This window comes from Schistocerca nitens, chromosome 5 (assembly GCF_023898315.1).
Source record: "Schistocerca nitens isolate TAMUIC-IGC-003100 chromosome 5, iqSchNite1.1, whole genome shotgun sequence".
NCBI lineage: Eukaryota > Metazoa > Arthropoda > Insecta > Orthoptera > Acrididae > Schistocerca > Schistocerca nitens.
Genome location: NC_064618.1, coordinates 473,487,641 through 473,631,819, shown reverse-complemented (window position 1 = coordinate 473,631,819; position 144,179 = coordinate 473,487,641). Strand labels below are relative to the sequence as shown.

Sequence of the window (144,179 nt, the reverse complement as noted above, 5' to 3'; positions counted from 1 at the left end):
GAATAATGACATCGCCCTCGGGGAAGCCATCACGCATGAAGAGATGCAGATGGTTCGTAGCTCAGTGTGTCTTCAGTTACTACCACGTGTCCCATGTAAGCGCAGGAGAATGTCTCCCACAGCATAATACTGCTCCCACCAACCTGCGTCCGGGGCGCGCTGCACGTTTAGATCCGTCGTTCACTTCGATGACGGCGTTTGTGGAGATGACCATTGACCTAGTGTAGCAAAAATGTGTTTCACTCGAAGAGCCGACACGTTTCCATTGATCGACGGTCGAGTCCCTACAGTCCCGCGCCCTCTGCAATCGTAGTTGACGAAGTCGTGGGGTCGACACGTACGGGGTGGTCTGCTGCGGAGCTCCATGTTTAACAGTGTACGACGAACGGTCTGCTCCGAAACACTTGTGCGTGCACCAGCATTGTGCACTTTCGGCGAGATGCCACAGATCATCATCTATCCTACTTTACAGACCAGATAAGCCTTCGAACCCAAGTTTTGTGAGGAGTCGTGACGTCCAACCATATAGCCCCTAGTGGTAGCTACACTGTCCTTCTACCTCTTTCCGTAGATGTTCCGTAGCATGTGAACATTCGACCAGTTCAGTCGTTTTCGCGATACTCGTTCAGCCTATATCTTCGCTAGGGTGATCCCTCTCCATCTCTGCTGCGTTTACATACTTCTCATAGCGCGTCACGTAACCACAACGCACCAGGCGGGATTCCACGTCGTGATGGACGGAGGTCATAATGTTTTGGCTTATCAGCGTATATTAGCAGGTAAGGCAGGAACATCTTGTGTTTCGCAAACCACTTTCACAATAGCAGCATATGTAATCGTTCTCTGTTGACCGGTAGAGCTGCAGCACATTAAAGGTAGCATACAACAAGTGTCAAATTGTAACACGTAACCTTTTTTTTAAAAAAAATTCTGATGATTAGAAATGAAAATGTTTTGTTAAAAATTCTCTTTTATCTCTTTTATGTTGGTTAAAAACCACTGCTAATTGTTTCTTAGGACGCTATCGCCAGAAATATCATACGTACTCCAACGTGAAGACATCCGTCTTACTCAAGACTGATTTTAAAAAAAAACGTTCCTTTATGTTACGCGAAAAACCAGTTAAATAAACTGCTTAGTTATTTCTTTTTCTGTGAGGCTTGATGCTCCAGTGTAGTTGCCTATGTGCAATGGCACCGTATACATAATTAAAAATTATTATTCATAAAACTGTACCTCTGGCCTAAAAAATGAAATGGAAGATGTTACAAGACGCCGTTCTGTATTTAGTAAGATTATTATCTTTAATACTTCCTGCAAGAAATGACTATTAAAAGCGTTTTTATCATTTTTTCATAAATGGGGTCGCTACAACAATTAACTTACACAAAATGGCCAAGGCAAAATTTAATATTACGTAAAAGAATCATGGTTCGGAGAAGTACTTTTTGCTACCGACATAAAACACATTCTACCATAAATAATTGCATATATATTTGACAAAATTGATAATAACGCTACAGATATTTATATAAATTATTTACAGACCGTGATCTCTGTTCGACTCTCAGATAGGACATCAGAACCAACAAGACCAGGAAGACAAAGAAGAAGAAGAAGAAGAAGAAGAAGAAAAAGAAACAAAATGTCATTTTCTTATTTACTACGATACAGAGATAGTAATTACTGCACATCTAAGGGCGCAGAGAGCGCTTCCATTGTTGGTGAATATCAATGAGTTAATTTACATTACTTTTGTCCGGAGGCTATGCTATAAAAGCCCCACGGAATGCGATTTGCATAGTTACATACAGTCTTGGAAATGGCATTCTAAGATAGCATATTACTGTTTATAAAGGCCTACGTCCAAATACGTGACGGTAGACATATTTGCTTTAATCAGGGTATTAATAGATTTTAAGTTTCTCTTTGCCCAGACAGTTGACGACAGATTTATTAAATTTATTTTTTATTATTATTGAGAGATTGAATTAGTCTGCGTCCAACAGGTGACGACAGATTTATAATTATATTAATAAGTTTGAAGTATGCCTGCGTCCAAACAGTTGACGACAGGTTTCTGAGATTTCAGTACTTATGGTAATACCGGTACATTCATACAGTTGAAATTCTTGTACGTAAAAGATTTTTCTTTGAAGTTGAGTGCAGTCTTTTTACTATCTTTCCTCGGAATAATTTACTTTATGCTACTCTATTCGGGTAAAAGCCACTGGGAAACCGAGGGAAAACCAGTGCAGAGCTATAAGACTGTACTCATATCAAACATTTAAAGACATGATTGTATACAGGGTTAATTTCTGTTCGTTCATGTTTTTTACAAAGAATCAGAATGTTCATTGATGTTTTTTACAAAGATCGGAATGTTCATTAGTGGTTTTACAATTATCAGAATATTCATCACTAATCTCCTTCCGCGGTGAGCTGGTGAGGTGGTGAGGGAGTGGGGGCGGGAGTGCGCCCTGGACAACACGTATTGCAAGCTGCCACGTCGCCGAGGCGAGCGATCAGCTGATGCGCGACACCGGCGGACTGCACACAGCCGCGTACCGGACGTGCCGTTGTAGCCATCAGGACTAGAAACAAAAGTGGAAAAGGCTATGCCAGTACTGACAGCATGGTGTTGTAAAGCAAAGATGGCGGTAGTACCTAGTAAGTCCACCTTTCTATTCCTGAAAGGGCAACTTACCAGGAATCCAACAGTAAGAATATAGAGCTCACAAGTTCCTCGACGCCGCGAGAGAGTGGTCGTTCATGAGAAAGGGAGTTACATGACACATATCGACACCGTGACCCAGAGGTCGCTGGAAGTCCTTAATAACTTAATCGGAATTGGAAAATAGCATTTCCACCTACTAGCAGACCTGATTAAGCTGTACCACAACAGCATCCTAACATCCATTGTAGGGTATGGTTTGGGAGTCTGGGAACACAGACTCACGAGGGTCGTGCCTGCCATGGCTGTGAGAAGCATGCAGTGGAACATGCTCCTGCGCTCAGTAGGGGGATACAGAACTACTCCTCGGGGAGGAGGGGGGCGGCATTATTAGAGGTAGTGGCACTTTGTCCTTTTGATATCAAAATCAGAGAGCAAGCAGCATGATATTGGTTTAAAAAAGGCCACTGGGTACAGATCTCATGAGTTGTTACCAGGGTGAAAATAGTTGAAATAATTGGTGTTCACGTAGGAGATAAAGCTGCAGTTAGAAGAAGGTGTGCGGAACAATTGGTAAAACAGTGGGATGGGGTGAAACTAGGTGCAGATCTCATGAGTTGTTATCAGATATCAAGGAGCACCTGCAGCTTAAAACTTCAAACCTACCAGAGGACTCCTGCACTTTCTCACCAGGCATGGACCATATCCAGCATATCTATGCTGGTTCGGGAAGTGGGCTACACCATCGTGTGACTGGTGCTATACAGGGCACTCCATGTGGTATTCAAGTGCTCCCTTTTTGACAATGTAAAAAAAAAATGGCTCTAATCGCTATGGGACTTAACATCTGAGGTCATCAGTCCCTAGACTTAGAACTACTTAAACCTAACTAACTTAAGGACATCACACACATCTTTGCCAGAAGCAGGATCTAACCTGCGACCGTAGCAGCAGCGCGGTTCCGGGCTGAAGCGCCTAGAACCGCTCGGCCACAACGGTCGGCTTGACAATGAATCAACAAAAGTTACCCATTCACGACGCTTACCACCTGCTCAGGCAACAAGACACATTCAAGATCCTCAGTGAACTTGCCAAAGAGATATGTGCCAAAGTTCTAAAAGAATTTCTGAGGAACAACCACGATTAGAATAACACACTGACTAAGAAACAGTACACCTGTCCTGTACCGCTGGGGCGTGGACTTGGCTAGCTGCCTTAAGTCGGGGATCTGTCACGTCCCGGTTTTAGGGAGAGGGTACATCAATCACCGACTGTACAACGCACCAATTATGACTGCAGTATTAAGAATTTTGGGTTGGATATAGATTTAAAATAGGATAAACTAATATTAGGTAAACAGCAGCGAATTCAAAATCTTGGGCCAACCCGGTGCCAGGGGCATGCCAACAGGGGATTAGCTCGGTGGACACGGCCATTGGTGTAAGTTTATATCTCACTGGCGCGCCTTGAACGATGCAGGTAGCGTAGATTAGTTTCTTCAGCACCATGTTGCTTAGAGCTTAGCATAGAATTAGGCAATAGATACTAGCATACCAAACACGTAGATAACTTAGCAGTAAATGTCACGTGAAGAGCAAGCAACGACAGTTAAAACAAGAAATGCCCATAGTGGAATAAAATACACATCCTGTAGTTATAACAATTAGCTGCAATAATTGTAAATGTAGATGTAGAATTAGGACCCCCTTATGAGTGAGGTAGTGGGTTGTTATGTATCATATGGTTGATTAAAAAAAAAGACAATTTTTAAAAAATCGGTTCCACGTTAGTGAATTAGCTTAAATAAAATGTTTCGCTGGCATACGATAATTACTGCACTTCCCTGGGTAGCTGCACTTAAATTATAACCATTCGGTGCATCCTCGATAATTCTGAAACACAATGATGTCAGTGACATATGCTATAATTATTGGCATCTATCGTATTTCCCTGTAACACTACGCCTACATATATTACAGTCGCCGATCCGTCTTGATCTTCGAAGGATTCACCTTGGGATCGTGAGCACGTGACCTGTCCAAGGTGGTCAGGAGGCTTTTGCGTCCCGCTAGCGTTTGCAGAGCTCCCAGCGCAGCCACAAGGAGGCGACAGCTGGTTTAATTGGTAGCGTCTCATGGATATGGGAAATACAAAGAAATTAGATACCAGTGCGAGTAAGGGTCACGAGCGAGATATCTGTCTTTTGGCTCTAGAGCTACTGAGATAATCGTTCTCAAGCATAACGAAGCAGCACCCTGTCTGGAGAACAGTGTCAGATTAAGAGATTTTTCTACGAGCTTGTGGTTTTCCGACAGATTCCATAAGTAATGCTACCTGTACTAATAGCTCGAACAATAAGCAGCTAGTCGTAATCGTGTCATTATGGATGGTTTCTTCACCAACTTGATACAACCCACTATTGATCCACTGCCAACAGGAGTAACTGCTTTTGCTACGACGTTGTTGTGGCATGTTTCAGAACAGAAATTCTTTTTATAAGTTTTCAATCTCTGGTGATGATGTACGAAATGACATATCAACTTTTTGGCATCACATAAAATGAAATGTATCACAATATTTGCGCTGTATATCTTGAAAATCCAAGTTTTACCTTTTGCACACAAATCATCTTTTTAATGTGAAACATTTACTCTATCATATGAAGACCTGATCAACTACTTTTATATTTAGCTTATTGTTGCATAATACTTCATTCAAAAGCGGGTTTGTAATGCTTGAATTGGGCAATGTTTTCAACGCTTAACAGCAAGTACTGGAGCATAATTACTTAAACAGAGAAAACTTCTGTGTGATGATATTAATTACGACTTGAATTGCTCTGGCTAACGGAACTACATTGCTCATGCAAAATCTTTTAACATCTTCATGTAAACAAAGAAGTGTATACAGTCCGATACACAGTTTATTTCCACACTAGCTAAGTATTTTGTGAAGTAGAACTTGTATATTTTGATATAAGAAATAAATGAGAAACGTCCTAGGACGTTACATGTTTGGTAAATGCTATGAAGGAACCTGCTTAGCATAATGAGAATAGCTTCCATTTTTACAGACAGTGGCACACGACAACTTATTTATATATTTACTAAGATGGTATCTAAAGAACACATACCATCGGTGACCAAGCAGCTCGTTAGAATGAAATTACAATGAAATGAACACCCTAAGCTGCTTATAGGCGAGGACACAGAGGATAGCGCGACTGCAAGGATTTATCTCGGGCACGCCTCCTGCGAAACCCACATTCTCAACGTATCGTAGTGCCCCCGCCCATTATACTCATTACTCGCGGCGCGTTGCCGATTCCCGTAAGAGTTCGGGCACTGGTTGTGCATTCGCACAGAAGAAGAAGATGGTCAAGTGGCCGGTGAGCCTTAACTATATGTTTACTAAGATGGTATCTATTCTGCACTGTCTTAAAACCTCTTTGGTTGTTTTTCAGGTGTAGTGTCACGAAATTGTTACCAGTGCTAATCGCGTGAAATCACCTATCCCTTGCATGAATAAGAGATTGTTATTAATGTGTGTTATGTGTTACAGTATTTGTTTATTATGTTACTTCAAAAAGTGGATTTTCTCCCATTCCATGTGACGGGTGATAGCGGGGAAACTGCGACGAATTTGGCAATGGTTCGCTTTGCGGGATATCTGGTCGCTAACCATCACGCGCCGTAGGCCAACGCATCTGAGAGTGACGGTCATGCATTGTCCCCATAAATTAATAAATGAATTTTATACCTTGCTATTAATTACGATGTATAGATTAGGTTCTGATATTATGGAGATACGAGAAAGGTTGCATCCATTTTACTTATACTGGAGTAAATGTCGGAATTCGAAGGTGAGCAGCTGCCTCTCACAGACGAAAAATTTTAAAGAGTGGGCCAAAAGTCACTATACGCCATAGCATAATCGAATACAAAACAATCGAAACAATTGAACACATCATTGAAGCTACACGGTTATTTACAATATTCTTTCTCGAATTGTTTTCCATCTTTCTTCATACATTTTGTCAGACGATATGAGACACTTAAGCAAACTTGTTTACACAATCTTTAATTAGAATTGGTGTCTTCAGAAGTGTTGTAATTACTTTATTTCAAGCCTGCAGTTGGTTGTGGCATCCCACTTCTCTCAAAACATTTTCGTAGATTGCATGTGGAACAATGTTGAAATTAATATTCCACTCATTTATTTTTAAATTATAAGCACCTTAATACCTCGTTTCTAAAGCAATAACTCTTTCTTCATTAGAAAACATCTGCGCAACTCGTTGGAATGAACAATGAGCAATGTCAGAGAGGTTTTACTTAATCACAGTGTATTCTCGTATTTGCATCTACAACTGTCGAAAACAAAGAATGCCTTAATGTTTACAAAAGGGTACGATGCGTAGAGACTTTGGGCCCACCCCATATATGTATGAAGAATAATACTACGATTTCTTAGTAAGACGTAGGCCAACTGTTTCAAGAAATACATTTGAAAGTGACATTACGAGAAGAAAGTGCAGTAAGATGATTGATGGATACGAACTACATTTGTGTGCTGAAAGGAGTGGATTAATAATTTTGAATATTGAAGTTCTTCGCTGGCCAACAGCCATCCTTGCTTCTCAACAGCTATTCTTATATTTCGATTACTCGACGATAGGCTATCCATAAAATTACTTACAGTCTTCATCCTTGTTCTATTTCTCCTAGCATATTGATCGTTTTCTGAAACGGAAGACTAAAATAACGTCGACAACACAGAGCTGACGCCTTTGTGAAGAAGCATACGCAACAACTCACAGGGCGGCCGCGTCCATTCATAGAGGCAGTTCTTATTAGCTCAGTAGGAAGACATCACAGCAAGTTACGTCAGCACAGTAAAAGAGTTTGCAAACTGTTCATACTAAACAACCAAAGTGTTAAAGCGACTTTCAGTAACAGGTTAATCATTCAGTGAGTAAATAAATAAGGAAACAAAACCGTATGAATAGTATACTCCTGAGTGACACGAGAATAAGTGTATGTTCTTGTACAGAATCCATTTACATGTAATGTTTTTCAGGAAATGCAGTAGGATCTATGTATGATATCATTATAGCTTGGAATTCTGATGTAGTATTTCATACACAATCAGTTCCTCACATCAATTATGTCACAAAATGTAACATGACTGAAGTGAAATTGTGGAGAGTAGTTACAAACATGACAAAAACCCTGACCATTTTATAAAGTTTGTGACTGGTATAAGTGCATTTACTTTTATATGTGGTACCTCGATATGTAAACACATCAGCGCGTTCGTTGTTTATTCTCTGCATCGAATTGTCTTCTCACAGATAAGTCACGTAACTTACTACCTGATGTTTTCTGCATGATTGTAACTGCATCACGAAATGGTCTACACCTGTATGTATATGCTAACCGTTTTGCGTCCACACTTCAACACCTAACCTACTGCCCCGGAGAATGTGACTATTAATGGCTTGCTCTTGCCACATGTACTTCAAGGTACTAACGAACCTTAAAACCATACTTCCTAATAGCTATAAGCACTAGTCTCCAAAGTAAATAAATACTGATGTAATATTCTTCAGTACACTATTCTAAGTCACCAGCAAAAATATCTGAACCTGCATCGCTTACACGATGTATACGGAAGGGTAGTTAAGTTCTAAATATGTATGAAATACTTTTTAATGCACTACTCTTATGTTATTTAGAAACGTATCTTTAAGCGAAATGGGGCACTAATTAAAGAGATATAAACGAAAATATACTAGGTCATTCAGCTTTAAGGAAAATGATTGTCCACTTTTGAAAGCAATTGTTGTCGATACTGATTTTAAGTTGCTTGGGGGCAATCTTGAAGTATATTTTAATCGTGAAATGAACAACTTTAAAGGGGAGATTCTATGTATATTGCAGAAAGTACATAATTTTCAAAATTATAGACTTCACTATCTTCAACAGTAACCTTCTCACTTGTGACATCTACGACAGAATTATTACACTGGTCCAACAGACAGGTACATTGTAAGATACTGATCATGTCTCCTGTAAAGTTGATAGGCTAATAATAACTCTATGTCTGAATGTGGGGGATGACATGCTGTTGCTGAAAAAAGTACCAAATCATTTACTATAAATTTTCTTTCGGTTCTATTGTCGGTAAGTACTGTTATGCACCTCTTAACAGGGCATGATCCTATGGTTCAGAGAGTCCTTCATTAGCGACATAACCATATTCGTAAGCCGCACTTATTATTTTTTAAAAAAGAGCACTTTGTTGGTTGTTTAGAGAGTAGTCCAGGATTTTTTTGTTACAACACGTAATGTGTCAAAAGCCTGCAACATTTTTGTGTAAAGTCCTATATCGAGTTTAATGTTTTGTCTCTCTCATAAATTAGTTGTGCATTTCTCTCAACATCTTTGTCCACACACACCACCGTCTGTAGTCTGAACGGAATCACTTAGTGTTATGTATGTTTTAACACCTTACTTGCTTTTTCTCTGTCTTCTGTTTAACTCTGTTTTCTTCTTTTTTTCTTTATAAGTTTCCATATTGTGCTATACTTAACAAAATACATAACTCTTTGAATATAACATATTTATGTATTATTTATTTATTGCCTTCAGTAGTAACTTAAAAGGACTTACGTGTAAACAGAGAAATGTGATGAGAAATGTGATGTGACACAGCAGATGTAGGAGACTAAACTATGATTTGGCATAAATAAACACTAAGTATTTACAGGATTTCCATTCAATTCTTTTAATTGTTACTCTATTTTACTGATTATTTTATTATTTAATTTACTTGCTAAAGTCGTTAGATTTTCATCGGGTGCACTACTGGTTCTGATGGGTGCACCTCAACCTATACAACAGTAATTAACAGTGTGTGGATTCGGTCTACAATCATGGTCCCTAGAATCTGGTTGTTCTGCCGACTGGAGATAACAAATAAAATATTTTAATTTCTTGTCTGAGTGGTTAGGTCAACTGTGAGAGAGCTCGAATCTGATGAGCTAGATCCTAGTCAGCTGGGACTGGGGCAAGAGGTTTCCCAATTGAGAATACTATCAGTGTCTTGTTATCCGTTTCCCTTCCCAAAGGATACGGCAGCTGTGAGTTACAATGCCAATCATTTGGCAAAATACGAAGCAAACTGTTTTAAAAAAGAGTTGCAAAGAAATTGTTTCACTTTAAATAATTCCTTCCTGTGCTGTATGCGTTCGCTGAGTACTTCCTCCCACACGGACTGTGCCAAAACGGCAACTGATCCTCCTATCAGTTATCCCATCACGGAAACAGATCTTGCTGCGAATCAGAACTGCATGTCTGGCAACATGTTTCCTGCTTTCCGTTTGTATGGAACTAAATACTTAATACACACTTTCATCACAAGTAATATATTACCACATTTTATAATTGATTCAAGATTTAACGTTTTTCCATCTATATCAGTTTGTGTACGTTCCTTTTTCTCGACAGACGCAAACTACCATATCATAACGCACATTGCAAAAGAACCAAGGGCACACCAGATAAAAAAAATAGTCACGCCCAGGTTAAAGCACGCTAATACCGTAAAGCACCGACTTTAACATAACGGCCTCAGTTCCAAGGGGAAGAGATTCTATAAGTTTCTTCAGGTACGCTGTAATCAGCTCAAACCACTTACTGAAGATCCCATAGAGCTACCAAACTGCAGCGATGCCGATTGCTGTATTTTAGCCGCTGTTCAAAATAGTCCCAGACATTTTCTATGGCATTACTATCGGGCGATATAGCGACCCAATTATAGTGTGACAGGGTGCCTGAAAGCTCCTCACACCCGCAGCGTGTGAATACAGCCCTGTGTACACCGCTGTTGTCATCTTGGAAGATGGGAGCATTTACAGCACACTCATCACAAAGATGCAGAAGAAAGAGCAACACATGGGTCGTGTTAAGGGTAAATACGAGGTCTAATTAGGAAAGCAAGCAACGATAGGTCGCGAAAAGGAAACCACAGGAAAATCAAAACTGTTTTATTTGCAATGGTTAGCTACACCTTCCAGCTACTTCTCTACACAGTCGCCTCTCAGACTTAGACATCTGTCGTAGCGTTATACCAACTTTTCAATTCCCTCGTTATAGAATACAGCCACCAGTGCTTTCTGACAATTTTCTACTCTGGAGTGCCGCCCGTTGTCTATATCAAAATATTTTCATAGTTAGCGGTTCATTTGAGCAGAGAAGAGTCTCATGGGTAGCCAATTACGGTCTGTATTGTCGGTGATCAAACACTTCCCATCGAAAACGCTGCAAGAGGATCTTCATTGCCCCTGCAGATTGCGCCCGAAAATTGTAGTGTAGAACGAATCACATGACAGTTATGTTATGTGGATTGCATAGCTTCAGGCGAAATCTTTCACAAGGCCCTCATTCTTGGCGGAAGACGCTGATTTCTAGCCATCTTTACGGTCTCACTGTGAGCTCAGAACTGAAAAGAGCGACATGTTGCGATCGACGGGAGTACTAGACACAGTGCCCAACGCATCTGTGCAAAGCTTCATCAGATTTTCACTGTATTTTCCATTTCGCGACCGATCGTTCCTTACTTTCCGAATAATCCTCGTAAATGAGTGGACCCAAGTAATCCTTTGAAAAATACCCCCAAAAACGTAACACAACCAACTCGGGTTTTAACTACACTCTCCAAACACTGTGGGCTAAACACTTCATTGTGCGATCGATCCCACTTGACACTTTGCAGTAGTTTGAAATGAGGCGAAGTTGTGGCTGACTGTACCACACTATACACCTCCTCTTATTTACTGGACAATTTCTGTATTGTCTGAACCAATGTACTGCTGTGAGCAATGGTTTTTAGGGAATTACCCTGCTCCAACTGTCCGTTGCGTGCAGTTGCCATCACAGTTGCCTTCACAGATCGAAAACTGGTTGAGATCGACCTTCATTCGCTGGCAGCAGCTGTTCCTGTATCGTCAACAAGGCATCATACTCGCCTCCAGTCGCTTCAATTAGTTTCTTTTCACGTCCAAAGACCTTACCCCATTTTAGTGACTCTCGGTGGTACATCATTCCTTACAGAAAGCTTGGACAATCCTCATTGATGCACCAACAAACTCGGCAGCTACATTCATAGTGTGGTCATGGATACATCCAAACATGAACGTCTCCACCTCAATCCATCTTATCGCTCTGATTCCATACAACTGACGGCCACATACTACTTGTGTCAGCAGCGGAGGCCCACATAACTTCCTGGTACCACTTCTGCAACGTCTACAGTACTTCACACTGAATAGTATACTCTTTGAAATGGGCGACTAATATTTTGTTTTATGCTTTTATAACAAGTGTTAGTCTTCAAAGTGTTAACATAATGAACTAGTGACACTGCTTGGGAACGTTGACATATGCCACTGCATCTGGTTTAATGAAAAGGACTGAAAATAAAAGTACCTGATTTCAATGTGGATTTACGTTACTGATTAAAAACATTTGTCACCTTTCCATGTTAAAATACCTGTTCCGTGTGTGCTGTTTAGTAATTTAATGTAATGAATTTATACCAAATTCTGTTGCAACTGAAGTTGTTTAGAGTAGCCACAGACATGTTTGCAAGTCCATAAAAAAACACTGTAAAAATAACAGTACTAATATGACACGAATTTCCTACTTGCAGCACAGCTGTTTTAGCTCCTGCCTAATGGGAGCTACAGGACGGCTCTTGTGTCTCTGCGCTGCTGAGGGTGTGCATATATGCCAGTTCGGTGGACTGAGAGCCATACCGACGTTAGTTGTGGTGGTACGGGACTGCAACAGGCCATTGGAAGACCGAGACAGAATGTGTCACATCACCTGGGAGCAAGCGGCTGTGGGTCGTGGTCTGTGTCAGACAAGTGTTCGGCTCGGCGCCGGGGACCAAGCGTGGCATGCTTTGTTTTGTAAAGGCATGGCTGGCCCATGGAGCGGCGAATATGAAAGCGATTCCATGAAGTCTGAGGACGCTGTAGCCTTCAGGCGAGGCAGCCGCAGTGATGTGGCAGTTCTAATTAGCCGACGAAAGTGATCTGGAATGGAGCTCAACAGTGCCGTCTGGAGTCGGAGTAGACAGCATGGAGGCAGCAAGGCTGTGTGGTTGCGAACGGGCAACACTGTGGCCTGCTGTTGGGGCCAGGCATCGCTTGGCTGGAGTAGCAGATGGTGTTTGCTCCATACATCCAAAGGATACGGCAGTTAGGAGCCAAGCAGCGTTTGCGGCAGACAGATTCCCATTACGAGGATTCGAAAACTATCCATAGGAGTGACTTGCGCCGTTTTGTTGTCCTGAAATTTGAGTCTGTGGTGGCACTATAGTACTGCCAAGGCTTTGAATTGATGAAATACAACGTGGCTGATATAGGTCCTGTGATATGGGGGCCTTTTATACAGGGTGTTCGGAAATTCTCATTACACGCTTCTAGGACTTGTAGAGGGTTTTAAGTACATAATATTTTGATTAAGTACCGTTTCCGTTCTACAGCCGTTTAAAAACATGTTTGCCAGGCAGATCTTCTACAGGGTAGTCATGGAGTGCGTTGGTTACGTGGATCGGCTGATATCATTTGACGCCTATCCTACCTCTCTGAACTGGTACGAGACTTACTGACTTCTCTGTGAGTGTCAGAGCAACATGGTTGGGCACACGTTTGCCGAATACACCGACATGATCCTTGGCGTACCTCACGGTAATGGAAGAACTGCTTGTCGCCTTTATCGAGATCGTTCTCCATCACGTCCGACTCCATAGTATAACCTTTTCGTCACAATTATGCAACGGCTTCGAGGAAGGGTACCTTCACCGTCAGCAGACGTGACTACTGAGCTCCAAGGAGACGCCGCACACCTGAAGTGGAAGAGGCTGTACTGAAGTTGAAGAGAACTAGTTAATGAGTACAAGAGCAATTTTTTCGGCTACTAATGACAGAAACTGTAAATCGAGTGATGTACTGTGTGAAGCCTAATCAGTTTACTTGTAAAAGTGCTCGCGTTACCAACACGATTTCAAATAGTTACACCAGGAACCGGTACGTATCCGGACATATTTCCAAATCAAAATATTATCTACTCACTCCGTTCTACAAGTCTTAGAAGTTTGCAACGGGAATTTCTGAGTACACTGTAAGTGTATTGTATTTTCATGAAACGTGGTAAGACCATGTAGGGCCTCACTAATGCAAAGTGTTGAATTATCTGAAAAATTGTGTTTTAGTGTTAAGCTTTTAATGATTCAAGGTGCCTTTCTGTGTGCCTTAATAACTGATAAACGTTTGGTTATTGTGTCATCGCAGATTGTTCACGTTTTCGGTGTTGGCCTAAGGTGTTGTTCATAGAGAGGTGTCCTTGTGCTACCTTGTTGACTACAGCATGTCTTTCTGGATATACTGAATGCTTGCTCGATTAAGCTAACCTAAGTGGGGCGAAATATTTATATTTGGTGATGTATGTATACTGTATTAATATTTTCTGATCGTATACTCAGTGGTGCACCCTGAAGGCCTTTTTATTACTGTTGGTAGAAGGCTTATTTTACTGATTCTTTTTTTCTTTTTTTTTATTTTTTTTTATTTTAAAGGCCTGGTGTTAAGTCAGTTTGAAGACTGAGACCTATCTCACGGTTTGTTTTCTCTTGCACATGTGCTATGGTAATAATAGCATAGCTCATCCTGTTAATAAAATTAAATTGTAGTTAGTCAAGACTCCACGCCTGCACGACTCCTAGCCAAACTCCATTTTAATCTAAATCGTGCACCACATTAAGCAAACAAACATAGCAGTATCAATATCAACCAGCCAATTTCAACTTTCATATCGAGTATGGTTTCTAAATGTCAGCACCATTATCAGACTCGAGAGACTTCATAAATTTCTTATTTCGTAACCTAACCAGGTCGGTCCATGATGGAACTGCCAGTTCCTTAGAGACAGGAACTAGCGAATTGGTAATGGAGCAATACTGAAACCAAATGTTTTGGCACATTCCTACAGTCAATAGAAATGGCCTACAATTCTGTGGATAAGACTTATTGCGGTTCTAGCCGAAATTATGCGTCGCTGAATTGGGCAGATGGGTCTGCTTCGTGTTAGAGTGTCCATTGTGACTGCTGCACATGCCACTTAATTCCTGATGAATTTCTTATGGTGTGAGATACCTTTTCAGTGTTCCCCACAAGCAGGACATTGGTGAAAATCCGAAGGACCTGAGGTAAACTCAACTTCTTCGCTCCTCTTCATTCCAACGACTGACTGGAATTTGGCACTGGGATAAGCTGATTTTTGTTTGCGATATTATCGGGGTACTTCACTGCATGCGAAGCAAAGTTCCGTCTCATTAGTGGAAATAAATGCCAAATGAGACAAACATTAATATCGAGTTCATTAACAATTGGCCATGGTGTGTTAAAAATAGTGGGACACTTCCCACCAGACATAAACTCTCCGTAAAATTGCGATTAGTCTGTTGCACACCAGAACACACGATTAGGCGCATTTATCATTCCGTTCAGAAGAATTTGTCTCTTAAATGGTCAGATCATTTTAACGCCTCCCATCGTGTCCAATAACCACTCAGAGAACCACACTTCGACCAAATTGTTCTACATTTTGAAAGGTACGGAAATTGAAATCTTCTTTGCATATTTGTACAATTTTTTCATGTTCAATTTACTGTAATGTTCCTTATGATGTCTGACTCATACATTTTATGTGTGTGAAATTTTGTACAAGTATATTTAATGCTACTTGAGAGTTATGTCAAAGAGAAAGTTTCATCTATGCAAATTCAGAGAAGAAGAGGGGAAAAGAGATTAGGAGTGCAACAGTGATGCTGTGCCTAGATACGGTGTGTGAGGTCCTTTTTTTGTGAAAGATAACTTGAATGTATGTAAGAAAAATTATTTTGTGTGGAATAGTTAGCTTTTAGCTAATGCGTAAATACTGCACTACCACCACTTGAATGTGCTCTTGTGTTTGGCCACAGCTAGCAGCAGTTATGCAATCAGATTTCGCCTATTTCAAGAAACAGAGGAGGTAGGATAGAAGCAACACAAGACAATAACCTTCGTCAGTCTCTCATTAACTAAATGTGTGAAGAACTATGGCATTTCTGAGAAAGAAGTCTTGACGATGGTGTGGTATTGAATAATTGATTGATTTATTATGTAAGGGGGGGGGGGGTATGGCACAATATTCATAATGCATCTGAGCTGTGCGTGGCTCGCGTTCATGCCGTTTATTGCTTGTCATCTTGTGTTTACAGTGCTGCCAAATCGTTTCTTATTCGATTTACTGGCGTCACTAAGTTGCTGGTTTGCCTGCCTGTGAATGGCAGCAGCAGCTCTTATCGATAAGAGCACTGTCGTATTATCCTTTGAGCGACCGCAAGTATTTCCAGGTCGCCATGTGTCGGGAGTTGAGTTGGGACAGAGCAGCAGTGGGGTCCGGACAGCCACGAGTCGCCCGATCGTTGCCGACACACATGACTTGAGTGGGGACTACCTTGCTTAGTCGCTCGGTCGGTCGTCTCATCGGACGACGTGTATTTGGTCGCCGACCGATTCTGGGTTCTCTGTGTGTTTCGACTTGTGGTTCGTCCTTGTTGTTCCTCAGTGATTAGTATCGTTCGAGTCGTTTGTGGAAGTGTTTCCGCAGATCCATGTGTAGCTTGTGGTTTTGACTGACCAGTTATTGTAACACTCTCTGCGTGTTGGATGCAATTAGTCGGTTGGGAGAGAGCAGCGAGGAAGTCACCGCGGCGCGACATCAGGCCGAAACCACTGGCGGCGTGCACGCGCGGTCGGATTGTGAGGCGCTAGCTGCGAGAGCTGCAAAGTTCGTCGCCCACCGAACCTGGAAACTGAAGTTGAGAGATCAGTTAACCTTTTATGAAACCTCAACTGCTGTGTTGTTGCTTCCTTTCCGACTGGCAGCAATGTATGATGTGTTGGAGTCGGCGAAATTTTGCAGCCATCTTCCTGTATGGTTTTTAACTATTAAATTTGTTGTTACTTACCAGTGAAGTGCACCAGTGGTATTTTCTGCCTTATGGCCACTGACGCCCCAGTTACCTGCCCTGGTCGTCAGCATAGTTTTCCAGTCGTGTGTTTTCCCTCGCCATGTTGATGCTGTCCAGCACGGCGTGTAGGTCGATAGCCTTTAGTTGTTTGTTCAATTTTATTGTGCCTTGACTGTTTTTGGACGCCAATTTTGAAGACGTAGTGCTGCTGGTATCTTTGTCCTCGGCTGATACTTTCCGGAGCCGTGCCGGTGGTAGGCCGGAAGGGAATTGATTACATTGTTGGTCGGTCCTTCAGCCATCCCTGGGTCAGTTTGCCATCCGATTATTTAACCTTACTTTTGGCTGCCTGTCTCACTTCGCGTTAGAGCTACCTCCTCAGGCTGACCCTTGGAACACTTCTGAGCACCACTGTTCTCTTGGTTTTAGATTGTGATTTTCATTTTAGTCTGAAGTACTGTGCGAGTCCTTCAGCTGTCTATTAATTTACTTTGTTTTAATGTTAAAATAAGGCCTTCAGCCGTCTTAAATTAAAATTTGAGAATTGATTTGTTTAAAACTAATTTTTTAAAAAAAATTTCTATCTGAAACTTTTGTTATCCTGGCCCTAAGTCCGGAGTTGTTCAATGTCTTGTGTGTGGCCTTCAGCCAAGTATTTATTTTCTCTTTTAAAGGCCTTCAGCCGCGTGTATTCAAATGGTTCAAATGGCTCTGAGCACTATGGGACTCAACTGCTGAGGTCATTAGTCCCCTAGAACTTAGAACTAGTTAAACCTAACTAACCTAAGGACATCACAAACATCCATGCCCGAGGCAGGATTCGAACCTGCGACCGTAGCGGTCTTGCGGTTCCAGACTGCAGCGCCTTTAACCGCACGGCCACTTCGGCCGGCCGCGTGTATTCCTTAAAGCAATTTTTAATAACTTGTGTTCAGGCCTTTAGCCATTCTTGTTTTTGGTGTGGTTTTGGGCCTTCATCCCAGGAGGTATCGCAAGTTTCTTAACTTTGGGCCTTCAGACGTATTGTTTTAAATTGATCCTATTAAGGCAATGTGTAATTAAGTCGTTCTTAGGAAAATAAAAGTTTGTGTGTTTGTGCAACTAACAGTAACTCATCACGGCCCCTTTCCACAATAATAACCTGATCCGCTCTATCCGGTGAAACCAGATTTCACGATCATAAAACTGAGGCGCTTTTTAAAGTGAACACTACTGCCAGAAGATTAGTTACATAGTCGCTGTTCATTCGGCAGTTTGAACTTGAAATAAAATTGTCATGGATGTCAGGAGATAGGTGTAAATAAGGGAAATACAAGATCATGTACATGAAGGGAGTTGTACAAGAGGCATATGTCAAGAAAATGTGCAGAAAACTAAAACTGCTACAGAATGAGAATAAGAACTGAACACTTGTTCGGATACGATTGAACCACGAAGAAGATAATCTGCAAAGAAATCTTGTTTAAAAGAAGTGAGAAGGGTGTGACTGGAAGACTTGCTGGCCTGTGAAATGTGTGGATGAGCACAAAGATTATTTTCATTTAAGTTACGGCTACGTTGATATACTAATGTGTGAAAAATTTGAAAGAAATCAATGTATTCAATCAAGGTATAGGACAGTTATAGTACATACTAAATCCTGATGTTCTAGAAATGTGTCACAAGTTGCTTCTGTTAACAGCATGAGTGAAGAAGGACATGTTATCCCTGTGTGTAATTTTCATATATCTCCTTGTGAACGTCAAATATCGTTTCCTGAGTTGTCACAGACGTGTGAAATTGATAATCGTATTGGTTTCTCTGCTCTGTACTCACGCCTCCATCGTCGTCGAATTTCGATATCATTCTGCTTGCTCCAATACTCCTTTAAAATTCCTTTTCAACGTTCAGAATAAAATGTTGGTTCCACTTTATTTGCTGCTCTACCAGTTCCACTTTATAATTTTAATAATGTTATAAGTATATCGATTGTGTAGGCGCCCAGCTAGTCAAGGGCTTGTACGTGCAACATCTTTGAAAGAGCTTGAGGAAAAGTGTCAGCAGTGACTTGTTGACGAAAGGAGTCTGAAGTCAGATTATGTGGTGTCGGCACGAAAAAACTTTTCGTGTGTTCTACATTATTTTATAAACTGAGCAATGGAGCCAGAACCAATGAACAACAAAACATTCCATAAAATTTTCATAAAATGTTTGCCGTTTTTGTGTGTAAGATAGCTATATTTAACAACGTCTTACATTGTACGTTGAGAAGTAGAGGTGGAGTTTGTGAACAACATAGCACGAATAATATAGGTGCACTGCGGCAACTGGTCGTAAAGCGTAGAGATGTGTGTGTGTGTGTGTGTGTGTGTGTGTGTGTGTGTGTGTGTGTGTGTGTCGATGGCTGAGTGGGTGGGTAGGAAGATGGCTGGGTACGGATGTGACTTACCTGTAGGTTGAGACAAGTAAAAAGTGTTGGTGGATTCTGATTTAAGTCGGTAGTTGCTGTTATATTCAAAGGTACAATGAAAATTACCCAGTTCTAGTCTGCTTTCAATATGAAACGCATCTGTTGAGAGAACATAACTGAGCCATACAATATCAAGAGATTTTATACTGATCTTCTCTATTTTCTTCAGACTATGTTCCACAGAGGAAACTTCCTGTACTTACAGGCTATGTCATATCCAAACCTTGACAACGACTTTTCCTGTCCTGCGACCTAATAGCGTTCCTCTCGTCACAGACAGCAGTCGAGCTAAAGGAATAGAGCCGTGTGTTCCATTCGTTTGCGAGTCCTGTAGAGTTGATACTTATGAGTTAGTATTGTTTCTGTAGCGTGTTTCTGAGCTGGAGATGGGGAACTGGCCATGAATTTGGCTAGACGCTTGAGGAAAAATAGCAAAAACTGCATTCAGAGTAGCCAGTATAGTAGATCAACCTCATTAATGCCACCGTCGGGTTTAACCGGATCTGACCAACATCTCTAACTAGCTGCCCAATAAGGAAGTGTTGAGTAGAGGTACCCAAGGTTCTAGCCCTGTGGCCCAGACTGTTGTAAGATGCCTCGATATAATTCTACGAACTCATCTAACACATTTATTAAACTCTTTTTACGGTGTGAATGTAAGAACGGCGAGTTTAAGTTAAAGACGTTTCAGTTTATGACGAGAAGAGTAGCATCTTGTCTGCTCTAAAATAGTGATAAACAGTAAAACAGAACACTCGATTACAAAGCGCTTGTTTCATTTCCTTTTGTTTATGGAGCTGTGGGCAGTGATATTAAACATCCTGAAGAGAAATTTAAACAAACGGCGTCTTTTTTGTTCTGGAATGCTGCAGCCAAAGTTGCAAATCGATATAAGGCTTTTGTACGAACTTAACAAGTACAGTTTCTTATTTCTGCGCGCTGGTTTATCCAGATTAGTGACGTTTCAGATGAAGTAATGGAAGAAAAGAATTACCTGAAAGAAGTTCAAACTGACAACATCAGTGACTGACTGGGTCCAATTCAGCTCTTAAACACAATTCTTGATCAAAAACTTGTGTTCCTCTCGTCACAGACAGCAGTCGAGCTAAAGGAAAAGAGTCGTGTGTTCCATTCGTTTGCGAGTTCTGTAGAGTTACCCAGACGTCTGCGTTGTTCTAAGAATGTGTGTTTCTCTGCCATTACCTCAGGCTGAGAGACTGAGACATAGTTGAGCACACCAGGAAGATCGAGAAACGTCCTACCAGACATAACGACGCAAAATAGATTACTAGATTTAGGTGTATGTTCTACAGAAATGACTATAGCTTCTCAGTCAAACTGAAATGTTTTGACTGAGACATCTGTCAACAATAACACAAGGAAAGATCTGTATTGAACTTAATAGCCCTTTACTTTTCACGCTCGGCTAAATACGTTTACAACGCTGTGAAGTAGCATGTAATTTGAGAAACAGTGCATCGCTAAATCATACTTTGGACGTAGTGTACGAGCTATTTGCTACCTGCTTTTATAATGTGTGATTTATTTGCAGGGCACGTCTATGTTGTCTATTATCAAAGATGTATGGACGTTAAGAAGTACCCACCTCGTGACGTAAGCAGATGACCCTTGGTACTGCCATCTCTGATGCTGTACCCAGTATGTCGAATCCGTTTTCTTCAACAACACAAAATTTTTATTAAAATTATCTTTTGTCGGAAGTGTTGTCTTATAACCCACGTAAAGGCCCTAAAATAATTAACAAACATGTAGAGTACTTCCTTGGTATTTTTGTTGTTGTTAATGTTGTCGTCTCCAGTCCGAAGACTGATCTGACACATCTCTCCACGGTACTCTATCCTTTGCAAGACTCTTCATCTCCGAACAACTGCTGCACCCTGCATCCATCTGAAGCTGCTTACTGTATTCATCTCTTTGTCTCCCTCTACGAGTTTTATCCCCCACGTTTCCCTCCAATACTAAAATGATGATCCCCTAATGTTTCAGAATGTGTCCTATCAATCGAGCCCTTGTTTTAGGCAAACTGTCCCAGAAATTTCTTTCCTCGCCAATTAGATTCAGTGCCTCCTCATTAATTACACGATCTAATATTCAGCATTCCACTGTAGCATCACATATCACAAGCTTCTATGCTCTTCTTGTGTGAATGTTTATCGTCCACGATTCACTTTCATACAGGGCTACGCTCCAGACAAATACCTTCAGAAAAAACTTCCTCACACTTAATTCTATATTCGATGTTAACAAATCTCTCTTCTTCAGAAACACTTTTCTTTCCATTGCCAGTCTACATTTTATGTCCCCAGTACTTCGGCCATCATCCGTTATTGGACTGCCCAAACAAAAGAAATCAGCTACTAATTTTAGTGTCTAATTTCCTAACCTAATTCCATTAGCAACGCCTAATTAATTCGACCACATTCCATTATCATTGCTTTGCTTTTGTAGTTGTTCATCTTATATCGTCGTTTCAAGACACAGTACACTCCGTTTTACTGCTCTTCCAAGGCTTTTGCTGCCTCTGACAGAATTACAAAATCATCGGCAAACCTCAAAGGTTTTATTTCTTCTCCCTGAACTTTGTTTCCTATTCCAAATTTTTCTTCGGTTTCCTTTGCCGCTTGCTCAACAACGTACAGATTGAATAACGCTGTGTCACTCCATTCTCTGTCGCTGCTTCCGTTTCACGAACTCCAACTCTTCACGGTTAAAATGGCTCTAAGCGCTATGGGACTTAACATCCGAGGTCATCAGTCCCCTATTTAAACCTAACTAACCTAAGGACATCACACACATCCATGCTCGAGGCAGGATTCGAACCTGCGACTGTAGCAGCAGCGCGGTTCCGGACTGAAGCGCCTAGAACCGCTCGGCCACGGCGGCCGGCTCTTCGCGGTTACCGTCTGGTTTCTGTACAAGATGGAAATAACATTTCGCTCTCTGCATTTTGCCCACGCTACCTGTAGCATTTCAACGTGTGGGTCCCAGTATTGCCTCATGTATTCCTATATTTCTCCAGAACCCAAGAATGATCTTCCCTAAGGTCGGATTCTACCAGTTCTTCCATTTTTCTGTTAATAATTATTTTGCAACCATGACTTATTAAATAGTCCCCATTAATAGTCACACATGTCAGCACTTGTTTTCTTTGTAACTGGAATTGTTACATTCTTCTTGAAATTTTTGAGATATTTCTCCTGTCTCATACACCTTGCACACTAGGTGAAGTAGCTTTGTCATGGCTGACTCTCCCAAGGAACGAAGAATTCTGACGGAATGTCGTCTACACCAGGTGTCTTGTTTCGGTTTAGGTCTTTCATTGCTCTGTCAAATTCTTCCCTCAGTATCGTATCTCCCATCTAATCTTCATCTACGCCCTCTATCCTTTCTATAATGTTACACTCCTGTTCATTTCCATTTCACTGCTCCTCTATACACTCTGTTCGCCTTTGAGCTTTTCCACCTTTGTCTAGTACTGGATTTCCATTTCAGTTCTTGATATTGATATGTTCTACACCTCTTTTCTCCGGTTTTTGGTACATGAGCATTACGCCGCTGTCGAAGGCGTGTTTCTGTGCCTAGAATTTCGCCTCCTAATGATGGAGACATCCTCAGAGACTATAATGAGGTCGTAGTTGATAACCACACACAGTTTTAGCCCCTCAGAATACCTCTAGCATTAGGCTACTAAAATGTAGGTGCAGAAACATGCCTTAGACCACGGTCTAATGTCCGTGTACAAAAAGTCAGCAAGGATTTCGGACGTGAAATGCTCCAGTGTGTGATGGAAAGTACTGCTTGCAGTCACGTCAGAAAGGCAGACGAGACGCAGTATGTGGTTGTTGGCACTAGTCCAGAGACTGAATGTTATATGATTTCTTACCTGTGTCGTCTTTTGAATAGCTCACGGTCAGGAGGAGGAGGGCATTGTGGAGAAGAATGAGCACGGGCGTCTGAACAGGAACGTACGTTTATTTGCAGTGAGCAGATATACAAGCAAGAGTAATGCTCGGCGAGGCCGCTGGCGGTTGGCGGTTCCGCTCTACAACGCGCAGGCGCAGAGCCGCGCGACCGCTAGCGCCGCCGTCGGCATTCACACAAACTAGTGAAATACAATTTAAACAAATTTCTTGGAGAAACATTAATTCTTTTTTTTTTTTCGGGGAAAGTGGTCGAGGGCTGTCGGGTATATCAAAGAGGAAGACTGGAAGAAATACAGGGATGGGAGTAAAGGGAAGTGGATAAGAAAATGAGAAGAGGTACTCTTTTCTCACTTTTATCGGAGTACGCTAAGTCTCTCGACGAGGGAAAAACAGATAATATTTTATAGAAATTATAACTATTTAAATTATCTCTTAAAAATACGTCAATATCTAGGCAAAAAGCAGTTTTTAAAAAATTCAACATGACAAATTATTCATTTTATCTTGCTTAAACATTAATAGGATGTACTTTTTTCTCTGATATTACGCCCATTTGCAACATCTGAGCGCCCGTATGCGTTTTTCCACCGGAAGAACTGTAGATGAGGTTTTTCACTTTCTTATTTAAATGCTGCAGAGGACGCGTTATTTGTACAATCACTTTGATCACTCAAAAAGATTAACTGACTCGCTAATCATAATAATAATAATAATAATAATAATAATATTTATTAATATATATTAAAAACAAACTTACAATAGCCTCTCGTTTTTTCTCTTTTTTTTATTTGGTTATTTACTCACTCGTTTGTGTGTTGTCTCGTTTTTTTGTAACATTCAAAGCGTCTATTTGTATGACAATTTTACAAATTGTAAAACACAATTGCATGTGCCTTAAATCTGCGCACAAAATATACATTACTTCGTACATAATTTTATCTTTAATGACAGATTTCACGTGTTCAGCGAAGTCCTTTACTGTACAAAATACTACAAATACTAAAAAATCTAGTTTACTTTCCCTTTCAATAAATTCATTTGTTGTCACAGTCACTCGAGCTCACATGTACTGCTTTTTTTTAAATTTCTTTCTTTTTTTACTTTTATAATTTCTTTTCATCGACCGTATTAACAAAGACTCGGAAAGACATAAAAGAATGTAATCCGATTCAAAAGAGGAATGTGAAAATAGACTGAAGCGAACGGTCTGTAAGGCTATTTCAGAGAGAGGAAGTCGTTGTTACGGATACATCAGTCAAGGACACTTATGCTGTATACTGTGGAGAAAAGAAAAATAGTTTCTTAAACCTATGTCTAACGTACAACGAAAAACAAAGGTGACATAACATCTTTTGACAACTATTTCTACGAACATATTTTGATTTTCTGCTAACATTTGAAAAATATGTCGTGCCCAATAAATGCAAGAAAGAATACAGTTACATTACAAGGCCCACTCTTGTGAGGCACAATTAAAGACTATAAGAGAAATAACATTCGAATTCTTGCAACCACATGTCAGTCAAGAAATTTTTGACGGTCTTTTGCGGGTTCGAAAGCTCCACAAACAAGGAACCACTGCTATCGAGCCCGATATGGAAATACAAAAGTACTGGCGCAATAACATCCATAATACAATTGTTTGCTGACAAAAGTCTTTTCTCTCTCAACCGCAGAAGCCAGTCTTATTTCAAAATACTGAAATTGCTTTCTCTTCTCAATTCCTATATAATTCATTTAATCGAAAAAATTTCTTACTCGTAAATATTAAGAAAAAATGGGAAGATGATTGGAAAAAAATTCGTAGACATGGAAGAAGCTTTTTTTTTTGTTTGGAGAGAAAAAAATTCTTTAAACATCTCGTTAAACCACCTAGAAAATCTTGGATTATGAAAAAACTGTCTTAGAAATTATTGGCGACGAAACCCTGATCTTGAACAGAGCATCTAATACGTAAGGATGTCCGCCCCACACTTCATCTCTTCATACCTTGTATCACACCTCATTACTTCACATCACATTCCATCACACACCACACCACATCACAAAGTGGGGCTCACCTCGCCCCCAAACGCACCGCCACGCACCTGCTCCACTACTCTACCGTCACACGACAAAAAATACGCTTCGTCTCGTGTAAAGCTTTTTTGAGCATTATTCCCGTGTAGCGCCTCTCTTGGTAGGAACCCTGATTTTTTTTTAAATTTTATCTCCTGCTTAGAAAATCGTCACCATACTCTCTCTCTCCTTATTTTTTTAAAGTTTCTGAAAATTTCGTTTTCCAGCGTTTCTATCTCCTTTTCCGCGCTCCTCACAGTGGAGCTCTACAGACGCTATGCATACCGCGGAACTACGCACTAACGGACGTGGGTTGCAAACGCACAGTACGCACACACACAAGAGTGCTAACTGGCCACGACAAACGTCTCACGCAACTCACACGACGACTGGTAACACTTCTCACATTTGGCAACGTTACAATACTTATTTTGGGTATCACTTTTCTTTCGTTTTCTTTTTAAATAATTACTCTCCAGCTAACTTCTTTTTCCTTAGTTTACACTCGAATCACTACGCAGTTAATCGTAGTTTTTTTACCCCTTTTTTGGCATAATTCGAGTCGTCCACTTGCTGTCGAGCACTTGGAAAGACTGCTGTTTAATATTTTTAACACTAAATGAACTGGCCCCTGTATACATATACATATATATATATATATATTTATAATTCTTTAACAATTCATCTCTCTCTCTCCTTTCTCTGTGTCCTCTGTGTCCTACGGCTTCCTTCCAAAATACTTCCGGAAAAGAGTGGCGAGGCGCCGAGACCCGCCGGAGGGCGGCGGCGGTCTTCCTCTTCTCCGGGAGGGCGCAGGACGCAGAGGCTCGGCCGCGGCCGACGGCGGCGGCGGCTGCGGGGGTGGCAGTGACTGGGAGGCGCTGGGGGCGGTGCGGGGGCGGGCCCTGGCCTAGACGTGGCGCTTCATGTGCAGCGCCAGGTGGTCGGAGCGCGAGAAGCAGCGGTCGCAGTGGCGGCACTTGAACGGCTTGGCGCCCGTGTGCTTGCGGTAGTGGCGCGTCAGCTCGTCCGAGCGCGCGAACCTCCACTCGCAGCCCTCCCACGAGCACTTGTACGGCTTCTCACCTGCGGACACACAACAGCGCACAACACGTCACACTCGAGTAGTCGTGCGTCGCGCGGCCGCAGCCGCTGACGCTTCTGGGCTGCTCTAAACCAACTGAAGCCGGATTCCCGCCTTAGCCCGTATGATGTCTTGCTGCGTGACACCACACGTGCGACAACAGTAGTTGAACAGAACACAGACAATCTATAGTTAGTATCTCAAGGCTGTCAGATAAGGTAGTCTTGCCTGTAACTTACGAAATAACTTAAGGGCGAATGTAACTTTCTCACGTGCCACGTAACATAGCTCGATGAAACTTGAACTATACATACAAAGAACTGGTAAGTATATTACAGTAGGTACCTGAAACAAACTCGCAGGAGACGAACAGAAATAACACGAAACTTCCTGGCAGATTAAAACTGTGTGCCGGACCGAGACTCGGGAAGAGTTTCTGCCAGGAAGTTTCATCTCAGCGCACACTCCGCTGCAGAGTCAAAATCTGATTCTGGAAACATCCCCCAGGCTGTCGCTAAGCCACGTCTCCGCAATATCCTTTTTTCCAGGAGTGCTAGTTCTGCAAGATTCGCAGGACAGCTTCTGCGAAGTTTGGATGGTAGGAGACGAGGTACTGACAGAAGTAAAGCTGTGAGGACGGGGAGTGAGTCGTGCTTGGGTAGCTCAAGTGGTAGAGCACTTGCCCGCGAAAGGCAAAGGTCCCGAGTTCGAGTCTCGGTCCGGCACACAGTTTTAATCTGCCAGGAAGTTTCATATCAGCGCACACTCCGCTGCAGAGTGAAAATCTCCTTCAAGTCAATCTTTATTTAGTATCTCAACGCTGTCAGATAAGGTAGTCTCGCCTGTAACTTACGAAATAACTTAATGACGAAAGTAAATTTCTCACGTGCCACGTAACATAGCTCGATGAAATTTGAACTATACATACAAAGAACTGGTAAGTATATTACAGAAGGTACCTGAAACAAACGCGGAGGAGATGAACAGTAATGACACGAAACGTCCTGGCAGATTAAAACTGTGTGCCGGACCGAGATTCGAATTCGGGACCTTTGCCTTTCACGGGCAAGTGCTCTACCGACTGAGCTACCCTAGCACGACTCACGCCCCGTCCTCACAGCTATACTTCCCCCAGTACCTCGTCTCCTACTTTCCAAATTTTACAGAAGCTCTCCTGCGAACCTTGCAGAACTAGCACTCCTGGAAGAAAGGATATTGCGGAGACATAGCTTAGCCACAGCCTGAGGGATGTTTCCAGAATGAGATTTTGACTCTGCAGCGGAGTGTGCGCTGAGATGAACCTTCCTGGCAGAAGCTGTTCCCGAGATCGAGTCTCGGTACGGCACACAGTTTCCAGGAGAGCTTCTGTGAAGTTTGCAAGGTAGGAGACGAGGTACTGGAGGAACTGAAGCTGTGAGGACGGGGCGTGGCTTGTGCTTGGGTAGCTCAGTCGGTAGAGCACTTGCCCGCGAAAGGCAAAGGTCCCGAATTCGAGTCTCGGTCCGGCACACAGTTTTAATCTGCCAGGAAATTTCATATCAGAATTTCATATCAGCGCACACTCCGCTGCAGAGTGAAAATCTCATCCTGGAGAAATGACACGTTTATTCAAAAACAATAATTACACTAGAGTCACCGCGATTTATGATGGCCCCTCGACGTTACAAACATGGACTACACTGCATACTCTGCAGCGTACTGACATTCTGGTTTCAAAGGCTAGTAATTAGTTCTTGTGATAGGGCGTTCCATTCCTCCTCCACTGTGATGATGATGATGATGATGATGATGTTTGGTTTGTGGGGCTCTCAACTGCGCAGTCCTACAAAGTCCCAATTATTACACAGTCCAATTTTTAACTCAGTTCAGCGTAGCGACTGTCACGAATGATGATGATGAAACGATTAGGACGACACAAACACCAAGTCCCCGAGCAGAGAAAATCCCCGAACCGGCCGGGAATCGAAACCGGGACCCCATGATCCAGAGACAGCAATGCTAGCCACTCCTCGAGCGTGGTTCCCAACTGATGGACAGTCGGTGGATGTCCCCAACTCACTCCACACGTGTTCCATACGATGTATGTAGGGGGAACAGGCAGGCCACTCCATTCACCGAATATGCTCTCATTCCAAGAGCTTCACTTTTTGCGCAGTTCAATGAGGTTGCGCAATGTGAGGCACGAAAATGAAGTCAGGGCGGAATGCACTCCTGAAACGATACAAATGTGGAGGGCGTTGCCCGGTCAGTGTACTATGTTTAAAGATTTGGATGCCACCACTCCCATGCAACATTATCCTCCATACACCATAAGATCTGGACGATCTAAACGTTCATGTTTGATGGTGTTCCTCGCTGCGTTACGCACTGTCATATGGTCAGAGATGGGAGCATTTAATGCAACCAGGAACATTGTCGATCTTCGAGGACGTGTAGGATGTGTTGGGCAGACGTGTTCCAAAACGAACAGGTACACCAAGGACCACCAGCAGTTGTCAACCGCGCCGGTGGAAGAATGGACACCCTACCAGAGGAACTCCATTCCAACCCGGTCCGCAGCTCCTGGGTCGGGGCCGCGTTCTCGCTTCCCGAGCACGGGGTCCTGGGTTCGATTCCCGGTGGGGGTCAGGGATTTTCACCTGTTTCGAGATGACTGGGTGTCAGTGTTGTCATCATCTTTCATGTACTTGGCGATATTGGGCTGAGAAAAGTTTGGGAATTTGTGCGGGCGCTGATAACCGTGCAATTGAGCGCCCCACAAACCAAGCATCATCGTCATCCTTACCAACCGTGTGGCCAGCATCAAAGCACGTTACAGAGCATGCACTGCCGTCCGTGGTGATTAAGAACTATGTCCCATGTTTTGCTATATCCAGGGGATCATCATGAAAAGCGGTAACTTCGGTACTTCGGTATAATTATTGTCTTTAAGTAAAAGACTCATTTTCGTTTGCATCATTGTGTATTTATTTCAGCTACCTTCTGCATTATATGGTACCAGTTCTTCCCAGGTATAGCGCAAGTCTCATCGAGATATGTTACTTAGCAGTGACGTAGCATGCGAAGGTTACTGTCGTACTTGAGTTTTGCGCACCAGTGTCATAAGTAAGATTTAATATTTATGTAAGTAACTTTACTCTTTCTGGGGAGTTATGAACATAATTTAAATAAGGGTTGGTATGATCACCTTCAAGACTGCAGCGAACTAATGTTTAAAAATTTGTGGAGACTAAAATAGTCTTTGATTGTAAATCTCTTTATTGAATTCACTATCATTTTCCATCATTATGATCGTCATGAAAATTACTCTAAAACGCTTATTAGCTGCTGAAGAAAATCTCGTAGCTGTTTTTGGAGATTTGTTTATTTCCACATGCACAGCATGTTTCGGGCGCAGCCCATCGTCTAGTGACCTGCCAGCAGTTAAAATGTGGGATTACAAACTCTTCCCATAACATAAATGCAAATATAAGCAACTGCAAGTTTCACAAACGTACAAAAATAATTAAAAAATCGAAGATGTGAAAGTAGGCGAAAATTTACATACCCTATGCAATTGTAGAAGCTCAAGAGGCAGTGGGTACGGCATGAAACCATGATTTTATTAAGTTTGTTTTGAAATACCAGTGCCTTTAGCATCGAGAGGTTGTAACAATGGAAAATTGTACTGAAATGCAGGAGGATCTGCAGCGAATTGACGCATGATACAGGGAATGGCAATTGAATCTCAATGTAGACAAGTGTAATGTGCTGCGAATACATAGAAAGATAGATCCTTTATCATTTAGCTACAAAATAGCAGGTCAGCAACTGGAAGCAGTTAATTCCATAAATTATCTGGGAGTACGCATTAGGAGTGATTTCAAATGGAATGATCATATAAAGTTGATCGTCGGTAAAGCAGATGCCACACTGAGATTCATTGGAAGAATCCTAAGGAAATGCAATCCGAAAACAAAGGAAGTAGGTTACAGTACGCTTGTTCGCCCACTGCTTGAATACTGCACAGCAGTGTGTGATCCGTACCAGATAGGGTTGATAGAAGAGATAGAGCCGGCCGCGGTGGTCTAGCGGTTCTAGGCGCTCAGTCCGGAACCGCGCGACTGCTACGGTCGCAGGTTCGAATCCTGCCTCGGGCGTGGATGTGTGTGATGTCCTTAGGTTAGTTAGGTTTAAGTAGTTCTAAGTTCTATGGGACTGATGACCGCAGATGTTAAGTCCCATAGTGCTCAGAGCCATTTGAACCATTTTGAAGAAGAGATAGAGAAGATCCAACGGAGAGCAGCGCGCTTCGTTACAGTATCATTTAATAATCGCGAAAGCGTTACGGAGATGATAGATAAACTCCAGTGGAAGACTCTTCAGGAGAGACGCTCAGTAGCTCGGTACGGGCTTTTCTTAAAGTTTCGAGAACATACCTTCACCAAAGAGCCAAGCAGTATATTGCTCCCTCATACGTATATCTCGCGAAGAGACCATGAGGATAAAATCAGAGAGATTAGAGCCCACACAGAAGCATACCGACAATCCTTCTTTCCACGAACAATACGAGACTGCAATAGAAGGGAGAACCGATAGAGGTACTCAGGGTACCCTCCGCCACACACCGTCAGGTGGCTTGCGGAGTATAGATGTAGATGTAGATAGATGTAGAACGACCGATGCTGTTGTAAAACAGGCACATACCTGTACAGTGGTACACTGAGGTACCTCTACGATGGTAGCGGACTGTAGCAGTCACTTATAGCGCTCATAACAACAGTCGGGACGGAGATCGTGCTATGTGATAGTAGGAGGTACTGACGTGTTTTTTAAGGAATTTGTGTTTCTGATACTACTTTAATGAGTGGTTTCGAAATGAGAGCTCAGTTTCGATACAAAATTTATTAAATTTTAGGCTCATATTGGCTTTTTGTTGTTGGGATCATGAATTCGTGGATGCTTCGAGATGTTTGGTTGTGTCTAGGGAAAATGCGGATTTGCCTTCAAATACAGCGTGAGTCAGGAGCAGGAGACGCGATAGTATTAGTGATTCTCAACAAAAAAACTTCCTCTGGACATATCTCCTACTGCGAATGGTTTCCGAGATAGAACACGTTTAATATCACTTTTGCACCGCACACTCTAACGAAAACATGTCTCATTACACAATTAAACTAAATTAAATTTGCTACAAAAGAGGTCAGATTTTTTTTTGTCTAGGACTAACATTCCCGCGAGAGATCGCGAGAATATTGAAAATCTCGCGCGACGCGCGTGCGGTGTAGCTTAGGCACTTTTTGTAGGCCTGTTTGAGGTAGTTTTCCGACTTGATAGATTGCAACGTCCTGTATCACAATGTTCGTATCAACTTCCTCTATATTACTGTGGTACGTTGTAAACATTGACAATGAATAAGACAGAAAATAAATAGAAATGTACATTAAACGCGTTCTATCTTTGAACCATTCAGAATAGGGCGTATGTCCACATCAAGTATTTTGTTCAGAAACAGGTACGTACCTTTCCTCCTGACTCACCCTGTATATCACTCTAGATGATGTGTGGTTGAAAACTGTACATCCTAGTGGTTCGAAAGTGGAACCATCTCCTCAAAACAATTAATTATTTAATTTTTGCCAGTTTCTTCTTACATTCGTTGATAACAATAATGATAAAGATTAATTTTGTGAAAAACTTTACATTCCAAAGTGAAACGACCTCCTTAAAGCAACTGAATGTTTACGTTTCCTTAATATGTTTTAGTATTCGTTGCTTACTGTGATAATAAATGTTAATTACGTTAAAAAATTTAAAATTATGTATTTTTCACATTTATGGGTCACAAAGGGTTAAAACAGATCTAGGACCAGGTATCCATATTAACGCGTAAAAGTTTTGATCCGTCCGGACAGCCGCGCGCGTAAACTCGGATCGAAACAGCCCAGAGGATTAACGTCGAGGGGAGGTGTGCCCGCCAGCCTGGATGTGGTTTTGAGGCAGTTTCCCACATCCGCCTAGGTGAATACCGGGCTGGTACTTACGCGATTCGCAAACATTTCGAACACGTACTCAAACTTGCACATGGGACAACTCTACGCGCAGACAGTTGGCGTACACATATTCTATCCCAGTGGGGAAACGGGTGGTAACAGGAAAGAAATTCGACCGGCCCCTACGAGTATCATCGTTAATCCAATAATTAACATGCCAGCGCTGAACATATGGGGTAAAGAGCAGGAAAAAGAAAGGAAGCTTGGAATAGCTCAACAGGATGTGCACTGCTCATAATACACCGAGGTGGCACAAGTCATGGGATAGCAACATGCACATACACAGATGGCGGCAGTATCGCATACGTAATGTATAAAAGCGCAGTGTATTGCCGAAGTTGTCACTTGTTGTCAGGGGTTTCATGTGGAAAGGTTTCCGACGTGATTACGCTCGCACGACGGGAATTAATAGACTTTGAACGTGGAATTGCAGTTAAATTTCCTTGTGACATTATGTTATAACGTCTGTTATGCAAGACCAGTTCTTATCACAAAGTCTAGCTATGAATATTGGCTCATCAGGCCTTGGAGTGTGCCCTCTGCATTACTGAAGCAACCAGTTACTATAGTCAAAACAGCGCACTGGGCTGCAATAAATAAAAGCCTAAAGTTTTGCTAGGGCGCTCCTTTCGATTATTTACATTGAGGTAACAAAAGTCAAGGGATAACGATATACACGTATATAGATCGCGGTGGTATCGCGGACACAAGGTATAAAAGGGAAGAACATTGGCGGATCTGTCGAATGTTTAAATTGGCTCTGAGCACTATGGGACTTAACGTCATCAGTCCCCGAGAACGTAGAACTACTTAAACCCAACAAACCTAAGGACATCACACACATCCATGCCCGAGGCAGGATTCGAACCTGCGACCGTAGCAGCAGCACGGTTCTGGACTGAAGCGCCTAGAAACGCTCGGCCACAGCGGCCGGCTAGGCAGGATTCGAACCTGCGACCGTAGCAGCAGCGCGGTTCCAGACTGAAGAGCCTAGAAACGCTCGGCCACAGCGGCCGGCCTCATATGTACTCAGGTGCTTCATGTGAAAAGCATTCCGACGTGACTATGACCGCACGACCGGAACTACACGATTTTGAACGCGAAATTATAGTTGGACCTAGGCGCACGAGACATTCCATATCGGAAATCGTTAGAGAACGCAAAATTTAGAGATTCAAAGGGTCAAGAGTGTGCCGAGAATACCACATTTCAGGCATTACTTCTCACCACCGGCAATGCAGTGGGCGACGGCCTTCACGTAACGACCGAGAGCCGCGGCGTTTGCGTAGAGTAGTCAGTGCTAACAGAAAAGCAACACTGCGGGAAATAACCGCAGAAATCAATGTGGGACGTACGATGTACCTGACCGTCTGGACAGTGCCGCGAAATTTGGCGCTAATGGGGTAAGACAGCAGGCAACCGCCGCGAGTGCATTTGCTAACAGCACGACGTCGCCTGCAGCGCCTCTCCCGGGCCCGTGACCTTATCGGTTAGGCCCTAGACGAAAGGAAAACTGTGACCTAACCAGATGAGTCTTGATTTCAGCAGGTAAGAGCTAATGGTAGGATTCGAGTATGACGGGGACCCCTCGATGACACGGAGCCAATTCGTCAACAAGCCACTGTACAAGCCGGTGATGGCTCCATAATGGTGTGGGCTATATCAACAAGGGAGTGGTCTGCGTCGTCTGGTCCAACTGAGTCGATCACTGATTGGAAATGGTAATATACGGCTTCTCGGAGACCATTTTCAGCCACTCGACGACTTCGTGTCTTCAAACAACGATGGAATTTTTATGGATGACAATGCACCATGTCACGGGCTACAATTATTCGTGACTGGTTTGAAGAACATTCTGGACATTTCGAAGGAATGGTTCACGCTCGACGTGAATCCCATCGGAGAATAATGAGACAAAATCGAGAAGTCAGGTCGTGTACAAAATCCCGCACCGACAACACTTTCGCAGTTCGCCCGCGGTAGCTGAGTGGTCAGCGCGACAGAATGTCAATCCTAAGGACCCGGGTTCGATTCCTGGTTGGGTCGGAATTTTTCTCCGCTCAGGTTCAAAATGGTTGGTTGGTTGGTTGGTTGGTTTGGGGAAGGAGACCAGACAGCGAGGTCATCGGTCTCATCAGATTAGGGAAGGACGGGGAAGGAAGTCGGCCGTGCCCTTTGAAAGGAACCATCCCGGCATTTTCCTGGAGCGATTTAGGGAAATCAAGGAAAACCTAAATCAGGATGGCCGGACGCGGGATTGAACCGTCGTCCTCCCGAATGCGAGTCCAGTGTCTAACCACTGCGCCAGTTCAAAATGGTTCAAATGGCTCTGAGCACTATGGGACTTAACTTCTGAGGTCATCAGTCCCCTAGAACTTAGAACTACTTAAACCTAACTAACCTAAGGACATCACACACATCCATGCCCGAGGCAGGATTCGAACCTGCGACCGTAGCGGTCACGCGGTTCCAAACTGACGCGCTTAGAACCGCACGGCCACACCGGCCGGCCTCCGCTCAGGTACGGGGCTGTTGTGTTGTTCTAATCATCACCATTTCATCCCCATCGACTTGCACCCGGCGAACGGTAGTGGCCTCTAATGAATCGTAGAAACCATGCCAAGTCGAGTTTCTGCACTACACCGGGCAAAAGGAGGTCCGACACGATATTAGGACGTATCCCGTCACTTTCATCACCTCAGTTTATGTTGGTATTCGAAGCCCAATGACTTGAATGAAAAAAATATTGTGTCATTCGAATTGCATACTTTATTAGTCACGAGAGAGGCGTTCATTTACCAGACCCTTGCAGATGCCAGCGGCGCAGGACCTGAATATCGCTGACGGCGCTCCGCGGCGGCGTCGATGTCCAAACCTGCTGCTCCCCTGCGGCCCTGGGCGACGGTAACTGGGAGCCGGGAGGCGGCAGCGAGGCGTGTTTTTATCTCAATTAGCGCGGCTGCGTGCGGCCTCTTGTCTCGGGCCCCGGCGGAGTAATTAGATTCTACACGTGGCGATGGCGCTCGGAAGGGCCCTCCCGCTACGTACGCCAACGCGTCGCCTGCGCCCTTTATCAAAGCCGCCCTTAAGGGACGACGAAAGGCGCAAGCGAAGCGCTAACGTCGTCTTTGAAACGCAGCTCGAACTTTTCGTCTTCTTCTTCTTCTTCCTGCTCACGAAAGTTCATCTGAGAATTTTCACCTGACATTTCGTACGTTGTGCATTTTGTATCCAGGCAGACTGGTTTCGTACAGTTGGTTTCTGCTTTTCCACTAATTCCTGCAGAATTATTCGCTCAAATGAGATTTTTGCCGCTAAAACGGCGACACCAGGAAGAGTATGGTTCAAATGGCTCTGAGCACTATGGGACTTAACTTCTGAGGTCATCAGTCCCCTAGAACTTAGAACCACTTAAACCTATCCAACCTACGGACATCACACACATCCATGCCCGAGGCAGGATTCGAAGCCACGACCGTAGCGGTCGCGCGGTTCCAGACTGCAGCGCCGAGAACCACTCGGCCAGGAACAGTAGCAAATAACGAATGCATGTATACATTATATTAGGAAGAATATACATCTAAGACAAAAACAAGGAAAAATTACAGAAAAATTATATTATTTATACAGGAGAAAGTTCTTCTCAAATTGAGCTAGTCCTTAATGCACTGATCCACGTGCGGCCATTATGCAAGCAGTTATTCCGCTCGACATTGACTGATAGCGTTCTTGGACGTCCTCCTGAGAGATATTGTGCCAAATCATTTGCCATTGGCGGGTTTGATAGGTAAAATCCCGAGCTGGTTGGAGGGTCTTGCCCATAATGCACCTAAAGTTCCCAGTTGAGGAGAGATCCGGCTCACATCTTGCTGAAATGTAAATCAATGATGGCTTGTCAATGAAGGGCAACATAATGGGGCGTAGAATATCGTCGACGTACCGCTGAGCTGGAAGGACGCCGCCGATAACAACCAAAGGGACACTGTTATGAAAAGGAACGGCACTCCAGGCCATTACTCCTGGCTGTCGGGCCCTGTGGCGGAAGACCGTCTGTTTGGTATCCCACTGATGTCCGTGGCGTCTCGAGACACGTCTTCAACCTGGAATCTCATTGACTGGAGCAGAATGTCTTCACTGATCAGTCTCACTTCGAACTGAGCCCCAATGGCCAGCAAAGACGTGTCTGCAGACAATCCATATCATCCTAGACCAGCAACCAGGAGTGATTGTGTGATGGTTCGGGGTGTCATTTCTTTCCATACCAGGACTCCTTTGGTTGTCAACCGCGGCACCCTTACAGCACAGCGATGCTGCGAGCATATTCTTCGTTCCGTTGTCCTTCATCGCAGCCATCCTGAGGTCACATTTGAGACAGACTACCTAACCACGATACATACCAACTACTTAGACGAGAAGAAACTTTTCAGACATTGAACACTCTGGCAAACGAGGTATCTCGAAAAGTACTAATCGACTATTTAGGAGAAATACAGTAAAATGAGCGACAATAACCACCAATTGAGTCAAGAGCCCTATTCCCATACCGCCTGTGCGAGGACTGGCCGACTACCTCTAAGTTGGGAACCGCCACGTGCAGGACTAGGGGGAATGGGGAACAACTACCGATTGCGACACATACACCGGACATGACGTAGGATAGGTTAGTTGTAGGACTTAGTTATAGGAAATTACTTTAGTTAGGGACTGCAGCGAATTAACATCGAGGCCCGGCCAGTGCCAGGGGCATGCTCTTCGGGGTTAGCTCGAAGAGCAGGGCAAGTAAAAGTAGGTTTATATCTTCACTGGCAAACATGTGACGCTGCAGTATACATATATAAATTAGATTAGTAATAGGAATTAGGCATAAATAATATAAGTAGATATTAGAAGCCCATTGTTACTAATGTTTAACTGTAGCTCACTCACTAATAACTATATTAATGCTGCAAAAATTTCTAAAATAAATGTATCACTGTTAAGACCCACTAATGTATTAAGGTAGTGGGTGAAATTTGTACAATTATAATGGTTTGTTAATAAAGAATTTTTTTAAAAAAAAAAAAAAAAAAAAAAGGTAATGCCCACCCGCATATGGCGAGAGTTTCTACGGCTTGTTTTCGTGCTTCTAAATTCCCACCTTGACCAGTAAGACCACCAGATCTCTCCCTAATTTAGATGTTTCGAGCATTATGGGCACGCCCCCCCCCCCCCTCAGCCCGCTCGAAATTTTGACAATCTAACGTGCCACTTGGACAGAATTTGACATGATATTCCTCGGGAGAACATCTAACAACTCTGTAAATCAGTGCCAAGTTCAATGACTGCTTGAACAAGGGCCAGAAGTGGACTAACTTGCTCAATTTGTGAAACTCTTTCTCTTGAATAAATCATCCAATTTTCCTGAAACTAAATCGTTTGTTCGTCTGTACAAGTACATCACATCTACCGATTTTAATCCCATTCGGATAATTTCTTCGTGGTTCGTCGTTCTTTAGTCTTAGAGTGTACTAAGAAGTGACGTGAGGTGGGACGATCAAGCAAACTCAGTATGTGCTTTAAATTCAAGGAAATAATACCGTAGCAGATGAGAGACATATATCAAATGAATTAATGAGAGATGGCACTGATTTCCCATGGTACACAAAACAGGTCAGAACATTGTTGCAGAAGTAAGAGATGGTATTGATTTCCCATGGTACACAAAACAGGTCAGAACACTGTTGCAGAAGTAACGAGAAAAATTTGTCAGATTTAAAAGAACGCAAAATTCCCATAATTGGTGAAGGCGCATTGAAGCTATAAATTTAGCGTGAACGTCAATGCGAGATCCTTCTAATCGTTCGCACAACGACATTCTGTCTGGAAGCCTGGCACGAAACCCAAAGAGATTATGCTTGTATGTAAAGTACACAAGCGTCAAAACGCAGTATCTTCACTCTGCAATACCAATGGTGGCTTCACTGATAACAGTGCCACTAAAGCAGAGCTCCTAAACGCGGTTCTCCGAAATTTCTTCACCGAAGAAGGTGAAGTTTATATTCCAGAATTCGAATCAAGAACAACTGCCAGCATGAGTAACTTAAATGTTGACATCTTCGGTGTAGAAAAATAGCTTAAAACACTTAAGAAAGGCAAGGCTTCCGGTACAGATTACATACACGCCAGGTTTGTTTCAGAGTATACTGGTACAACAGCCTCATATTTGGCAATCATATACAACCGTTCGCTCTTAGAAACATCCATACCCAAGGACTGGAAACTTGCACAAGTAACACGAATACCCACGAAGGCTAATACGAGTAATCCACTGAATTAAAGAGCGGTGTCACTAAAGTCGATATGGAGTAGGATTTTGGATCACATACTATGTTCAAACATTATGAATCATCGCGAAGAAATTATTTACTGACAGATAGCCACCACCAATTTAGAAAATTTAGTTCTTTTGAAATACAAATGGCTCTTTATCCGCACGATGTAATGAGTGTCATCGACAGGGCATCTCAGATTGATTCCATGATTCTAGATTTTCACATAGCTTTTGACTCCGTTCTTCACAAGTGACTTCTAATCAAGTTGCGTAACTATGGTGTATCGTCTCAGTTGTGGGACTGGATTCCTGGTTTCCTGTCAGAAATATCACAGTACAAGTCGTCGAGTGGTACAGAAGTAATATCTTCAAATGGTTCAAATGGCTCTGAGCCCTATGGGACTTAACATCGGAGGACATCAGTCCCCTAGAACTCAGAATTACTTAAACCTAATTAACCTAAGGAAATCACACACATTCATGCCCGAGGCAGGATTCGAACCTGCGACCGCGGCGTTCGCGCGGTTCCAGACTGAAGCGCCTAGAATCGCTCGGCCACAACGGCCGACAAGTAATATCTGGCATTCCCAAAGGAAGTGTTATAGGCCCTCTGCTGTTCCAGATCTATATAAACGATGTAGAAGACAATCTGAACAGACCTCAGACTGCTTGCAGGTGATGCTGTCATTCACCGTCTTGTAAATTATCAGATGATCAAAAGTAAAAAATGATTTATACATGGTATCTGTATGGTGCGAAAAGTGGTAACTGAATAAGTAATTGTCTGGTATAAATGCACCCTATGCCTCCCGTCGGGTAGACCGTTCGCCTGGCGCAAGTCTTTCGATTTGACGCCACTACGGCGACTTGCGCGTCGATGGGGATGACATGATGATGATTAGGACAACACAACACCCAATCCCTGAGCGGAGAAAATCTCCGACCCAGCCGGGTATCGAACCCGGGCCCTTAGGACTGACAGTCTGTCGCACTGACCACTCAGCTACCGGGGGCGAACATGGTGGAAGATATTCATGCATGACTCTATTACTCAGTACCACTGCTAATCCATCTCTTTCCTGTACCGCTCGCAAATGGTGCGAGGACAAAACGATTGTCTGAATGGCTATGTATAAAATTAATCTCCCTTAAAGTTTCTTTACAGCCTTAGGCGAAATGAACGTTAGACGCTGTCGCAGAAGTGTATTCTCTGAACTGTGTGCCTCAAAGATCGCCTTCTTCCCTCCAAGGATTCTCTTCGAAGCTCATGGAGCACCTCTGTAACACTCTCGTGCATATAGAACAGACGGGAAACAATTCAAGCACCACGCCTCTGGATTACTGCGACGTCTTTGTTTAGTCGGACCTAGAAGGGCTGCACTTCTCCTAAAAGGTACACTAGGTCATTAGTGCAAGGTCATCACCAAAATAGCTTCAGCGCAAAGAAGCATCTTTGCCGTATCCCTTTCTATAGGTTCCAAACACTTTTGATTCATGTTTTTACTACAAGGATTTGTTGACAGGTAGCATTAAAATGAAAAATACAAAAGTAATTTCACTTAATTAGCTAATTATAAATGTTGCAAGGCTTGGTCATAGAGAAAATTATTTCCTCCAATATACATCATCACCTATCGAAAGTTTCTTTAGAATGCTTCATCGCTTATGGGGATATTCAAAGAGAACAGTTTTGGAGTCCAAGAATGTATAAGATTTTCATCGATCATCAAACATCAACTGCATTTTAGTTGCAACAGAAGAAGTTCCCCTTACAGAAATGAAACCCTTTGTCAATAAATCATACTTTCATGCAACTTAAAGTTTCGGAGACTGTCGCGGATCCTGTTTATGAGACTTTAAATGACCCAGAGCGAACGTCTGCCATTCTGGATAACTTTAACTTTTCTTTTCCTGTTTGGGTCGAATACCACAAGCGGTATGTCAGAGCGTTTCCGACAGGCCCGACCGCACAGCTGCGGCAAAATTCTTACGACCGGAGTATCTTTTATTTACGATTCCCCGAGGTGAAGTGGGGTGATAGAAAAATTGAGAGATTTACGACGTCGGACCGTGACGTATCTCTTCACTTAAATCCCGTCCGGCTTTGGCGGCGATATATCCGACCGCGATATTCCCCTCCACCCCCTCCTACCACTTCCCCTACTCCCCATCCCAGCTGTCCTTATCGGCAGCCACTTCCATGAGGATCATCCGATAAGGTAGTCGGCTTCAGATGCGAAACCAGGTGACCTGGATTTCGTCGCAATGTAAGTACAGGCGCACGGATTAACTTTTAAAAGGGGTTGTGAGTAGTTTCAACGCAGAAAACCTTTGAACAGTGAAGAGTCACTTAAACAATTCTCAACTTTTACGAGTGCTGTACTTCGCAAAAACTTATGTATTTACTGACTGGAACGTGGAATATCGCTGTTTTTAAAGTAAAGCCCGCTTCCTTCTTTGATGTTTTCTTGCCGTGTTTTCTGCCAAATAAAATTAAATTTGTAGCTGTTATGCATCATAACCCACAAAGAATTTCTGTACTTACGATTATTTTCTTTCTCCTTTTTTTTTGTTTTTTGTTTTCGGCGGTGCCAGTCAACAAATCATTGTAATAAGATGAATCAAACTTAGTTTGGGAATGTTAACTGACTGTTTTAGTCCCATACAATACAGAGACAATAAACTACAAGTGACATATAGTTTACACGAACTACAGTCAGACAACGCACACAAATTTTGCCATTTTAAAACAGTAAAGTGCCATAGAAACTGGTATAGGCATGCGTATTCAAATGAAAAGAAACATGTTGCCTGGTCGAACGAGTCTCGTTTCAAATTGTCTCGAGCGCATGGACGTGTATGGGTATGGAGACGACCTCATTAATGCATGGGCCCTGCATGTAAGGAGGAGACTGTTCAAGCTGGTGGAGGCTCTGTAATGGTGTGGGTCATGTGCGCTTGGAGTGATATGGGACCCCTGATACGTCTAGATACGACTCTGACAGGTGACACGTACGTAGACATCCTGTCTGATCACCTGCATCGATTCGTCTCCATTGTGCATTCCGACGGCCTTGAGCAATTCTATCAGGACAATGCGACACCCCACAATCGCTACAGAGTGGTTCCAGAAACACTATTCTGAGATTATACACTTCCGCTGGGTACGAAATTGTCCAGATATGAATATATTGAGTATAACTGGGATGCCTAGCGACGTGCTGTTCAGAAGAGATCTAGAGCCGCTCGTACTTTTATGGGTTTATGGAGAGCCGTGCAGAATTCATGGTGCCAGTTCCCTCCAGCACTAATTCAGACATTAGTCCATGGCGCGTCGTGTTGCGGCACTTCTGGGTGCTCGCGGGGGTCCTATACACGATATTAGGCAGATGTACCAGTTTCTTTGGCTCTTCAGTGGATATTCAGGTGCCGTACTACTGTGACGCCGAGAATTGCATCCAAAGTGATTACAATAAATACCAGCGGATTAGCTACCAGCAGTCGATAATGATGAAGTAGTTGCAAAAAGGCCAGTTTTAATAACATTCACAAAACGCTCTCTTTACGCAGGGAAAGGCAATGAAGTAGGCACACTTGTAAAGCCATTCGTCGAGAGACTGCCTTAAGTTCATTTCGCAGTGCATTTAAACACAAGGCACGCAGAAACTTTGTGTGAAGCCCAAAGTCGCGATATTAACGGCCCGGCGCGCTGTTTCGCTGTCTGCGTCTAATAACAAGGGCAGCCAACCGACGCAGACGTATCGGGTCGCCAGAGTATTGCTCGTCGTACCAGGCAGCCACTGGAGGCAGACGTACAAACAATTATGTCAACTTCGCAGAGTTAATAAGAAGTTTTCGTGCCCTTGGGACAAGCATTTTGTCTCTCTCCTGCTTGCCTTTTAAACATATAGCTGGCAAACACACTGACAAAAGTACTTTCGGGTTCTGTAATGGGGGGCTTTGCAATGGTGTGGGGCGTGTGCAGTTGAAGTGATATGGGACCCCTGATACGTCTAGATACGACTCTGGCAGGTGACACGTAAAATTTGAAATTTTCCCGGCGAATCAACTGTTCAAAACGATTTCGGGCTTGCAGCCGGCCATCGTAAACTTCATTGCACGACATTTCGGGTGGACAACTGCCAGCCATCGCCAGGTGAGCCGAACGAGGACTGACGAAGACGTTCTCCGCTCCAGCTTATATAGTGCGCTGATAGTACTGCATGCGTTGCAATTGCGGAGACAGAAGGACCACACCGCCCAGCGGCAGCGCCCTCGCTGGTGGAACAGCAATACTCAGCTGCCGTCGGTATCGTCGCTGACTGCAGCTATCGAAGTCTTCTGGCGTCTTCGTCTCGAGCAAATTTCGGAGATGACGGGATTCCATGCGTTATTCAATTGGTAACCACTATCGCGGTTCATTAGATTTCCCGCAATGCGTATTTCAAAGAATTCCTTGACAATGGAGTCCCAAAAAGTTGTCCCTGTGGCCAAAATCAAAGTTTTGTCCTACTCCATTGAATGTCCGTTAGAAATACAGTGTTCCGCAACTGCAGACTTACTGGGTTGCAGTAGGCGAGTGGAGCGTTGATGTTCTGTACAACGCTCTTCCACTGTACGCGTTGTGTGTCCTATATAGGCCATACCACATTGACACTGTATTTTGTAAATTCCTACCTTCCGCAGTAACAAATCATCCTTCATCGATTCCATCAAATCCGAAATCTTAGAAGGCGGACGAAAAACCACTTTCACATGAAAATTATTAAGAATCCTCGCTATCTTGAAGGAGATATTTCCAACGAAGGAAAAAAAAGCTAGGGACCTGGCTGGCGCGTTCTCCTCTTTATCCACTTACCGGTTCCTGGCTCTAGTTGAGAAGACTCTGTTAATTTGCCGGGTCGAGTACTAATTGTCTCTGAACAACGTCCTCAAATGTGGAAGTTCCTTAGGCAAATTCTCTGCGTCCGACACCGTATGTGTTCTGTGAACAAGGGTTTTAAGTACACTCGTGGTCTGGGATGGGTGATGGCAACTTGAAGAATGCAAATACAAATCAGTGTGAGTGGGCTTACGATAGACAGAATGTCCCACCGTGCCGTCACCAAAACATCCAGGAATGGGAGGCAGCCATCTTTCTCTAGTTCCATAGTAAATCGAATATTCTCATGGATGGAGTTAAGATGATGAAAAAACTCCATTAACTTTTCTTCTCCGTTGGGCCACACTATGAAAGTGTCATCGACGTATCTCCAACAAACAGTTGCTTTACAAACTGCGTAAAACAAGTGACACGTACGCAGCCATCCAGTCTGATTACCTGCATCCACGCGTGTCCATTTTGCATTCCGACAGATTTGGGCAATTCCAGCAGGACTATGCGACACCCTGCACGTCCAGAAGTGCTACAGATTGACTCCAAGAACACTGCTCTGAGTTTAAACACCTCCGCTGGCTACCAAACTCCCCAGACATGAACATTCGTGCCGGGGACTGGCACGTCTTCCCGCTCGGGAAGCAGCGCTTTAGACTATGCGGAAAGCCAGACGGGCTCTGCATATGTTACTTTATTGTTGAGCGGTGAATTCTAATTCGTGCAGGTCTCTAACTATGTCTGCCAATTTTACGGCCTGCATCGCAGGTCGTCGGGTTGCCACTGTGAGCACTCGATGTGTAGCGGACGTGCGGCAGTGACAGCGCAGCGCAGCACATAAACAACGCAACGCCGGCGGCGTCCTCGTAGCCCCTGCCGCCGTGCCTCAGGCCGTAGTGCCCCCGGGGGAGCGCTGGACGCCCGCGGGGCATTGAGACGGATGAAGCGCCGCCTCCAGGAGCGAGCCGGGCCGGGCCCACTGTCCGCCTCCAGTTTCGCGGGCGACGGCTGGACGGCTGGCGCGTGACGAGAATGGATGGTCACCGCTGACGGCGCCGGTCGATATCTGGCCCGGCTCTGCTTTACCTTACACCCAGTGCTCCCAGGGCGCCGGTGTCTCTGCCGCTACCTTCACGATTTCTGAACCTCAGCTGTCCACAAACGCGCTCTTCCTACTACAAACTAGTCACGTTCTTGATTTTAATGCGCAACTACTACTTTTGGAGTCTTCAGCATTTCAACTACTTTATTGCTACCTCGCCGTATCATTTCAGGACAGCATCCGTCGGTTACTGCTGGCCGCTATTGTGAACGGCAGCTCAAGTTTTCCAGTTTCCTGTGACGCGGGGCTCATCTTCCGCCTCGAGATAATGGAACCTACACACTGAAGCGCCAAAGGAACTGGTATAGGCATTCGTATTCAAATAGAGAGATATGTAAACAGGCAGAATAGGACGCTGCGGTCGGCAACGCCTATATAAGAAAACAAGTAGCGCAGTTGTTAGATCAGTTACTGATGCTACATTGGCAGGTTATCAAGATTTAAGTGGGTTTGAACGTGGTGTTATAATCGGCCCATGGGCGATGGGACACAGCATTTCCGAGGTAGCAATGAAGTGGGGAATTTCCGTGCGACCATTTCACGAGTGTAGCGTGAATATCAGGAATCCGGTAAAACATCAATCGCCGAGAAAGATCCTGCGAGAAAGGGACCATCGACGACTGAAGAATTATTCAACGTGACAAAAGTGCAACCCTTCCTCAAGTTGCTGCAGATTTCAAAGCTGGGCCATCAACAAGTGTCAGCTTGCGAACCATTCAAAGAAACATTACTGATAAGGCCTTTCGGAGCCGAAGGCTCACTCGTGTACTCTTGATGACTGCACGAGCCAAAGCTTTACCCCTCACCTGGGTCCTCCAACACCGACATTGAACTGTTGGCTAGAAACTTGTTGCCTGATCGGACGAGTCTCGGTTCAAATTGTATCGAGTGGATCGATATGTACGGGCATAAGGACAACCTCACGAATCCATGGACCCTGAATGTCAGAACGGGACTGTTCAAGCTGGTGGAGGCTCTGTAGCGGTGTGGGTCGTGTGCAGTTGGAGTGATATGGGACCCCTGATACGTCTACGTATGACTCTGACAGGTGAAACGTACCGGTACATAAGCATCCTGTCTGATCACCTGCATCCATTCATAACCATTGTGCATTGCGACGGGTTTGGGCAATTACAGCAGCACAATGCGGTGCCCCGTACGTCCACAATTGCTACAGAGTGGCTCCTGGAACAGTCTCGTGGGTTTAAACTCTTTCGCTGGCCACCAAACTCCCCAGACATGAACATTATTAAGCATGTCTGGTATGTCTAGCAACGTGCTGTTCAGAAGAGATCGCCATCTCCTCGAACTTTTACGGGTTTATGGACACCCCTGCAGGATTCATGGTATCACTTCCCTACAGCCCTACTTCAGACATTAGTCGAGTCTATGCCACGTCGAGTTGTGGTACTTCTGCGTGCTTGCGAGGGCCCTACACGATACTAGGCAAGTGTACCAGTTTCTTTGGCTCTTCAGTGTATACACACACTCGGCAAGTCAGCGCACGGTGTATGCTGGATGGTATCCTGTACCACTAGTTGTCAATCCATGTCTTGTTCCACTCACAAATGGAGTCAAGAAAAAACGAGTCACTACACACTTCCTTAGGAAAATGTACCTTAGCGGAAATTAAATCGTACTGCAGCCGGTCGCAAACCCCGTTACCCAGATTCTCTCTATAGTGTTCCACGTAAAGAACTGCCCATACTTAGCACTTGTAATGTCAATTAAAACATTGAAGAGATCCTTTATCCACAGGTATGTCTATCTTCTGTCAGTCTTTTAGTTCTCTTGTAGTTATCTGTTGAAACCACGGAGGTACTTACAAATAACTACGTATAGAAATAATTATTTCGGAGCCTTATTTCGCATTTAATACACATAATTGATTTCTTATCAAATCAAATTACTTTTTCTGTTACAGATACGTAGTTCTGTTAAGAGTTTAAATTAAGAGCAATCTCAGAATTGTATTTTGTGTACATAAAATCTGTTTCCGAAATTTACATGATTATCTGCATTTTTAAAACTCTGTTTCATATTTCCCAACTATTCCGTATTAGCCTCCAAATCGACTTCTTTTAAATGTCAGGATAGGATAAAGGGGCCAATAAGCCGTTATGGAAAGCAAAAGAGGTTTCTAAGAACAGTAAATGGATACACAACAGCGGACAACTTTCGAAATTCGTAAATTCGGGAATACACTGAAATGAATATTTCGAAAGAAAAATTGGAGTAAGATTACCTCTCTGGATAAAAATATGTAAGACAGTTTGGAGAAGACGTCAAAGAAGACCAAGGAAGCGATTGATATAGTAACAGGCAAAACAAGAAAAGGCCTAATGGTAGGCCTAATGCTTGAAGTGAAAATGATGATGATGATGACGATGATTATAAAGTTTCTTAAACTTTATTAATATAAGCACAAATACCTTTTGTTAAATAGCGTATTTCAGAGCTAAGAATGAGTTTAATTTTGAAATACAACTACAAATAAAAATGTTATTCAATAATACCCGAACTTCATGTATAGGTAAGTCAAAAAGGACTTTACAACTTTAGAATGATGTAGAAATTTATTGAGATAACTTACAGAATCAACAGATGCGTTATTTTGTAGCAGAGGTTTACGTTTCACTTAAAAGAGTCAAGTGTCATTTTGGTTCGATGTGACTACCATTTGTGATTCGGCAAAAGTCCCATAGGTAATCAGTTTCTTCCCACACTCGTTGCAGCAAATCGGGCGCAACTAAAGCAACGTCAGCCTAAATTCGATTTTTCAGGCCGCCTAAATTGTTTGATAGGATAGGAACATACACACGATCTTTAATTAAACCCCAGAGATTGAAATCCACTGGTGTCGAGTCTGGGGAGCGAGATGGCCACGCAACTGGCCCTTCACGGCCTGTCCACCGATCTGGGAAGCGATTATCGAGGGAACCTCAAACTTCCGTGAGGAAATGAGGTGGTGCACCGTCTTCCTGGTAGTAAAACTCCCCATATCGGTCATATTCATCGATCTACGGGATTAAAAAGTTTTCAGGCACCTCCAGATATATAATACCGGCGACAATTTTATCCACGAAGGAGAAAGGGCCGTACACTTCCAATCTGCTAAGGGCAGCCGGCCGCGGTGGCCGTGCGGTTCTAGGCGTTTCAGTCCGGAACCGTGGGACTGCTACGGTCGCAGGTTCGAATCCTGCCTCGGGCATGGATGTGTGTGATGTCCTTAGGTTAGTTGGGTTTAAGTAGTTCTAAGTTCTAGGGGACTGATGACCTAAGATGTTAAGTCCCATAGTGCTCAGAGCCATTTGAACCATTTTGCTAAGGGCACAAAACACGTTAACTTTGGGGCTGTCACGAACTTGTTCAAGAGTTGCATGTGGATTTTCGCAGCCTCATATTCTCCGGCTGTGGGAGTTCACCATGCCACTGATACGAAATGTTAACTTATCACTGAAGATCATTGTGTTCAGGAACGTCTCGTGTTCCTCTATCGGATGCAACATTTTCATTGAGAATTCCCCACGAGCAACCTTGTCTGCATCACTAATGTGCTGTCCCATTGTGAATCTATATGATTTCAAGCGTAAACGGCTACGCAGTACTCACCAAACGAGTTGACTTTTGTGAACTGCGGGCAAAGCTCTCTCTAACCTGCGCGACCAACACGTGGGCCACCTGATGATTCATCATGTCACAGTGAAAAACCCATCTCAAAACAGTTCTTGTGCCAAAAGTAAATTTTAAGGCCTGCTTGGAGGTTCTTAGCCTATTCGGTGGGAATATTATTCGAAACAGTTGTTGCAGATCTCGTTTCACGAAACCAAAACACACATTTAGCGCGTTCCGCACCACTGAAAGTGGCCATTGTAACTGTGCACTAAGGTGGCGCTCCTGGTGGCGGAATGGGGTACTGATTCACTACGTGAATTAGACATGAGACTGAGTGCTACGAAATGATACGATCTACCGATTCTGTAAGTTGCCTCAATAAGTTTCTATATCATTCCAAAGTTGTAAATCCTTTTTGACCCAGTTTCTATATCATTCCAAAGTTGTAAATCCTTTTTGACCCACCATGTATATTAAAACATTATTCGTATTTCATTGTAATTTTTACTGTCGTAGAAATATTAGGCATATGTGTCACGTTAAAACAGGGGTGATAATGAAAAGTTATATCTTAGATGGAAGGGTGGAGGGGAGAAGTGGAAAGGAATTGTGTAAAACCCCTCCCACAACTGAATCCTCCATCCGTGCCTGATATCTGATCTTACTGCAACCATAGAGACAAAATAGTGAAGTAGTCGTCGGGGCACATCCTGGTAAGAGAGACAGAGAGAGAGAAAGAGAGAGAGAGAGAGAAGAGGGCAGAACACGAAGCGTGCAAAGTAACTTTCATGACTTGGCAACAGGAGAATTAGTCCAAAGAAATCAGGGCGGGAAGGAAGGACGTGCAGAGGAGGAACGTTAAAAGTTGGGGGCACGTCGGTGTCAGTGTCGCCGTGGCTGCGCTGCCGGCTCCTCGTCTCCTGCTCCCTGTCGGCTCGCCGCTGCGCTTCTTGAGGAGGCGGCGGTCCCCTTGAAACCGGCGGGTGTGAATATACATGAGGCATTCCGCAGCCGCGCCGGCGGTTTATACATTCGGCGCATGCACCACATCCAATTGAATTCCTCGTGTCGCCTCGCCTTATCCCCCTCCCCCGCCGCCGCCACCGCCGCCGCCGCCGTTTGAAATGCATTCCTCGCGACGCCTCGCTCCGCCCGCCTCACGTCGCCGCTACCCCGCCACCGCCGCGAGTTCCTCCAGCGGTGCGGCAAGTGCTGCGGCTGCCTGGCCGATAGCAGCGGCACGGAGAGGGCGAGGAGCGATCCGTCGCTCCGCCCCGGGTGTAACTGGCGTCGCATTCCGGCGGTGCCCGGCTATTGGACGTCTGGCGTCGCGGCGGCGGCGGCGGCGGTCGCAGGCTTCGGCAGCGCACCGCACACACTCTCCCGCAGACACAGTGTCGCCGAGGCGAGAATTCTTCGGTTTCCATTCTTCGACAGCGGCAGGCAGAGTTCCCCCCACAGAGGAGCGACCGAGGATTCCCCGCGGCATCGTGACGGGAATTCGGCGTTCTTGTTTGTCGCCAGATTTCCTCGCCCCCCTTCCCCCTTAGCTCTTCCCTCACGCCTGTCCCAGAGGACTCCGTGTGTACGGGCCGTACGCCACAGTGTTGGGACTGGCTGCGCTGAGCGGAATGCTGGGGAGGCAGCGACGACACTGACAGCCCTCATCTTGTGACGTTGCTCAGTGAGGCGATCAGTCGCTGGATCCCTCACGGGAAGCCTGATTCCAAATCAGATTTCTGCTAACGAACTTCGATCGCCTTCTATCAAGTCTCATCAATATGTTCTCTGACATCACAAGTATTTTCTTTCTTTTTTGCGTCCAGACGACGCATTCTTCAATATCATATGAAAAGTAACCAGACACCTGTTAGTAGACGTCAGTACGGATTGTGTCCAAGCTTTGCCTCTGTCACAACTTAAACTGTGCTGGGAACACTCCCAGTGAGATGTCTGAATGTCGCTGGTCGGTGTGGCCGAGCGGTTCAAGGCGCTTCAGTCTGGAACCGCGCGACCGCTACGGTCGCAGGTTCGAATCCTGCCTCGGGCATGGATGTGTGTGATGTCCTTAGGTTAGTTAGGCTTAAGTAGTTCCAGGGGACTGATGACCTCAGATTTTAAGTCCCATAGTGCTCAGAGCCATTTGTCTGAATGTCTGTGAACGAATGCCAGTCCATTTTTCCTGAAGGTCCGTAACTACAGAAAGTAGAGATTGCAGACGCTGGGTTCTGTTGTTACTCATCCCAAGGATTATTATCAATGAAACTCGCCAGCAGCCGTGTAATTGAGATTTTTTTAAATTTAATTTTCACTACCAGTTTCGGTATTCCACTATGCCATCTTCAGGTTCCATGGGCATCTCTCAAAAATAAATGATATTATCACACAGTCCATATATCCCAGGACGTCGTGAATTCAAAACCGTATTCCAAGTGCCTCATCCTAAGGCTTGATTGCAAATCTTAATCGAAGTAAGGGAACTACAAACTACCTACGAAAAACTGTGTGACAGTGTCGTTTATTTTTAAAGAGATGCATATCGGGCCTGAAGATGGCAGAATAGAATGCCGAAACCGGTAGTCAAAATTAAATAAAATAACATCTCAATTACACGGCTACATCTACATCTACGTGATTGCTATTCACAATGAAGTGCCTGGCAGAGGGTTCACTGAACCTTCTTCAAGCTGTCTCTCTACCGTTCCACTCTCGAACGGCACGTGGGAAAAATGAGCACTTAAATTTTTCTGTGCGGGCTCTGATTTCTCTAATTTTATCGTAATGATCATTTCTCCCTATGTAGGTGGGTGCCAACAGAATGTTTTCGCAAACGGAGGAGAAGAACATCCAATTACAACTCATCAACGTACTTCCTGAACTCGTCACATCTTGTAAGTATTTTGGAGTAATACTACGAAGCGATATGAAAGAGACGATTACGTAAAATCAGTATTACAAAGGCAACTGAAACAGATCTGTGTAGGTGGAATGCATTTTTAAAGGAAATCACATACAAGACACTAGTGTGACCAATTCTAGTGTATTCGCAATGCTCGGAGTCCTTATCGAGTGGGTATGACATCAAACATCGAATAATTCACAGACGCGATGCTGAGATCGTAACAGGTCGGTGCAGCCAACATAAAATTGTAGCATAAATTCTCGTGGAACTTAAATTCCTCGCAAGAAAGACGGCGTAGTTGTCGCGAAAACCTGATGGTGAAATTTAGAGGCCCTGTATTCAAATACGACTTTGCTGTCAGCATAATATATTGATAAAAATGATGTACTGAGCATGGAAATTAAATAACTGGTTGATTCTGTTTTGTTGTTTTTTATTATTGTTATTGCAAAACGACACTATGATAAGAGGATTTCGCTATGCTCGCATCCAAAAATTTCGTAATGTAATGTATTGTATCATGTATCTATGAACCTTTTCCCTCACTCCACTTCCCTTCCTTCCCTTCTTTTTACGAATTCTGAAATTTAAATATTATTTCAATAGTTCTTAAAATTTTCAATTAATTTTCAAATGACATGACATTTCTCTGAGAAAAGACCACATCCTAAATCTTCAATTTTTCTAAAATAAAAAAATAAATTAATTGCTACTTCACACCTTTCGAATGTTTACTCATAGATCCCGAAACGATTTGGCTGTATTCGATTGACAAATGTGTCTAAGAAGTATTTGAGGAACGGAACTGTGGCACATCGACGGCTGTCGTTGTGGTTAAGATAGTACCTGCCTGTCAGAGACTTGCACCTGATGCAACGATGGAAAGACACAAAATGCAAATGAACGTTTGCATAATGCCATTTCGGCCAAATTCCCGAAGAAAAAAAGAAGAAGTACTTTAGGGACTTATGAAAGTTGTTTCTCAGTAGAGTATCGGATGTCTGAAGACTGAAGAAAGCAGAAGTCCCAACACCCATTTATCATCCTCCCAGGGGAAGATCAGATTGTCTAGAGATCAACGATCGATCAAGCAGTCCACAAGTAGCCGACTGGAAATAATTCAAGAAAAATTCTACTTTACTCACGAAAACAGCACAAGAAAAACCCTTACAGGAGCAGGAAGGGAAACGTATGGTGCTGGTGAATTTTCATGGGCATTTGTCTTGTACCAGCATTTAGTTTTTAATAAAATTTTAAAATCCATTTTCCGTGAGTTTGTTTTTCTAAGTTCAGTGAAACTTTCTTATATTAAATATTAACCAATCTCTAAGAAATTTTTGCAGGGAGTTGTCTTGTATTTGCATCCTTCTGTGCATTAACATTATCGAAAATGTAGTTTGATAGTTTATGACCACATTTATGCATAAAGAACGTTTAAGTTTGAAACTTGAAAAATACTGAAAGTAAATTAATAAGACCATCATAAAATGAATGGATAGGACTGCTGAACAGCGTCTTGTGAATGTACCTAAAATATCTGAACTGTGAAAATTGTGGTCTTAGCACTAAATATTGGTTTTCAGAAATACCATAAAAATCATATTAAAATTTCAGAACTCATAAACCAGTGAAGATCACCACGTCTAAGTTAGGGTACTGATACATCTTCAAATGAGAGGCATGATTTTAAAATTTTGTAGAAATAGATAAAGTAGAAGACACTTTAAACTTTTGGATGAGTCTTCCCTCAATGAACGTACCGATAAAATGAGCCGAAGTAGCTTGTCTTTCGCGAATATACATGAATAGACAAAGATAGGCTTGAACTACACCTATAAAAACCTTGAATTCTGCCCACTGTTGCTTTTAGTTTCGTAGACTGTGTGACACCAACTTTACATTACAACACGAGCATGTCACATTAGGTATAATTCTCTCCTTTCTTAATCTTACGTAGTAACGTTTCAGATTTTATCGTTTCTGTGATGGGTTAGGTCCCCAGTTTTCCTCTACTTACATTTGGAAAATCACCACTGGCTGACGTAAACCGGTTTTGTCACTGTGGAATGGCTCTGAGCACTATGGGACTTAACTTCTGAGGTCATCAGTCCCCTAGAACTTAGAACTAATTAAACCTAACTAACCTAAGGACATTACACACATCCATGCCCGAGGCAGGATTCGAACCTGCGACCGTAGCGGTCGCGCGGTTCCAGACTGTAGCGCCTAGAACCGCTTGGCCACTCCGGCCGGCCACTGTGGAATGCTCATGTGGTTGTGACGTATAAAACACAATACAATAAAAAAGAAGCCACTATCGTATATGAGGCGTATGGATCGACGGTGTTAAGGTAGGACAGACGAGGACCAGTCTGTACAGAGGCATACAGGCCGCCGTTTGCCTTCGCTCATAAGCTAATGAAACAGGACACGAAGTCCGTAATATTGGTATGAAGTCTCTTCAACATGCACTGAACATTGGCAGTGGAATACATAAACAAATGTGCCCTATCGATCACAAGTATACGGACATCCATATGTAATGTGGAACTGACCACTAGAAGTCACCAGAGGCAGACCTACCAGTACGAAAGGAGGCAGAGAGTATTGTCTTGCCAGTAGATACGCAGTAATGCCAAAACGTGTATGTGAGGACAGGTAGGTGACTCCGAACGTGGAGTAGTCGTTGAATGTGATCTGACTAACAAAACCGTCATGGACATTTCAACACTTCTAAAACTGCTCATGTGAACTGTTGGTGGTGTGTTTGTTAACTGGAAACGTGGAGGAACAACCAAAGCTGAACCGGGACCAAGAGTCATCTACTGACGGACAGGGAACGTCGAACGCCATTTATCAGGAATCTCCATAGCTCAGAAGTGAACGCAGAGTGCATCTACACTACTGGCCATTAAAATTGCTACACCAAGAAGAAATGCAGATGATAAACGGGTATTCATTGGACAAATATATTATACTAGAACTGATATGATGTTACATTTTCTCGGAATTTGGGTGCATAGATCATGAGAAATCAGTACCCAGAACAAACACCTCTGGCCGTAATAACGGCCTTGATACGCCTGGGCATTGAGTCAGAGCTTGGATGGCGTGTACAGGTACAGCTGCCCATGCAGCTTCAACACGATACCACAGTTCATCAAGAGTAGTGACTGGCGTATTGTGAAGAGCCAGTTGCTCGGCTACCATTACCCAGACTTTTTCAATTGGTGAGAGATCTGGAGAATGTGCTGGCCAGGGCAGCAGTCGAACATTTTATGTATCCAGAAAGGCCCGTACAGAACCTGCATGCGGTCGTGTATTATCCTGCCGAAATGTTGGGTTTCGCAGGGATCGACTGAAGGGTAGAGCCACGGGTCGTAACACATCTGAAATGTAACGCCCACTGTTCAAAGTGCCGTCAATGCGAATAAGAGGTGACCGAGACGTGTAACCAATGGCACCCCATACCATCACGCCGGGTGATACGCCAGTATGGCGATGACGAATATACGTTTCCAATGTGCGTTCACTGCGATGTCGCCAAACACGGATGCGACCATCATGATGCTGTAAACAGAACCTGGATTCATCCGAAAAAATTACGTTTTGCCATTCGTACACCCAGGTTCGTCGTTGAGTACACCATCGCAGGCGCTCCTGTCTGTGATGTAGCGTCAAGGGTAGCCGCAACTATGATCTCCGAGCTGATAGTCCATGCTACTGCAAACGTCGTCCAACTGTTCGTGCAGACGGCTGTTGTCTTGCAAACGTCCCCATCTGTTGACTCAGGGATCGAGACGTGGCTGCACGAACAGTTACAGCCATGCGGATAAGATGCCTGTCATCTCGACTGCTAGTGATACGAGGCCGTTGGGATCCAGCACGGCGTTCCGTATTACCCTCCTGAACCCACCGATTCCATATTCTGCTAACAGTCATTGGATCTCGACGAACGCGAGCAGCAATGTCGCGATACGATAAACCGCAATCGCGATAGGCTACAATCCGACCTTTATCAAAGTCGGAAACGTGATGGTACGCATTTCTCCTCCTTACACGAGGCATCACAACAACGTTTCACCAGGCAACGCCGGTCAACTGCTGTTTGTGTATGATAAATCGGTTGGAAACTTTCCTCATGTCAGCACGTTGCAGGTGTCGCCACCGGCACCAACGTTGTGCGAATGCTCTGAAAAGCTAATCATTTTCATATCACTGGATCTTCTTCCTGTCGGTTAAATTTCGCGTCTGTAGCACGTCATCTTCGTGGTGTAGCAATTTTAATGGCCAGTAGTGTAAATGGCAGGTACTGAATCAAAACACCATCGTCGGTGACTTCGAAGCTTTATATTGGCCATTCTTGAAAAGCTTGATGCTGACGCAACACCTGCTGCTCAGCCGCAGCGCTAGGACGGGTGGGACTTGGCGCCGCCGCCGCCGCCTACACCACCACCGCTGGCGTATCCGCTCTGCACGGCGCCTGCGCGGTGCGACGCGCCGCCGCACGTACCAGATTCGATATCGTAAATTCGACAGCTTCCTGCGGCGCGCTGTATCTTTAGCTTTTTATGCCAGCGGCGCAGACTCCTGTGTATAAAAATCCGCAGGATACGCGCCGCTACAAGGCCCGTTGCCAGCTAGGGACCACGCCGCGCCGGGAGCTACGCCGGACGCCGACAGTAAACAGCACCGCCGACCAAACCACCCTCCCCGGCCGACGCCGCCGTTTCTCTCCTTCCGCTCGGCTACAGCCGCTGGCGGATCTTGCATCCTGCTCATCAAATATTGTCCATACACCATACTTATAGGTGTTCGTAAAAAGCAGCATTCTTCTTTTGCATCATCACCATCGCCATCATGTCCGGCTCTATCAAGTCGGAACGGAGATAAGTAATGTTAGGCATCCCACAGGGCTCGGTGTTAGATCCTCTTCTGTTTTTATTGTGCATTAATAAAGTGTCAGTTCTGTCCTAGTGTATGCGGATGACGTCCAGTTATAACAAAGTCCAAAAACAGTAACCGAGACTCGAACTCGGGACCTTTGCCTTTCGCGGGCAAGTGCTCTACCATCTGAGCTACCGAAGCACGACTCACGCCCGGTACTCACAGCTTTACTTCTGCCAGTATTTCGTCTCCTACCTTCCAAACTTTACAGAAGCTCTCCTTTGTTTGGAAGGTAGGAGACGAGATGCCGGCAGAAGTAAAGCTGTGAGTACCGGGCGTGAATCGTGTTTCGGTAGCTCAGATGGTAGAGCACTTGCCCGCGAAAGGCAAAGGTCCCGAGTTCGAGTCTCGGTCGGGCACACAGTTTTAATCTGCCAGGAAGTTTCATATCAGCGCACACTCCGCTGCAGAGTGAAAATCTCATTCTGGATCTCATGTACAGCTACCTTTGCTACGTGCAGACAAGCGCAGAGATTTCCACACAACCTGCCTCCTCCACCGTCTTATCAACATGCTGGTACTTGCCCTCGTCCTTAACATTCTTGTCTGAACAACACACCAAAAACAACAGTTGCCATCAAAACAAAATCGTTTATGACCCATTCCGTCTATCAGCCGCTTCTTCGAAGTGCTTTGCAGCAGGAGGAAGTAGCTTCTGGATTGATCTACCTCATTATATCGCAGAACTGAGTAACAGCTGCAGCCTGAAGAGACAGTTAATGACGTACGTACTAAACCAACAAAAATAAGTCTGTCTCTGTTCCGTTCGCACTCATTACTCCATTACAACTATTTACCTCCTTTCCAATCAGATCTGCCTCATTTTCCAAAGCAAATATGATAGTTGCAAAAGGAAAAATTAGAAGTATTCGAAAGTCCTACGTCAATAGTCTCGGAAGACTGGTGCGCCTGCAGATGATACTTGCAAGTCAGTTGGTTATTGGCTGGCCGTAGCAGACAGTATGTCGTCGTCTGGAGTTATTTACTTTGTAAGTGTACTTATCGCCCCAATTCTATTACCGCAAAGTACATTTTCAAAACATCAGCGTTCTCGTTTTCTTGTATTTAACTCTTGCATCAACTCTAATGCCATAATCTGCACCGTAACATTTACACCCTCACGAATCAACTCACCTGACGCTATATCGTAGACTATGCCATTACGCATCATATGTGGCGTCGTGTGTGATCGGTACCACACGGTGCCATTGCAGCATGCCATGAGCAGAGGACTCACTTCAAAAGTAGGTGTAAAGCAGGCATTCAAATGTGGTTATATTGAGGATAGTGGATGGAGAGTCACCTGGTTGGAATCCCTCCCTCTTGAACCGCCATATTTTATTTTTCGAAGCAATTTACGTTCCTGGTCGTTTGAAATAGATGTTTCTGGCAAACCGCTGAGGAAAGAGTAGATGCTGATATGATGCTTGCCCCTTCAGTCTGGCCCATACCGTAATATCCTAACCCCTTCCATCCCGAACATTTTTTTAAGAAAATAGTCACATAAGTTGAATTCTGTGAATATTTTGGCATATTAGACGAGGGAAGGAATAGTAAAAAATTATGTCAGTAACATTTTAATGAAAAAACTACTTCCACGACGGTGTGAATCAAGTTTTATTTCACCTTGTCTTCTGACTAATTGCCACATATTTCATATTATGAGGAAACGTACATGTTTATTCGAAGTAACACTTCTTCGTGGTGACAAAATGTCATCTGCTGCTAGCAGACCAGTTAACGTGCCCGTCGCATCTCTTGCCCACACATGATACTGAACGAGGTGTGTATATTAACATCTTTTTTGGGGTACCTAAATCTTCTTGTAATAGTGCCTCACCCTTTCCTGCACTCCTCTTTCTGTCCGAACAAGACAAAATATCCACTGATAAGGACATTCGAAATTCATAATGTTCTTTTTCGCTGTCTGGTTTTCCCGGTAGTGCTCCCTGCGCTGAAACCAGCAGTTGATACTTGAAGGCTCTGTTAAGGGCAGTAATCAGAGTATACTTTTTGGTTTTGAACCTAAGGCTGCTCAGTGAAATTTCATCTCCAGAACAGCAGTGGGCTAGCGTTTTCTGTAACACAAAGTTCTGGGCGCTTCAGTAACTTCTTCGGTGCTAAAATCATAGATGAGTCGTCTGCTGGTGACTATATATGAAGGGGGAAAGCAGAAATTTATCATCTGAGGAAATGCCACTCAAATCATAAGTGACTAACGGAGCACGAATCTAATTTTCTGCTGATCCTGCATATAAAAAAACTGATATGCATCAAATCTTTCCCAAAAATGGTTCAAATGGCTCTAAGCACTATGGGACTTAACATCTGAGGTCATCAGTCGCCTAGACTTAGAACTACTTAAACCTAACTAACCTAAGGACATCACACGCCGGCCGCGGTGGTCTCGCGGTTCTAGGCGCGCAGTCCGGAACCGTGCGACTGCTACGGTCGCAGGTTCGAATCCTGCCTCGAGCATGGATGTGTGTGTGCTGTCCTTAGGTTAGTTAGGTTTAAGTAGTTCTAAGTTCTAGGGGACTTATGACCTAAGATGTTGAGTCCCATAGTGCTCAGAGCCATTTGAACCATTTTTTAACGGAGCACGAATCTAATTTTCTGCTGATCCTGCATATAAAAAAACTGATATGCATCAAATCTTTCCCAAAAATGGTTCAAATGGCTCTAAGCACTATGGGACTTAACATCTGAGGTCATCAGTCGCCTAGACTTAGAACTACTTAAACCTAACTAACCTAAGGACATCACACGCCGGTCGCGGTGGTCTGGCGGTTCTAGGCGCGCAGTCCGGAACCGTGCGACTGCTACGGTCGCAGGTTCGAATCCTGCCTCGGGCATGGATGTGTGTGCTGTCCTTAGGTTAGTTAGGTTTAAGTAGTTCTAAGTTCTAGGGGACTGATGACCACGGCAGTTGAGTCCCATAGTGCTCAGAGCCATTTGAACCATTTTGACATCACACACATCCATGCCCGAGGCAGGATTCGAACCTGCGATCGTAGCAGTAGCGCGGTTCCAGCCTGGAGCGCCTACAACCGCTCGGCCACAGCGGAAAGCTTTCCATACAAACTTGAACAGAAAGTACAGATAGAGCGAGCAAATAACACATTCCATTCAGGGCTGAAGTTATGCAATAAACATCTAATCCACACAATCGTTCTAGTACAGACTTAACGAAAAATTACTATACGTAGGCATTACTGACAACAATCGATAGTATAACATTACATACTTTTTACAAACGCTCATGCCCAGAAATTCGCTGAAACAACTCAATTACGAGCTGTTGACCCGGCTAAGATTTGTATTAACAAAAGCCAATTACTTGCGGGGCGATGTGACCGAGCGGTTCTGCGCGCTTCAGTCCAGAACCGCGCTGCTGATACGGTCGCAGGTTTGAATCCTGCCTCGGCCATGGATGTGTGTGATGTCCTTAGGTTAGTTATATTTAAGTAGTTCTAAGTCTAGTGGACTGATGATCTCAGATGTTAAGTCCTATAGTGCTTAGAGCCATTTGAGCCAATTACTTGTTCCGACATCTATTGGCATCAAGTTAAGACAAACAACAAAAATACAGTGGATGACATGAAAAGTGGAGCACCCAGAAGAATTAGTGGATGTCTTTGTAACTTCGTGCACGTTGCCCAGAAAGTTATGCATCGTATTCTTTATCTCAGCAGAAAACAATGCTGCCGGCCGGCGTGGCCGAGCGGTTCTAGGCGCTACAGTCTGGAGCCGCGCGACCGCTACGGTCGCAGGTTCGAATCCTGCGTCGGGCGTGGATGTGTGTGATATCTTTAGGTTAGTTAGGTTTAAGTAGTTCTAAGTTCTAGGGGACTGATGTCCTCAGAAGTTCCATATTGCTCAGAGCCAATTGAACCATTTTGAAAACAATGCTTCGAATGCGAAACGTTACACATGTATTATTTGAAGTCTCCTGAGTGAGCGCGCCAAGTTACCGTCACTTCTGACAGATGGCACAGCTGCAGGACAATTTCAAAATGGCGTCGGAAGGTGATGTATGCTACAAGTAACGTGCCGTCATAGAATTTCTCACTGAGGAGAATGTGGGGAATATTCACAAGCGCTTGTCCAAAGTCTATGGACCATCTCCTGTCGACAGAAGTACAGTTAATAGCTGGCCACGGAGGGTAAGAAGGTGGTTCGGGGGAGCACGATTTGCAGCGGGGAGGTCATCCACGGCTGTCACATTCGACACACCTTACCTAGCCCTCTCGGACTTCCACTTGTTTGGACCATTAAGGGATGAGATACGTGGAAGACATTTTGACGACGATGAGGAGGTGATTCACACAGTGAAGCACTAGCTCCACCACTGCTGAGGTCATCAGTCCCCTAGAACTTAGAACTACTTAAACCTAACTAACCTAAGGACATCACACACATCCATGCCCGAGGCAGGATTCGAACCTGCGACCGCAGCGGTAGCGCGGTTCCAGACTGTAGCGCCTTGAACCGCTCGGCCACTCCCGCCGGCACACGAATTGATACCGATAGGGCATACACGGCCATGTTTCGCGCTGGAGGGAGGTCTTACAACAGGATGGAGATTACGTGGCAAAATAGATAATACACCATTATTTCGTGTGTGTAACTCTCGTACATCAGTGTTGTTTGTGTTTGATTACTGTTGTTAGAGGCCTGGGAGGGTATAGAAGCAGTGTACGAAGCGCGGAACCTGCACAATCAATGCGGGATGGTTGGAAGCAAGGCAAGAAACTCATTCCGACAGAAAAGGTAAGAACTGAATCCACACGATAGTGTGGATCATTGCGGAAAAGGCTAACGTGTCTCCGATGTCGCCTGAACCATCATGTGGACGGATTCCAGCTGTGACAGTCAATGTCGGTGCACAGACTGGACTGGCAAACTGTTCCCTGCGCGAGTAAGGAGAAGTGTGTTTACGTAGACAAGAGCGCAAGCTCGCCTCGCAGCGTAGAGCGTCCAAGATGAGCACGCAGTCCAACACACAATCTCTGTGGAGAGTATCCTCGCTCACGCAGCTGCGCGTCTGCCATCCGTGCAATCCTGCGACTCCGCCAGGAATTTAGGACTGCAAATATTCCTCACCAGAGTGCGCCCCCGTTCATCCTTTTTCTTTCCTTTTTTTCCCCTCCTCCTCCTCCTCCTCCTCCTCCTAGTTTCAACTTTCGCGTCAGATAACGGGGGCGACCGACTGCGGGCGCAGGAAATGAGGACGTTTGGAGTGGTGCGGACGAAGGGGGGGGGGGGGGGGGGGGAGCGGCGGGACTCCCAAAGAGCCGGCCTGACATTCTGGGGTATTCTTCACCGCTGCAGGACTCAAACAATGCGCACTCGCGGCCAAACTTCTCCCTGCGAACGCGGCCGCTGGCCCGATACATATTTTAATGAAATTCTTGTACCAACAGTTTGTTACGGTAACATTTCCGCGCTTCCGTGTAAAAGGATTCGGAAGAAACCCCTTGCCTTTCTATTTTTCTCTCTTTACTTGGACGCCGAAATACTTTCGAAGGCGAAGAGCGCGCCTTCGGAATCGGCCGCGGAAACGGTATTCCAGAGAACTTCCGCAAAAGTTTTAACAAAGCTCCTGCCTTCTCTCAGCATACCCTCTCCCTCGCCGAAGTGGTTGGAAGTAAGCCCTAACGCAGCGCTGTTTCTGAAACGCACGTCTTAAGCGAAGAAGAGCAGAGACAAAAGGGCAGCATTATTAAAAAAATCCTCCGCGGCCCTTTCAGCGATATAATTTTTTCTCAGTTTTAGACTCGCCGTCTCCTCTCGGGGCAACCACTACTTTCTGGAACAGAAGCAACCACTTGGTGGTGATTAAAGAAAGGCAGAAAACTCGAAGTAAAAGTCGTGTGGTATAAAACTTATGTCTAAAATCGGAAACATTTCTTGTGGGTTGCCTTTCGTTGCAGGGAATCATCTGAATCCGCCAATTAGCGCTAGCTCATATCACGATGTACTAGTTCACATAATGTGCAATCCGACAAATCTGATCAAAAATGCCCAGACACATCCTTTGACTTTATGATGGATTGAGATCTGTTGGGAACACTTTAAATGATGTGACGTAGTCTGTGGAGGAAAGGCACCCCATTCTTCCTCAATAGCCGAAATCAGAAGAAGTAGTGATGTTGCGTGCTGGGGCGAAGCCGGCATTCTAACTCATCCCAAAGGAGGTCCACTGGGTTCAAATGGTTCAAATGGCTCTGAGCACTATGGGACGTAACATCTATGGTCATCAGTCACCTAGAACTTAAAACTACTTAAACCTAACTAACCTAAGGATAGCACACAACACCCAGTCATCACGAGGCAGAGAAAATCCCTGACCCCGCCGGGAATCAAACCCGGGAACCCGGGCGTGGGAAGCGAGAACGCTATCGCACGACCACGAGCTGCGGACGGTTCCTTTGGGTTCAAATGGCTCTGAGCACTATGGGACTTAACATCTGTGGTCATCAGTCGCCTAGAACTTAGAACTACTTAAACCTAACTAACCTAAGGACATCACACTCATCCATGCCCGAGGCAGGATTCGAACCTGCGACCGTAGCGGACACGCGGTTCCAGACTGTAGCGCCTATAACCGCACGGCCACACCGGCCGGAAGTTCCATTGGGTTCAGGTCCAAACTCTGGGCACGCCAGTCCATTTCAAGAATGTTATTGTCCACAGATCATTGCCTCACAGAAGCTGCTTCATGCCACTGCGGATGATCATGCTGATACAATCAGTCAATGTTGTCAAATGTGTCCATATGCTTCCACAGTTTCTTCAGCTCTGTAAGGCGACCACATCCTAACCACGAAAGAGATCCCCACTCCGTCAACACAGCTCCTCCGTACTTCGCTGCTTGCCGGTGATTTGGCCAACCCAAAACCTTCCACAAGTTATAACGTGATTCATCAAAATCACTCGTTTCCAATGACGCCGCTCTTTACATATCCTCAAACATCACTTAGGAGTGACTAGATAAATGTGTAGCTTATGAGGAGCTGCTTGAGCATTGTACCCCATTTTCTTTTAAGACCCTACCCACAGTCATCGTGTTAGCTAGACTGCTGGAACCACTTGGAACTGACGATTGATTATTTCCACTGACTTCATACGATTTTTTAGAACCACCGTCCGCAGTGCTCGGCGGTCACTGTCCGTCAGCAATGACGTCTGACTGGGTTCAGCTGTGGTCGCTTCTTCGCGTTTCCACTTCATTATCACATCCCCAACAGTCGACTTGGGCAGCTTTAGATGGATTGAAATGTCCCTGATGGATCTGTTAGTCAGGTGACATGCAGTGCATAGTCCACGTTAGAAGTCACTGTGTTTTCCTCTCCGACCCATTTTGATACCATACAGTATACTTCGTACCACTGTAACTACACATTTTCATTTAGAATGAGATTTATTTTGAGACTTTCGTAAGATAATCAGTTCTTGTTGCCAAAACTATATTTTATGTAATTAATTTAACTTTTCTTTCTTCACAAGCAATACTCAAGTAACGGTAGAACGGTAATTTTTCAAGCTGCATCCTTGGTAAGTGGACTACACTTACTGAGGATTCTTCCATTGAATCTCAGGCTGAGCATCTGGCGTACTCGCAGCTAGTTTTATGTGGTCGTTTTACTTTCTGTCAGTGACTGCTTCCTAAGATTGCTCTGCAATTGTGAAGTCTTCAAATAAAGGGTCTCTCAGCCTAATTTTACTTATTTGAGGGTACAAATAAAGGGTCTCTCAGCCTAATTTTACTTATTTGAGGGTAAACTCCAATCCCCACAGCAAGCGTCGAAACTATGTAGGTATTGCTGTATTTTGCTACAGTTTTGTCTTCAAATTAAGGGTCTCTCAGCCTAATTTTACTTATTTGAGGGTACAAATAAAGGGTCTCTCAGCCTAATTTTACTTATTTGAGGGTAAACTGCAATCCCCACAGCAAGCGTCGAAACTATGTAGGTATTGCTGTATTTTGCTACAGTTTTCTAGTGTTGCGACTTTTCTGTCTAAATTGGAAATTTGTGGTGGGACCGAAACTGCTGAGGCCATCGGTCCCTAGGCTTACACATTACTTAATCTAACTTACGCTAAGGACAACACATACACACATGCACGACGGAGGGAGCCGCGCGGACCCTGGCAAGGCGTCTCTACACCGCGCGGCTACCCCGCGCAGCTTTTTCTGTATACAACGGCATCTTCGTGAAGATGCTCCATGGAGCCTACTGGGCCATGTCACAGTGCAGAAGAATACCTCTTTAATACAGAAAACATTGTCCTATTTGCCAGGTGTAGCACAAGTGTCAATTATATATTTATCACCTTCCATACGACCATGCCACCCATTTCGCCATGGAACGAGTCAGGACATAGTTTACAGAATGCTGATTATAACATTTATAAACAAAAGAATTAGTATCATACGAAAGGATCGTGAGAAAGTATGCGAATAAAAAGCACATTGTACAGAAAAGTTCTCGGCTACTGTGAAGGTCTCCTGTACACAATACAAGGAATGAGCTACAATGAAACCTTTCAACTTGGCGTACAATAGGGCAGTGTTTGTATAGTTTGATGTAATGTAGCTTCGGACATGCATGCATGTGCGCAGCAGTAGACACTACTGGCGATTGACAGCCGTATTAAATTATAATGTGCATTACCAAATTGGGAATACGGTCGTACAATGACTATACGATTTACTAGCAACATATGAAAATTTGTACCGGACCCGAACACGAGCCTGGATTTCCTGCTTATCGCGAGCGGTCACGTCAACGGCTTCGGCTATCCGTGCACGCTCCTCGGACCGATCCAAACCTCCTCCATACGCCGCAGTGTCCACATCCCCTGCTGCTCGCACATTAAATGATCCCCGCAACAGGGACAGCTCAATGATATTATCGTCACTTTTAGCCTGCCTAAACACGTAATACTTATTTTACCTTACAAAAGTGTTGCACTGTCCACACAATCAAACGTTATTGTTAAATTAAGGAAAATATCTACACTCCTCAACCAATCGTTTACGCCCATTAGTGCCTCACACCCAAAATAATAGATAGCTCATTTGGTGGACATTCCTTTCCTGAAGCCAAGCTGCGAGTTTGGCAACAAATTTAATGTACTGGGATGTGTCCCTACTGACCTGTATATCAACTTGTCGCAGATTCCCTGACAAACACTGTATGTAAACCTGCTTGTTTACTGCGCTATAGAAATGCACCACTACTTTGCGTGCTCGCTGTTAGCGGCGTCGTAACTCCCTCGATGTTTGGCGCTGGCCAGACAGAATTAACAGCGGGTTCCGAAGTCCACGCAGTGGAGTGCAGCACGCCTCGGTGCAGCAGCTAACTAAGGACTGAAAATAAGGGAAAACAGCCCGGCGCGCACCGACTATAGGACAAACTCTGTGACCGCTCTCCGAACGCCGGGCCGCGGCGTGCCCTTGTCCGCTGCAGGATTAAATTGCCGAACTTGTGAAAGCGGCGCGGCGCAGCGCGGCGCGATCCAGACAACTATTCCAATTAAACATTTGTCGCTGCAAACAAGTAAGGAGCAGCGACACTCGAGACGGCTGCCGGGGTACGACCGGGCCGTGATTAAAATCGTAAGCGGGGAGGGGAGAGGGGGGTAGCCCCCCACCCACCATCAACAGGCACTTGAGGCGGAAACTTTTGTTTGTTGCCGTCTGGCGTTTTCTGCTAGCGAGGACGTAGACAACGAAAAGCGTCAGCTAGCAACTATACGGCCAAGAAATCTAGAATTTCTCGCTAGCAGTATATTTCATTGAAAAGTTATGGGAGAACGTACCTGTAGGCTGTTCTTGTTACAACAGAAAATTTTGCCACATCAGTTGATATTTTTACATGCATCAACCCGCGTTGATTGGCTTGATGCCTGATCATCTATAGGAAACATTCCAGCCGGCTAAGGAGCACGTTCACACGCTGACCACACCTGACGCAAACAATAAACCCGACACGTTTCTTGAATTTACATGCAGAACCACTAAATCATAGAAATTTTTCTGCCAATGCATTCTTATGGAAGTAAGTTTTAACTTTCGTTACTTAATCTGACCCACTGTTACTAAAATAGGTAAACAACATGGATGATATTAACTATACAGGGCGATTCAGCTGCCCCTAACGATGTCGTTTTATGCAACCCGCAATGCTATATTAGCGGTCCTTGAAAAACTACTCGGGATATTTTCATATTCCATCGCTCGCTCGATACGCGCTGACTGTTAGTCCTACAGGGAAAATTAACAGGACCGTTTCGTAAGAAATGTATTGTAGTAGAGATTTGTGTAGGTATACGTTTCGTTTCAGGTGAAGCTTTTTCATTTATTCAAATTACCTTCAAACGCACGTCGACTGCCATATTCATCCCTCACCAGTCAGTATTTCTAATATGTTCTTCATGGTACACTTTCCTACCTTTGTAAAAAAAAAATTAGCAACTGCCCGAATTGTTTTCCACATTCGACAATTTTGGTTTTAATTGACTGGCCTTATTACGCCTCTGGCATAGGCAAACACAAATTGTTAAACTGTTATTTGTATAAATTAGACCTAACAATTTTCTGAATTTTAATAGCATAAAATAAACAATTACCTCGCTTTAATCTGACTAAGAAACTACTGCGGCCGGCCGCGGTGGTCTCGCGGTTCTAGGCGCGCAGTCCGGAACCGCGCGACTGCTACGGTCGCAGGTTCGAATCCTGCCTCGGGCATGGATGTTAGTTAGGTTTAGGTAGTTCTAAGTTCTAGGGGGCTGATGACCACAGATGTTAAGTCCCATAGTGCCCAGAACCATTTTAACCATTTTTTTTGAAACTACTGCGCTTCTAAGGGCTTAAGTTCGGATCTAATTCGCAACGTCATTAGTTTCAGCGTAACGTTTACAAAAGTCGTTTTTCTTTCTTTGCCTTCACGGGCATGTTTAAATTAACAATGTTAACGAAATAGCCGTCAATTTTGGTGGTGTAACAGCCCAATCAATAGAGACAAAAATAGTCGAATATCGGCAATAATACGAGTAGTCGGAAATTTCTGTACGGTGGTATGAGGGAGTGCCACGAACAATGTATTAGAAGTCGTGACTGGTGAGGGATGAGTGTGGGGGTGGAGGTGCGTTTGAAGGTCACGTTAATACGTTTTTCTTGAATAATTGGAAAACCCTGGCCCTCAGCGAAAACGAATCCCAGTACAAAATTTAGCTATATTAAATTTCTTACAAAAAGGTACTGTACATTTTTATCTGCAGGACAAACTGCGCGTAGCGAGCGACGGAATATGAAAATCTCGCGCGTAGTTTTTGAAGGCCAGATACACACTGCGCGTTGCGTATAACGACGACGGTAGGGGCAGCAGGAACTCCCTATACATGGTTACTTCATTGATCATGATGATGTGCAATAAGAGGCATTCACTTCAGGGGAGTAACATGTGGGTTCGGTTCGGAGAGGGTTGGTGGTTTATATCGGACCCCTAGAACACCTTTTGCCCCAATGGTGCCCTTCATGAGCTTTTCATGAGATATAAGTAGAAGGAAGGAATACTCATTTATTGGTTGATCCGTCGATTACCACCTCCTAGGGTTATGTATATTTATACTTGCTATTTAAATATAAATAACATTAAATAAGAAGATGATACTATAGCGATGGCGGATAGTGAAGAAAAGTTAAAAGATCCTCTCTCACTGAAGCAGTAGGCGCTAAGCTGGTCTATGCTGAATGTCAAAAAAACTAATACTGTAACTATACCTATCATTTCATGGCACATAGGGGGTGAAACAATGTTCAGTTATCTCGACTCCAAGATTCCTGCTGATGGCGACTGCAGCACGAAATCAAGAGATGCTTGTTACTTGGCAGAAAGGCAATGTTCAACTTCGACAATGTTTTAAGGAGCAGAGACATAACTTTAACAACGAAGTTCCGTATAGCAAGGGCTATGGTCTAACCGGTAGTGATGTACGGACGTGAGAACTGGACAATAAGGAAAGCTGTTCGGTGAAGGACAGACATTTAAGAAGTGTGGTGTTGAAGAAAACTTCTTAAGAGTTCCTTGGACAGCAAAGAGAACGAACATGTCAGTATTACAGCAAATAAAACCAGCTTGCTGTTTGGAAAGTCCGATACTGAAGAAACAACTAACCTAATTTGGGCGCATTATGAGGAAACGTGATTCGCTGGAGAAGACATTAACGTAATTTGCCTCTGTATCCGCTTAAAAAACCGATTTTTTTGTTTATCATCTTAAGTCGAGGTTTAGACCTTTTTGAACAACATAGTGGTCAAAATAACTGGATTGGACATCAGGAAGTCGTTTAAAAAAGAAATTCAGAATCTCTCGGTGTGCTTCCACACCTTAGTTTGCGCTGCTTTTACTCGTCGGTGATGTCATTAGACTCCTGTTCGAGAAACATACACTATACAACTGTTTTACAGGCTGACAGCCCTGTTAGAAGATGCGCTTTGCGACGCTCTTAAGTTTCCCTTGCAGATATTTGGTTTTTAAGTGTTATTTGCCTTTCTGTCATTTGAGTTGCTGCTATTTGGTCATTCTTGAAAGTTATTAAGCCCGTAATTTGTTTTTATGTGGGGCAGTTAGCAGCTGTGAAATTCTAGAGCTGCTAGGAATATATTCTGGGTTCAATATGATAAGAGTCACTGTTGGCAATTGATTGCATGAGGGCGGCCATAGCTGAAAAGTGCGTGCTTGAGGCAACTGAAGACGCCAGAATAACCAGGGGAAACAAGAATACGCAGTAGATGAAGGACGTGTAAACTAAGAAGATTATGCTACTGGAATGTATTAGAAACCACAATGGTGTCGCCAGTGATCAAATACACTCCTGGAAATGGAAAAAAGAACACATTGACACCGGTGTGTCAGACCCACCATACTTGCTCCGGACACTGCGAGAGGGCTGTACAAGCAATGATCACACGCACGGCACAGCGGACACACCAGGAACCGCGGTGTTGGCCGTCGAATGGCGCTAGCTGCGCAGCATTTGTGCACCGCCGCCGTCAGTGTCAGCCAGTTTGCCGTGGCATACGGAGCTCCATCGCAGTCTTTAACACTGGTAGCATGCCGCGACAGCGTGGACGTGAACCCTATGTGCAGTTGACGGACTTTGAGCGAGGGCGTATAGTGGGCATGCGGGAGGCCAGGTGGACGTACCGCCGAATTGCTCAACACGTGGGGCGTGAGGTCTCCACAGTACATCGATGTTGTCGCCAGTGGTCGGCGGAAGGTGCACGTGCCCGTCGACCTGGGACCGGACCGCAGCGACGCACGGATGCACGCCAAGACCGTAGGATCCTACGCAGTGCCGTAGGGGACCGCACCGCCACTTCCCAGCAAATTAGGGACACTGTTGCTCCTGGGGTATCGGCGAGGACCATTCGCAACCGTCTCCATGAAGCTGGGCTACGGTCCCGCACACCGTTAGGCCGTCTTCCGCTCACGCCCCAACATCGTGCAGCCCGCCTCCAGTGGTGTCGCGACAGGCGTGAATGGAGGGACGAATGGAGACGTGTCGTCTTCAGCGATGAGAGTCGCTTCTGCCTTGGTGCCAATGATGGTCGTATGCGTGTTTGGCGCCGTGCAGGTGAGCGCCACAATCAGGACTGCATACGACCGAGGCACACAGGGCCAACACCCGGCGTCATGGTGTGGGGAGCGATCTCCTACACTGGCCGTACACCACTGGTGATCGTCGAGGGGACACTGAATAGTGCACGGTACATCCAAACCGTCATCGAACCCATCGTTCTACCATTCCTAGACCGGCAAGGGAACTTGCTGTTCCAACAGGACAATGCACGTCCGCATGTATCCCGTGCCACCCAACGTGCTCTAGAAGGTGTAAGTCAACTACCCTGGCCAGCAAGATCTCCGGATCTGCCCCCATTGAGCATGTTTGGGACTGGATGAAGCGTCGTCTCACGCGGTCTGCACGTCCAGCACGAACGCTGGTCCAACTGAGGCGCCAGGTGGAAATGGCATGGCAAGCCGTTCCACAGGACTACATCCAGCATCTCTACGATCGTCTCCATGGGAGAATAGCAGCCTGCATTGCTGCGAAAGGTGGATATACACTGTACTAGTGCCGACATTGTGCATGCTCTGTTGCCTGTGTCTATGTGCCTGTGGTTCTGTCAGTGTGATCATGTGATGTATCTGACCCCAGGAATGTGTCAATAAAGTTTCCCCTTCCTGGGACAATGAATTCACGGTGTTCTTATTTCAATTTCCAGGAGTGTATATCTTTGAATCGAATTTACCGAGAATTAAATTTTTTTATATGTTTATTTTATGCACATTTAGTCTGAACTGTTTTGGGATGTTGTAGGGTACTGTTTGGACGAAATTAAACAACAGACACTAACATACTATCAACAGGAAGGAAAATACTTACTGATAAATTATAAAAAAGTAATCTTCATTTTGATTATCAGGTTAAATACTCGTATTTCTAGAAGAAAACCTTGTTGCTGAAATGACGTGACTGTAGCCTATCTTGTAGGTAGACTTGTTGTTTATGTGTACTTAAAGTTTCATACATGTACGTAATATAGTTGATAAGTGGGTAGATTCCAAGTATGCACCGGTATGTAAACATGTAATCCACTGATCTTCAGAAAAAATTGTAATCAAGTCAATGTGAAAACTAATGTGATTAATTGTATATCAAAATCTTTAGCGAAAAACAATCCTACTGTCCCGCAGTTTTCATCCCATTAACAATTCACTTTTTTCAGTCAGAGCCGAGTAGAGTTTATGAAAATTGTTGGTATTTTTCCAGGCGACCACACGCAAGCCACCTTAATACTGAGAAAGATCGAGGGCAAAAGGAGGAGACGGCAGTAAAGGATGAGATGGATCGATTACATCGCAGAAGTAATGGATTCCAACCTGCAAAGGCTCTGTTGGTTGTGCTGTTGTTTTCCCTGATCGAGTCGTCAAGTTACGGCTTCCTGCGGCGTTTACCATCTTTGATACCGAATTGTTTGCGATCTTGCGGGCATTGGAGCAGATGAGATGTGTTCCCAGTCTTAACTTTCTCATCTGTTCTGACTCCCTGAGTGCCCTTCAGACCATGCAACACTTGTACCCAGCGGGTATGGTCGTCCAGAACATCCATGATGCCCTACTCCACCTGCAACGGCAGGGGAAGGAGGTTTCTTTTTGCTGGGTGCCGGGGCACGTGGGTATTAGGGGAAACGAACTGACGGATGTGGCTGCCAAAGATGCATGTTCCCTCCCTCACGTTGTTGAAATTGCCGTCGCCCTCCATGCTGTTACCTCCCTTTTGCGTTTTCAGGTTATGCGTCAATGGGAAGAGGAGTGGCTGGCAGTCGGTGAAAATAAGCTGCGTCTGGTCAAGGCCACCACGCGGCCATGGCGTACGTCCTACCAGTCATGCAGGCGGGATGAGGTTCTCCTCACTCGCCTCCGCATCGGGCACAGTCCCTTCACGCATGGTTTTTTACTCCGGCGGGAGGACCCCCCAATCTGCAGTGCTTGTGGCGTCCAGATTACTGTCCGCCACATTTTACTTGACTGTCCTTTATTCTCTGACCAGAGGGCGGTGGTTTCCTTGCCACCGGATTTGCCCTCTATTTTGCAAGACGACGCAAAGGTTAAGGTCTTACGGTTTTGTGTCCTGTCCAATTTGTTGCCTCTGATTTTAGGGAGAGGATTTTAATGTGCTGCTGGGTGACGGGCTCACCCAGGTTTTAGGTAAAAGGTCCGCCAGTCACGATTACCTACTTGTTTCACTTCGATTTCTGTTCTCTTTTCCTTTTGTTTCCTTTCCTTTTTTAACGCGTTTCTTCTCCTCTTGTTTTGCCTCTGAGGATTTGGAACTGCGTCAGGCCTGTGTCTTTTAGCCGTTCTCCTTGTTCGCTGTCCGTCTTCGTCCCTTCACCGCATGTGTTCCTGTTTCTATGCGTTTGGGCGCTGATGACCATGCTGTTTAGCGCCCGAAAACCTCAAACCACACACACACAGAGAAAGTGAATGACAGAAGAAACTGGCACGCTTTAGCTCGTGGGGTCAGGGAGAGTCGGAATCAACTAAATGAATAGAGAGAGAGGAGAGAGAGAGAGAGAGAGAGAGAGAGAGAGAGAGACTATTTCGTGAAGTATTTACTATTCCTGCTGAAACATGCGTATAATATATAGTGTATTGCCGACGGAGGTAATGCAGTGGTTAAGGACCAGGACTCGCATCGTGGAGCAACTGAATACAAATTCCCTTTAGACCATACACATTTACGTTTATCGCGATTTCTCCGAATCATTTTAGGCAAATGCTATGACAGTCCCTTAAACGACATGATGCCCGACGTTCTTGTACAACCCGAGCTCGGCCCTGTCTTTAATTATTTATACATCGACGTACCACAAAACCAGAATCTTCCTCTCCTTTCAGAACCTAGAAGAATATGAGCCTAAAAGCAGTGGCAAGCAAGGTACGTTTGCCGAGTCTCATTTTTTCCCTCCTGCTCCTGTTAAACAAAATTCAGCGTTTAATGTAATCTCTCTCCCTCAGAAGTATTCTGCATGCCTCAGGTAATGTGGTAAAATGAGTAAAAAGAGCAGTCATGGACTTTGCAACGAAACAAAGCGAATATTTTAATTACGGCGGTGGGGAAGTGCCCAGGGCGCGCCGACGAAATCGCACAGCACAAAGCGCACACCTCGTCCATTTGAAGTCGGAATTCTAACCATATTAACAGGCGAAAATGAAATGCACTTCTCCCATTCACAAAAGAAGCACTCTAATTACAATGGACGCCTCCCACCCTCTGTAAGACGAACCCAGCCCTTTACGTCAATGGACTACAGCTCTCTTCTCTCAGAGCTCTAAAGACTTCTCGGGAACCCTTTAGCCATCATCTGAACCTTTTTGTTCCCGATAGCGGTGAAGAGAGAGCGCACAACTCTCTTACATGGTAGGACGACACACTGGTTATTCTTTCCGTCTCTCGCGGGCAAACTGTTCGGACACATTTTAATTCTTGTGTAGCGTGTGTAACTGAAGAGCACGTGAAGTTCAGTCGAGTTCCACTTACACAGGCCTTTTCATCTCTGACCGTAGTAAAAGAACCAGCCGCATATCCATTATTTGCAGGCTGAATATCGCTAGTCTTTCAGCTGGTAACTCTCGTGGTTGCTCGCTGGTGAATCAAAACATCATGGTCATTTGCTTAATACCTCGCCTCGCATTTATAGGAAGAAGTTCATACCGAGTAGCTAACGTTTTTCGTGACAGTGGTATTTAAATAACCTTCAGCACCAACAATAAGCTACAACAGCACATTGTTCATTGCAACAAGACAAATAGCCAGTGTCACAGCAAGTCAGGTATTCACTAACTTTTATGTGACATTTGGCCACAGTTCTCCATAGGCCAGACAGGAAGGTGTTTCCCTATAAGATACTTTGAACACATGGGGGCCTTCCGGCCAAATAATTTTGATAAATGCACTTTTGCAACAAATGTGAAAGAACATGGCCACTCAGCTACAGCCATTAATGGCAATCTGCAGATATTATACACTGTCAGCAAAGGAAAGAAAATGAATCTTCTTGAAGAGCTCGGAATTCACATCCTTAGCTCCAAATCCCCACACCTACTTCTCAATGAACACGTATTCCTTGCAAACAAGTCATTTGTTTACATCTTTAAAAAACTTTAATTCATAACCCCCACATAGGTAGCATTTTTTTCTAAAGTACAATGTCAATTAAACCTTACATAATTTACCAGCAATCATTCTATAAATTTTCAACGACTTTGTGGTTCGGCCAACATGAAACAATTTCATTTTCGTAATTTGCGATATCTGTTACGTAAGTGTATGTGTAACATCTTTGTACTTCTTTGACTTAACCTCTTTGACCATAATCTCTCTTTTCCAACGTAAGCTCGTTGGACGTTGTGAGTGCATGTGCTTCTGAAGTTACCAACACCTAAACTGCCATAATTTATCAAAGACATAATAGGGACATACGAATAATTAGCATGCTCACTACTATACAGTTAACGTGTAAATAACAAAATATTTTTGTAAAAAAAAGTGTCGTAAATGTAACATGAAAAACTCATGGTTGCACCAGCTATATGTAAGTACGGCAATGCCACGCCTCCGAAGTGGCTGAGCGATCTGAGGCGCCATGACACGGATTCCGCGGCCCCTCCCGCTGGAGGTTCGAGTCCTCCCTTAGGCGTGGGTGTGTGTGTTGTTCTTAGCATAATTTAGTTTAAGCAGTGTGTAAGTCTAGAGACAGATGACCTCAGCCATTTGGTCCCTTAGGAATTCACACACATAAGCACTACAATATTCCAGAATGAGATTTTCACTCTACGGCGGAGTGTGCGCTGATATGAAACTTCCTGGCAGATTAAAACTGTGTGCCCGATCGAGACTCGAACTCGGGACCTTTGCCTTTCGCGGGCAAGTGCTCTACCATCTGAGCTACCGAAGCACGACTCACGCCCGGTACTCACAGCTTTACTTCTGCCAGTACCTTGTCTCCTACCTTCCAAACTTTACAGAAGCTCTCCTGCGAACCTTGCAGAACTAGCACTCCAGAAAGAATGGATATTGCGGAGACATGGCTTAGCGACAGCCTGGGGGATGTTTCCAGAATGAGATTTTCACTCTGCAGCGGAGTGTGCGCTGAAATGAAACTTCCTGGCAGATTAAAACTGTGTGCCCGACCGAGACTCGAACTCGGGACCTTTGCCTTTCGCGGGCAAGTGCTCTACCATCTGAGCTACCGAAGCACGACTCACGCCCGGTACTCACAGCTTTACTTCTGCCAGTACCTCGTCTCCTACCTTCCAACTGCCGCCAAGTTTTGCCTTTTACGAGACACCTGTTCCTAGACGCCAGGTCATAAAAAGCTACCCTTTGTAGTAGTCCTTCTTGGCAGTGGTCTTTCAATATGCGGCCCGTATAGTCGCCAGAAAAACACATCACTTGCCTTTGCTCCACTTATAGAGACGGTCCCAGGAGAAATGGTCAATATTCAGAGACATAATACGAACGATCATTCGAAGCAAAAATGTCCAGTAAACATCGGCTTTAAATGCATACCTTGTCAGCTAGGAGAATTTCGATCTTCGACACGGTGAAATACATTTCTTCTACTGAAAGCTCTTTACTTTCCATGTTTTGCGAGGTGGTAGTATGTATCAAATCAAGAAAAAACTATCCAGCCTGCCTTAAGAGTTATCAGCACTTATTCATCTTCACTACCGTGAAGTACACCTTTCTAATGAACAGGTGCTCATAGGTCTTTAGGTACGGTGTGAATTTTAGAGATCATGTTTACTAGACTTTCGAATTATCTTTCCTGCCGTATCCCTGAACATTAACTATTCCTCTTGCGACACCTTGTATACCCCCTTGCCGCGTCACGTGCCCATAAAAAGGAACGAACGTGTGCGTGTGTGTGTGTGTGTGTGTGTGTGTGTGTGTGTGTGTGTGTGTGTGTGTTTTCCTGTATCTGTTTACGGGCCTATATAGCAAGTTGATACAGAATGGGAACACGAAAAGACCGGCAGGTTCAGCAGCACCAAAATTAGGGTATACAGCTTAGACTAAAAGTATGATGGCAATAGTAACCGGGGTTGTTAGCTGCAGTAGATCTTTCGAAATGAAAAGGTTGCCATCAACTGAGAAATAGTGGAGTGATGACGTTAGAAAATATTTTCGTTATAAGATTGTCTGTTATCACAATGCATTTAATTAATTTCACTCACGCATTAAGTATGTAAGAATATTAAAATTGCATTCACGTATAAGGTACGAAATGATTAGGTACTAGAGAAAATTCTTGATATAAAGTTTCTGTGGGAAAGTGTTTGCAGAAGAAGTCCGATCTGGATAGGGTATATGCTGTGGAGCCTTCGAATAATTAAGTTAGTGCTGCACAGAGAAGTAAAAATGAAAAATTGTGGGACCAGACTAGAATATGCAAACGGATTATCGATGGCATTTTCTGCAGTAAGCAAGTGGAAATGATAAGATTAGCGCATGGTGGAAAGAGGAGATGACTTTAGACAGGAAAAAGATAAAAATTGTGTACAGGGTGCGGCCCTTAAATCCGGACAAATTTCAATTCGAATTTGTCACCATGTCGTAGTTCTGCCGTAGGTTGCGATCGGTGTTCATGAAAGGATAGGCTTCTAGTAAACAGTCAGAACCTCAAAATGGCAGAGACGTTTCGGACAAGTGCGGAGCACAACCGAAGAGCTGCAATTATTGACAATCTTGTCGCTTGGCGTTCGCTCATTCAAATAGTTCTGTTCTTCGAGTACCCGAGCTCAACTTTTTACCATATTGTGATCAAATATAATGCTTCGATGAAGTCTGGGGAAGATTACACTTAACCGGCGAGGAAACGTCATTGGAAGAAACGCTTGTCAAGAACTGCGGCAGTCACTGAAGAAGCTCAGGCGCTGATTTCGGTGGATCCGGGGCAATCGCTGAAGAAATTGGCGCCAGTCTTGAATTTTAGCGAGTGGACAATGCGTCGAATAGCAGAGGAGGACCTCATATGAGCACTTTAGTGCAAAACTGGCTCTCGGACAACGTTAACAAGTTCTGGTCAAAGGATTTCTGGCCCCCGAAGAGCCCGGATTTGGACCTCCACGACTTCTACTCGTATGTCTGGAGCGTAGTCCAAAGAGTTACCAACAAGACGAGGCACCCTAATGTCGCATCTCTACGCATAGCATTCGCGAATATGGACAGCGCTGTTTTGAAGAATGCGTGCGATCGCTTTAGGAACAAGATCGGAAAAAACTGCTCCCGAACAGACCATTAAGACCCAACGGTACCCACTGGCCGCCGTGTCAGCCTCAGCGTTACTGGATGCGGGTATGGAGGGGTGTGTGTGATCAATCAAGTAGCTCCTCAGTTTGCCTAACAGGGGCTGAATGCACCCCGCTCGCCAACAGCGCTCGGCACACCGGATGGTCCTCCATCCTCAGCCTGTCGGACAGCGCTTAACATCGGTGATCTGGCCGGTGTTACCTCTGCGGCAAGGCCAATGGCTTTTAGAACAAGACTGGAGGCGGTCATTGCGGTCGAAGGGGTTTACTTTGAGTAACGTTAGTCTTGAAAGATGCGACTACTTACATATAAAAGGGTTTCCATTTTTATTTGTCTTTCGTTTTAATAATTGTGTTTTTAAAGAAACGTTTCATTGGTCCTGATTTAAGCGCCGCACCCTGTATGTTTGAACCACACGGTGAGAAAAAATAAGATAAACAGGTTGCATTGCTTTTACGGAGGAGGGTTTGTGAGCGATGGTCACCCACCTGTATGCGTCCGCTGGTGCGCCTTGAGGTGCGAGCTCTTGGTGTAGACCTTCTTGCAGCCGGTGAACTGGCACTTGTGTATCCGCCTCTTGGAGTCTGGCGAGACGTCGTGCCGATGTCGCGTGGGCACGTGGGTGATGTGCGGTGCGTTTGGCGCCACGCTGGGTGGGAGGTGATGGTGGTGGTGGTGATGGTGATGCGCCGATGACGCTGACGCGCGGAACACCACCTGAAACACGTTTGTGCATTTTAACCTACTGGAGAGAGGCAAAGATCTGTGCGCGCAGCAACGAACTACTGGACAGATAAAGCGCCACGTCATCTAACGAATGTTACTCAACTATTACTTAAACTTCCAAAAGCACAACTGTGGTCAGTAAATCTGAGTTTAAAAGTAAGAGAAGGGGTTTCACTTACTCATACTGTGAGGACAAACTGAAAACTTGTGACTTGGGGCGGAGACGAAATTCATATCATCGAAATTTTGCAATTTGTATGTTGGCCTAGTGGAATCACTTTTTTTTTTTATTTCGCCCTAATTAATCTCGATGTGAGGTTCATGAAGAGTTTTTTTCTTTTCAAATAGAAGACCTATACAGTACTTCGGAAGTAACAGTGACAACAATCGACGACGACAATCATTAAATTCAAATTAAGCCAACCATAGTACACGGAATCTGTCACAATGTCAGTTAGCAAGCTAACACTGAGTTTAACAATTCTGGAATGTCCCGTTTGTCGTGTGTGTAAAATGACTTGAGAAAGAGGGTGGTAGTGGCAACGGGCAGAAAGTTGAATACACTGCTTAGAATGGATAAAGGAGAACTGTTGAAAAAGATTGTATCTGAATTTGATTGGAAAGGACATTTCTAACAACAATAAGTAAACAGTGGATAGTCTAACGGTTGAACCAGTCCTATGTTATGTATCAGAACTACAGATTTTAAAAGCTCACCCCGGAAGAAGACTTATAGTTGTAGAAATGGATTATTTACGTATATATACATATATTCGTGAATAATAAGGACAAAAGAGACAATGATGGACAGAATTGAAAGAAACTCATGAAAGTGCATGGGTGGAGGTTGAGAACGCCAGATCATCGGGGACTAAAGAAAAATTTGGAATGGAAACAACCTGGCAGACTTAAGTGCGTCAGACCACAATGTCCTTGGTTGATCACATCAGCAAAATAATGTAGCATCACGGAGTACACAAGGAGACACAGGCTCCCAGGTAGATGCTATTTTTCTTGACTTCCGGAAGGCGTTCGATACAGTTTCACACTGTCGCCTGATAAACAAAGTAAGAGCCTACGGAATATCAGACCAGCTGTGTGGCTGGATTGAAGAGTTTTTAGCAAACAGAACACAGCATGTTGTTCTCAATGGAGAGACGTCTACAGACGTTAAAGTAACCTCTGGCGTGCCACAGGGGAGTGTTATGGGACCATTGCTTTTCACAATATATATAAATGACCTAGTAGATAGTGTCGGAAGTTCCATGCGGCTTTTCGCGGATGATGCAGTAGTGTACAGAGAAGTTGCAGCATTAGAAAATTGTAGCGAAATGCAGGAAGATCTGCAGCGGATAGGCACTTGGTGCAGGGAGTGGCAACTGTCCCTTAACATAGACAAATGTAATGTATTGCGAATACATAGAAAGAAGGATCCTTTATTGTATGATTATATGATAGCGGAACAAACACTGGTAGCAGTTACTTCTGTAAGATATCTGGGAGTATGCGTGCGGAACGATTTGAAGTGGAATGATCATATAAAATTAATTGTTGGTAAGGCGGGTACCAGGTTGAGATTCATTGGGAGAGTGCTTAGAAAACGTAGTCCATCAACAAAGGAGTTGGCTTACAAAACACTCGTTCGACCTATGCTTGAGTATTGCTCATCAGTGTGGGATCCGTACCAGATCGGGTTGACGGAGGAGATAGAGAAGATCCAAAGAAGAGCGGCGCGTATCGTCACAGGGTTATTTGGTAACCGTGATAGCGTTGCGGAGATGTTTAATAAACTCAAGTGGCGGACTCTGCAAGAGAGGCGCTCTGCATCGCGGTGTAGCTTGCTCGCTAGGTTTCGAGAGGTTGCGTTGCTGGATGAGGTATCGAATATATTGCTTCCCCCTACTTATACCTCCCGAGGAGATCACGAATGTAAAATTAGAGAGATTAGAGCGCGCACGGAGGCTTTCAGACAGTCGTTCTTCCTGCGAACCATACGCGACTGGAACAGGAAAGGGAGGTAATGACAGTGGCACGTAAAGTGCCCTCCGCCACACACCGTTGGGTGGCTTGCGGAGTATAAATGTAGATGTAGAGGATGTCCGGAAAAGCGAGACTTGACAGAAGAAAATATGGATTGAGGAAAATGATGATATTAATGTATCTTTGTATTAATCTTGTAATAAAAATAATAATAATAATAATACTAACAGCAGCAGTAGTAGTGGTAACTCCAGTGGCGTCAGATTGAAAGAATAAACGGCATCATTCTGGTGATTTCTTATGGTAAGCTTATCGCCGTTTCTTCGTCTGCAGACAATGACGGTATGAGGATATTATGACACGTGCGGAAGCAAGAACGCAGCTGGACAAAATAATGGTTTATTTACAACGCAAGAGTGAGATGCCTCCGGCTGAACTTATGCTGGAGAAACACCTGAATGATCGTGCAGCACACAAAACACGAATCCCACTCAAAGCATCACTTCAGCACATAAAACACTGTTAGTTTCCAATATCTCGTGAAACGTAATGTCAAAGTAATGTACAACTTGTGTATTTGCGTGAAAATAAATTTAAAATTGCTGTTTATAGAATTTAACCTATCTCATTCTATTTTTTTAATCTCTGGATTAACCGAATTTTGAAGAATCCGGATGACCTACGATACGACCTAGACACGATAAACGAGGTTTAGCTACACATATTGCACAATAAATAAAATCAGATACTACGTTCATATACAGATTTGTTCTGTTGTGCAGCGTTTGAAAGTTGCAGTTGTGAGTCTTTTATTCAAGTGGATACACTAGAACACCTTTTCAATAAAAATTTTCTGGGTGTGTGATCACGTCTTGATGTGGCAAAATTAGCGACGTTTCGGCTATTCGTGCTGGATGTTGGTAGCTTCATCACATATGACAGGGTCATATTACCAGAAGAATCTTATTGAAATAGAATCTAGCCATGAAAGCCTATGCCCATACATTGATTAATACATTTAGGATATCAGTTCCTTCACTTTTCGAGTCCAGAAATAGGTGCCTGAATTTAAATACCTTAAAGATGATACAGTTAAGCGTCATCCCATCGTTGCAACTACATATGACACACAGAGGAATCATATAATTCAATAGTCTACGATCAGTGATTACAAGAGCATGAAACGACAAAGCAGTAGGGATATGGGTTGGATCATTTTACATGAGAATTATTAAGGAGAATGTTTTGTAACTTTTAGGCTGTTGAGCAACAGTGAACGCGGAACGAAATACTCTGTAGTGGTTGGACTATTTTTAAAAGTAGTCCAATAGATTTTGTGCTGCATTGTGATATCACGTATAAGACGTGATGTCACCTCCTCTTCACCCCAGTAGCATCCTCAGTAATACAATGAATCATGTTCTTTCCCCTGAATTGTGTCAAAATGACTTCAGGAACATAGCTCATTTGGATGCTTATGCCTGCTCGTTGAAGGTCAGTGGCATACGAACAGATGATAATCACAATAGTGGAATGCACCTGCTCACTGGAGATATAGTATATGAGAAAGAGGCAATCGAAATAATGGAGTACAGTTGCCCATTGAAGGTAGATAGTATGTGAGGAAAAGCTAATTTTAATATTTGAATCTATTTGCCCTATTAGAGGTGGGTGGTATGTCAGGAAGGGCTAATTACAACAGTGAAGTGCATATGCTCACTGGAGGTAATGGTTGAACCTGTCCTATGCTATGAATCAGAACTACAGATTTTAAATGCTGACCCCGTAAGAAGACTTATAGCTGTAGAAATGGCTTATTTACGTATATATACATATATTCGTAAATAATAAGGACAAATGGGACAATGATGTACAGAACTGAAAGAACCTTATGAAAGTGGTATGGGTGTAGGTTGAGAACGCCACATCATTGGGGAGTAAAGGAGCTGGGAAGCGGTAATCACAGCACTGAAATGAGGTGTGTGGTAAATGAGGAAGAGATGATTTGAAGAACTATTCTCACAAATAGATATCTCGCCCACTGGAAGTAGGTCGTAAGTTTTGGAGACAACCACAATATTGGAACATACATGCCTTTTGGAGAAGCGTGGAGTATTAGGAAGAGCCAGTCAAAAAGATTGGACATATCACCTCTTGTGTTGGGTGTTATTTCAAGAAGAGCGATTAATAATAGTGGACCGCACCTGAGCATTGGAGGTGAATGGTATATGATAAAGAACTAATAAGCTCACTGGAATGAACCTGCCCTACGGGAGTTGGATGATTCATGAGGCAGAACTAATGAAGCACCTACCCATCGAAGTAGGCAGTACTCATATATTAAGAACAGTCACTCACTCTATTTAATGACACTTGTCCATTGGAGCTGGCTGGTATTTCAGGAGAAGCTAATCACATTATTAAACTGAAACTGCCGTACTGAAAGGGGGGGGGGGGGGGTAGGGGTTTGAGGAAGACCTAAAAACCCATCTATCAGTTTGAGGTATAGGGTATACCTGGAACTGCTAATCACATAATTGGAACACACCTGCCTGTTGTAGCTGGGTGGTATCAGAGGAGGAGCTAATGATGCACCTGTCTGTTAGAGATGGGTGGTGTCAGAGGAGGAGCTAATGATGCACCTGTCCGTTGGAGATGGGTGGTATTAGAGGAAGGATTAATGGCACACCTGTCCGTTGGAGATGGGTGGTATTAGAGGAAGGATTAATGGCACACCTGTCCGTTGGAGGTGGTGGTATTAGTGGAAGGATTAATGGCACACCTGTCCGTTGGAGATGGGTGGTATTAGAGGAAGGATTAATGGCACACCTGTCCGTTGGAGATGGGTGGTATTAGAGGAAGGATTAATGGCACACCTGTCCGTTGGAGATGGGTGGTATTAGAGGAAGGATTAATGGCACACCTGTCCGTTGGAGGTGGTGGTATTAGTGGAAGGATTAATGGCACACCTGTCCGTTGGAGATGGGTGGTATTAGAGGAAGGATTAATGGCACACCTGTCCGTTGGAGATGGGTGGTATTAGAGGAAGGATTAATGGCACACCTGTCTGTTGGAGGTGGTGGTATTAGTGGAAGGATTAGTGGCACACCTGTCCGTTGGAGGTGCTGCCGGCGCTGGAAGAGGAGCTGGAGTTGCTGGAGGAGTTGCCGCGGCCGGACTCGGGGCTGGACGGCGGCGTGAGCAGCGGCTGCACCACCTCGTACAGCAGGTCCTCGTCGTCGTCGAGCGCGTCCGCGTCCAGGTCGCCGTCCGCGTCGCCGTCGCCGTCGACGTCCGCGTCGGCGGGGTCCCCGCGCTGGCCCTGGCGCACCAGCAGCATGGCGGCGCGGCACGCGAGGCGGCCGCCCGCCGGCAGCTCCTGCCACGACAGCTCCGCCTCCTCGTCGTCCATCTCGTCCAGGTCCTCCTCGACGTCCACGTCCACGTCCACGTCCACGTCCAGCTCGTCCAGCGCCTCATCGTCCTCGGACAGCGACCTGCCACGCGCACCACGGCGGTCAGCCCACAGCATCAGAGGAAACTGCCGTCTTGATCTGTGTCCATAATAAAACTTTCCGCTCACCTCAACTGTAGTACAAGAGCGCACAACAATAAATCGGGTTGTTAGTCATCAAATTGTTTCCGAGCTCGAACCGGGTGAAAAAACCTTAACCGCCCAGTACTTCAGGCCAGTGTTCTAGAATGACGTCTGTTATTTTACACCGCGCCAGGCATAAGAACAGTTTAAGTTATTCATCTCTCGAGACTCGGTTTGTTAGTGTTGCTACGATAAACTCCATATGGCACCCACTGACAGCTTTGTTTTCATGGTTAACATTATGTGTAATTTTTTTTTTTATCTTGTAACATAATTAATTTTTGCTGCAAGCCACTTTATAATGTTGTTTTATCTCCATACATAGTACGGCGCATTTCGAGGATCTCATTTTCAAGCGCCCGTTCACCTATACCTATACATATGATCGCCTAATTGTGTTTCGTTTGCGACAGAGGTGCTGATTTATTTATTTATTTATTTATTTATTTTTGCAAAGCGAAAAACAAATCTAATGTATCATGCGAAATTGCGTAAGTCTTGAACTAAGCTGTATTTACTTACCGCAGAGAAAAACATGTCTTATATAGAAAGTAAATACTACCACATTTTAAATGCAGACTTACATTATTACAAAAATTTTCGCTCTTGCAGTCGAAAACGACGAAGAGAAATGTAAAACTCAGCGTCACTCATACAAAATCGTGAAAGAACCCTAAACCATCTATCGTAATGTGGGGTGGTGATAATAGACGTAAATTCCCGCTCGATTTCGTCACACTCTGGAGAAGTAATGTTTGTTGTGGTGTGGAGATAATAGACGTAAATTCTCGCACGATTTCGTCACACTCTGGAAAACTAATGTTTGTTGTTGTGATTTCCAATTCAGTAATTAGTCTGATGCAGCTCTCCACTCCTGTCTATCTTGTGCAAGCCTCCTCATCTCGGAATAGCTGCTGCAGCCAACATCAACTTGAACTTACTTATTTTATTCAAGCCTTGGTCCCCTTCTACATATTTGACGTTCGACACTTCCCTTCATCAGCAAACTGACGATTCCTCAGGGCATGTACTGTCATCTTATCCCATCTTTTAATCTAGCTGTACAATCAATTTTTTTTTTTCTAACTCAACTGAATAGCTATGTACCCAGTCTTTAAAATTCTTCTGTAGGACAGATTTCACAGTTTTTATTCTCTTCTTGCCTGAACTGATTATTGTCCACATGTCACTTCCACGCAGGGCTACACTCCAGATTCTCTCAGAAAACAACTTTTTCAAACGTACATTTTATATTGGATGTTAACAAATTCAGAAATGTATCTCCTTGTTAATGCTAGCCCGCAATTTAAATCCATTCTATTTCCGCCATCACCAGTTATTTTACTCCCGAAACAGCGAAACTCATATCCTACTTTCAGCGTCACGTATCCTCATGTAATTCCAGTATACAATGTGTTTCAAAATTACACTGAAAAACTTCGAGGGGATGCAGAAAGTCTCTTGAGGAATAATAGGAACCCGCGTCGGCACTACAGAGTGTCGAATTTTATGCGTATATGTATATACAGGGTGATTCCGAGATGGTTACAAACTTTCAGGGATGATGGAGAAGGATAAATGTATCAATCTCAGATAAGGGACCCTGGTCCGGAAACGAAAGAGTCGAAAGTTATAAGCGAAAAACTTTCTGGTACCTCGAACGGTGGAATACATGGGCGGGAAAAGTATACGTTAAGAGCTATGAGCATTTTTTCAATAGAGGAGATGTGTTTCATAGTAGCGATCAACAACCAGTGCTCACAGCTCCTCAGCTATGCATTTAGAACCCATGTTTACTGGAAATATTTTTCTTGTTTTGTTAGATACTAGCGCTTCTGAAAGTTACCTACCCTACAATGTTAGCAATAACAGTACCGACACGCGTATTTCACTGGTCAGAAGTATCAGAACTGTTTTCGTTTATAACTTGCGACTCGTTGGTATCCGGCAGAGGGTCTCATAACTCTAATTGATACATTTACCCTTCTACATCATCCTAGAAAATTCGTATCATCATCACGGAATCACACCCTATACAGGGTGTTACAAAAAGATAGGGCCAAACTTTCAGGAAACATTCCTCACACACAAAGAAAGAAAATATGTTATGTGGACATGTGTCCGGAAACGCTTACTTTCCACGTTAGAGCTCATTTTATAACTTCTCTTCAAATCACATTAAACATGGAATGGAAACACACAGCAACAGAACGTACCAGCGTGACTTCCAACACTTTGTTACAGGAAATGTTCAAAATGTCCTCCGTTAGCGAGGATACATCCATCCACCCTCCGTCGCATGGAATCCGTGATGCGCTCATGCAGCCCTGGAGAACGGCGTATTGTATCACAGCCGTCCACAATACGAGCACGAAGAGTCTCTACATATGGTACCGGGGTTGTGTACACAAGAGCTTTCAAATGCCCCCATAAATGAAAGTCAAGAGGGTTGAGGTCAGGAGAGCGTGGAGGCCATGGAATTGGTCCGCCTCTACCAATCCATCGGTCACCGAATCTGTTGTTGAGAAGCGTACGCAACACTTCGACTGAAATGTGCAGGAGCTCCATCGTGCATGAACCACATGTTGTGCCGTTCTTGTAAAGGCACAGGTTCTAGCAGCACAGGTAGAGTATCCCGTATGAAATCATGATTACGTGCTCCATTGAGCGTAGGTGGAAGAACATGGGGCCCAATCAAGACATCACCAACGATGTCTGCCCAAACATTCACAGAAAATCTGTGTTGATGACGTGATTGCACAATTGCGTGCGGATTCTCGTCAGCCCACACATGTTGATTGTGAAAATTTACAATTTGATCACGTTGGAATGAAGCCTCATCCGTAAACAGAACATTTGCACTGAAATGAGGATTGACACATTGTTGGATGAACCATTCGCAGAAGTGTACCCGTGGAGGCCAATCAGCTGCTGATAGTGCCTGCACACGCTGTACATGGTACGGTAACAACTGGTTCTCCCGTAGCACTCTCCATACAGTGACGTGGTCAACGTTACCTTGTACAGCAGCAACTTCTCTGACGCTGATATTAGGGTTATCGTCAACTGCACGAAGAATTGCCTCGTCCAATGCAGGTGTCCTCGTCGTTCTAGGTCTTCCCCAGTCGCGAGTCATACGCTGGAATGTTACGTGCTCCCTAAGACGCCGATCAATTGCTTCGAACGTCTTCCTGTCGGGACACCTTCATTCTGGAAATCTGTCTCGATACAAACGTACTGCGCCACGGCTATTGCCCCGTGCTAATCCATACATCGAATGGGCATCTGCCAACCCCGCATTTGTAAACATTGCACTGACCGCAAAACCACGTTGTTGATGAACACTAACCTGTTGATGCTACGTACTGATGTGCTTGGTGCTAGTACTGTAGAGCAATGAGTCGTATGTCAAAACAAGCACCGAAGTCAACATTAGCGTCCTTCAATTGGGCCAACTGGCGGTGAATCGAGGAAGTACAGTACATACTGACGAAACTAAAGTGAGCTCTAACATGGAAACTAAGCGTTTCCGGACACATGTCCACATAACATATTTTCTTTATTTGTATGTGAGGAATGTTTCCTGAAAGTTTGGCCCCTTTTTGTAACACCCTGTATACATACATTTACAGGCGCCGGAGTCTATAATTTTAGCGCTCTTTAGTGTCATTGGATGACATTTCTGGACACAGGTTCCTATGCTCATTTTGTGCCTCAAGACATCCCTCGAAGTTCGTACGTGTAATTTTGAAACACCCTGTATATTTGTAAAACGTACTCTACAGCCGTAACGCATTTGAAGAAATTCCTGTCACCACCAGCAGCTGCTTGTAGTGAATACTGCTTTACTCACGACTAGTCTTGGTATGACGTGCTGTTTCCAAGTCAACGTAAAAATACACTGTAATCGAAACATCTTGGAATATCTTAGTACATTACGGTCATACGTTCTCCACACCACATGGTCCGCACCGATACAGTGTTTACATCGCTGTACTTGTGCTCCGCCGAGTGCCGTCCGTCCGTTAATCTCCGTGTTCGTTCCTGTTCCTTGTGATCTGATCGCTCTTTCTGGTCTTGCTGCTGCTACTTGGAATTTCGGTTGTTTAACCGAAATTGCTTCGCTGGATTAACCATGGCTACAAACCTCAGGAATAATACTCTGGTATTTGCTTTTGACAAGGAATCCCGTCCTGTTCAGCCGACATCCCTGGAAATAGATGACTGGATTACACAGGTAACTGGTCTAAATTCTGAAACCGTTCATACCTGGCAACTGGACCAGAAAAAATACTGTGTTTTTGTCAAGTTAATCAGTGCTTCGACTGTTGATAAAGTGTTACGAAAGTGGGCTATGAAGTAGATTTTGTGCATAGAAATGGTTATAAAAGTAAGGTTTCCATCTATAGAGCGGACATTCATTACAAAACCGTTCGTGTCTTGAATCTTCCCACTGAAATTGAAAATGATAAGATTAAGGAAGCTCCTTCAAACTACGGAGACGTTAAATCAATTGCAAATGAAAGATGGTCGCCTCGCTTTAAACTGCAGTGTTTTAACGAGGTCCGCTGTGTAGAGATGGACGTTAAGACGAATATACCGTCTCACATAACTGTTTGTGGGTATAAGGCACAAATTGTTTATACAGGTCAGGAAGCTACATGTCATATATGTAACGAAACCGGCCACTTCAGACAGGAATGTCCGCGGCGAACTGTTGTTCTTAAAAGTAATTTGATACAGCGTCAGAAGCTTACCTTAAATGATCTGTTACCAAAGAATAGCCCGGAACAACTGGTTGAGGATGTTAACGCAGCGGGCCAAGCTGATGTCTCCCTTCACGATAACAGTCAATTTCCCCCGTTAACAACAAAAGGAAACCCTGTTGCCACTACCCGTGAAACTGAAACGCAACCGAAAAAACGACCTCTGGAGATATCTGATAGTTGTTCAGAGGAAGAGCTGTCATGTCCCACTCCCTCACTTCGCAAGCAAAAACAGTGCGATGAGAAGGCAGTGGAACCTGAAGGCAAAATGCGAATGGAAACTAATGAACAGAAAGATAATACACATACGGTACCAGAAAATGAAGGGGGTGTAAGCAGCATTAATTTGCAAGAAACAACAGGTGCAGTAGCCGATTGCAAAGATCAGAATCTATCTGTTAATAAACAAATTCAGGGAGAGATTGCAAAACTGCAGTCTCCATTTGTTTCCCTCGATCAGAAAGTGAGTGAAATTAATAAAGAACGGGGAACTGGTGGCCAAACTGAAATCACGGTCAACACCTCAGGTCAGGCGCCGGCAACCGAAATTGCTAAAGCGTCTGCTGCTGCTCCAGATAAGCCGCGAAGTAAAATACCGACGCAACCAAATGAGAATGTAGCTCGTAACCAAGGGAAGGGAAAATCCGGTAGGGGCGAGCCAAGCCCAAAGACTGTTCAGTCCGAAACGGTCGTACACGAATCACTGGAGCAAAAATCAGAAAGTTTACCAGGAAATCAGTCTGCTTGCGGTACAAGAGAAAACATCAGAAGTAGAAAAAAACGGGACAGTAACTAATAAACTGATTGAAGTGTTATTCCACGTTCAGCCTTCCGAGAAAACTGTTACAGCTTAACTGAACCCTGGACCACAGTAAACTAAATTAGTTCTTGAAAACAACTACATAGTGACAGCACAATGACGCAGTCTTATTCTGTCACCACTATAAACATAAATAAAATCACGACCGGTTTGAAATTATCGGCCGTTAAGGAATTTATGTACGAATCCGCGACTGATATTGCCCTGTTACAAAAGTTCTAATTTCGGATTTGGTAATTCCCGGTTTTGTCAGTTACATAAATGTGTCTCCCGAAACAAGTGTTGGTACAGCTATTTTGGTGAGGGAAGGGATTACAGTAAGCGAGGTGGAACGACTGGAGTCCGGAAGGGGAATAGGACTAAATATATATGATGTGACTATCATCAACTTGTACGCCCCTTCAGGAAGTTCTCATCGAGCTGACAGGGCACGTTTCTTCAAAGATGACTTGATATACTTGTTAAGGAAATCGCCAAGACAAGGTGATTTTAATTGTGTTTTAAATCGAAAAGATCAGTTACCTAATTTTCATTAGTTGCGATTCTTGAGTTTCTCCCGGCGTATTTGATAATCAAAATATCCACGGGTGTACTGCCGGTCTACAGTGTCCAACGGGCACAATATTTCGGCGATCATACATGTCGCCATCATCAGGTGAACTGACGGACTGAGCTCCTGTGAACGTGCCGGCACGGAGATCCGTACACTATGGCTGCTCAGGGGGAACTGGGTTCGGTCGCGGCGGCGGCCGATTTAAATACCCTCCACCCGCGGCGCGCTCACTCCGCCGTCCGCGCCCCGGAAACCTACTTGTTTTCTCCGTTACGTGGACGACACGTTCGTCATCTGGCCACATGGTATGGATAAACTCCTTGACTTCCTTACACATCTAAACTCCATACGCCCCAACATCAAATTCACTACGGAGACTGAAAGAGAGGGTAAACTACCTTTCCTTGACGTCTTGGTCAAGAGAAGGCCTGACGGCACCCTAGGCCATGGGGTGTATCGGAAGACAACGCACACTGATCTGTATTTGCACGCGGACAGCTGCCACCACCCTTCACAGAGGAATGGGGTGCTTAAAACTCTAGTACATAGGGCGCGCACTATCTCTGACGCAGAGAGTCTACCCCAGGAATTGGAACATCTGAGAACTGTATTTCGAAAAAATGGGTACTCAGACTGCTCTCCGCCCACCCACTAGAGCAAAACCTGTGGAGATGGATGAAATCACGAGGGAGGAGGCAAGCACGGCGTTTATACCAATATACAGGCGCACTCTCGGGGAAAATCGCCCGCATTTTGAAGAAACACCGGGTCGGAACTGTGTTTTGTCCTCCGAATAAAACTCGTGCACTGGTGGGGAGCGCCAAAGATGACCTCGGTTTGAGGAAGGCCGGCGTGTACCAGATTCCGTGTCAATGTGGCAAGTTGTATATTGGTCAGACTATGCGTACCGTCGAGGATCGATGCCGTGAACACCAGAGGCACACTCGACTGATGTATCCAAGCAAGTCGGCGGTCGCTGAACATTGTTTGTCGGAAAATCACGCTGTGGAGTATGAACGCACGAGGATTCTGGTACAGACGTCGAGATACTGGGACAGCGTTGTTAGAGAGGCCATCGAAATTTGCACCAATGACGACCTCATAAACCGTGACTGTAGCTACAATCTTAGCAAGGCTTGGGAACCAGCGATTGGGTTAATCAAGAGTAAATCGAGCAAATGTATAGTTGTGACGACCACGGCGGACAGAGCCATCACACCGACGTCATCTCAGACGCCTTCGCAATCTGTTCCACCGCGCGACCGTGGCGCGGGGCGCGGACGGCGGAGTGAGCGCGCCGCGGGCGGAGGGTATTTAAATCGGCCGCCGCCGCGACCGAACCCAGTTCCCCCTGAGCAGCCATAGTGTACGGATCTCCGTGCCGGCACGTTCACAGGAGCTCAGTCCGTCAGTTCACCTGATGATGGCGACATGTATGAACGCCGAAATATTGTGCCCGTTGGACACTGTAGACCGGCAGTACACCCGTGGATAATTTGAAAACAATTAGTTACTGGTTTAGAATTAAAGGATATATGGAAAATCAAATACCCCTCCACTGTTGAGTTCACTTATGTCACGGCAACATCACGTAGCAGGATTGATATATATTTCTAAAAATCTTGTAACTTCCGTGACAAAAGTAGAAGCGATTCCTACGTACTTTTCACACCATTCAAGTGTCTTAGCTTGCATAAATCTAACAAGACAGCTGGTTCGCCGATTCAAGAATCAGTGGAATTTGAACACTTCCTTGTTAGTAAATCATGATTTAGAAGATCTGATTAAAGAAACATGGGCAATATGCCTGCGAGCCCGTAGTAGATATGCCACTGCTATTGACTGGTGGGTTAAAATGGCAAAGCCAAAGTTGAGGAAAGTTCTTATTCAATACAGTGCCCAGAGCGCAAGGGAAATGAAATGCACTATAGAGTATTACTATTCCGTTTTGAGATATCTATATGATCAAGTCTCAGCAGGTTCCTCACTTCGGATAGCAGACTTCAAGAAAGTCAAAGCCAAGTTACTTAATATCAAGAGAAGTCAAATGGAAGGGTTGAAAATAAAATCGAAGGCAAATTCGGTGTCAGAAGATGAAACTACTTCCCTATATCATTTAGTGAAGCATACGAAAAACGGGAGAAGGACTTTTATTCAAGAAATTCGAACAAAACACGGTACGATTCTCAGAACCCAGCAGGATATCATGGACGAGATTTATCGCTATTATTGCGAGCTATATTCTGTACATCAAAGTAGTGATGCTTCCTTGGAAGAATTCCTTGACATCCTAGCCCCACAGCTGACAGAAGATGACAACGAAAATTTTCTCGAGGTTGTCAGTGAAGAAGACGTGTATGAGACTCTGTGCGCCTCACCACCAAAAAAGTCCCCAGGACCGGATGGTCTGCCAGCAGAGGTTTACATCCGTTACTGGCCAATAGTAGGTGAGAATATCACGGACATTGTAAATGAGGTTATTCAGGGTAAAATGATTCCGGCTGAGTTTAAGGAGAGTAAAATTGTTCTGGTGCCAAAAATTAATGGAAACAAAGATTTAAATAATTTTCGTCAAATTTCACTGCCGAATTCTGATTATAAATTAATAGCTAGAATAATAAACAAGAGAATTTCATGCCCTACAGATAAAATTATTAGTCAACATCAGAACTGTGCGCAAGGCAGAACCATTTTTAAAAATCTAGCGGAATTCAGAGATATCATTGCAATAACTTCTGTAACAAACATAAAGTGTGCTTTATTGTTTATAGATTTTTATAAAGCGTTCGATGTAGTAAACCATGAATATCTTCTACAGACATTGAAGAAAATAGGTTTCAACGATAGGGTCATACAGTTGATTAAGAACATAGCAACTGGAATAAATGCTAAAATAGCGGTGAATTGTCAACAATCCAGGCCGATGCAAATACAACGAGGTGTTCCTCAAGGAAGTCCTCTGTCCATGTCGCTCTTCGCCATTTCGCTGGAACCTTTCCTCCGACAAGTCCATGCTACATTAAAAGGCTTAACATTATCAGGAAATAAAACAGTTATAAGAGCCTACGCTGACGATATAGCGGTCATTATAAGGAATAATGACGAGGTAACCACGCTAGCAACAGTGATTGATTCGTACTGTAGAGCATCTGGAACCAATGCAAACGGAAAAAAAAGTAAGATGTTAAATCTCAGAGGTTTTGATAATATCAACGTCGAGTGGGCAAAATTAGTCCGACAACATAAAACACTTGGGATCACCCTGACAGCATGCCCTATGAAAATGACGGCTTTAAATTGGAAAGTTGCAGCAGATAAAGTGCAAGGAGCCATTGTAGAAAATTTAGCTCGATATATGAACCAAGTTCAAAGAACACAGTATATCAACTCATGCATCCTTTCTAAGGCTTATTATACTGCCCAGCTGTTTCCAATACCGAGAATGATAGCGAGGAGAATAATGTCCAAAATCACAAACTTTTTGTGGAGAGGTGAAGTGTTCAGAGTACCTGCTAAAGTAGCCACTTTAGATCCTAAAAATGGTGGACTAGGATTAACTGATATAACGGATAAAGCCTCTGCTCTTTTTATCAAAAGGCAAGTTAATTTAATAAGAGACTCGCGAGAAAGCATAACCAGCCAACTTTTCGAGATCATTAAACCTCCAAGCCTGCTTCCCCCGATTGACGTGCAGAATATCAACAGTCGCTTACAGAACGTGAGGATTTTCTATGTTGAGTTTAGTTATGTCAGTGTCCAATTCAGGCAGTCCCGACACTTAACATCGAGAGCCATAATGCGGGAACGAAAGAAAAGCGAAGGAAGAAACAAAATAGAACGACAGTTTCCAAACATTGAGTGGACTGAGATTTGTAAAAACATTAGTTCTAATGTGCTCACGTCTAATATAAAAACGTCATGGTACAAGACAGTTAACAACATAGTTAGCACCAATGAAAGACTGCACGCAATCGGACTCTGTGAAACAAATTTATGTCAACAATGCCATCTAGTTGACACAGTAATTCATAGATATACTTGCAGTGGTCACATGAATAGTTGGAAGTGGATCCGGGAGCAAATAGCTCTGATTACAAGAACATCCCCTGAGTATATATCGCTGTCATTGATACACAGGCCTGAAGCACGCTATTTCCCAGAAGCAAAAAATAACCCTGTGTACTGGTTGCTGGGAAATTTTGTTAACTACGTCCTTAACAAATTAGGATCCGATAGCATCATAGAGTTCAAGGTATATAAGCTGCGTGAGTTCCACAAAATTTGAAGCTATTCGAATCACAAGAAAAAGTTCGGTAATATGCTAAAAATTGTATTTGAAAGAATGCGCATTGGTTAATATAAAAAAGAAGACTGTGTTGACAGTGATGTATTGTAGTTACCTTAAGAATACTATTTAAGATTTTACAGTATATTTATGATATGTGCTTTTTCGCCGGCCGCGGTGGTCTCGCGGTTCTAGGCGCTCAGTCCGGAACCGGGCGACTGCTACGGTTGCAGGTTCGAATCCTGCCTCGGGCATGGATGTGTGTGATGTCCTTAGGTTAGTTAGGTTTAAGTAGTTCTAAGTTCTAGGGGACTGATGACCACAGATGTTAAGTCCCATAGTGCTAAGAGCCATTTGAACCATTTGTGTGCTTTTTCTACTTCAGAGAGTAGTTTTTTGAAATTTATAAGCTAATGTACAGAACTTATGTGACATTGAGATTGTGTGTCTAATAGTGCCAAACACAAAACATTAAAGGTGCATTATTGGCTTATACTAGAAATTTGGAAATAGACAGTTTTTATAGAAATGTCCTTATCGATTGGTTAAAATCATAAGATTCTATCTGATAAATGTAATATTCAATGGCTGGCACATTGCCCTGTTCATTTTTGCAGTGAAAGACTGATTCTATAGATCTGACCACTTCAGATACATAGATTCAATTAATGTCCAGAAAGTGTAGGTGGAAGGCTGGTCAATTTTATTATATATCTCCTTTCCGCCATTCTCAAGTATTTCAGAAATTGTCTAATATGATTATTAAACTGCTTTATATTTAAAATTATCCCACCAACTTGCTGATATCCATCATAAAGAACTAATTATGCTTCTATAAAGATTGCAGCTCATAATTCAAAGTGCAGATTTTACTTCTTCAGGTTGAAGTTTGAATGTCTTTAAAAAAAATTTTTCTGGTAATTTAGCCAGTAACGCAATCTTCTGTTGCCTTTCCTTAACGTCAGCGCAATTGAAATGATCAAACCGTTTTGTTTAAATAACTTCATATATGTATAACTCAGTATGTATTTGGAACGTGTAACATTGTTTTTTTAATAAAGGTTTTTATAAAAAAAAAAAGATAGCTGAATGGTCAGCGTGACGGACTGCCGTCCTAAGGGGCTCAGGTTCGATTCCCGGGTGGGTCGGGGATTTCCTCTGCTCAAGGACTGCGTGTTGTGTTGTCTTCATCATCATCATTTCATCCCCATCCGTCGCGCAGGTCACCCAATGTGGCGTCGAATGTAATAAGACCTGCCCCAAGGCGGCCGGACCTGCCCCGTAAGGGGCCTCCCGCCAAACGCTCATATAATTTTTCCACACCACATGACAACAAGGATCTATCAAAGCTGTACGAGCTTCGTCAATAGGTCTCCGGAGATGTCATACAGATGCGACGGACGTGTGTTTATTGGTGATGAGGAGAACATTTGATAGCAGTGCAGGAGGTTCTAATATAAATTTTCACTACTAAGACAACTGTTAATTTGGATATGACTTTTTACGTGTTAACCTGTCTTACCAAGATCATCACCATCAGCCAAACTAATCCTTCCATGATGTGGCCCCTTTTAATCGGCGTGCATCATAGGATTCCAGCAGATTCTTCCATTACTGCTGAGCTTGACCTTCCAGTTGACAACTGAATCTAGCTCTATATGTTCAGTCGCTGCCCCATCTTTCTGGTGACCTTCCCACGGTCTTTTTTGGCATAAATTGAGCTCAAGTCTAGTATCTGTTTAGACCATCTGCCAACCCTTCTTCGAGCGACATGACCAGCCCACTACCTTCTCTAGATGCTTACACTTCCCGTTACTTCACAGAACTTTGTTGTACGTCTGATATCTACTGCTTTCTTTCGGTCTTTCTTTTTGTAGTAACATTTACCTTTGAAATCCTCGTTACTAAGAGTTTTCCAGTAATTGAACTCATTTAATGTCCATGTCTCACATCCATAACTTATTACTGGTACACATTGGACAGGAACTATTTTCTTTTCATCTCAGCCGATATATTATACTTGAAAACTGAATATTATTTTCCGTAACGTTGTGAGATTTACGTAATCCTGATTCATCAGTTTTAAAATATCGACTGGGGTGTATCATCATCATCTGAGGAATTCCTTTTTTTCATCTTGTCTACAGCACGTTCCACATCTGTGGGGAGAATTTCTGGGGTTTGGAAGACAGAAGCCCACCAAGATCTCTTTTATCAAACCATATTCGTAAGTCGACTTGGAAATGATTGTCAATAAAGCATTATTCTCGAAAAGCAGCTTACGGTGGTAACATGCATTTCTGCTTATGTAATTCCGTCAGCATCGACTAATTTAATTCGAATTCATTACATTACCCTCGTTATACGATAGTCGAATTACACATGACGATGGAGTCACATTGAAGCGGCAAAGAAACTCGTATAGGCATGCGTACTCAAATACAGAGATATGTAAACAGGCAGAATACTGCGCTTCGTTCATCAACGTCTACATAAGATAGCAAGTGTCTGGCGCAGTTGTTAGATCTGTTACTGCTGCTACAACGGCAGGTTATCAAGATTTAAGTGAGTTTGAACGTGGTGTTACAGTCGGTGCACGAGTTATGGGACGCAGCATCTCCGAGGTAGAGATTTAGTGGAGATTTTCCCGTACGACGATGTCACGAGTGTATGGTGAATATTAGGAATCCGGTAAAACATCAAATATCGGTGGGGTCGGAAAAAGATTCTGCAAGAACGGGACCGACGACGACTGAATGATATATGGGACCCCTCATACGTCTAGATACGACTCTGACAAGTGACACGTACATAAGCATCCATTCATGTCCATTGTACATACCGGCCAATTCTAGAAGGAAAATGCGACACCCCCCACGTCCAGAATTGCTATAGAGTGTCTCCAGGAACACTCTTCCGAGTTTAAACACTTCCGCTGGCTACCAAACTCCCCAGGCATGAACAATATTGAGCATATCTGGGATAAATGAAATGTCATGTGACGAGGGCCTCCCGTCTGGTAGACCGCTCGCTTGGTGCAAGTCTTTCGATTTGACGCCACTTCGGCGACTTGCGCGTCGAGGGGGATGAAATGATGATGATTAGGACAACACAACACCCAGTCCCTGAGCGGATAAAATCTCCGACCCAGCCGGGAATCGAACCCGGGCCCTTAGGATTGACAGTCTGTCGCGCGACCACTCAGCTACCGGGGGGGGGGGGGGGGGGCGGACATATCTGGGATGCCTTGCAACGTGCTGTTCGGAAGAGATCTCCACCCCCTCGTACTCTTACGGATTTATGGACAGCACTGCAGGATTCACGGTCTCAATTCCCTCTAGTCGAATCCAGGTCACGTCGTGTTGCGGCAGTTCTGTGTGTTCGCGGGGGCCCTACACGGTATGAGGCAAGTGTACCAGTTTCTTCGGCTCTTCAGTGTTTATCGTGCAACGTAGTAAATAGTGAAACAAACACTTTCGACTGAAAAAAAATAGTTTATTATACTTCACGCGTTCTTTTATTTGTTTACTTGGTTTTCCGTGGCAACGTGTGTAGAAAGATACTTATTCAAATGAGACGCTGCTTAGTTGTGCGAGCTGCGAACAGACAACTAAGCCAATATCTGTATGATAGTGTATCATAACTGTATCAGATTGCTCCGGTTCTCACCTGGCAGAGATATGTCCGACGTCGTCGTCGTGGTGCCGGCGGTGCTGCCGGGAGGTGGGCGTGCTGAGAGCGCTGGATGCGTTCGCAGCTCTGGAGGTGGTGGTGGTGGCGGCGGCGGTGGTGGTGTGGTGGAGGTGGTGCTTGGAGACGCCGGGCACGCTGGCGAAGGACGTGGCCGAGGGGACGGCCGGCAGCGGGCTGGCGGCCGGCGCCCTCCTGCTGACGGCGGCGGTGGCGGCGGCGGGGGCTGGGCTGGCTGCGGGCGCCACCGGCTGCGGGGGCGGCGGGGGCGGCGCGGGGCTGCCGAGGGCCGCCTCCTGCTGCGCGGAGGGCGACGACCGCGGCCGCTGCGCGCGGGGCTCCTCCTTCAGGTAGCGCTCCATCTCGTAGCACGTCTGCAACGACCAGAACGAACCCAGTCACAACACACCCCACACCTTCTGATGCCACTCCCACCAGCGGTGGCAAACGACTCTGCTGGTAAAAATGCAACCCCCTGAATGGCAAGGTCACCTTATTGACAGGTGAGGTGACAGGTAATTTGTCACTGTAGGAGAATTTTCACTCCGTCTTCAGGCCACAAATGGCCCATCGGGAACATCCGACCGCTGTGTCATCCTCAGCCAAGGATGCGGATAGGAGAGGCGTGTGGTCAGCTCACCGCTCTCCCGGTCGTTACGATGGTATTCTTTGACCGGAGCCGCTACTATTCGGTCGAGTAGCTCCTCAATTGGCATCACGAGGCTAAGTGCACCACGAAAAACGGCAACAGCGCATGGCGGCCCGGATGCGCACCCATCCAAGTGCCGGCCACGCCCGACAGCGCTTAACTTCGGTGATGTGACGGGAACCGGTGTATCCACTGCGGCAAGGCCGTTGCCCATTATAGGAGTATATGATAACAAATTCGGACCTGCTACGTGAAAACGAGACTGGAGGGTGAAATTTCGCTAGCGATACATGTGAAACATGTGTGCAAATACGTCTGGAATATTTCAAGTAGATGTAAAATATATCTCACATGTACCAACGAGGGCAAATCCACAGGAAAATAGCTCCTCGTAATCCCAGGATCAATAACAGTCGAATTTGGTGCACACATTACTTACTTTATGGAAAGAAATAATATGATAGTAACAACCAGCAACCATGTAAAAGGATGAGGGCGATAACGTGGTGGGAGAAGGGGGTAGGAGGAGATGGACAGGCAGAGTGGGAAGCAGGACGAGATGGCCAGTGAGAAGGGTGGGAAAATGGACAGAAAGCGAAGAGGAGATCGACAGAGAAATGAAAGAGGAGGAGAGAGAGTTAGAGGAAGAGATGGACAGGCGCAAGAGGAGCTTGACAGAGAAAGGTGGAAGAGCAAATGGACAGAGAAAGGGGCAGGAGAAGGACATGGACAGAGAGAGGGGTACGACAACATGGACAAGGGAGTGGTGGTTAGAGGAAGTAGAAGCGAGATGGAAAAGGAGATGGATGAGTAGAAGATTTGAATGAATACATACGCAGGCAACGTCTGGTAACTATTAGTACCTCATGTGCCTGTCGTGTAAATATCTGGGCGTCACGTTGCAAAGTGATATGAGGTGCAACGATCATATGAAAACTGTGGTAGGGGAGGCTAGTACTAAACTCCGGTGTATTGGGAGAATTTGAGGAAAAAGTAGTTCACCTTTAAAGAAGACCGCATATAGGGCGCTGATGCGACCTATTCTTGATTACTGCACGAATGTTTGGGCTCCGTACCAGGTGTGACTGAAGGAAGACATGAAGCAATTCAGAGGCGGGCTGCTAGATTTGTTACGGTACGTTCGAACAACACGTTGAGTGTTACGGGGATGCTTCGTGAACTCAAATGGCAATCGCTGGAGAGAAGGCGACGTTCTTTTCGAGAAACACTATTAAGAGAATTTAGAGAACCGGCATTTGAAGCTGATTACCCGAACGATTCTACTGCCTCCATCATACATCATGCGTAAGGACCGCGAAGATAATATACGAGAAACTAGGGCTCATACGGAGGCTGGCTCTATTTTCGAGTGGAACAGGGTGGGAAATGACAGGAATTGGTATAGGATACCCTCCACCACGTACCGTATTGTGGCTTGCGGAATATCTATGTAGATGTAGTAATGTGCTAAAGCAACCACTCCCCAGTTAATTAGTCTTTGCCCTGAGTAAGAGCGTTGGAACATGGCCGTAATGTCGCTTTTTTGGTATTTTAGCATTATATTTTATGATATGGCGTCGTACTACAACGAACAGGATTTTAATGAGCTTGTCCTGGTTGCTGCAGTGCAGCTTGCGAACATTAAGGGAAACTTTACCACAATATTTCACAATGTGATTGCTATACACAGAGTTTCTCCATTCCTCAGATTGATAGTTCTTTTGCAGACAACAGTGCAGTTATATCACGTAGCACAGTCACTTTCGTCCTACCGCGTCCACGCCGAACGCACCGAGCCGTGCAAAACCAACGAAAGAGTTTCGTCGCAGTGCTGCGCGTTGCGTCCGTTGTGGACGACAAACCACACCTTTCTGCCCTTTGTAGAGCAACAATGAACAAGTTCGGCGAGATGGCGGTACATCAAAGGATACAGTTCATTCGTGTGCTCTCTGTCTGGACCGAGTTTCTCGCTACCAAGCCAGAACGAGGCAGTAGTGTTCCGCCAGGAAGCGTGTAGATTAATTTGCGTTATAATGGTTCAAATGGCTCTGAGCACTATGGGACTTAACATCTATGATCAGTCACCTAGAACTTAGAACTACTTAAACCTAACTAACCTAAGGACATCACACAACACCCAGTCATCACGAGGCAGAAAAAATTCCTGACCCCGCCGGGAATCGAACCCGGGAACCCGGGCGTGGGAAGCGAGAACGCTACCGCACGACCACGAGCTGCGGACTAATTTGCGTTATATCTCAATCTAAGTTCCAGCTGGAATCATCAGGAAATAAAAACCTTAACAGATCTGTACCGAGCACAAACGGAACTGCGGAGTCCGAAATATAATGATTGGCACACAACAAAACACGACGCTGATTGCACTCCTGAGTGCAAATCTATTATGAACCATCGGCCCCCTAATCACCTCCGACCTCTTCAGTCCTGATTCTCCACGTCAGGTATCGCAGTCAACCCTCGAAGGAGAACATCATATTCTTCCCTATGAGTATTGTGCCTCTTTTCAAGAACTTGTTAATGATTTTTATCTCACAAAATGCATTGGTAATACAGAAAATTTTAAATAAAGAATGTATACTTTTCACTGCATCATTAAAAGACCTCAAATTTCAGGATCGTTAAATTACTGGTTCAGTCAAAATGACTACGTGTCTGAAATCTCTCAAAAATATTTGGTAAAAATGTTCAAACCTCCAATCACATTTTTAGGATCATCCAACTTCTGACTGATTTGATGCAGTCAGTCACGAATTTCTCTCCTGTACCAATCTTTTCATCTCAAGTAGCACTCCCATCCAACTTGCTCCATAGTTTCTTGGACACGTTCCAATATCTGTCTTTCCCTACAGTTCTTAACCTCTACAGACCCCCCTAATGCCTGCTGTCTTGAAACATGTCGTATCATCCCGTCCCTTCTCTTCAAACGGTTCAAATGGCTCTGAGCACTATGGGACTTAACATCTGTGGTCATCAGTCCCGTAGAACTTAGAACTACTTAAACCTAACTAACCTAAGGACATCACACACATCCATGCCCGAGGCAGGATTCGAACCTGCGACCGTAGCAGTCGCGCGGTCCCTTCTCTTGTCAATGTCTTACACATATTTACCTCCTCCCAGTCCATATTCTGTGCTCAGCAGACAATTCATTTTATTCAACATGTCCTGTAAGTCAACCTAGCTTCCACAGACGATAGAAACGTCATCAGCGAATCTTACCATTGAAACGTTACCGATCACTACCGAGACGTATGTCACTTAGAATACTATCTCCACTGTGCCACTCCGAGGCAATACTGACTAATTCCATTGGATCAGAAACTGACAAAACTGAGATTAAAGTTAAATTCATCGCGAAAATTCATCTTTAATTATACACTCCTGGAAATTGAAATAAGAACAACGTGAATTCATTGTCCCAGGAAGGGGAAACTTTATTGACACATTCCTGGGGTCAGATACATCACATGATCACACTGACAGAACCACAGGCACATAGACACAGGCAACAGAGCATGCACAATGTCGGCACTAGTACAGTGTATATCCACCTTTCGCAGCAATGCCGGCTGCTATTCTCCCTTGGAGACGATCGTAGAGATGCTGGATGTAGTCCTGTGGAACGGCTTGCCATGCCATTTCCACCTGGCGCCTCAGTTGGACCAGTGTTCGTGCTGGACGTGCAGACCGCGTGAGACGACGCTTCATCCAGTCCCAAACATGCTCAATGGGGGACAGATCCGGAGATCTTGCTGGCCAGGGTAGTTGACTTACACCTTCTAGAGCACGTTGGGTGGCACGGGATACATGCGGACGTGCATTGTCCTGTTGGAACAGCAAGTTCCCTTGCCGGTCTAGGAATGGTAGAAAAAAATGGTTCAAATGGCTCTGAGCACTATGGGACTTAACAGCTGTGGTCATCAGTCCCCTAGAACTTAGAACTACTTAAACCTAACTAACCTAAGGACATCACACACATCCATGCCCGAGGCAGGATTCGAACCTGCGACCGTAGCAGTCGCGCGGTTCCGGACTGCGCGCCTAGAACCGCGAGACCACCGCGGCCGGCTAGGAATGGTAGAACGTAGGGTTCGATGACGGTTTGGATGTACCGTGCACTATTCAGTGTCCCCTCGACGATCACCAGTGGTGTACGGCCAGTGTAGGAGATCGCTCCCCACACCATGATGCCGGGTGTTGGCCCTGTGTGCCTCGGTCGTATGCAGTCCTGATTGTGGCGCTCACCTGCACGGCGCCAAACACGCATACGACCATCATTGGCACCAAGGCAGAAGCGACTCTCATCGCTAAAGACGACACGTCTCCATTCGTCTCTCCATTCACGCCTGTCGCGACACCACTGGAGGCGGGCTGCACGATGTTGGGGCGTGAGCGGAAGACGGCCTAACGGTGTGCGGGACCGTAGCCCAGCTTCATGGAGACGGTTGCGAATGGTCCTCGCCGATACCCCAGGAGCAACAGTGTCCCTAATTTGCTGGGAAGTGGCGGTGCGGTCCCCTACGGCACTGCGTAGGATCCTACGGTCTTGGCGTGCATCCGTGCGTCGCTGCGGTCCGGTCCCAGGTCGACGGGCACGTGCACCTTCCGCCGACCACTGGCGACAACATCGATGTACTGTGGAGACCTCACGCCCCACGTGTTGAGCAATTCGGCGGTACGTCCACCCGGCCTCCCGCATGCCCACTATACGCCCTCGCTCAAAGTCCGTCAACTGCACATACGGTTCACGTCCACGCTGTCGCGGCATGCTACCAGTGTTAAAGACTGCGATGGAGCTCCGTATGCCACGGCAAACTGGCTGACACTGACGGCGGCGGTGCACAAATGCTGCGCAGCTAGCGCCATTCGACGGCCAACACCGCGGTTCCTGGTGTGTCCGCTGTGCCGTGCGTGTGATCATTGCTTGTACAGCCCTCTCGCAGTGTCCGGAGCAAGTATGGTGGGTCTGACACACCGGTGTCAATGTGTTCTTTTTTCCATTTCCAGGAGTGTAGCTCAAATTTCTGTTCATCACATTATTGCGATGGTAATTTTGTGTGATGTACAAATTTGACGAAAACACGACACATATAATCACTGAATCACACAACAACGTAGAATTTGTATTTTTCAAGAGTTAGTCACTTTGTCAACTGAAAAAGTTTTGTTTTTATTTCACTTTAACTTCCAATGTGGGTAATCATCACAATATATGTTACAGAGTTCTCTAACTCTTGGCCGTTGTGTTCCTGACGAGTGCTCACTAACTTGTAGTAGTCATCGTTCACAACAGGAGGACTATATTTCGGCAGGAGCATGAGATCGATCCTCTTTCCGTTGCTGATGTGACGAATATGTGGGTGTAGGGCATCCTGATTAATATTCGCAAATTCATGTTGGCAACCTGTTCTAGATTCCTTTAGGTTCACTACAAGGAATGAAAGATCCTCGCAAATGTGGTACTGTGCTGTAGAGAGTAAGGCAATAACCTCTCCAGTCGAATTCTTCGTCCGTCAAACCAATTACAGGTAAGCCATCGACTGTCTTCTTGCCGTTTCTTATATCATCTTCAAGAGTCTTGCAGACAAAAAACTCATTATGATTCATTTCAATTACTACAAGAAGGTTCTTTGTCTTGCAGTAACGAATTACGTTGTACCAGTCACTGGTGGGAAGATGTTTTGTGTCTTTTTCACTTTATATTCAGTCACCATGAAGCCGAAGTCATTTGGCAGATAGCTGTACCCAGATGTTAAAACCTTTAAATCTATAATATCCGCTTTGATTTTTGTGCTTTATGGAAGCTTCATCATAGTTAACACAGTTTTTATGTTTCGATTCTGATCGCCCACATATCAGAGTACGTCAGAATATGTTTGTGGGCTTTTGCTTTGTTTGTTATGAGCTGTTTCAGGCATGCAGCCACTTCGTGTGAGGCGCGAGAATCTTCTTTTCCTGGCCATACATCAATAAAGCCTTTGTTGTTCAAACCGGTTCAAATAGCTCTAAGCACTATGGGACTTAACATGTGAGGTCATCAGTCCCCTAGACTTAGAACTACTTAAACCTAAGGACAGCACACACATTCAAGCCCGAGGCAGGATTAGAACCTGCGACCGTAGCAGCCGCGTGGTTCCGGACTGAAGCGCCTAGAACTGCTCGACCATAGCGGCCGGCCCTTTGTTGTTACTAAAAGCATGATAGCCAGAGTTGTTTATGTACAAGTTTCATTTATAATATGCAGCCGATTTTTGTTATCATTACATATAAGTATTTTGTGGTAATACTAACAGTGTATTAAATGGCGTGATCACGTAAAATCAGTATCAAGGGGGACGAATGGAATATTTAGATTAAATATGAAAAAGAAAATGCTATAAAAAATATATAAGAAAATTGGAGTTAGTCACTTTGCCCTCCGGATGTTCAGTTGCCTTGGAAATTATTGTCACCTACTGGTGCAATAATTGACGAATTGAGTTAAAGTTTTTGGCCACTGTAAATACGTATGTTTGTGAGGCTTTGGTAATCAAAAACAGAAGAATTGTAATAAATTGAAGTTAGGTGGTTTGATTTCTCTGGGTTGGTTTGACCCACTGACGATGATTTCTACGTTTTTCCACTTTCAACTGATGATAAACAACTATGAATTCAAAACTTGGAATTTTCAGAGATTTGCCTCCTACTTTTATTGACACGAGCGCGCATTCTCTGGAACCACGCAGCGCACCTACGAACACTCTGCTACATTCTATGCATTTCGGCATTTTTATATCCGCTCTGCGCCGCGCGTTTGCGCAACGCACTGTGTGTCGCATCGGGTGTGGAGGTTGCTTCACAAACCGGGAGCTCGCTACACGTACGTGACATCGCGACTACCCGTAAGTACCGACGAGAGTTGCCACCACTGTGCCGTACTCCCTCTGGAAGTTCCAGTTCCCATGCACCAGATTACCATTTGCTGCGTGTATGTAACGGTATACGCTAACAATATAGGATAACTGTACTGGGCGAGGAGAGGAGCAATGTCCACTCACAGTGATGCCTTATTTGATCCGATCTGTGATGAAATTATGTGGAGCCTTGTCTTACAGCAGTCCTCAGTGGGAAGAACAGCAGGCTAAACACAATCGTCCCGACGACAGAACTGCGGGTGCGGGCCGAAACCTTACGCCGCCTCATCCTGCAGGAGGAGGCTTCCTGGTGGCCACCTCGCTCGCTCTCTCTCTACCGCTACCTTTTCTTTTTTGTGCGTCCGGCCTGCGGAAGCCACAACAAACACGAAGCAGAGATCAAAGGCAGGCTCTTCCGGGCAATCGCTTAGTATTACGCGCCGTCTTAACCCACCGTGGCTTCAAAGTAAAGCCGCCCTACTAATTAGTCGGGCCAATGGCAACTGCCCACTGGGCACTGTAACAAGACTGCAGGACCTCCAGAGGCTGGTTTCTGTCGTCTTAATCTCAGACGACGGACGGCTGCACCCCCAGATGCGTATCTCAAACAGTTACGTCGGGGTATTGACTGTCCAGTCATCCGAAGACTCCTCCTCAAACTGGGGCGGCGTCTAATACAGGAGCTTTTCTTTATATTTATTTATGTTTTTAAGTCATCAGTCTTCTGACTGGTTTGATGCGGACCGCCACGAATTCCTCTCCTGTGTCAATCTTTCCATCTCAGAGTAGCAATAACTGCAACCTGCGTCCTCAGTTATTTGCTGGATATATTCCAGGCTCCTTTCCTCTACAGTTGTTACCCTCTACAGCTACCTCTAGTACCATGTTCCAACAGATGTCCTATCATCTTGTTCCTTCTTCTTGTCAGTGTTTTCGATATGTTTCTCTCCTCACCGATTCTGCGGAGAAGCTCCTCATTCCTTACTCTACCGGTCCACCTAATTATCAATATTCATCTGTGACACCACAACTCCAAGGCTTGGATGTTCTACCGTTCCGGTTTTCTCGAAGTCCATATCTCACTACCACACAATGCTGTGCTCCAAACACATATTTCAGAAATTTATTTATCAAATTAAAATGTATATTTGATACTAGCAGAGTTTTCTTGACTATAAATTCCCTTTTTGCCGGTGCTAGTCTGCACCTTACTCTTCCTGTCAGGTGTTATTTTGCTGCCTAGTTAGCGAAGTTCCTTAGTTTCGTCTACTTCGTGATACCCAATTCTGATGTGTTTCTCGTTGTTCTCATTTCTGCTACTTCTCATTACCTTCGTCTTTCTTCGACTTACTCTCGTTCCATATTTTACACTCACTAAACTATTCGTTGCATTCAACACATCCTGTAATTCATCTTCACTTTCACTGAGGATGGCAACGTCAACAGCGAATCTTACCATTGATATCGATTCACTCTGAATTTTAATCCCTCACTTCGATGTGTAGATTCAACAGTAGAGGCGAAAGACTACGTCACTGTCTTACACCCTTTTTAACCCAAACTCTTCGTTCTTGGTCTTCCAGTGTTACTGTTCCCTTTTACTTCTTGTACGTATTGTATACTGCAAGTCTTCCCTACGGCTTACCCCTATTTTTCTCAGAATTTCGAACTCACTGCACCGTTTGATACTGTCGAACGCTTTTTCCAAGTCGACAAATCCAATGAACGTGTCTCGTTTGTACTTTAGTCTTGCTCCCATTATTAACCGCAACGTCAGTCCTATGTGACAAATGAAAACTTCAGGTTACGTAATGTTCACCAGACTCTCGAAGAACGCTGGTGACGTCTTGTTGTATGTACGTGTTTGATTAGAACATCGTCGCACTTCTAGTGATACTAGAAACAATTCTATCGTCCATGTGGTAAAGGGAGAAAAAAATCTTATATGACTGTGGAAGGTAATGGAACTGTATCCTGACACCATGCTATAAAGTAACAACGTCGTAACATCTCATGTATAGTGAAGAAAAAAATACGCCAGTTACCTCTAAAGACGAAACATGATCTTTTTCGCACTGGGCTTGCTGCTGTGAAAAGGTGTCTGTGCTCTGCTCTAACAATGGAACTTCTTCGATTCTCGAAACTTCCTGGAAGATTAAAACTGTGTGTCGGATGGAGACTCGAACTCGGGACCTTTGCCTTTCCCGGGCAAGTGCTCTGCCATCTGAGCCACCGAAGCACGACTCACGCCCCGTCCTCTACTTCCGCCAGTACCTCGACTCCTACCTTCCAAACTTTATAGAAGCTCTCTTGAGAACCTTGAAGGACTGGCACTCCTGAAAGAGGCACTGTGCTTGACAATGGAAAAAATCGAGACTCGTTTCTAGAATTTGTCGACCTAGAAAAGCATTCTGCTGTGTGGATGAGTGCAAGGTGTTTGAAAATTTTGAGAAAAATAGGAGCAAACTATAGGGGTAATATGTAGAACGGGTAATATGTAGAACGAACAAGAATCAAGAGGGAATAATCAGACTGAAAGACAAGAAGTGCTCGGATTGAAAGTGTAAGATAGGGATGCAGCCTTTCGCCCCTACTGCTCAAGCTAGACTTTGAAATGGAAATGAGCGTTTGGCGAAATTGGCCGGGAGACCCCTTACGGGGCATTTCCGGCCGCCTTGGTGCAGGTCTTATTACATTCGGTGTCACATTGGGCGACCTGTGTGCCGGATGGGGATGAAATGATGATGAAGTCAACACAACACCCAGTCCCTGCGCGGAGAAAATCCTCAATCCAGCCAGGAATCGAACCCGGCCCCTGAGGACGGCAGTCCGTCACGCTGACCATTCAGCTATCGGGGCGGACAAGCTAGACATTGAAGAAGCAAGATTGAAATAAAGGAAAGTTCAAGAATGGAACTGAAATCAGGGTAAAAGAATATCACTGACAGTATTCATTTGTAACATTGTTGTCCTCAGGGAAAATGAAAAAGAATTACACGCCCCAATTAACGGAATGAACAATTTAGTGAGTAATTTTCGAAAGAGAAAATTAATGAGGAACAGAAGAATTGAGAAAAGCGAAAAACTATATGTCAAAATTTGTGATCACAAAGTAGGTGAAGTTAAGGAATTCTGCTACCTTTGAAGCAAATAACCCATGAAGAACGAAGTAAGAACATAGAAAGCAGACTGGCACAGGCAAGGAGGACTTTCCTGGCCAAGAGAATTCTACCATGAAAGAACATAGGCCTTAATTTGAGGAAGAAATTTGTGAAAATCTACGTTTGGAGCACAGCATTATATGGATAGTGAATCGAGGACTGTGATAACACCGCGAAGGAAAGAAATCTAAGCATCTGAGATGTGGTGCTCTGTAACTAGGTTGAAAATTAGAGGAAGTAATAAGATAGGGAAAGAAGAGGTTCTCCACAGATGAGCGCCAGTAAACTCCAAAATAAAATCTCAGAAGAGAGGTCAAGACGTCGAAGTAGGCAAATAGCGCGGCTTAGATGATGGGAGTTAAAAAGAAAAGTAAGAAATTTTGTTTTGCTCAAGGCAGGCCCTCTCCAAAAAACAAATAAATTTACTTTTATTATTTTGTTACGTCCATGCTTAGAGTCCCATTCTGACAAAGAAATAAATCTATGTCAGGAGTTCCTGTTTTTAAGTAAGATTAAATGTTCGTGCAAGAGTCAAACTAGAGGCCCAAATTTGTAACAAAGTGGAACATGTTGCTCTTCGCACATTTTGCTACAGTTGTTTTCTTTGACTTTTAGAAAGCGAAGGTAGAGGTTGCAGGCGTGTAGAGTCCACATGCGGGGGAAGTTTTCCTTCGGTGTCGCTCCTGCGCTTTTATAATCTCATTCTTGGTTCGCCAGGAGACGGTGTTGGCTTTTCGCAGTAATCTGTTGACTTTCAATTTGGATTACTGTGATAGAATTTGCCGGCTCGCGGCCCGAGATGGCGAATACCTAATAAGGCAAAACTTCCGGACGTGTTCCTGGCTTTTAGCCCGGTCGCCACTCGAGCGTCACTCCGCCTTTGAGTAGCGCAACGGATGAGACGCGGTCCTGAGTGGTTTTTTGGGGACAGCCTATTCACGCCGGAATATGACGGCACCGAGAGAAACCAGCCTTTTCTTCTTTTTTTCTTTTCGTGGTATTCACTGCTGAACTGGAAACATGCATGAATGGCACCGCGTACATTCATTTCAGTGCACTATAACACGACTATTTTTACTCCCTGCCGAAAGTCTGTAAACGCTAATCTTCCAAACTAGAAAACATAAAAGAACTGCACATAGTCAGCGACATTTCAGCGTTGCCAAAGAAATTAAGAGAGAAAAGAAGTGTTTTACTTGGACGAAATATGATCAACGAGGGAGTAATAACAGGGGTTCGAAATGCTTATAATATTTCAATTGGAAATCTCTTCAAATGCAGAAACAAAATTTGTTTACAGCGGCGGACCAATGAAGTTTCCATGCTTACGAATTAATGAGTAGGTGGCTCTTTCCTGGAATAAACCTTTCCTTGCAACAGCGAAAAAACTTTTGAAATGTCTTTTGTTGCAGTTTAATTTCAATATTTTTACACTGATTAGCCGTTTCTTTCAGGTACTGAACATCTTCAGGTGTGAACTTACGTTGAACATTGCAACAAAGCTGTAAATTTCATTACTTTGACATTTGAGAACACTCCTTTATACGTGTATTTCTGTAACTGTTTATCACGCTATGAGTCCCGCACGCAGAATTATTTTCAGGGATGGGCCCAAATCGGAAAACTAATTTTATTTAGTGTGGCATTTTGTATTACAGTATTAATACAGATTCGATTAAACATTTTGATAGATCAGACAGGCCGACAGGAATAGATTTGCTGTTTTCATTAGCCTTCAATTATCCATAAGCGTGTTAATAGCTAAAATTTTCGCGTAACTACTATACAAATATTCATGTAATTTACAGCGATGTTACTGAAGTCTCGGTCTCACGTGATATTCAGTAGAAAAGTAAATACCTCGAAAAATTCAAAGAAACTAACAGAAGGTTACAAAGTACAGTCAAAATCATTCGCTTTTTTTATACGTGAAAGGCATCTGTTTACACAAGTTTTCAAACAAACATTCTAACTTTGAATCTATTCTGTTCTGTTCCGAAACAGCCCAGACGTAGCAATGCTGCACCTAAATTTCTCTTTCTATGGCTAAGTATGGCACTGAGACTGGAGGCAAAGGAAGCTAATTAACTCAAACCCTCTTTGAATGTTCTATTTTCAACTACGCCGAAATCCTTACGCAAATACATTTTGTAACGTTAAGAAACTGTCGACCACCTACTCTGCTTTACAAGAGTTGAAGCCTCATATACTTTCGTGAATATTCCTCTGCTGTTTTTCATCAACTTCTTTGCACCTTTAACTCCTTTCAAGTGATTTTCAGTCACAATCAAGAATGAATAATATTAAGAAAGCATTTTGGTACTAGAAAATTTCCATCGTATCTGGTATAAGCGCTAACATTTAGGTTGTGGTGGGGGGGGGGGAGGGGGCGGGGGACCCCCTCCCCTGAGTGCAGGACTGCATACTATTATCATGTTTTTGTAGATTTGACGATGACTGTATTGGCTAAAAGTTTATTATGTTTCTTTTACTAGTTAAGAAGACAGGCGCATTTGACGATGACCTAACAGGTCAAAACCGGTCATAAATAAGGAAACATTTTGCTATCAAAAACTGTTTAGGACTCGATATCTCTGCCCTATCAATCGGATGCACGACTATCTTTTCGGCTACTCTAATTGCGTGCTACGGTACTGCAGCACGGAGATTTTAATGTGTCCAGGGCTGCAGAAGTATACCTACAAAAAATAATTAATTACGTAACTTTATCTTTCGAATGATAATTAAAACATTATGACTAGCCCTCGCATTGATTTCACCAGTGAAACACCGAATCACAGTTTAACAATCCATAAATCTTCATTTCCCCTGGGTTGACACACAGTTGCAACGAGAAGAGCTGTTCTCTGGCGCCAGCATATTTACGAGCAGTTCAACCTTCCCGCTCGTTCGTCTTCTGTATCTGCAGCGTGGCCGCTGCAGTTCTGCGCCTCTGAAACCGCATTCGCCCTTTCGCAAAACAAATGTGGTCGCGCTCGCTCACACACGTGCACAAACAAACTCTCTGCCGCACCGACCGGCCAGACCAAATAAACACGCCACTACTGTGCGGGGAGGGACCGGCATTTTTGCCGGCCGTGGGAAGCGCGGTTGCATATATCACAGGGGCAGCAGGTGTTTAATTAGTAACCCAGTCCGTGGCGTTTACCTCTGCATAGTCCCGCCTGGGAGCGCTGTGCGTTTCCTTTCCCCTCTAGGGGCCCCGAAACCCGCGGGTGGGCCAACCTACCCACCTACATTAATTAAGGTAAACAGCGCGCGGCACATTTCCGACGCGGATTCTTTTCCGCCCCCTTCCTAGCGTTCTGCTGCCTTCTTCGAAGCATCCTCCCTGACTCGGGGCTACCGTCTTAAGTCTCTTCCCCCTGCCCCTCCCACCCTCAGTCTCCAACGCTCGACCCTTACGCGTGCTCGGAGGAGAGGAAAATTGAGAAACGCGACGAGAACAAGGCTCTGTCTTTGGCGGAGTCGACGCAACAACGAGAAGCAATTAAAAGAGAGGAAAATTAAATAGCAAGCAGGAGACAATCAGGAGGCAGACAATAGGGATACAATCCGGTTTCATTAAAATGTTCAAATATTTTATAACCCGGAACCTGTCAGGGATGAGAGGCGCGGCAAAGGTCGATCGAACAACTTTGCCGACTGCTGCCTATTGTACTGTCTGTGTCGGAGACGAGCTCTGCATCTTGTCATCAAACTTCGGCATGTTGAGAGCGAGGGAATTCGCAAAAGGAAGTCACACTATGAACCTACGATAAAGTATTCTACAGGGCAAGTTTGTGTGGCCATCATCCGTAGCAAGCTCAGAAATATTTGTTTTGTAAATAAAAACCCCCTTTTCGTGCTGTAATATTTTAAATTTCTTCAAAAGCGTTTCAGCTTTTACTTAAAGGCATCTTCAGTGAGATAGTTCTTCGGATTTTTGGTTAGTACCTGCGTTTCCTCTCATCTGCCACAAGCTGGAGGTCGCACTATAACTTCACTTACGAATCATAAGCACTTTTTCACATTCCGAACTTTTTTTCCTCACAATTTTCATATTCTTTCCCATACTGCTGTGGAGCCGAATTAGTCTTCTGTCATTAGTTGTAGATATCTGATCGAAAACTGTGATTTAAAGACGTAATTCCTGTGAGTTCGCTGTATGTCTCAACCCGTTTAGTTTGTTAATAGGGCTCCACAGCGTAAAGGGCAAACATTAAGAAAATTGTGAAGGAAACAGTTCGGAACACGAAAACGTGTTTATGTTCCGTAAGTGAAGTTACAGTGCGACCTCCAGCATGTGGCCAGATGAGAGGAAACGCAGATTCCAACCAAAAACGCGAAGAACCATCCCACTGAAGAAACCTTAAAGTAAGAGTCGACACGCGTCTGGGAGAAATAAAATACATTACAGCGATAAGACGCGGTTTTTATTCACAAAGGTGTATTCTACAGGGATTCTGTTTGGATTATACGAAACAGTTTGCTCCCCTTCCAGTTTATCGTAGGTCCATGGACCAATGACGGTGACCTAGCGACTGGAAAAAAGAGCAGGTCATTTCCGTTTTCAAGGAGGATCGTAGAACCGATGCTCTTGGCTATAAGCCTCTGTCGCCGACGTCAACCTCTTGTAGAGTTAGAAACCAGTTTTATCTCGTTCTCGGAGAACGAAAATCTCCTGTATAAAAATCAACATGGATTCCCCAAAAGAACATCTTACAAAACTCAGCTTTCTGGGTTTCTGCATGTGATCCATTGCGCTGCAGACATCGGCGCTCCAGACTGATGTCTTCCTTACATCTGGGATCAACCATCCGGAGCGACCTTAAGCGGAATGACCACATAAAACAAGTAGGACTAGTAGTAAAAGAAAATGCCAGACTGAGTGCCATAGCAAGAATCTTAAGAAAATTTAATACGTCGACGAAAGAAGTGTCTTACGAAACACTTGTCCGACCAAAACTTGAGTACTGCTCTTCAGTCGGGGATCATTACCACTTTGGATTAACGTAAGAGATGGACAAGACCCTACGAAGAGCGGCGCGTTTCGTCATGGGTTCGTTTAGTCGTCGCGAAAGCGTTACAGAAATGTTCAGCAAACTCCATTGGTAGACGCCACAAAGGAGGCATTGTGCATCACGGCGTTTACCACTGAAATTCCGAAAGAGTACGTTCTGGGAAGAGTCGAACAACATGTGCATCCTCCCATATACGTTTTTACAAAATGACCATAACGAGAAAATTCGAGACATTAGATTTTCCGACTATCGTTCTTCCCAGGCGCCGTTCGCGAGCAGAACAGGGCAGTGTGGGGAGGGAGGGGTGAGCAGGGCTCAGACAGTGCTACTAGAAGTACCCTCCACTATACACCGTCATGTGGTTTGAGATGTAGATATAGAAGAGAGAATTTGTGGGACGGCCAGAACTTGAAGACGGTTCTCCTTGCTTACCAGGCAGGAATGCTGACCATTACACCACCGCAGCACTATTGTCAACAGTGCTGCACGAACTACCCAATTTATGGGAAAAATGAGCTGAAGATATGAATTGAAGTTTGTGGTGGGGAGGGCATTGGACTTGGGTAATCCGTGCAAGCCCGGCCGGTAGCTCAGCGTGTTCGGTCATAAGATTAGCTGCTCTCTGTAATAAAAAAAACTGAGTGAACGGATCAACGACGAACGTGAATGGATGTAATGTGATGCCCGCCACGATCAAATGCAACGAGCCGTAATGAACAAAATGAGATTCAAAGAAAATGGTCAGCATTCCTGCCTGGTAAACAAGAAGACCTGGGTTAAAGTCCTGACCGTGGCAAAATTTTAATAATGTATTCAATTTCCATCATTGTTGTAGATAAAGATGAGACTTAAATGGCTCCAGGATAATTTAATTATAAAACCTATAAAATTTATAGAAAGTATCGTTCGAGTCGAACATACAGTACATTTTGTCACAGTAATATGACGACGATTAAGAGAATTATTTAGTTTGTTCCACAACCAACGGAGCACCAAAACGCTACTCTCGCTCTTAACGAAGACGGTTTACATAAACAGCCCGTAATAAACGTAGTCATTTAGGAAGGACGTGAAGTACGACCTACTGGTACTTAGTGTGTGACAAATATCATTTCTTACCCTACCACACAGTTTATAGAGAAAGAATTCAACTCCAGAGACATCAATTTCTTGATCATTCGTGCTTCATAGCTGATTCATGTTAATGTTAATCAGAACTACCACAGCTGTTACTTCAAAGTCACGATCGGTTTCGTTCAATGATCATCACCAGATGGCAATTCTGACGGTCTTCGTTGCTGATCCTCGCATAACTGTGCCCATGTCATGATTCTAAAAGTCTAGTCGTCCTACGTAACGTATAACTCACATTCGGGATCATGACGAATATACAAACACTCAACCTACCATCTGGCAGATGCAGAGCGGGCGGTGAGTGCAGCGTCTGTGGCTTGTTGTGTACACTAAACTTATGTTCCTTGCACCGGAACCTCTCTGTGATTCTGCCAGATGGTCGGTGGAGTGTTTGCGTATCGTTACGTCCCAAAATGTACCTTCAGCGTTAGGTAAGACGATTAGCCTACCTTTGCCGTGATATTGGCACATTTCTCTGAAAATTTGTTACTAAGCCGACCTTCATTGAACGAAACCGGTAGTGAAATAATAAATGTATCTTTATACGGTTATGGTGGTTCTTATAAACATTTTCATTAATTTTAGCGGTTGTTCAGAGATACTTTCTATTTTGGAATGAGGGATCAGTGGTCTGAGAACAAAACATTTCCACTTCGTTTGATTACTTATCCCCATTAATCTGTGTGCCTGTATTGCAATGAAAATATGTATCAGTGCAAATGACGATATGCGTTGTACACCTTGTTTGGAAACAAAGTATTTCCAGTACCTCATGATCTTCGCTGATGATAATACACTACTGGCCATTAAAATTGCTACACCACGAAGATGACGCGCTACAGACGGGAAATTTAACCGACAGGAAGAAGATGCTGTGACATCCAAATGATTAGCTTTTCAGAGCACTCACACAAGGTTGGCGCCGGTGGCGACACCTACAACGTGCTGACATTAAGAAAGTTTCCAACCGATTTCTCATACACAAACAGCAGTTGACTGGCGTTGCCTGGTGAAACGTTGTTGTGATGTCTCGTGTAAGGAGAAGAAATGCGTACCATAACGTTTCCGACTTTGATAAAGGAACTATCGCGATTGCGGTTTATAGTATCGCGACATTGCTGCTCCAGTTGGTCGAGATCCAATGACTGTTAGCAGAATATGGAATCGGTGGGTTCAGGAGGGTAATACGGAACGCCGTGCTGCATCCCAATGGCCTCGTATCACTAGCAGTCGAGATAACATGCATCTTATCCGCATGGCTCTAACGGATCGTGCAGCCACGTTTCGATCCTGGAGTCAACAGATGGGGACGTTTGCAAGACAACTACTATCTGCACGAACAATTGGACGACGTTTGCAGCTGCATGGACTAACAGCTCGGAGACCATGGCTGCGGTTAAGCTTGACGCTGCATCACAGACAGGAGCGCCTGTAATGGTGTACTCAACGACGAACCTGGGTGCGCGATGGGAAAACCTCATTTTTTTGGATGAATCCAGATTCTGTTTACAGCATCATGATGGTCGCATCCGTGTTTGGCGAAATCGCGGAGAACGCACATTGGAAGCGTGTATTCGTCATCGCCATACTGGCGTATCACCCGACGTGATGGTATGGGGTTGGTTACACGTCTCGGTCACCTCTTGTTCGCAATGTCGGCACTTTGAACAATGGACGCTACATTTCAGATTTATTACGACCCGTAGCTCTACCCCTCATTCGATCCCTGCGAAACCCTACATTTCAGCAGGATAATGCACGACTGCATGTTGCAGGTCCTGTACGGGCCTTTCTGAATACAGAAAATGTTCGACTGCTGCCCTCGCCAGCACATTTTCCAGATCTCTCACCAATTGAAAACGTCTGGCCAATGGTGGCCGAGCAACTGGCTCGTCACAATACGCCAGTCATTACTCTTGATGAATTGTGGTATCGTGTTGAAGCTGCATGGGCAGCTGTACCTGTACACACTGTAAGTAGGCTGTTTAGGTTTTTTTATTGGTAACGCCACCTCTGTATGAAAATCACTGGCTGTGCTGTGTGCAGTCTGTGGCTGCTTTGCATTGTTGTACTACTCGCCATTGTAGTGTTAGGCAGCTGGCTGTGAACAGCGCGTAGCGTTGCGCAGTTGGAGGTGAGCCGCCAGCAGTGGTGGATGTGGGGAGAGAGATGGCGGAGTTTTGAAATTTGTCATGAACTGCTATATATATTATGACTATCAAGGTAAATACATTGTTTGTTCTATATTAAAATCTTTCATTTGGTAACTATGCCTATCAGTAGTTAGTGCCTTCCGTAGCTTGAATCTTTTATTTAGCTGGCAGTAGTGGCGCTCGCTGTATTGCAGTAGTTCCAGTAACGAAGATTTTTGTGAGGTAAGTGATTTGTGAAAGGTATAGGTTAATGTTAGTCAGGGCCACCCTTTCGTAGGGATTTTTTTGAAAGTCAGATTGCGTTGCGCTAAAAATATTGTGTGTCAGGTTAAGCACAGTCGTGTATAATTGTTCTAAGGGGACGTTTCAACACCATCCAAGCTCTGTTTGACTCAATGCCCAGGCGTATCAAGGCCGTTATTACGGCCAGAGGTGGTTGTTCTGGGTACTAATTTTTCAGGATCTATGCACCCAAATAGCGTGAAAATATAAATCACATGTCAGTTCTAGTATAATATATTTGTCCATTGAATACCCATTTATCATCTGCATTTCTTCTTGGTGTAGCAATTTTAATGGCCAGTAGTGTAGTAATGCCTCACCTTGCTAACAAACTCGCATTCCTAACTGCTCGGTTCTGTCTCGGATTTGTTTTTCCAGCGATGATCGGTGTACGTTAAAAGTGATAACATACCAGTATGGCTAGGAGTACTGATGAAGAGCTAGCTGATATGCCCCTCATGTCACAGGAACGTGATACCGAAAACTACTGAGCAGCTTGCGGGGCAGAGTCTCTACTCCACGACTTTCTTAACATTTTCCTGAACCCTCGTTTTCATGTTTAACGATTTATCCCTACGCAGTTTGTGGAGATGAGTGAAGGATGATGGGCTATACAGGACCTGCACCACGGTCTTTGCTTTTCGAGAAAATCATTTTATTACGTAATTTCTTTTTATAAGTGCAACTAATTAACAACCCGTACATCCTCCACGCAGAACAAGCTGCCTCTAATTACGACGCAGAACTGAAAAGGGAACGCTTTTGCTAATGAACTATGATTAGTACATTTCAGCTCTGATGCATGAAATCACATTCACACAAAGGAAAGTTTTCTATATCTACATCTACATTTGTACTCCGCAAGCTACCCAACGTTGTGTGGCGGAGGGCACTTTACGTGCCACTGTCATTACCTCCCTTTTCTGTTCCAGTCGCGTATGGTTCGCGGGATGAACGACTGTCTGAAATCCTCCGTGCGCGCTCGAATCTCTCTAATTTTACATTCGTGATCTCCTCGGGAGGTATAAGTAGGGGGGAGCAATATATTCGATACCTCATCCAGAAACGCACCCTCTCGAAACCTGGCGAGCAAGCTACACGGCGATGCAGACTCTTGCAGAGTCTGCCACTTGAGTTTGCTAAACATCTCCGTAACGCTATCACGGTTACCAAATAACCCTGTGACGAAACGCGCCGCTCTTCTTTGGATCTTCTCTATCTCCTCCGTCAACCCGATCTGGTACGGATCCCACACTGTTGAGCAATACTCAAGTATAGGTCGAACGAGTGTTTTGTAAGCCACCTCCTTTGTTGATGGACTACATTTTCTAAGGACTCTCCCAGTGAATCTCAACCTGGCATCGGCCTTACCAACAATTAGTTTTATATGATCATTCCACTTCAGATCGTTCCGTACGCATACTCCCAGATATTTTACAGAAGTAACTGCTACCAGTGTTTGTTCCGCTATCATATAATCATACAATAAAGGATCCTTCTTTCTATGTATTCACAATACATTACATTTGTCTATGTTTAGGGTCAGTTGCCACTCCCTGCACCAAGTGCCTATCCGCTGCAGATCTTCCTGCATTTCGCTACAATTTTCTAATGCTGCAACTTCTCTGTATACTACACCATCATCCGAGAAAAGCCGCATGGAACTTCCGACACTATCTACTAGGTCATTTATATATATTGTGAAAAGCAATGGTCCCATAACACTCCCCTGTGGCACGCCAGAGGTTACTTTAACGTCTGTAGACGTCTCTCCATTGATAACAACATGCTGTGTTCTGTTTGCTAAAACTCTTCAATCCAGCCACACAGCAGGTCTGATATTCCGTAGGCTCTTACTTTGTTTATCAGGCGACAGTGTGGAACTTTATCGAACGCCTTCCGGAAGTCAAGGAAAATAGCATCTACCTGGGAGCCTGTATCTAATATTTTCTGGGTCTCATGAACAAATAAAGCGAGTTGGGTCTCACACGATCGCTGTTTCCAGAATCCATGTTGATTCCTACAGAGTAGATTCTGGGTTTCCAAAAACGACATGATACTCGAGCAAAAAACATGTTCTAAAATTCTACAACAGGTCGACGTCAGAGATATAGGTCTATAGTTTTGCGCATCTGCTCGACGACCCTTCTTGAAGACTGGGACTACCTGTGTTCTTTTCCAATCATTTGGAACCTTCCGTTCCTCTAGAGACTTGCGGTACACGGCTGTCAGAAGGGGGGCAGATTCAGATTGAACTGTAATCAACGGAACGAGCCTTCAGTTGTAACTAGTTGAACTTAAATGATAAAATTTCTGTGCACTGCTATCCGCAAGAGAGAGAATGACAGACACCTTTTATTGCACGAATTTACCTTAATTACACAGACAGTTTGATATTATCTGCCTCATGTTATATATTATTGTAGAAATGCAATGGTACTAATGAAGAATATGTCATTACAATACACCAGAAGCTGGAATACGAATGCGTTATGTTGTATCGGAGACTTAAGAACGGGAACGTGGCTAAATGAATGGTCTCAACCGGCCAGTGGTTTTGTAATTTGGAAAATAGTGACATGAATCGTTTTGTGTTATCGCAAAATAGCGTAGAGTATGCGATAGATACGGTACGGCAATTGCGATGGCAGTTATTAAAACAAGGAGTTTGTTGTTGCTGCTGGATCTTCTCATGAAATGTCAGCCACAAACTTTCTCCTTAGTGTGTGAAAATATTTTGTCGGCTCCCACCTACGTAGGGAGAAATGATAATCACAATAAGGTAAGAGAGATCGGATCTCGCAGGGAAAGATTTAAGTGATCGATTTTCTCGCGTGCTGTTCGTGAGTGGAACGGTAAAAAAATAGCTTAAGGTTTGTCCGATGATCGTATTGCCAGACACTTTATTGTGAATTCCAGAGTAAACACACAGACATAGATGTAGATGAAAAGAGAAAGATATTTCTGAAACGAATAGTTACACAGTCATGTAAAGAAATCAGTGAAAAACTTACTCACTAAACAGTGGATTCTCCCTCCATTTCTTACTTTAATGTCCATTGGCTGCCTAATCTGCATTATTAATAGACTATCCCGGAGCCTGGAACACAATACTAGGTGCAGGTTGCCTATCTGATGGCAAAAAAATAACTTACTATATTTCGCATGGTTAGTGACCGAATTTAGAAACTTAAAATGCTCTATAATCTACTCATTAAGCCTAATATTATGGCAAAAGTTTAACACTATAAGAAAAATATTCCTGTTATGAACTGTGTGTTTACCTTGAGGCAGCGTAATTGAGGGCGCTCAAATATCTGGATTTGAGAAAGTGAGCACTTTGCGACTTAAAACAATCTTTACGCAACTTTTGAAATCTTTACGCAACTTTTCTCACTGACACCCGCTCCCCACAAAATTGTGAAAGGAAAAATGTTTATCACTTACTGCATTTTCTCTGTTCATGTAGTAAAATTTTTTCACCAGGCATGACGTTTTAATTAATTACTTCTTTACTACCGAATCTATTGATAACCGCATATTCCACTGCAAAATTATATTATACGCCCTGCAAATTTATATTATACGACACACAGGTAAGATGATGCGACGTCATAAATACTGAGCTGAATGAAAAACTTGCCTTTACTTGAAATGAAGAGCAAATTACGCAGACAACATGCATCCAGTGTTTCGTAAAGAGAGCAGTTAGTGATTTCCAACAAACTGTAAGCGTAATTTCAAACACTTTCTAAACTTTTTCTCGGTTACACGCTTAACGCCAAATGTTCAACATATTAACTCATTAATGAAGTAATCAGACGTTTGATTCAGTTTGTACTTGAGAGTTCGATTTTTTTAAGAATCTGGGATTTACTGGTGAAAACTTAAACCAAGGCTTCCTATGCAAAGTACGCAGAAGTTGCAGTTGATAACGGAACACGCAGCTAAACGTTGTTTCCTTCATTTACAAAGTTAGCTGTACTAATATTCGCCGAGGGCTCTTCTAACAAGAACGAGACGGAATTTCTAGAAAACGGAGTTTCGAATTTATATTCATCAGAGTCCTTTATCTTATTGTGCGAACGAAGTAGAGCAGGGCAGGGCAGCTTGAATGTCTTTATCCTCCCGGGTCCTCGCGTCCCGTAATTTCCCACAGTCCCGCTATTGTTGCGGGGCAATCCAATAAAGAAGTCGAAATATTAGATTGCTGCGCTCTATTGTGAGGAATCGCGCTCCCGTAGGCTGTATCTTCCGAGTGACAGAGTTACTGGGAGTAAATGGTATTTGGATTGAGTTTTCTAGCTTTATTTCCCGATATCCTGTGAGCGGCGGTAGCATTTCAGGGTTAAAGGAGACGGTACACTAGGGGGAGGACGACGCGTCGCGTTTAAGGCGCGTTGCCTCTTGCCCTCCAATAGGCATCAGTTCCCGTTAGGAAGGATGAGGAGTCGGAGTCGAGATTGCGAGCTTCGCTCACGCGGTCTCTACGCTCTTACTCGGCGTGAGGAAGCGGAGGAATAAAGCGCTGTGTCGCTACATGCTAAGTCCACGCACAGAGAATTTGCATTATCAGTGTGTTGTCAGTAACAGATAGCAATGAATGTGAATATAGTATAACATACGTGTTCGTGTTTCAACGGCTGATGCCTAGCAGGTTCGAAGTCAATCCACCTTTCCACATTTTCTCCGAAGGCGTCTTTGTGGTTCCCCGATGTTATCACTGACGGTTTCCGACTCCCAATATCCTTCAACTGCATCGACGCAAGGACGCGTTCCATTTTTCTTGCGTGACTATTGTATTTCTTCTGCAAGAGCTCAACGACGAGCAAATCACAGTGCTTCTTGCGCATTTATCCGGAAGTCATTTTGTTTTTCCTCCCGTTATTAGGTACGCCAGTCAGTACCTGCTTCATTTCTAATCACATATCTGTTAGTATCGTTACTTTTCGTAAGATATAACCAATTTCTTTTCAATATATTATTGTAGTCCTGCCCGTACCACCCTCTGTCACTGTTTCAAATTGTAACTCACCGCTTGCCATCTCATGTTGCTGTATTTATGTTCACTGATTCTTCCATAGCTTCCTGGTATAACAACTTCATAATTATAAAAGCAAATCACAAATTTGTGGATGTTCTGCGCGATTATTTATTTCGTAAACTCGTTTGTTGCTTTCAAACTCATTATAGAACTTTAAATATTGTCCTCAGAGAGGATACAGTACTGCCCTGCATTGTATCTCCTGTGTCATCCGAACAAGACGCAACCAGAGGAAAAGAAACACAGGCGCAAAAATTCGCGAGTTCCACCAGCGCCCCAGCCGGCGCTGAGGATGAAGATATCGACTTCGCCCCGGCTAATTCCCGGACCAGTACAGTCCGCCAATGACCGGACAACAACGGACAGAAGCCTACTCGAAAGATAGAACAGCAGCTTTCGCCCACTTGGTTATAGATCATCGCCCAGGGCTGACTTAGACAGGGAACGTTGTCTAGTGAACTCTTAGACGTGAACAGACAGCTGTTGCAAACTGCATTTGCCATGTACTGTGAAGTTTACCTACGACTATTTGCACTTAGTCATTGAGGGCCTTTTTTGTTTTATGTTGCGGACTTCAATATAAAACTAGTCACAAAGATTAGTAAACCTTTTAACTAATTTATGTGACGTGGTTACAAATTCGCTGGAGTCTTGTAGGACCTTCGTTCTCCTAAGCTGTGACCTGACACTGGGGCGTTGTTGTGTAATAGTGGCAGGGAGAAGTCGTCTTAGCGGTCTTATTCATCAGAAGCCGTTTCACGAACTCACCAACTCGGCCTCAACAGCAGTAACAACGAGACCTTTACAAAACTGGCGACAAGTGTTTACGAAAGTATCATCTTTGACGACGATTGGTAATGTCTGATTACGACCCTGTAGCCAAAATCCGGTTGGTGAAGTAAATTAATACTGTAGAATATCCTTGATTTTGAGCTTTTCGTTTATAATTGATGTGTTTCTTTACAGAATGAGTATAGCAAGTATGGATCGTACGTATTTAACAATGCTACACACCGTATCTAGAAAAGTCTGGATAAAAAAAATATGTGTTGAAGATTTGGCAAATGAGCGGTTGTCTGAATCATTTGATGATGTGTTCAGTGGTGAGGAATCAGTAGTTTCTCGTTTAGAGTCCGGCATCTCGATTCGGAAGCACACCCTGTTGCTAGTCATGCGTTTCATGAAACCTGGGTTTCTAAAAGGTCAGATGGACCATATACTCATCGTCTGCAGACAAAAAGGCACGCTGCACAGAATTTAACGTTTTAGGAAACCATCCTCATAGAAAAGGTCGACTGATAGTCATGGTCATGTACTTCGTTGCCCAGTTAGAGAAATAGTGAAACTAGCGTATCGCTTTCAGTTCATGAGTTTCTAATCTAATTCGCCGTTAGTGGCTTGTGGCATATGTAAGTACAGTTTCTGATCAGAAGTATACAGGCACCTATTAATAGACATTAATAGGGACTGCGTCTATAATTCGCCTTCTGGACTACTGCAACTCTGCTGGGAACCCTTTCAGTGAGGTGTCTCAATGTCTTTGGTGAAATGGCGATACACTCTTCGTCAAGAGCCTAAACTAGAGGAAGTAGTATTCAGGGACGCTGGGTTCTGGAGAGAAGTCGCTGTTCTGATTCCAAATTTGTTACATTAGGTAGAAGCTGCGTTGCTGGGCACAGCAGTCCATTTTAAGAATCTTACTGTCCACAAACCATTACCTCATACAGGCTACCGCCGATCACAGGATGTGCTGTCATCCTGATAAAGTCATTATTACCGAACTGTTCCTCTAATTTACGCAGTACACAATGCTGTAAAATATGTTCATATTCTTTCGGATTTAGCGTTTGTTAAGCTCGGTAAGGGGACTGCACCCTAAATACGAAACACAGTCCTATGCAGTAGCACGCTCTCCATGCACAGTCATTGTGCTAGCTGGACTGCTATTACAGCTTTGGAACTTACAAGTGACCCCTTCTGATGATTTTATGCGATGTTTTGCAAGCGCAAACCGCAGTGCTCTACTGTCACTGTCCGTCTGTATATGAGGTCTGCCTGGTCCTTCACGTTTCCCCTTCACAATCGCTTCACCAACAGTCGACTGCAGCAGCTTTCGAATAGTCTGAGACGTCCCCGATAGATTCATTAGTGCGAAGATATCCGATGACCAGTCCACATTCGAAGTCCCCTCACAGATCGATTCTGCTGTTACCGCTTCTCTACTGACAATACAGTACTCGCCGTCTCTTTTTATACTGTCGGATACGCCTCTGGTGACATCTAGTGGTCAGTTCCGCATTACATACTTACGATCTGTTGGTGTATTTTTAATTTAATGAATGGCATAATGGAACCAACCATATGTGTTGTAATAAACATTATTCACAAAGAACTCGTTTCGGTCTAATGACTATCTTTAAGTCAAAGATCAACATCATAAAATATTTAAGGACGTTTCCTTAACGTCATATGGATAATATGGGTGGCAACTGCAGTACCAGTGTGGTGCAATTGGTAGTACGCCAAACGTCCTGGGTCCGAACCTCACCGTTGGTATAAATTTTAATTAATTGATTCAGCCTACAACATTACCGCAGATGAAAATGAGACTCAATATATCTCAGGAATATAAACTGTGTGTGGTTAAAATACATAATTATCTTTGGTGTCTAAAAACAATCATGTGTTTGACACCAAGGAACCTTCACTAACTTAATGTGGTATTATTGCATGACATGAAGATAGTCGCTTGACCACATACAGTTGTTTGTAAAGAGTAGCCTACTTGTTACTACAGCTTTTCGTGGTGTCGTGATACCGTCCTCGAACCACACTGAACCAGCACAGTTAACAGAAGATCCCATTTTTCGTATTATTATTATTATTGTTGTTGTTGTTGCTGTTGTGGCCTTCAGTCCAAAGACTGGTTTGATGTAGCTCTCCATACTACTCTACCCCGCATTTCCGACATCCTTCTGAATCTGCTTACTGTATGCATCTCTCGGTCACCCTGTACGATTTTTACCCCCTACGCTTCCATCCAGAACTAAATTGGTGATCCCTTGATGCCTCAGAAAGTGCCCTACCAACCGCTCCCTTCTGTTAGTCAGGTTGTGCCATAAATTTCTCTTCAATTCTGTTCCCTAAACCTCCTCATTCATTATGTGATAGAGACATTCTTCTGTAGAACCACATTTCAAAAGCTTCTATTCTCTTCTTGTCTAAACTGTTTACCCTCCATGTTCCACACACGGCTACACTCCATACAAATACTTTCACAAAGGACTTCCTGACACTTAATTTTTACTCGATGTTAACAAATTTTTCTTCTGTAGAAAAGCTTTTCTTGCCATTGCCAGTCTATATTTTATATCCTCTCTACTTCGAGCATCATCAGTTATTTTGCTCCCCAAATAGCAAAACTCATCTACTACTTTAAGTGTCTCATTTCCTGATCTAATTCCCGCAGCATCACCTGATGTAATTCGAATACATTCCATTATCCTCGTTTCGATTTTGATGATATTCATCTAATATTCTCCTTTCAAGATACTGTCCATTCCGTTCAACTGCTATTCCAAGTCCTTTGTTGTCTCTGACAGAATTATAAAGTCATCGGCAGATCTCGAACTTTTTATTTCTTCTCCCTGGACTTTAATTCCTACTCTAAATTTTTCTTTTGTTTCCTTTAGCGCTTGCTCAATGTCCAGATTATCTAGAACTGGGGATAGGCTACAACCACTGCTTCTCTTTCGTCACCCTCGGCTCTTATAACTGTAATCTGGTTTCTGTACGAATTGTAAATTGCCCCTGTCTCCCTGCGTTGTATACCCATGTCCCCTTTAGAACTTGAAAGAGTGTTTTCCGTATTCATATTAATTTTAGAGGGAGAAGGGGGAGACTGTTAAAGCAGAAAATCTTGTTAATCCTGCTTTTACTATTCAGTTCAGTTTTCGAGGGAGGAAGGCGAGACCGCTAAGGCGAATTCCATAAACAGTATCGGCTGTGACACGATACTGGCAAATTTCCCTCCAGGTTAACCCGTTTACTCTCCACTCTATTTTGTCGTCGGGTTAGCGCGTCGCCCGGAGCTTCGCGGAAGGGCTGCAACCACAGGTGGCAGGAGGCTGCCCGGCGTCTTTAAGTATTCTCGTGGGCGCCCCTTTTTCTTTTTGGCGCGGCCGCGCTCGTCGCCCGCCGCTGTATAGACGAGGGCCTCTCAAAGCCCGCCGCACAAGTGCCGCGCCGCGGGCTGCGCCACCTCTCTGCTGCTGCTGCTGCTGTTGCTGTTGCTGTTGCTGCCGCTGCTGTCGAGGACTGCCACGCCCCCTCCCAGTCTCAAAGCCGCCACTTGCCGGCTGCGCCAAGCTCCCGGGCGTCGTTTTTACCACGGCGGGCCTGACAAGAGCAGGTCCTTTAATGGCTGCTGCTGCTGTTTATGAAACGACTAACGCCTGAGATAAAGCTCCTTACATGAACGAGTTTTGTAATCACTGGAACAAAGCTGGCACAGCAGTCGATAAAAGCAATGTAGTATCTGTTTTTTCTGCTTATAAAAATGGATCAAATTCCTCCGAGCACTATGCGACTTAACTTCTGAGGTCATCAGTTGCCTAGAACTTAGAACTAATTAAACCTATCTAACCTAAGGACATCACACACACCCATGCCTGAGGCAGGATTCGAACCTGCGACCGTAGCGGTCGCTCGGTCCAGACTGCAGCGCCTAGAACCGCACGGCCACTCCGGCCGGTTTCTGCTTATAAAGCAGCAATTTATCATGTCCACATCTAAATATAAAATAGATTTTCTTACCTACGATAAAGCACAGCAAAGGTTCACATTAGTCTCTGCATGTTCTTGTGCCACCCTCTTTTCGAAGACGGAGGCTGTGCCAGAGAAGTTAGTACTACAGTCAATATGTATAACTATCGACGTTTCGGTTACTGTTGCAAGTCATTTTCTTCAGTTTGTTTCTGTTTACTGCTGAATGAGAAAACTTTGTTTCTTGTATATCTGCAGACGTCGCTGTTATCTAATTCTGACAGGCTGTTGAGGACGAAGGGGAGGGATGTTGGAAGTTCTTTATTTGGTGAAACTTCCTGGCAGATTAAAACTGTGTGCCGGACCGAGACTCGAACTCGCCACCTTTGCCTTCCGCGGGCAAGTGCTCTACCAACTGAGCTACCCAAGCATGACTCACGCCCCGTGCTCACTGCTTTTACTTCTGCCAGTACCTCGTCTCCTACTTTCCATACAGAAGCTCTCCTGCGATCCTTGCAGAACTAGCACTCCTGGAAGAAAGGATATTGCGGAGACATGGCTTAGCCACAGCCTGGGGGATGTTTCCAGAATGAGATTTTCACTCTGCAGCGGAGTGTGCGCTGATATGAAACTTCCTGGCAGATTAAAACTGTGTGCCGGACCGAGACTCGAACTCGCGACCTTTGCCTTTCGCGGGCAAGTGCTCTACCAACTGAGCTACCCAACCACGACTCACGCCCCGTGCTCACAGCTTCTGCCAGTACCTCGTCTCCTACTTTCCAAACCTTACAGAAGCTCTCGTGCGAACCTTGCAGAACTAGCACTCCTGAAAGAAAGCACTTGCCCGCGAAAGGCAAAGGTCCCGAGTTCGAGTCTCGGTCCGGCACACAGTTTTAATCTGTCAGGAAGTTTCATATCAGCGCACACTCCGCTGCAGAGTGAAAATCTCATTCTTTATTGGTGTTTGTATTATTTCTTTTCATTGGTGGAAACCCGACATTTTGATTAGTGTTTGCATTAGTGCTTGTGGAATTCGGCGAGTGGGAACCAGGCGGCAGTTGTAACGTGGCGCTGTTTTCCTGCTTGCTAGCGTCGGCTGAGGCGCGCCAGTACTCTATGTACTTGCGGCCGCTGCTGTTTCCCGCGCGCCTGTGTGTATTGCTTCACGTGAGCTGTCGTCCCGTGACACTGTTATCGCTGTCAGAAAAGACGTCGGAAGTCGGAACCCGTCTTCCATGTTCACGTTGGCGGGTCGCTCGGCTATTTTTATTGCCTCTCTAACCTTCCTCCTGAAAGTAACAGGCTGTTTCGCCAGTACACGAGCTTCACCAAAATCAATCTGTTTGCCGCTCTCATCCTGGTGTTATGCCACCGCTGACGGTATGTTATCTTAGTCAAATGGTTCAAATGGCTCTGAGCACTATGGGACTCAACTGCTGAGGTCATTAGTCCCCTAGAACTTAGAACTAGTTAAACCTAACTAACCTAAGGACATCACAAACATCCATGCCCGAGGCAGGATTCGAACCTGCGACCGTAGCGGTCTTGCGGTTCCAGACTGCAGCGCCTTTAACCGCACGGCCACTTCGGCCGGCTTATCTTAGTCGGATATATCTTTCGTGTTCAGATATCCGGGTGCTGATGGATCGCCCCGCATCGCCTACATACACTAACCCACATTCGCACCTCATTTCGTAAAGTCTAGCAGCATGTAGTTTGTCAACGGCGTTTTTCGTTGTGTGAAGAACCCCTTTCATTTTGTACTGCTTCGGAAAATCGGCTTGACACCTACTCTGTGGAGAATTTTGCCCACCCGTTCAGTGATACCTTAAACATATGGCAGTAGAGCGAAGTTTTGTGCTTCCTTCTGCTCTCCTCTATTGCCTTCATTCTTTGTTGCCATTGTTTTGGTAATGCGATCAAATGGTTCAAATGGCTCTGAACACTATGGGACTCAACTGCTGTGGTTATCAGTCCCCTAGAACTTAGAACTACTTAAACCTAACTAACCTAAGGACATCACACACATCCATGCCCGAGGCAGGATTCGAACCTGCGACCGTAGCAGTCGCGTGGTTCCGTACTGAAAAGCCTAGAACCGCTCTGCCACCGCGGACGGCGTAATGCGATCACAAACACAGAAAAAATATACTGACTGTGACAATGGCTGCGGAAGCCTACGTTTATAAATTAGTTGTAGTTTCTCACTGAAAGTAATAAAATGTTTCTTGTTTACTGCTATGCAATTGTCAGATACTATATGTATACGGAAGTGATGGAGTAATTAACATCACTATAAGAGAAAAAAATCAACTTAACTGCAAGTGCATACTCGGAATAATTTTATGAACCCAGGAAAATAACAGCACTAAGGTAATCTGAAAAATTACTCACTGTCTTCTTTGTGTTAATAATACAAAATGATTTTGTATTCCCAGAAACATATTAACCCTTAACATACCAAGCAGTGTCCCTCACGGACCCGAGAGACTGATTTTTGGTGATACTGATAAAACTGTAAGAATCAATTTATTCTTGATTTTTTATATGGGTTCTGCATCTCTCTAAGATATATATTACATAATTAGACCTATGCTGCGCCCGTTTAAAAAAGTAAAAACACACTTGGGGTCCTGGAAGGATCCCCCTTGATATGTTTACGGTACACTTTTGATGGACGTATTTTTTTATTATTTTTCATAATGTGTACGCCACCTTGGTAAACAACGCTGACGACTTATGTTTGGTATGTTATGGGTTAACAGAGGACCAACTAAGTATTTTATTGGTATGGTATTTCAAGTCCCAAGAGACAGACGACGTGATACATAAATTGTAATTTATATGAGACAAATTAAATAAAAAGTATTACGAACTATTCATAAGAAAGACGTAAGGTAAAAAAAAGAAAAATTTCCAATTTTTTCATCTCCAATAAAGAGAACCGCCTTTTTTGAATATTCAGTCTTTCGACAAGTTATACGCTTTCATCCAGTTTTTTGTATCTAGTGCTAACGTTTTCATCTCTGCGTAACAGTACATAACTTTTGCATTATGCTTTTGACGGATGATGAACACAATGTAATTTCTCATAGAAAACAGATATTTTTATGTGGTATAATTACAGTTTAATAATTTTGAATATCCATTACTTGTACTGTGAATCCTTGCTTCCTGCCAAATTTCGTGTTTCTAGGTCGACGGGAAGTACCTTATAGGTTTTAATGAGCGAGGTTGCGTTTATCAAAATACGTGACTTAGAAGCTTAATTTTTTTACACAGTCAGGGGACCGTAGACTTTAGTATGTGACATGTATTGTGAGTTTGTGAGTTTAATAGTATGTGACATGTATTTGAACTTAATACGTTCACTCGTTCCTGAGAAAAAGGCGTTTAGTAGACGGACATATAAAGAGTGACAAAAATTTATTTCTTGTGACATAATTATAAATTATAATTTTCGGGTGTTTCCTTTACTTGTACTACCAAACCTGGCTTCTTGCCAAATTTCATGATTCTACCTCAACGTGAAGTACCAATTGCGTTCTGGTGAGTGAATTTGCGAGTATCACAAATATGGCCGATCTTTAGACTGTATTCACTTAGAAGCTTAAATTTTTTATACCGGCAAGGGACCGTAGACTTTAGTGACATAATTCTGAACTTAATACGTCAACCTGCTCCTGAGGAAAGGGTTCTTAACAGTCTGTCGGACAAACAGAGAGAGGACAACAAAGCGATCCTACAATGGTTCCGTGTTTACCGACTTATGAACGGAACCCTGAAAAGGACATACAAATACGAATATGGTTTGAAATACATAATTTCCAAAAGCCGCTGAATGTCATCAGATGTCCTGTGGTGAAGTGAGGATGCGCACACAGCAGGACGAGCTCAAACGCTATGGTAAATTCCCGAAGAGGTTGGACGATGAGCACACTTTTAGCAGATGCTAGGCGTCAGTAATGACACTGTTGAAGTAGCGTGGCAAGCATTTCCAGAACGAGAACAAGATTACTGTCGAGATGGGTCGTTCCACGAATAGGCCAAAACGGAGGCTTCCACAACCTAAGTCTCCGTCAAGTCATCGATTGTAGGAGAAAAACGGTAGCATTGAAGGGTCAATATGTAAAACAGGCCTACCACCGTTACTGAAGTTTCAAGCCCGCTATTGGGTTTCAAATGATGCTATTTGGTTCCTGAGACCTCTTCTAGTCTCAAACATTTATAATGTACATACGGAGACTGATGCGACGATTGAAAATTTGTAGTAAGACTGGTATTCGAACCCAGGTCTTCTGCTCAGTAGCCAGATGGGCCAACCACTACGCCACCCTGGCACAATGGCTTTCCGCAACTCACGGATTACCCTAACACGACTCCCTCAATCGAAATTCACGCCTCAGCCCACTTGGTGTTCCACCTGAAGTACCTATCCCTGTGGCTGGATCCACCGTTTCGCTTGATGCTGATGTGCTATTGTAATACAGTTGGATAGCCTCTGCAATTCTGTTCAAGTTTAGGGGGAATACCAAGTGGCTGAGGCGTGAATGGGAGTTTGGATTGAGAAGGGACGCGTGGTAGGGTAGTCCGGTTGCAAAAACACTGTGGCGTAGTTGTTAGCGCATCTGCCTGATGAGCAAGAGACCCGGTTTCGAATCCCGTCCTTGGAACTAATTTCCATCCGTCGCTTCAGTCTGCATATACACTGATGAGCCACAACATTATGGCCACTGCCCACCTCGAGGCTGTATGGTGCCTGGTGGCGCTGAGGGCACAAGTGTCGCAAATGGCGACTTAAGCGAGTTTGACAAAAAACGAGTTTGTTGCGGCACGGTGCTTGGGAGCGAGCTTCTAGGAAACGGCGAAGCTAGTCAGCTGTTCGCGAGCTTCTCTCGTGAGCATCCATGGAAAGTGGCTGAAGAATGCTGAAACGACGAGTAGGCGACAAGAAGTTAGATGTCCATACACAATCACGGAACATAGGGATCTCTTGCCCGCTGTCTAAATCAGGATACGTGGCGATCTGTGGCATATCTGACGACAGAGTACAGTGCTGTTGCAGGGAAAAGTTTTTTGGAGCACATCGTTCAGCGCACAGTGCTGTACATGGTGTTCCGCAGCAGAGGACCCCTACGTGTTCCCATGTTAACCCAACAATACCGTCAATTATGATTACAGTGGGAACGAGAACATCGAGATTGGTCAGAAGATCAATGGAATCATGTCGCCTGGTGGGATGAATCCCGTTTTTTGTTAAACCAGGTCTATCGTCGTGTCCAGATACACCGTCATCCAGGCGGACGGCTGCCCGAAGCGTGCCGTGCGCCACGGGTGCAGGCCGGCGGGAGCAGTATTGTGCTATGCGGAACAGTCACCAGGGCTTCCATGGGACTGGGGTAGTAATCCAAGACACCATGACAGCCGTGAATAACGTGAACAACGAATCTACTCTGTAGGAATCAACATGGATTCCGGAAACAGCGATCGTGTGGGACCCAACTCGCTTTATTTGTTCATGAGATCCACAAAATATTAGATACAGGCTCCCAGGTAGATGCCATTTTCCTTGACTTCCGGAAGGCGTTCGTTACAGTTCCGCACTGTCGCCTGATAAACAAAGTAAGAGCCTACGTAATATCGGACCAGCTGTGTGGCTGGATTGGAGAGTTTTTAGCAAACAGAACACAGCATGTTTTTATCAATGGAGAGACGTCTACAGACGTTAAAGTAACCTCTGGCGTACCACAGGGGAGTGTTATGGGACCATTGCTTTTCACAATATATATAAATGACCTAGTAGATAGTGTCGGAAGTTCCATGCGGCTTTTCGCGGATGATGCTGTAGTATACAGAGAAGTTGCAGCTTTAGGAAATTGCAGCGAAATGCAGGAAGATCTGCAGCGGATAGGCACTTGGTGCAGGGAGTGCCAACTGACCCTTAAAGTAGACAAATGTAATGTATTGCGAATACATAGAAAGAAGGATCCTTAATTGTATGATTATGTGATAGCGGAACAAACACTGGTAGCAGTTACTTCTGTAAAATATCTGGGAGTATGCGTACGGAACGATCTGAAGTGGAATGATCATATAAAACTAATTGTTGGTAAGGCCGATGCCAGGTTGAGATTCACTGGGAGAGTCCTTAGAATATGTAGTCCATCAACAAAGGAGGTGGCTTGCAAAACAGGCGTTCGGGCTATACTTTAGTATTGCTCATCAGTGTGGGATCCGTACCAGGTCGGGTTGAGAGATGAGATAGAGAAGATCCAAAGAAGAGCTGCGCGTTTCGTCACAGGGTTATCTGGTAAGCGTGATAGCGTTACGGAGATGTTTAGGAAACTCAAGTGGCAGACTCTGCAAGAGATGCGCTCTGCATCGCGGTGTAGCTTGCTGTCCAGGTTTCGACAGGGTGCGTTTCTGGATGAGGTATCCAATATATTGCTTCCCCCTACTTATACCTCCAGGGGAAATCACGAATGTAAGATTAGAGGGATTCGAATGCGCACAGAGGCTTTCCGGCAGTCGTTCTTCCCGCGAACCATACGCGACTGGAACAGGAAAGGGAGAGGTAATGACAGTGGCACGTAAAGTGCCCTCCGCCACACTCCGTTGGGTGGCTTGAGGAGTATAAATGTAGATGTAGATAAGGGACTACCTGTAACGCCTTATGCTCGATGTCCCCCTAAATAGCGATGGCACCTTCCAGCAGGATAATTGTCCGTGACACAAGGCCAGAATGGCGCTACAATTGATTGAGGAGCGTGACAGTCATCTGCCATTAATGTTTAGGCCATCAAATTCGGCTTGACTGAATGCGATTAAACCCAGCTGGGATGCTATCGGGGGCCAGCTTCGCGCTCACAAACAAACCACCTGTAGAATACGAGAAGTGTGTGACGTGTCGCGTAGGTATCTGGCGGCACGAACCTCTGGAAACATCGTACTTTTCGAAACCACGGCAAGCGGAATGACTACTGAATTGCGTTCCGGAAGTGGACCTACACGCTTTTAAATAGGTGGTCATATTGTTTTGGCTCACCAATGTATACATCATAGATAAATACACTACTGGCCATTAAAATTGCTACACCAAGAAGAAATGCAGATAATAAACTGGTATTCATTGGACAAATATATTATACTAGAACTGATATGTGATTACATTTTCACGCAATTTGGGTGCGTAGATCCTGAGAAATCAGTACCCAGAACAACCACCTCTGGCCGTAATAACGGCCTCGGTACCCCTGAGCATTCAGTCAAACAGAGCTTGGATGCCGTGTACAGGTACAGCTGCCCATGCAGCTTCAACACGATACCACAGTTCATCAAGAGTAATGACTAGCGTATTGCGACGAGCCAGTTGCTCGGCCATCATTGACTAGACGTTTTCAATTGGTGAGAGATCTGGAGAAAGTGCTGGCCAGGGCAGCAGTCGAACATTTTCTGTATCCAGAAAGGCCCCTACAGGACCTGCAACATACGGTCGTGCATTATCCTGCTGAAATGTACGGTTTCGCAGGGATCGAATGAAGGGTAGAGCCACGGGTCGTAACACATCTGAAATGTAACGTCCACTGTTCAAAGAGCCGTCAATGCGAAGAAGGGGTGACCGAGACGTGTAACCAATGACACCCCGTACCATCACGCCGGGTGATACGCCAGTATGGCGATGACGAATACACTCTTCCAATGTGCGTTCACCGCGATGGCGCCAAACACGGATGCGACCATCATGATGCTGTAAAAAGAACCTGGAATCATCCGAAAAAATGACGTTTTGCCATTCGTGCACCGATTGTTGTCTTTGCAAACGTCCCCATCTGTTGAGTAAGGAATTGAGACATGGCTGCACGATCCGTTATAGCCATGAGGATAAGGTGCCTGCCATCTGGACTGGTAGTCATACGAGGCCGTTGGGATCCAGCACGGCGTTCCGTATTGCCCTCCTGAACCCACCGATTCCATATCCTGCTAACAGTCATTGGATCTCGACCAACGGGAGCAGCAATGTCGCGATACGATAAACCGCAATCGCGGTAGGCTACATTCCGACCTTTATCAAAGTCGGAAACGTGATAGTACGCATTTCTCCTCCTTACACGAGGCATCACAACAACGTTTCACCAGGCAACGACGGTCAATTGCTGTTTGTGTATGAGAAATCGGTTGGAAACTTTCCTCATGTCAGCACGTTGTAGGTGTCGCCACCGGCGCCAGCCGGTCAATTGCTGTTTATGTATGAGAAATCGGTTGGAAACTTTCCTCATGTCAGCACGTTGTAGGTGTCGCCACTGGCGCCAACCTTGTGTAAATGCTGTGAAAACCTAATCATTTGCATATCACAGCATGTTCTTCCTGTCGCTTAAATTTGGCGTCTGTAGCACGTCGTCTTCGTGTTTAGCAATTTTAATGCCCAGTAGTGTACGTACAACCAAAGTACGTACATAAATGCTCGGTTGTTTCTTGCCTGTCACTTCTGTGGCTTCGTTAGCACCACAAGAAAGCAAAATGAAAATAAAAAGGGCTGTCTTTGCCGTGTTCTCCACGCACAACTGCGACTAAGCGTGGCGTTATCTGGCGCGGTCTTCGGCCGGCCGTACAATACACAGGGCAGGGTGGGCGCCACTCATGTGTAGCGATGCCCGGCCTTGCGCCCTGTTCAGCAGTCCGTGTGCGGCGCCCCCAGTTCATCAAAATGCCGCTGCTGCTCCCGAGCGAGTCCGCTATTTTTTTCCTCCTCCTTTCTCTCCTTTCTTTTGCCCCCCTCCCGCTTTTTTATTTTCATCCGACAGAGTATGGGGGTGGTTGGGGGAGGAGGAGAGAAGCGAGACGCCACGACAGGGCCTGCCCGAGCGAGTGCGCGGGGCTGCGGGCCGGGCACGGGGAGGCTTAGTAGGCAAGTTTTCCTTTTCTCTTTCTAATAACAAGGATAAAAGATCCCTGGCGCTCGGTCGAATACCAATAGCGCCGCTGCGGGAGCGGGCCAGAGGCCGACGAACCCCGCTACGTCGTCGGCGGCGATGTCGACGACTCCCCGCGGCGGGCGGTGCGCGCCTACCGGCGCGGCTAAAGTGCGTTCCGCGATACCCGGGGGCCGCGACCCGAGGCCTGCAGGGGAAGCGAATGCGGCTGCGAATGGACGCCGCGAAAACTGGTAAAGAGGCAGCGAGAAAGGAAAGGTCGGCGTGCACGTAAGTGAAAACCTCTGACGAAATTGTAATGCGCAATAAAAGCATTATCATCCTCATCATCGTCAGCTATTTCATATTCATTCCTGAACAAGTGCACCCCTTAAACTCAAGCTAAAGTGTTTATCTTCTTGATACACACTGACAGTCGGCAGCTCGTGGTCGTGCGGTAGCGTTCTCGCTTCCTACGCCCGGGTTCCCGGGTTCGATTCCCGGAGGGGTCAGGGATTTTCTCTGCCTCGTGATGACTGGGTGTTGTGTGCTGTCCTTAGGTTAGTTAGGTTTAAGTAGTTCTAAGTTCTAGGGGACTGATGACCATAGATGTTAAGTCCCATAGTGCTCAGAGGCAGCCATCACTGACGAAACACTCATTCTATCCTACAATCGTTGCTTTCATAAAAATTGAAAAATGGTTCAAATGGCTCTGAGCACTATGGGACTCAACTGCTGAGGTCATTAGTCCCCTAGAACTTAGAACCTAACTAACCTAAGGACATCGCAAACATCCATGCCCAATGCAGGATTCGAACCTGCGACCGTAGCGGTCTTGCGGTTCCAGACTGCAGCGCCTTTAACCGCACGGCCACTTCGGCCGGCAATTGAAAACTTTTTGTATCTTGAAGACGAGGTACTGGCGGAACTGAAGCTGTGAGGAGGGGTCGTGAGTCGTGCTTGGGTCGCTCAGTTGGTAGAGCACTTGCCCGCGAAAGGCAAAGGTCCCGAGTTCGAGTCTCGGTCCGGCAGACAGTTTTAATCTGCCAGTAAGTTTCATATTTGTATCTTTCTGCAAATAATTTCGATCATATCGATACTGTAAACATGGATGTAAAGATCGATGTGCACTTGGGTGATAAAAGTCGGTGGTTAGCGATATTCACATATACAGATCGCGGTTGTATCGCGTACACAAGGTATAAAAGGGCAGTGCATTGGTGGAGCTGTCACTTCCACTCCAGAGATTCACGTGAAAAGGTTTCCGACTTGACTATGACCAGACGACGTGAATTAACAGACTTAGAACGCGGAATGGACATTTGAGTTCGGAAATCTTTCAGGAATTCAATTGTCGATCCACAGGATCAAGATCGTGGTCAGAATACAAAATTTCGCTATGGATAAGGCAGGCCAACTGGCTTCAATTAATGAGCGTGAACAGCAGTGTTTGCATAGAGTCGTCAGCGCTAACAGACAAGCAACACTGCGTGAAATAGCCGCAGTCCATGCCACGTACGACGAACGTATCAGTTAGCACAGAGTTGCGACATATGGCTCAAATGGTTCAAATGGCTCTGACCACTATGGGACTTAACATCTGAGGTCATCAGTCCCCTAGAACTTAGAACTACTTAAACCTAACTAACCCAAGGACATCACACACATCCATGCCCGAGGCAGGATTCGAACCTGCGACCGTAGCAGCAGCGCGGTTCCGGACTGAAGCGGCTCGACATATGGCGTTAATGGGCTATGGCAGCAGACGAATGACGCGAGCGCCTTTACTAACAGCACAAAATCGTTTGCAGCGGCTTTTACTGGACTCGTGACCGCAACTGGAAAACCGTGGCCCTGTCAGATCTGTCCCGAATGCAGTTGGTAAGAGCTGGTGGTACGGTTCGAGTTTGGCGCAGACCCCACGAAGCCATGGAACCAAGTTGCCGAAAAAGCATTGGGCAAACTGGATGTGTGGACTGTGTTTACATGGACCGGAATGGGTCCAACTGAAACGATTATTGATTGGAAATGGTTGTGTTCGTCTACTTGGAGACCATCTGAAACCATTCATGGACTCCATCTTCTCAACAATGGTGGAATTTTTATGAATGGCAATACCCCATGTCATTGGGTCATAATTGTTCATGATTGGTTTGAAGAAAATTCTGGACAGTTTGAGGGAATGATTTGGCGACCCAGATCACCCACCATCGGCCATAATCGAGAGGTCAGTTCGTGCACAAAATCCTCCACTGGCAACACTTTCGCAATTATGGATGCCTATAGAGGCATCATGGCTCAGTATTTCTGCACGGGACTTCCAATGGCTTGTTGAGACCATTGCCGAATTGCTGCATTACGCCAAACAAAGGAGAGTCCGGCACGATATTAGGCGATATCCCATGACTTTTGTCACCTTAGTGTATATACACATCTCTGTACTGCGATTTTATGTATCGCAGCACTTGTTGATTTGCGTGTGTGAGAAATAGGAAACAATCTGAGCGTAGTCGATTCGTGAGTCAGTAGCAGTTGTGTGATGGCGTAGTTGGTTGGACTCTAGAAACAATTATTGTTCAGGTAAGATGGAAAGAGATGGGTGCAAGCATGTTGAGCTGTACTGAATATTAATGTAAATGTTTTCTTCGAATTATACAAAGTATTATGAGTACTGAGAATCAAATGAATAAATCCACATTCGAAAAAACTGAAGTGAAATCACAATTCCTGAGTCATTATTACATTTCACCGTACATATATGAAAGTGAATCATCGAACCAAACGACCTGTCAAAGAATTCGACGTCAGAGAGGCTAAAGTTAAGTAAATTTTATTCCTTTTAATAGCGGCTTGCTCATTTTCTATTATCAAGCAAATTTTCGCACTGTTATAAAATGCTTATATTTGCTAAGTTAGTTCTTTTTTCTGTTATTGATGCCAAAAGAGCGATGAGGCTGGTCAAACAGTCTTCAGCGATACAGTGGCCAAGCGGTTCTAGGCGCTACAGTCTGGAACCGCGAGACCGCTACGGTCGCAGGTTCGAATCCTGCCTCGGGCATGGATGTGTGTGATGTCCTTAGGTTAGTTAGGTTTAAGTAGTTCTAAGTTCTAGGGGACTGATGACCTCAGCAGTTAAGTCCCATAGTGCTCAGAGCCATTTTAACCTTTTTTTTTTTTTTCAGCGATACACATCGGTGTCATTGCTACATGTTTTGTAATACAGTTTACACATCTTCCATTAAACTGGCTTGTTTTTCGCTTGTCTCCTGGAGTCCCACAAAGCAAATTCTTCTTTTTCTTCGTCTTCTTCTTGTTGTTATTCCTAGTTTGTGTGTTCAAAATGGTTCAAATGGCTGTAAACTCTAAGAGACTTAACATCTGAGGTCATCAGTCCCCTAGACTTAGAACTACTTAAGCGTAGCTAACCTAAGGACATCACACTCATCCATGCCCGAGGTAGGATTCGAACCTGCGACCGTAGCAGCAGCGCGGTTCTGGACTGAAGCGCCTAGAACTGCTCGGGCACAGCGGCCGGCATCTTGTGTGCACATATTCAATTCGGACTTCTTTGTCTACTTGTAGGAGGGTTTTGTGTCCTGTACTTTTTATGTTAATGGCTTTGGATGATAGTGGATTTACTATTCACCGGCTCTTCCAAGGGGTAGCTTATGTCCTTGCTTCTGCGTACTTACGAGAGGATAAAAGGAGTTCATTGACGCCTTTAGCAGTGAGAACATAGTTGCAATTGCCCTACTTGACACGATTCCATCGTACTACTGCTGGCACCTAGCTTTGGGCACAGGATGCTTTACAGTTAAATGGAACAACACTCAAATACTGGAGCACGCACATACACACACGCGCGTTATACAGCAATGTAATGCTCTTCCTCAGCTACTCACCGTGCGATGTAAATCATCAATGGCTTAACGATGGTTGAGACTACGGGCGTATACAGCGTAATTATAAAACACTTGTTTTATTACGTAGTTTATGGGTTTGTTGGCTAGCGGGGTAAGAGGAAGGCTACATATCCAAAGGTCCTTGTTTCAACTCTCAGTCGTTAGTAGGATTTTACTCTGTTATTATTGTGTGTCATCCCTGACAATGGTTTCTGTTGATGTATATACGAGGGTTGAAACTTTAATAGTGGCAACTATTTATTTACATCTCGTACAAAATAAATACGAGTTTCAAAGTTTTACTGACCTTCAAAGTAGTCACCAGCATTGTGCATAACCCGTTGCCAGCAATGCGGAAATCGTAGGATACTCTTAGCAGTGCCAGTTTTGTTGACAGTTTGAGCGGCGCGATCTATAGCGCGACGAATTTGTAGCAGTTCTGAAGCGAATGCCGTGAAGTGTTTCCTTCAGTTTAGAAATCGAGTTGAACTCACGAGGGCTTACGTCAGGGGAGTGCAGCAGGTGGTATAGCACTTAGGAGCCCCATCAGTCAAACAAATCAGTAACAGCTTGTGCTGTACATGCTTGATCATTGTCCCGCAAAATGGTGGTCAGGTCCTGCAGAAAGTGTCATCACTTCTGTCTCTATGCTATTCATTTTTGCAACATAACCTACGACCAGCTTAGAGACAGAAGTGATGACTGTTTCTACAGGACATGACCATCATTTGCAGGACAATGCTCAAGCACATACAGTGCAAGCTGTTACTGATTTGTTTGACTGATGGGGCTGCTAAGTGCTATACCACCTATTCCACTCTCCTGACTTAAGCCCCCGTGAGTTCAACTCTATTTCTAAACTGAAGGAAGCAGTTCACGGCATTCGCTTCAGAACTGCTTCAAATGCGTCGGCAATAGAACGCGCCGCTCGAAGTGTCAATACAACTGGCACTGCTAAGAGTATCCTACGACTTCCACATCGCTGGCAACGGGCTATACACAATGCTGGTGACTACTTTGAAGGTCAGTAAAACTTTGAAACTCGTATCTATTTTGTACGAGCTGTAAATAAATAGTTGCCACTATTAAAGTTCCGATCCTCTTATGTAAATGGACGTCATATATAGGAAAATAGCCATATGTGTCATGTGGAATATTAATGCACATGAATCCCATTCGACTCAGTAAGTATGAGGTAGTTATAGAACAGATAAGAAGTGTGTTGCTGAATCAGGGCTATTACACGACGACCACCGTGACATGGAAATAGTTACGTAGCCAACGGCCATAGGTCACAGGGAACTGCTTACAAGATGGACAAGAAAGGAATTTTCCATACCGTACAAATTAATTCGAACATTCATGTCACACTTCAAAGGGGGGAGGTCTGTTGATATCCGAGGGGTACAAAAAGGCCTGCACTGATTAAAAGGGAGAGTTTGGTCTCAGTATTGATTACGGTCACTAGAATTATCAGTCGTCAACAGTATCATCTTAGCCAGACGAGTCGAATTACAGTAGTGACAAGCTTGTAGCCAATGGACTTAGCTAAATTATGAAGCATTTTGAGGCATCAATCTATTTTGTACATTACAGTTAGGCAGACCGTCGTCCAGTGATCGGCACCAACAGAAGCAGCGAGACGCTGACGTATGCTGACTAGGTACTGGCTGAGTTTCTATGCCATGTAGTGCAGGGATTTACGCTGTAAACAGTCAGTTATGCATTATTTCGTATGGTAGCTGAACAAACTCGAAGGAAGTCTCCAGCGATTGGCATTGATACTAAAAGCTGGACGCTTCGCCAGTTCTGTGCGATCTTCTATTCAATAAGGATTAAGTATTGTGCATGTGTGCAAAAGTAATATCTGTTACACTGATCCCAAGATTCCGAAAAAGTGCTCTTCTTTCTACCTGCAGACATTCTACTAATACTCCGGTCGTGATCAGAAGGAATCCTTCCCGTCTACCTTCAGGTGATGTCCGACAGCGATGTACGAACCTTTGCCTTCCAAGTCCCAGATGTTATTAGTGAGGCATATCAATGTGCTTACACTAGATGGGGACCAAGACAGGTAAAACAAAAATAACGCCTCCGTATACGAGAGTGTATGCGAAAAGTGTCAAGTTTCCCAGTGATTCACTTTCACTTTAAACTATGTTCGCCTATAACAGGCTGAGTATGTCACTTCTAAGGTCACAGTGTGACAATGGCATGTCACGTGAAATAGGATTGTGCTGTGGTGTTCAATCAGATTTTGGGTTAAAACAGCGTAACTAAACATTGGTAATATACTGGAAACAATATTTATTTCGTGCGATTGTGAATCGTGTTATCCTGCTGCTACGGAAGGTGGGGAGAAACGTGGGAATGAACGCTGAGCAAAATAAAACGGACAGTGTGGGAGAGAATGAGATGCGGCGACGGAACTCGGAGGAAAACAGCGTAGGAGCGGGGTAACTGCTCCGTCACTCTCCAGGGCTGGGGGTTGGGGGCTGGGGACGCCAGACGGGAAGACGACCCGGCGCTACTTTCCTCTGGCAGCGTTCATTCCTGTCAGAGTAAACAGACATCAATCACTGGCGAGATGTGCTCACATCGGCGGAAGTGGAAACTGATTGCCGCGGGCAAGAGACGGGGGCGCCGGGAGTGTTCACGCTGCCTGTCTGAGTACTAGTGGGAGGGGGGGAGGGAGAGGGAGCCTGAGGAGGCGGAGAGGTGGAGGTGAAGCCTATGGTTCAGGGAGGCTGGCAAACGTGCTAGCGTGCAAGAGCACCCATCTGTTAGCTCTTCCAACACACTGACGGATGACTGTAATCGGCGATTTTGTTTTCTCGAGCGTTTTTTTCTGAAAACAGAAGTTTGAGAGCAATGAGGCAGGACACATACTTTTTTTCAGATTTGCAGCGTTGGTGCATCGCACACAAATCTTCTGGTTTGTGTCCTACGATAATGGACCACTTGGACTAAATCCTATTTACAGGGAGCTACTCTTCATTTTCTCCGCCTTGATCCGGCTCATCCAGTCAGTGATTGTGGAAGTTCATGATTCATCGCGCATTTCTGATACACTGTGCATGAGCGTCACGTATCCCCCCGATCAAGATCTTTGGAAACCAGACGAACATTCGTCGGGGGTTGTAGTTTCGACGACATTAAATGAAATTTTTGTACTTAACCTGCATCTATTCTGATTTTTTTTGTTTCAGAACTAGTTACGGCGTTTTTTTAAATAAAAATGAACGAAGTACATAATGTTAATATGACGGTATTTTCAAACGAAACACTCGATAATGACTTAGATAACAAACTATTTGTGAAACAGATCAGGAGTCTATATAAACACTAGGGGCGTTCAGTAAGTAATGCAACACACTTTTTCTCAGCCAGTTGCCGTTGAAAAGAATGAGGAATTTATTGTGCGACATCGTGGTATTCTCTCTTTTCAGTTATTATAGTTTAATAAAGTTCCGATAGGTGGCGGCGCTGTACATAGCCTTCAAAGTGGTGTCTACAACGGAGATGCGTTTCAACCAGAGCCGTCATTGAGTTTCTTTCGGCGGAAAACCAGAGCATCGCAGATATTCATAGGCGCTTGCGGTGACCTGGCAGTGAACAAAAGCACGGTGAGTCGTTGGGTGAGATGTCTGTCCCAATCGCAACACGGTTAGCTCAAATCTGTACGATCTATCGCAGCTGATCCGCCGCACACAGCTGTGATTCCTGCAGTGTTGGGACGTGCGAGCGTTCCCATTCAATGTGATCTATAGACGGATAGACGACAATCAAAAGCGTCGCTGCACAACTGGACCTCTGTGTTGGTAGTGCTGACGCACTCGTCCTGAAGTTAGAGTATTCATTCCAGTTGTTTGGCCCAATGAAGGATGCACTCCGCGGCATGGAGTACGTGGATGAAGGAGGGGGGGGGGGGGTTAGTGATGCAGCGAGACGTAGCTCCGACGTCGACCAGCAGTATGGTACCATGAACGCTTACAGACCCTACCAGAAATCGGCATAAGATCGTCGTATTGAACGGAGATGTGTTGAAAAGTAGGGCTCTGTAGTCAAAAGAGTGGGAGTAAGATGCTGTATTGGAATCCTGAATAACCTGCTCTCAGAAAACACCATGTGTTTTGTTACTTATCGAACGCACGATAGCTTAGTGGAAAAATGTCATCTTTATTTAATAAATTTATGGTTGTGGTGCCAACTATGAAGAAGATTTTTACAATGTAGGCTTTTTGTTCGCACGCGAGCAGAATTTTTCTTTTTTTCTCAGTTTACGGTAGTCGGAGTTAGCGTATTGCAGTAACGTGAACCATTACTCGACATAAAATGTGATAGAGCACAGGTTGTAGATTGTGGATAAACAAGTAAAACGTTATGAAAAGAGGGAAAATTAACCAATAATACGAACTTGGACACTGTGATAGCCGGCCGCTGTGGCCGAGCGGTTCTAGGGGCTTCACTTCGGAACCACGCTGCTGCTACGGTCGCCAGTTCGACTACTGCCTCGGGCGTGGATGTGTGTGATGTCCTTAGGTTAGTTAGGTTTAAGTAGTTCTAAGTCTGGAGGGCTGATGACCTCAAATGTTAAGTCCCATAGTGCTCAGAGCCATTTGACCAATTTTACTTTGTGATAAGACGTCATTAAGGACCAGCACTGTGATTAAGAATGTGAGTCCAGTAATTAAGATGAACAATACCGCGCCAGTATTGCCAAGAAAAAACTGACTTGGCAGTAAAACTGGACATCGTAATACAGGTATAGCCCGAATGAGTTCACTGCGAGATGCACACTAATGTATGGATACGTAAATGTTCAAATAATCACTTTTCCTTCTTACACCCTGAT

General features: G+C 44.4%; 1 protein-coding gene across 1 annotated transcript; it reads right to left on the bottom strand.

Annotated features, from left to right (window-relative positions):
• Window positions 1–23,183: 23,183 nt before the first annotated feature.
• LOC126260539 (zinc finger and SCAN domain-containing protein 5B-like) lies at window positions 23,184–97,750 on the bottom strand. Its single transcript, XM_049957874.1, has 4 exons — window positions 97,368–97,750; window positions 82,786–83,230; window positions 77,459–77,687; window positions 23,184–26,296 (listed from the first exon to the last, which is right to left on the bottom strand). Exons 1-4 carry the CDS (start codon window positions 97,748–97,750, stop codon window positions 26,121–26,123), a joined length of 1,233 nt encoding a protein of 410 aa, XP_049813831.1. The 3' UTR covers window positions 23,184–26,120.
• Window positions 97,751–144,179: the final 46,429 nt, after the last annotated feature.

Bases quoted from the DNA above. Each gene is read 5' to 3' on its own strand.
- LOC126260539 (XM_049957874.1), bottom strand. From the start codon at position 97,750: ATGGAGCGCTACCTGAAGGAGGAGCCCCGCGCGCAGCGGCCGCGGTCG. The intron at 83,231-97,367 runs GTGAGAACCGGA...TTATGGACACAG, and splicing joins GTCGGACATATCTCTGCCAG to ATCAAGACGGCAGTTTCCTC. The intron at 77,688-82,785 runs GTGTGCCACTAA...AACGTGTTTCAG, and splicing joins GCAGCACCTCCAACGGACAG to GTGGTGTTCCGCGCGTCAGC.